Consider the following 123,452-nt stretch of genomic DNA (forward strand, 5'->3'; position numbering starts at 1 on the left):
AAAGGTTTTCCTCCTTTCCCCCCCCCTGCTGCTGGTGATGGCTTATCTTAAGTGATCACTCTCCTTACAGTGTGTATGATAAACCCATTGTTTCATGTTCTCTGTGTGTGTATATAAATCTCTCCTCTGTTTTTTCCACCAAATGCATCCGATGAAGTGAGCTGTAGCTCACGAAAGCTTATGCTCTAATAAATTTGTTAGTCTCTAAGGTGCCACAAGTACTCCTTTTCTTTTTGCGAATACAGACTAACACGGCTGCTACTCTGAAACAAAAACCATGTGTCACCCAATGAAATTAACAGGCAGTAAGTTTAAAACAAAACATAAGGAAGTATTGCTTCACACAACACCCAGTTAACCTGTAGAAGTTGTTGCCAGGGCGATGTTGTGAAGGCCAAAACTGGGTTCAAAAAAAGAATTGTGTAAGTTCCTGGAAGATAGATCCATAAGTGGCTACTAACCAAGATGGTCCTGGATGCAACCCCAGATTTGGGGGTTCCTAAATCTCTGACTGCCAGAAGCTGGGACTGGATGGATCACTCAATAAATTACCTTGGTTTTGTTCATTCCCTCTAGCACCAGCCACTGTCGGAAGAGAGGATACTGGGCTAGATGGACTATTGCAGTGACTCTCCTGAAAGGAGTACAGTAGTCTGGAAAGGTTGAGTCTGATGTGTCTTTAAGTGAGATGAAATTTGGGGGTACACAAAACTACTTGCTTACAAAATCAGACATAAAAATACTGAAGTGTCACACCACTATTACCAAAAAATTGCTGACTTTCATTTTTACCACAATTATAAAATAAATCAATTTGCATATAAATACTGTACTTATATTTCAGAGTGTAGTATACAGAGCAGTATAAACAAGTCATTGTCTGTATGAAATTTTAGTTTGTACTGACATAGCTAGTGCTTTTTATGTAGCCTGTTGTAAAACTAGGCAAATACCTAGATGAGTTGATGTACACCCTGGAAGACCTCTGCATACCCCCAGGGGTATGTGTACTCCTGATTAAGAACCACTGGACTATTGGTCTGACCAAGTATGGCCATTCTTATGATAATGATTAGAAAACAATGCTTTAATAAGAATTTCAAACACTGGAATTCTAAAAACATATCCAGAAATCAGTCTTTGAACTGCAACAGATGACTTGTTCCAATAACTATTTTAACCGTAGTTTGCAGTTCCTAAGTGGTAAAGAAGTGGTATGATATTTAAATTTTAAAAGTAGAAGAAAGCACAGAGTATGTCAAACATCCTTCACCATAATATTGAATAAATAGATCTATTAACCATGTAAAGAAAACAGTAACAAAGCTAATTGTGATTGAGACAGGGCAGCCATATAGGTGAGGTTGGCTCCAAACCGGACGTTCTTTCACACTCTAGAGATAACTAGAAGAACAAAAACCAATTCCACCTAATAGTAAATTTGAAATACCAACCTCTGTTACTATTCTCTCTCTGTGCTTACCTGAGCAGCAGATGCTTCTGCAGTAAGCACAGTCAAACTGGCACACAAGTAGAATTGCACTTTCAACAAAATTTGAATATCAGTACTTTGACATCAAGGTGATTAGCATGGTATAAATGCCCAGAAAAGAACTGGTCTCATCAAGAGAGCTCTTTTGGAGGACTCCATCATTTATATCAGGTTCCGATACATAGAAAGGCATTATTAGTGCAACAGACCAGCAAAAATAAATTATATAAAAAGGACTTTTACAATATTGTATGAGCATTCACTTATACAAATAAATACAGATTCCCATAGTAACATGAATCCATAATAGATGGAAGAGTCTGGAATCATAGATAGCATGTTCTTGTCTCCATAACTGGTCACCAACACCAATATAAATCATTAATGGCACGGTCTAGTTTTGGCTATTCTCAACTTCCTTCTCATTATGGCAGAAATTCTTCCCATTTTACATATAGGTGGCTCTAATTAGTTAAGTGAACAGTAACTGAATTTCAAGTCACACAATTTGGACCTATTCATATGCAAGCAGCTCTTTAAAAGGAAAAATAATTATTTTTTGATGGCAAGAGTAAAGACAAACGGTCATATAGGCTGGGAAGACATTGACCAAAAAAGTATAGGAAACTTTGATTCCCTTGGAAATATAGCCATCATATAACCTGGAGATGAAAGCATCATTTAAATTAGTGTTGAAGTTTTTCTAAAAACATTAAAAGAATCAATCATACCCATTAGATCACTTCTAACTAATACACAACTCTTCTTGAGTGACATTGGTTTTTTGTGCAAGAAGATGTTATGCTGTTCTGTAACAGATACTGAAGAAATTGCTGACTGACGTACTTGATTAAAGCTTAACGTAGGACAGGTTTCTGTGCACTTTCATTCTCCAAAATTACTTCTTTTCTGTGATTTTCCAGCATATGTTCACTCCCTAAATATTTTATAGTTTTTTTAAAGTCATGTTTATTCCAAATTGCAAAGACACAACAATTACTTTTAATATTCATTCCTTTCCTAATTAATCCAGATTCTTACATGATGTACCTCTCTCAGCGCTAAGTCAGTCAATGGAGCTTCAGGATATTACATAAAGTTATACATATAAATTAAAAAACGGTCAATTTAGATTTTAACTTGTTTATCAACTATAATGGTTCTTGGTTAGATTTGCTGTTTCCTAATTATTTCATTTTAAAATAAGTGATTCCAGACAGAAACACTGAAAATACAAGCTCCAATTGACACTAATGACTGGGAGATTGAGTAACTTCTTACAAATTAATAAACTAACCAATGTGTAAACAGTCAGATATACTGTTAAAGTAAAAATAAAATGTTTATGTATCAAGTGAAGTTTAATGTTATAGATATACTTTAGAATTTTATAAAAGTGACAAAGTTTTACTAGTGAGGCATTACTACAGCATTCTGAAATCTTTGAAGAAAAAGGGAGAGTAGGAGATCTTTTAGGTTCGAAGATTAGCAGAGAGAGAATCAGTGAAGTTCTACTGTATCAAATCTGCTAGTCCTATGACTGAATTCTGATCAGATTTTAAATCAACAAGCCTCAAACAATTTGCATAAAGAAACAAACAAAACAGCAATTAAGTAGTTAGCATTTGCTTCTAAAATCTTCTGAAAAATTCTATTAATTCACACTGACATTCTATTAATATCATTTGGACATCATGGCTGTACAAGAAGTGCTTTTCTTGCAGACATAAGATTAAAGGTTAAAGAGCATTTGAAATGCAGAAGTATTCATTTAACACTTCTTGAGTGTACTACTATTGATCTGTTGACCGTTTATAAAATATATTCAAGTTTAGAGCGTCAGTTAGCGTTTTAAATTTAGTTTCAATTTTTATGAGAAAACATTTTACCAACAGCAAAAACACTTGAGCAAAATGTTTACTTCTCTATTAGTTACCATACCAGGATAGATAGTAAAATGAAGAACACAAACATTCAAAACAGGAAGTGGCTTTTCATTATAAGAATCAATTTTTATTTTTTGTTGGTTTTTTACAGTGTAGTGATTGAAACATATTCCATTTGAGCACAGTGGAACTTTAACCTGCAAAATTGATTTTGTATCACAATGTGCATCAGAAGAAGGCAACACAGCTGGATCATAGTAACTAGTTAAAATATTTCTCTTTGAACACTGAATATTACAAATTCTTTAGAACACTATACACTTCGATCTAATTTTATATACTGCTACCCACCTTCTTATAATTTACATCCACTTTATAAATGGTTTCCTTTAAAAATCATGTGGAAGGTACAAACAATGTAAGTATTAAACTCAAGGCCTTGAAGTTTTACAAATAACTAAACCAATGTATCAAAATGATTATAGTTCTGTGGTTACTGTAGCTGCTAGTCCGGTTCTGTAACACACTGCTCCACAATTTCACGCAAGTTTGGATTCTCCATTGCAGCTGCTACTCTCTCTTTATCATTTATTTGCTTGTTGACTGCAAAATATCAGATGAAAAGTAAATCAGAGCCATTTTACTGAGGAATTCTTGTACAGTAATCACATTGTGCTCGATACTTGACCCTGCACTGAGTTAGGTCCCTGAAATCTTTGTAGACACTAGCAATCTCAAGCAATGGGAATGTAACACAACAGACAAAAGGAATAAATGGATTGTGACATCTTTCTTCTATTTTATAATTTTAATTTTAAATGTTGATAGGAGGGACTATAGTCACTTTGCTCTATGGAGAAGAGGACTAGGATTTGTAGAATAGATTTGTCCAAAGGAGTGCAGTGCAGGTAGAAATGGAGATGGCAAGATAGACCTATTGAAGGGGATGCTCCTGGCATACCGAAAACACACAGGAATGGGGGAAATGACATAAATGTGGTGTTGAACTGGGCATCTTGGATGGAACAAAAAGAGATTAGAAGGAGATAACGGAAAGAGAGGCAAGTGGGAGAAAGGTCACACACAGCCACTAGAAATCACTATCACTTTCATGGCATTTCTAGACCAGGAAAGGAATACGTAACACCCTGTTTATGCTGGATATTCTGCAGTCCTTAAGTAATGTAAAATTTGTAGAGCCACATCCGACCCTAAATTCCTCTCAACCCTTCACAACAATGGGACAATCTGGACAACTGACTAATATGGAACAAACATTGTATTTTGCTTCCTTGTAACAGAAAAGCCATCATTAAGACATAATAGCACTAATATTCATTTCTTACATTTGCATCTATATCCTGATCTTGGGTAGGAATTGTCAGAGTTAAAATTTTATGAGCTCTAAATTTTGCTTTTAATTTCTTAGGCTCCAATATCTCTGCATTTGGGAACTCAACTACTAGTTCCCATTGAAGTTTTGCTAAAGTTGCATAGATTTTAAGCCCAGAAGGTAACATTAGGATCACCTAGTCTGACTGCCTGCAGAACACAGGCCGTAGAATTTCACAAAGTGATTCCAGCATCAAGTCCATAACTTCTGGTTAAGCTAGAGCGTAAAAATCAAGAGTGGATGTTTAATGGCTCCAAGTGATGGAGAATCCGCTGCATCCATAGGTAAATTGTGTCAATCTGAATTTCTCTAGTTTCAGTTTCTAGCTATGTGACTGGGAGAAAGGAAAAAAATCCCAAATGCACCCGAAATTTTCCATGTTAAAAAAACAATTCTATTCAGGTTTAGAACAAAAGAAGTGAAAGGTCAAAACCTGGCATGGGTGGAGTCCGTTGTGGCTCTTTTTTATTTGGAAAAAAAATTGGTTTTATTTTATAATTCAGATTTTCAATCGCACATACTTGCCAGTCCAGTTCCTCTATATTTTAAAAACCATAATACAAATAGTCTAGCATTAATATAAGATTGCAAGATCAACCACTCAGAAATTCCAGAAATGTACTTAGCTGCACATATGCAATACTTCCTATTTATTTCCCCCCTTTTAAAAATGTAAACCTCAATATCCCAGTAAGATATATTAGATGTGCAACATGAACAAGTTTGAATTTCATTGCAGCAACTTACATTTTGAGATTTCCCAATGGCATGGTTCATCCTGCAACTATGTCACTGCACTAATACCCAGGGTGGTGGGCCACACACACAGAGTCTGAAGCCACAGTCATTCAATTTATAAAAATCCACTTACTGTCCTCCTCAGTGGAATGGGCACCTTCAGATATATAAATTTCCAACTAGATAAGAAATAAACAATGTTAGCCACACACTTGAATAGCGGTACTCCTGCACACTGTTGGGAAAGAGAAATAGCTGTACAAAGTATGCACATTTATTTAACAATGAACATTTGTGAACTATCCTATCCTGTTGTCCACAAAAAAGGCAGGTCTCAAGCTTTTTCATCGTCTAGATTTTACGAGAATCCACGGGACATCTCCCCTCCAATTCACAGCTCTATTGGTGATCACTCCTATTGGTGGTCAAACTGAGGTAACCATATCAATTACTTACATGGCTAAGTATTACTGGGAAAGTACTTAAGTGCATGATAAGTTTTCTTTTAATGCCGTTAAGCAGCTGGAAATAGGGAGGAGAGCCAGCACTATCTTTCCAGCCAGCTCTCTTTAAACTACAAGCTAGTGTTCTGTAGATCCTGATTTTGGAGCTGTTTGTCTAGAGGCTACAGGAACTGCAACAGTCACTTTCACAAACAGCTTATTTAAACACATTTCAAAAATAAGACCCTTTCAGGGAGGAAATCCTAAGCGATATTTACCACCCCCATCCCATATTCTTTAAAGCTCTTTGTCACATCATTCTCAACTTTTGCCAGTGGGAGCTAATGGGGCTTTCTGTGGAAAGTGTCAATGCAGTTCAGTCTTTTGGCTGAGAAAGGGATGTGAAGAAGCAGTGAGAGTTGTCACCTATAGAGCAAAAAGGGTTTCTCTACTTTCAGGAAGTGCATTTTGCCTCCACATGGCTTAGTATCTTGAAGTAGCAAGAGTTTGAGCTCAAATACTATTACAGATCCTCTGCACGGAAGTATATTACATTACAATTCCAAACTTGAATAGCCTTTATATTATAAAGTATAACAGTTCTCAAAAAGGCTGTTCCCATGCAGCATATTAATGGTATCCACAAATTTGAACTTCAAGGCTATTTGTAGTGAAGTTATTTATTTACTGAAGTTATCTGCTGTACAAATTAAGGAAATGAATTGCATATACCTTTAAAGCACCAAAAATTTTAAGCTGTTTTCACTACATACCCTTGGCCCTAAAGTGATTGGTTATGATTAAATAGTTGGCAGCGGACAGCATCACTAACACAATTTTCTAGAAACATGGGTCACAGTTTTTGTGGTGAGACTATTCCCAAAAGTATGAAGCCTCAGGAAAGTAGCTACAAAAGTAAGAAAATCCAGTGCTGAAACTCTGGTATAAGGAAATGATTCAGGCCATCGGCTCAAAGTATTGCAGCAAATATATCTAACATCACACATTATGGTATTTGGTATCCTATGCAACGGAAAGGCACTAACACTCAGGCTAGGTCTTCACTGCCAAAATAGGCCTCTGGGCTTCTTCACAACAAAATAACCAACATGCATTCGTTATTTTGCAGTATCAACACACACTTTTGGGTAGTGAAGACAAAGCCTTAGAAGCTGGATGTTAGCCACAGTCTTAAGAAATCTGAAATGTCCAGAGACAATTATTTTTTTAAGTGAGTTTTGGAAGAGCTATAAACCCACATGCTTTAGGTCATGAACCAGGTTCTAACTACTGGGGTTAGGAAATTTCCCTAGATTCCTGCACATTCCACTATAGTGGTTGGCGCTGGCCACTGTCAGATGATATATTGGACTAGGTAGACCACTGGCCTAGTCCAATATGGCAATCCCTGTGTTCCTATTTAAGTTACAGGAATAAGAAATCTCATTTCAAATCCTGGTTCTATTTCCTACCTTTTCAGTGCTTACAAATTCTCAAAGCAAACTCACATGAGATCCCATTTCCCTTTTGTTTGTTTTGCAGAGAATCTTCACATGAACTGTGGAGGGCACCTTTATTCCTTAACTGGAGTCAGAATTCCAACTGAAACTGGCACGTTACTCACTACCTTACCTTCAGGTCATCTTGTCTTGCTTACTCACTCAGGAATCATTGGGGACAACACCAACTAGTTATTCCAAGGGTACAAAAACTCAGTAACCAGTTAAACATTAATAAAATTCACAATGCCTGGCTGCTTTGAATGTTCCTGTGGCCCATAATTCTTTCCCTTAAAGGCATTAGGAGGACTGAGATAAATATTTGGGGTTGTTTGTTTTAAGATGTCCTGTATTTTCCACAATGCATCCCGATCACGTGTCAAAAATCAAGTGACATAGATTGTGGAAAAGTCAGAAGGTTGGCCTAAGCACAGTTCCCCTTTCCAGAGTTTAGCAAAACTCAATTTATGTGGAAAGAACAAACAGGATTTTTTTTTTTTTTCTAAATGCTTTGAGGAACAAGATAATCACTATTACTCATAAGTTCCTTTATATGCAGGACTGTGCAGCAAGATATCCTATTATTCCATATGCAAATTACTATGCACTATTTAAAAAACAACAGATCTTTTTGACCACAATTTTAGAACTAAATAAGCAATCTTGCAGTTTGTTTGGTTTTTTAAGTTTGTCATTTGGTATTGGGCATACATCCACGCACAGTCTGATATGAGAATGGTAGAAATGAATACTTTACCTTGTGCTTAAAAGGCAAACATCTCTGAAGTTTTATTCGCAAACAAAGCCCTGTTTAAAAAAACAAACAATAAAAAGCATTTTTTTTTCATTGGCAAGTTCGAGGAGTTCTGTAGATGATTTAAACAATTTTTTTGGTCTGCCTAATTTCCAGTGGACATACATCTACATCACAAAAGCCATCTATACAATTGGCAATTGTCACCCCTGTAGCATTCTCAACAGAAAGAGGGAGGGATGAATGAATGACAATGGAGACCCTCTGACCCCAAGATATGGTTCTTCCAGATCATTGAGGACAAGGCAGGATAATAGGGAAACTTTTTCTGTGCCTGCTTTGTACCTAGAGAGAGACTTTAGTCTCCAAGCACTTTATAGAATGATCACTCCTCTCCTCGTCTACATTCCTGTACTAGGGGTTCTTTCCTACTATTGTGGCCGCACTTAACTTCCGCTGAGGACATAATGCAGCAATTTCTTTTGGAAGATTTCTCTTTTGTTAGAAGTTCAGCAAACAGTTTGAAAAGAACACAATCTTGGAACAAGTTAGGGGAGCAGGGAATTCTTCTGTCTCCCAAATATATCATCTAACCCAGGTAGCCACCTACCCCTTGCTTAATTTTCAATGTACATTAAATTATTTATTAAACTCTTAACACGTGCTCAGTATAATACAAACCACAGAAAGGAAGCAGTCTTTGTCCTAAGGACCTTACGATTTAAATCTAGGATTAATCTAAAAAACCAGCAAGTGACACGAGTAAAAAAGTATTGGCTGCTTACATGTAACATTCAAACACAATGTTGTCTAAATTAGGCCTTTCTATTGTACTCATCACTGTAGTAACTATATGCTTTTAGTGATAAATTAGGAGATGACATGCAACTAACCTAGAGAGAAACATCTGAAATCTAATGGGTTCATCTTCGTAATCATTAGCACAGGGCAGACAGATGAAGAGGATGCTTGAATCCACTAGAGAGTATGACAGATCAGGCAAGCACCCTGTAATTCTTTGGGACAGAAGACCACGACAAGTATGTGACTCATTTTTCAATGACCTGGAAATTAGCCACTGGACTGACCAAGAGCCATTCTCAGTTACAGTAATAATAACCATAACTCTCCCAGCTGCCAGTTCCCTTTCAGAGAGTAAATATCCAGGCAGCCACAGACTTCTTAAAAATGTATTTGTTTATTCTAAATTGAAGAATAGTAAAGAGCGCCCATGCACAGGTTCTGAGCACCCTGCCAATTAGTTAGAACAAAATGCCATAGCATCAGCTCAACCCTTCTATCAAGCAGCAGCACTAGAAATACCAACACCTCAATATATTGGCCCATGCCTCAAAAATCACTTGAAACAAATAGGCCCTCCAAGATGCTCTAGAAGTCAACAAATCTGGACTACTTCAGAGCAGGGACAGGAGGGGATTCCAGAGTCCTGGGGATAACACCCTGGCAGCTACTCCCCTCTCTATTATATCTAGGCTTGGACGGATCAGATTTTTAATTGGTAAATGTCAGTAAATGTCAATCTCAATGTACACATACCGACCAATGAAAAATATATTTCCATTGATAATAATAAAAACTTACCAATAGGTACAGTAAGAAAAATGATGCTTGAGAACTTATTTGAGTTTGGCTTAAGGATTTTTACTTGGTATATTTTGACATGTGATGTTGACAATGTGTGTTTTAATGGTTATAAAGATTTTACTTTTTGAATCTCAACATGTCAAATAATTATCTGACTTCCCCCCAATTATCAGACCAGTCCATAATTTCTCACAACTGAAAATTAAAAAACTATAATTTTAAAAAGCTTTAAAATAAGCATTGATATTATCTGTCAAAATTATTTAAAAAAAATAAAAATTCAGTTCTGCCAAACCCAGTTCTATCAAGGAGGATAGAAATTCAGCACCACACAGACTAACTCTCAGCAGGTTGGCCCCAGGCTATTTAGGGCCTAGTAGGTAAAAAAACATAAAAGACCAATTTAAAAATCAAGTAGCCTATGCACGAAAGGAACTCTGACAAACTGCTTATTGCTTGTACTCTTACATGTGCTACCTAGCTGCTTAAATATACTTGCTGTAGCTCTTTCCTTTTACAAAATGAGGAACTGTGGAGAAATAGAGGTCACTCAGAACACAAGAATACAAAGCCTGTGGAAATCAAACCATGGCAGTCAAGTTCACAGTACTCTAAAAGTGTCAGCTGTTTTATTTCTTAAAAATCAGAGTAAAAATCTTCAGACTATTTAAATACATATACTGTAAGTAATAGCTACTGTACATGAGCCTGATCCTACTGAAGTTGAGAGTCCTTTGGACCTCATAGAATCTGTTTTTTGTAAGGGCTTTTCTACACCAGCAAATTGTCTGGAATAGCTATACAGGGAGATAGCATGACCAACTACTGCGCTTCAAATTCATACCCTATCTTATTTCAAAACAGCTTCCCTATGTAGATAAGCCCTAAGTAAATGATTAAGTAGCTGCCAGTCCTAAAAATAGGCCGATTAAGTCTTAACCATTTGTACTTCACTTTCCCATATAAAGAAGTGGAGTGATACTTCAGCATGAATTACTTCTTGGTTAAATTCAAACATTTATTTTCCTTTAAGGAAAAAAAGTATTTAAAATGTAAAATGAGAATCCTTTGTCTGTGTTAACTTAGAATTATAAAGCTTGTTAATCTTGATACGTTATAACTAAGCAGCATAACTTCAGAGAACTGAAGTCTGGTTTCATCACGAGAAGGAAAAAGGATAAACAACATCCCAACTAAGCACATAGTCAAAGAAAATATGCAAGAGTAGAATCTTGTTCTACTTTGTGACCTTTTAACAGTACATAAGAGGGTTTGTTTTATTTTTAAGATCTGACAAACTGCTTTTCTTTAAACTTCTGCAGTAATGCCAGAACCAAACATTTCAGAACGTACCCTTCTAGCGTAAGTAAAAATCAACTCCTATCAGCTATTCATATCCAGGAGGATACAAGCTGGGTAAATGTACAATCCCTAGATTGTAAGAAATAAAAATTAAAAATATAACTTCAATTTTTAACAGACCTAGACACAGGAGCCATCACAGCTCTAATCCCATAGTATTTTCTTCAATGGAGTTTTGCATGAGTAAGAACTGCTGAAGAGAGCCCAATATGTTATTTCTCTTAAATCAGTGAAGATTAATCTCTCAAGACAAGACTACACTATAAGACACATTGCTTTACTCCCTATTCATCATATACTACCAAGGCACAGTATTATTTAATCACTGCTCTACATTCATTTCAACACTTATGCTTCCCCTCTCCCCATTATTTCTAAAGTCTGGCCACCATAGTTATCTAAGGCCACCTTGGGCTGCTTAGCTAAGAAGCAACAAAGCAAATACTAAAACCCTATCTGTACTGTGGCTTGTTAAACATTTTGAAACACCTACAGCAACAGTAAGCTGTTAAATGGTTTACTTCCACACCAAACCATATTGCAGCTGTATTCAGAAGTTGTGCTATAGATTACCTAAAAGGGACTAGTCCAGTGTCATTGTTTGCACTACCATATGTAGAAAACCTCTGGCTACACTGAACTGTAAAACAGTGGTAGATCCATGTCTGTGACAGCCATATTTGAAGACAGTTGTCAAGCCCAATACTATTCAAACTAGTGTGGTTAGGGCCTAATAAGCCGCAATCATCTACACGTAATTCACAATTCCTTTTCTTCCTCTCTTAACTCCGTGTGTCTTGGAACTACCAAATGATGAAGAGAATTTTTGAAAGCCATCATCCCTGAACAAGGCCTAGGGATCTTTTTGCTTCATAAAATGCTATTCAGTTTAAGAAATATTGCAATATTTCTTTTGACTGCTTTGTATTATGCTTTCTAATATACAAGTCCAAGCAAAAAAAAAAAAAAAAAAAAAAAAAGTGAAAAAATACTTTTATTAGTGTTACTCATATGAACCTCCATTGTATTTGGTTTACTGTTGCACATTTTAGAAGAAAACTATGCGGCCATTTATGGAAATATGAATCTTACCAATGAGAGTTGCCAAAGAGCAATGAGGTACTGTTGGTGTAAACCTGATAATAACGAGATATTCATCTTCTCCTATCTCGTGCACTTCAACACAACTTTCCGTTACCACTTCCAGTTCTTCTAAAGTATTAGGCTTCTCTGGATCCCGGATAGTTCGAATTATATCTAAAGCAGAAGAACATATACCAGAAATGAAATACCTTTCATAAATTAGAGGATTAGGGAAAGAGTCATAGGTTTTTAACAAAAAGAAAAGGAGTACTTGTGGCACCTTAGAGACTAACAAATTTAAAAAAATTCATGAAGTTGACAGATTTCCACTCTATACGGCTAAATTCAGTGCCTTGCATAATCACAGGTTTGAGAGTAGCAGCCGTGTTAGTCTGTATTCGCAAAAAGAAAAGGAGTACTTGTGGCACCTTAGAGACGGTGCCACAAGTACTCCTTTTCTTTTTGCGAATACAGACTAACACGGCTGCTACTCTGAAACCTAGGTTTTTAACAAGTTGTTCTTCCCAGCCTAATTTTTTCAACTCCTCTCCAGGAGAGGCCTGGTTACAGAAACATCTTGTTGACTCAGTCACTCAAGAGGAGCAGAAACCAAACCACCTGTATCTCACCCTGTCTGCTCCAAGTGAGCTGTAGCTCACGAAAGCTTATGCTCAAATAAATTTGTTAGTCTCTAAGGTGCCACAAGTCCTCCTTTTCTTTTTGCGAATACAGACTAACATGGCTGCTACTCTGAAATCTCCATACAATGCAAACATTTCTACACTTCATGGTCAAAGAACATAGCATTTTACCACCTACAAATGGAGTGCATCAGCTCTGCACTGTTTTGACAGGCAAAACTCAGACGTTACCCAGAACACAATATGAATTTAGTTTATAGTATTATCTTATTACATTAAACCCTTTACACAGGGCAATGGGGTTGTTGATACTTCTCCCTTACTGAAATTGGTATGCTTAGCACTTCACAGAAGAATAAGAAAATAAGATCCTTGACTTGACGAACTTCTGATATATGGGCAAATTTTGTAAGGTTCTAAGCCACTCTTGCTTCCAAAAAAATCAGTGGAAGTTGGAGACACTAAGCATTTTCCAGGATGAAGTGCTTACCTTGTAGATTCAAAACTATTACAAACGCTTAAGGATAATTCATAAACTGAAAAAGAGGTATCCTCCTGTTTATAAGTTTAGATCATCCAATCACTGGACAGAAACAATACAATACGATTTCAGTGACCAAATACGTACAGTAAGGAATTCATGAACAAGTGACAGGATAAAATTTGTTTGCATGATCTAACATCAACAGTTGCAAATAAAGAATAAATTCGTAAAAATCATTATCTGATTAATTTCAGATTAAGTCAAACTTGTTAACAAAAAAAAATAAATTTTTTTTTAATCAACCTACTATAGATGTGGCTGACTGAAGCCCATACTACAAACCTAATCTGTTTATTTTTTTTTTTTTTTAAAAGGGGTACGCCATGCAAATGCAGTTTGCTGAAAAACAACCCCAAGCTGTTTCAGTGGAAAAGCATTCCAGCAATGGATGAACTCAAGAGTGTACAAAAGGACTTTGATTACATTCTTTGAGTACTCAGTGTGGTTCTCTCAACTAGCTTTATTTCTGCCCATAGACTGCATGAGAAGTCATTTTCTAAAAGCAATGTCTCAAAGCCCTTTGGTGAATACAATATTCATCCTATATGTGTTATAGCTTTTATTGCCTGCATTAAATGCTAATATTGAATCAAATACCTTTGGCAGCTTTTCATAAACTTGTTTATATATAAATGGGCCAAATTCAGCCCTGTTGTAATGCCATTAACTACAGTGGAGTTATACAAGGACTGAAACTGATCCACTGAACTTTCCTGCCATGAAGTTTTACTGACAGTCAGTGACTCATCAGTTTACATAGTGAAATTAACGTATGTCCAGGATGATCAGTTGCATAATAAAATCAAGAATCAGAGTGCCTTCTTCCTAGTAAAATTAATCTCTGAACAGTGTTAAGATTTTAGAGTTACTTAGTATATTAAAAAGGCTGTTTCAGATAGCATATGGGATCCAAATACTGAGTATCTGAAGTGCAGCAAATAATCTGAATTAATGCCAATGAAAAGTGTGCCACTGATGACCCACTCAAGTCTGCTAACATTCCTCTTTCCATCAGTAATTACAACAGAGTGGCTCTAGAACGGTGTGCACAAAGTCTTCAATCTGGCCTCCAATTCAGTATTTGCTATTTTTTGCCCTTCTGGCTAAAAACTAAATCTAAACTTGATTTATAATGTATGGAAGAAATGCTTTTGCCACCAGATTTGGTTTTAATATTTAGATTGTAAACTAGACGACTTGTGGTTTGGAATTGCTCCAATGTTTATAGGAAACTACTACTACAAACACAGTATTTTTATTAAAAAGAAAAGGAGGACTTGTGGCACCTTAGAGACTAACAAATTTATTAGAGCATAAGCTTTCGTGAGCTACAGCTTACTTCATCGGATGCATTTGGTGGAAAAAACAGAGGAGAGAAAAGCTGCCAAAGGTATTTGATTCAATATTTTTTTCCACCAAATGCATCGGATGAAGTGAGCTGTAGCTCATGAAAGCTTATGCTCTAATAAATTTGTTAGTCTCTAAAGTGCCACAAGTCCTCCTTTTCTTTTTGTGAATACAGACTAACATGGCTGCTACTCTGAAACCTGTCAGTATTTTTATTGCATGGGACCGCTGTTGAGGGGAAAGGACATGCAGGCAGCACAGGGCCGGCCAGGCCACTGTGCATCTGGCAACTGCCGGTTTGTAAATAGTGCCCTTGCGCTGGGCTGGGCTGGGTGCAGCAGGGCCACCCCTGTCATGCCATGCCCCATTGCCTCTGGCGGCCCCTCGCTCCGGGGCCTGACGTCCCCGCAACGTGCTCCATTGCCTCCAAGGGGAGCCCACAAATCTATTTGGCGCCTGCAGAAAGGTTAATCCGGCCCTGTCGGGAGTTACCAGCCTCACATTAGCTGCCAAGGGTGTCTGGCCTGTGCCCTAACCAGAGGGGTGAAGTAACAAGGTAACTTCACCAGTGGAAGTGACCCTGCGGGTGGTTCACCTGACACCTGAGCTTTGGAGACAGCTTCCCACCCTCCAGAGATCTCAGGGCCAGGTGGGTCCCTAGGCACCTCTCCCTCTGCCCCACTGCACCTGGGCACCAACAACCCACCCCAAAGCTCTCAGTAACCAAAGCACCAAATGCATCCGATGTTTTTCCACCAAATGCATCCGATGAAGTGAGCTGTAGCTCACGAAAGCTTACGCTCTAATAAATTTGTTAGTCTCTAAGGTGCCACAAGTCCTCCTGTTCTTTTTGCGGATACAGACCAACACGGCTGCTACTCTGAAAAAGGTAAGCAGAGCACTCACCCACCTGCCAGGGCGGGCCGGCCACCCACCCTTCCCTCCCCAGGGCGCCGCTCCCCCCCCTCGGGGCACCCGCCCGCCCCTTCCTCCAGAGCGGCCACTCCCCGCCCGCCTCACAGGCCTGGAAGGGACCTCGAGAGCGCCTCGAGCCCAGGCCCCTGCTCTCGGGCGGGGCTAATTACCTAGAAGCGCCGCTCCCCGCTGGCCGACCCGCCCGTGCCCGGGGCACTGACCCCCCTCTCCCCGCTCCGGCTGAGATAGTCACCATACACCTCGAGCGCTTTGTCCTGCTCCATGGCCTGGCTCCCCGGCGCATGGTCCCCGCTACGGAGCCCGGAGAACCACAGCACCCTGCCCAGCAGCCCGGCCACCAGCGACATCCTTCCGCTCCGCCATCGGAGAGAAACAGCACCGCGCGGCCACCGTCCCGGCGGCCCTCCCGGATAGGCGACGGCGCGCGGGCGGGGCCAGACCACGAGGGGCGGGGCCTAGGGGGCGCGCGGAGCCTGCAGGGCCCAGGGAAGTGACAGGGGTTTAGGCAGGGCCCGGGCTCGTAGGGGCGGGGGAAGAGCTGGGAGCCTGGAGGATGCTCCGCTCCACCCAGCCCGTCCCCGGTGAGCCGCTGTGCCGGGGGCGTGTTTGTAATGGGCACGTTTGGGTGTAAGCCTGACTTGAGCTTTGCAGCAATTCAGCGTGGTCACACCTTTCCCGGGTTGGGGCGAGCAGCCCCTAAAACAGTCATACTTGTGCAGGGTTTGTCATCAGCGCTTGTGTCCTGTGTGGGGTGCAACCCCTGCACGGTGACAGCACGTTCCAGAGATGTCAGTAGCAGAGGCTTCCCCAGGAATTGAAATTAGAGGGGGTGTTCGAATTTATGGGGGGAAAGAGGGGTTTTGGAAAACGACTAAATTGGCAACATTGCGGGGGTAACTAGTTGAGCACTGGAGGAGGATGGGACAGTTGCGGGGGGGGGAGGGGTCTAGGGAAATCCCTCAGTGCTGTCCGTTCATTTGTACTGTAGTTTAGTGGCTGGTGGATAAAATAATCATCCAGACTTGAGCAGATCTGAAATTCCATCCGGCACAGGGCAAGAGTGGCACATAGACTCTGATCTTGCAACAAGCTCTACTGACACAGTCCCCTTCCTTCCAGCTGCCAAGCTCAATGCGGAACTGGGGCCATGTTGTACAATACATTACAAAACTGATCAGCATCTAAAATAGAGGCTGCAACAGCCGTACAATCGCAGATATAAACCATTTGTTGGGATTGTTGCTCCTCTGCTTTTCCTGCAGTGAGAGCAAGAAAAAGGTGAATTAGAGAACAGGCTTGTGTCATAGATACATACACATCTAGAATCCCCGTTGAGAGAGTCTCTGACTTTATAGTTTGTGAGGTGCACAATCTAGCTGCTGTAATTTAAATACTGTTGTAGCACTTGCTTTGGAGGACTACTAGGTGTTATTGTTTTATTTCCAGTGGGTGTTTTACACCAGGAAATTTTATTTTGGAATGTCTCTGTGAGGGAAGGAGTCATGGAAATGTTTTAATATAATATTTTGAACCTATTACATTTGAGAGTTTCCCCTCAAATAAATGATAGTGTTGACACATGCACAGGAGCAGAATAAAAAGTCTCTGGCACTCTGAGAAATCATGCTACTTTCAAATATTAGTACCCTGTAAGATTTTCAGAGAGCAACTGATAAAGTGGTAAACTTAATCTCCATTACAAAATGATTAGTCTAGGTCAAACCAGTTAGGAGTTACAAAATAAACAGAAAATGGCTGGTTGGACAATGGGAGTTACGGATTAAGTTTGATCCAGGTTCTAGGCCCCTCCTAACCTCCTTGAGTCCCAACCACTTGCTCAAATGTGTGTGTCCCCAGGCTCAGTGACTAAGATTGAATCCGAGGTTAGGAGCCCATTCAAAACAGAAGTCACAGCATTTAATGCTCCATCTAAAATGGACTAGCTAGCAAGCAATCTATCCAGAGATCCTCCTGATCTGAGTAGACGACTAGTCTCAGTGTGGCACGGCCCCATGGACCGGGGTGGCCAACCTATGGCTCTGGAGTTAATATGCGGCTCCTTATATAGGCACCGACTCCGGGGCTGGAGCTACAGATGCCAACTTTCCAATGTGCCGGGGGGGGGGGCGGGGTGCTCATTGCTAAACCCCTGGCTCTGCCACAGGCCCTGCCCCCACTCCACCCCTTCCCTGAGTCTGCCATGAGGGCCTGCTGATGTATTACTATGGCTCTTTGGCAATGTACGTTGGTAAATTCTGGCTCCTTCTCAGGCTCAGGTTGGCCAGCCTGCCACAAGACTACGAATTTCAACTCACATGCTTCTCCTTGGTCGCACTGCACAGCCAGCACGCCCGGAGACTACAAATCCCACCATGCACTACTCCCTCCGGCTACAAGAACCTGTAGTCTTTGCCGCATGGCATTCTGGGAGTTGTAGTCTCAGTGGAATGCCCGCGCCCTAAGGCGCAGAGCGTGATTTCGAGGTCTCGTCGCCCTCTCGCGTCAGCTGGCCGGAAGTAGAGCCCTGCGCAAGATGGCGGCGGCCCGTGTTGCGCCCGGCTGAAGCCGGAAGTTCGGTCTGGGGGAAGCTGGCTGGGGGCCCCAGGAGGATGGAGGGAGCGAAGGGGGAGCTGCGGGTGCTGCTGGTGCCCCTCGCCCGGGAGGCCCGGAGCCCCCCGGGGGACACAGCCCAGGTCAAGCTCAACAGGGCGCAGGACGCTGTGGGAAGCCGGCTGGTCTCGGGGGGGCTCCACCTCCGGTCGCTGGCCGGCGGCAGGGCTGGCCGGGCCCGCAGCAGCCTCCTCCCGGGAGCGTGGGCGGAGTAAGTGGCGGGTCCCGGGGCGGGGGTCCCGCCGAGCCCAGGAGGCGCTGTGCGGCGGGCGGGGCTGGCGCGCCGGGACCCGAGCCGCGCCTCGGGCGGGGTGGCGCTGTCTGGCGGCTGACGGGCCTTTCACCCTGTCGCGGGTTGTCGGGCGGCGCCCTGACGTGTCCGCGTGTCTCCACGCGCTGCGGATTGTTTTGCTGGTCGCCGCAGGGATGCGCATAAGCTTCTTCTCCAGGGCCGTCTTCAAGCCCTACTAGCCCTGAATGGGGGAGACTGCAAAGGTCTTGCTGTGACCCACTAACCCCCTCTGTTTGTCCTCTGACTGCAGAGGCATTAACCGGCCACTCTCCCGGAGGTAAAAACAAGGAAGAGTCTGGGTGGCACCTTAGAGACAGGTTTCAGAGTAGCAGCCGTGTTAGTCTGTATTCGCAAAAAGAAAAGGAGTACCGGTGGCACCTTAGAGACTAACAAATTTATTAGAGCATAAGCTTTCCTGAGCTACAGCTCACCTTAGAGACAAACAGACTTATTTGGGCATAAGCTTTCGTGGGTAAAAAATCTACTTCTTCAGATGCATGCATCCATTTGAAGAAGTGGGTTTTTTACCCACGAAAGTTTATGCCCAAATAAATCTGTTTGTCTTTAAGGTGCCACCGGACTCTTCATCGTTTTTGTAGATACAAACTCACATGGCAACCTCCTGATACTTGTCTCCCTGGAGTGGCTTTTCCAATGTGTGCTAACTCAGGGGTCAGCAACCTTTCAGAAGTGGAGTGTCGAGTCTTCAGTTGTTCACTCTAATTTAAGGTTTCGCGTGCCAGTAATACATTTTTAGAAGGTCTATTTCTATAAGTCTTTAATGTATAACTAAACTATTGTTGTATGTAAAGTAAATAAGGTTTTTAAAATGTTTAAGAAGCTTCATTTAAAATTAAATTAAAATGCAGAGCCCACCGGACCAGTGGCCAGGACCCAGGCAGTGTGAGTGCCACTGAAAATCAGCTAGCGTGCCATCTTCAGCATGCGGGCCATAGGTTGCCTACCCCTGTGCTAACGACTTATTGCTAAGCTATCTGTTCCATCTTACATTTTGCTGTGACCCTGGGAGAACTTTTCCCAGACCTGAAGAAGAGCTCTGTCACTGTGTAGCAGCTGGAAAGCTTGTCTCTCTGTCACCAGTATAAATTTGTCCAATACAGGGTATTATTTCACCCACCTTATCTTCCTCAAGCGTGGCAATCTTCTCTGTCTTGGAACACAGACAAACTGTTACAGCCTCCCTGAAAATTGAACCATCGCTGACAGCTTAAAAATCTCATTATGTTCTCATTATGTTTTGAAAGCGTTGAGCCTATTATTGTTACGAGTAACACTTATGATCACTATAACTAAAACAGATAAAAGAGCAAGAAAATATTTTTCCTTTTTACTGTTTAGTTTGGACATTTGATAGCACTTTGTGTGTATATATTTCACTGTTTTCCTGTCAGCGTCCTAGTTTTGTGTGTGTGTGTGAATAAAACACCACACTAGATATTTTTTAACTGCTTTGTTATGTTTTCTGAACAGTGGAGTTGACTGAAGTTGGAAGAGAATAATGTGAATAAATGTAACATATTAAATATTGTTATTAAATATAGCTTCATGTGGGAGGATGCAGAAAATAATGATCCACAAGGAAACAAGTCAAAACTCCTGGCTCTTAGTAAAAACAATGAACTGTTTGTCTATGAGCTCAATAGAGAGGATGGAAAATCTGACACAACTCCCTTGTACAGCTGGAATGAAGAGAGACTTAAAAAACTTCTGGAAGTTAAAAATATTAGTGAGTATATTAAATGTATATTCCATATTTTTAATCTTTTGGTGATTATGGGCCCAATCCTGCAACAACTATTAACATGAGAATGGGCTGCAGGATTGGGCCCTAGGAAGGCGTAAAATATTTTCATGCTGTCATTTTTAATGTTGTGGGTTTGGAACTCCCTGTGTTGATGAGGCATGTGCTTGCTCATCAGGAATGCTAATGGGTTTGTTGCATGGCAATGATATAAATATTACAGACGGACATGCACTTCACCTGATCAAATGAAAATAAGGAAGTTCTATAGTCGAGAATATTCTCGCTGGTCCTGCAGAGACTTAAGCATATACTTAACTTTACACAGTGACTAGCCTATTGAAGTCACTGTGTAAAGTTAAACAGATGTGTAAATCTTTTCAGGATCAGGGCCTTGATACATTAAATAACTTTAAGATCCCTCTCCCTAAAGTCTCCTTGCTAAAATATTTTATATTCAAAATTAGTATTTTTAGTGTCTACCAAAATGTTGCTTTGTGTTCCCCCTGTTGGCTTTGTGTAGTAGAAGTTGATTAAATAAATTAGTGCTATTCTTGGAACTGTTCTGACCACAGTGATCTTGGCACACTACATTGATCAAAAGGCTAAGACAATGAATTTAAACTATAATCTTAAAATGTCTCTCCAATCAAAACTACCAATTTCGATATGTAAAAAACTTAATTCTTTAAAAATAATTTTACAGGTCTTTCTTCAATATCGTCTGTGAGGATTCTGTCATTTAAAAAGAGCACATCTTTGCTGCTGTTGAATAATTTTATTCTTGTGCACCTTGATTTTCCTGGAGAAGATACAGAATTACAGGCACTTGACTGCTTTATCCTTGATTTGTCTCCACAAGCTTTGGAAAGAATAACGGATGTGAACTTTTGTAGAGGGGTTCTATTTTTGTTAGATAACTCTGGTTGGATATGTATCCTTTGCAATGGAGGGAGACCGTTTCCCAATATAATTGATCAAAAAAAATAGTCATACTATGAAGAAAAAGAATGTAGATAACAGGAAAAAAAATATTTCTTGATACCCTTTCAGGACTAAACACAAGTTTCGTGAAGGAAATTCAAGCCTTGCTATTTTGAAGTTATTTCATCCATCTAGTCCATGTGATCTCATAGTTAAATGTGAAAAGCTGAAGTACAGGTACCAACATGGTCTCACCAGGCCAGTGGAGCTTCATTATTACACTGTAGATGCTAGTTTTTTGGTCTCTTGTGGGCAGGATGGTGGCCATTTGCTTCACAAACTGTTCAGCTTTCTCTGTTCCCAGCTAAATTTTCTTACATTGTGTAATAATCCCATTATTTTGTTCTTCCAACTGCATCTGGCAATAAGCAATTGCCAAAAAAAGTGAATGCACGTTTAGAGAGGTCCAAGGTTTTTTAATAGTATTTAGATTTTAGTTGATTTTTAATTACATTCCTAATGGTTTTACAGACTTATACTAGTAACTTCAAAATATTTGTTTAAAGTAATTTATAGGTTGTACTTTCCAAGACAACTAGATAAAGGCGTTCAAATTTGATCAAATTCTGTAGCTTGTTGTCTTGCTAAATAGCAGTGGTACAATTTCTCATATGAGACTGGAGTCCATTGCATCATTTTTGGTGACTGGCTTCTTGTTAATGCTCCTACTCCATGTTCTTATCCAGAATTCAAAAATAGGCTTGTGAACATTTTTCAAGCAGTCTCTCACCAATAGGCCAATATTCATTACGTTAATTACTATTCAGAGAGATTGTTTTACTTCAACTTCAGTCCACTCAGTCTAAAACTGTTATTCCAGCTACCTTGCAATTTGTACTGCCAAAATTTAAAAAGACCTCTTCTGCTCTAGTCATTGTTAATTAAAACTGTACTTTGCAAAGTTTTGCTTTCATAATCAAAAACACATATTGTCCAAGAGTGAAGTTCGGGCAGCAGGGAGAGTGGATATAGAAATGGTGTTCAATATGTGCTCTAGTGGCAGAGAGTTTCTAATTAAATTGGACTGTCACCTTTTTATAAAGCAGGGCACATGTCATACTTTGCATTTGTACAGCACCTAGCGCAATGGAGCTCTAATCCTGAATGGGTCTTTGAGTGCTACTGTGAAACATAAAAAAGTAATAATTATAAATACCTTGTTGTGCAAGAACTTGAAGACTATATATAAATATACACCTGCCTTGGGAAACAAAGTACAAGAAATTCACTGTCATATTTTGTTATGTATTTTTTGCTTGTTGGAGAGTTTTGAAACCTGTCACTTTCTTTGACTTTGGCATAAAGACATATTTGATACAATAGATGGTGTGCATCTAGCAGATGTTGATGTTGCACTCTTCCAAGCAAACATGCAGGATGAGAACAAGAATACAACCATCATATCTCCCCTCACTTCAGTAAAGGTGTCGCACGATCTCAATGTCGCTGTGATCGTTAATTCCTCTAATTGTGCCATTTCTATTGATCTAAATTTGTATTTCAGGTATGTTTGCTGCACAATTTTAACATACATTTTTATGAGGCTAGCTAGTTTTAAATTATTGCCAATCTTGCGCCTGTTGAGGTCAGAAGCCAAATTCCCATTAGCATCCATTTGGGTAGGACTGGGCCCGAGATATTGTAAAAGCATATTAAAAAATCATGTTTCTTCAGAGTTTGCAAATCAGTGTGCTTCAACATATGTTCTTCCACTTGAGCAAGCAGAAAAATAGTCGTCTTGTACTATTGCTATAGGAGGCGAGGGATATATTTTGATTTTTCTCATAGCACTGGGTAGTAGCAGCTCCTTGAAGTATCTACAGGTATTCTATTGGAACTGCTTAGCATTTTAAATTTACCACCTCTATTTGATAACTGCTGACTGGAGATTTGACACTGCAAGAATTGCTCGCCTGAAAGAGGGTTGCAGAATCATATTCTGAGTTTATATTATGTGAATGCATTTATATGGAATGCTGTTGAGTTTAGAGAGAGGACCACTTCTCTGCAGTATTATCTTCCAGTTTTTCATCAGAATAATTTTGTGACTTTATGGAATAAATATGAAAATTTTGCATTTTAAAAATAGTCATTAAGAGTTTTGGAGGAGGTGTAACTTGAATTATTTTTAATATCTTTATTTGCAGAGAATTCCCTGGGCATTTATTTTGTAAGAAAATTTTTCAGAATCTTCCTGTGACACGACTGGAAGGAATTGATGAGGATGACCTTGCCAGCTCTGACTGCAGCATGAAACTTGTGAGGTTTTCTTTCCGGACAGACAGGTTTGTAAATATAAATACCTTCTAACACAAGCTGTTACAGTTCCTGCTACATCATAATCTAGGTCAGATATTCTCAAGCTGGGGGGGAAGACCTCCCTGGGGAGGCATGGAATGTATTCTGTGGGGGCGTGAGAAGCTTTAGGAAAAAACTGCACACATTTTATCCACAACAATGAATAACTAGCAGAGCTGATTCCTCCAGACATATCAGGTCCTCCCTCAGATGGCACTGTGCATTTGACTCTAGATAGCACTGTGCATTTTGATGGATTTCTGTTAAGATTCCATAGCATTATACAAAGTTGTTGCCATCTATACGTTAATCCATTTGCTACACCACTGTGTGTATGTTTAATTGTAAGCATTGACCTAAGAGTTTTGCGTTTGCTCTTATTACAATGGATCATTGGCTCTGTTTGAATCAATGTCTTACTGTTTTTAATATTTAGTGAGAGGTTTTTTTTATCAGTGTATATATATACATGGTGGGAAGGGCGTAAACTACAGACACGAAGAAGGGGTTGCGATCAAATAAGTTTGAGAGTCACTGATCTAGGTGATTCACATATTACTAGACTACTTTAATTTTAATTACAAATTTTGCAAGTTCTAAAATCAGCTGTGCACAAATTTGTTAGCTCATCTTAGTTTAAAAATGGTGTGGTCCTTAGGCCACTGCTAGGAAATTAATTAGATGGTCTAAGTCCATTTTCCATAGGCCATTAACCATTCTTGAGACAATAGTGTCCTTGTCATACTACTTTGACTTAGATTTGAACCAGTACTGATAGACATGGTGTCCTATTACAAATCCCACCAGAACTTCTTTATGCTTGACATAGATGAATACATATCCTTGTCCTTAAGAATGGCCATAATGTGTCAGATCAGTATCCTGTCTTCCAACAGTGACCAGTGCCAGATGTTTCAGAGGGAGTGAACAGAACAGGGCAATTATTGAGTGATCTATTCCCTTTGGTCGAGTCCCAGTTTATGGCAATCAGAGACTTAGGAACACCTGGAGCATAGAGTGGCATCCCTGATCTTGGTTAATAGCCGTTGATGGACCTATTCTGCAGGAACTTACCTAATTCTTTTTTGAACCCACTTATACTTTTGACCTTCACCACATATCATGGCAAAGAGTTCCACAGATTGACTGTGCATTGTGTGAAGAAGTACTTTCTTTTGTTTGTTTTAAACCTGCTGCTTATTAATTCTATCAGGTGATCCCTAGTTCTTATATTATGTGAAGGGGTAAATAACACTTCTCTATTCACATCCTCCATGCCAGTCATGATTTTATAGACCTCTGTCATATCTCCCTGTCTCTTTTCTAAGCTGAACACTCCAAGTCTTTTTAATCTCTCCTCAGATGGAAGCTGTTCCATCCCCCTCTTCGTTGTTGCCCATCTCTGCACCTTTTCCAATTGTAATATATCTTTTTTGAGATGGGCAACCAAAACTGCATGCAGTATTCAAGGTGTGGGCGTACCATGGCATTATATAGTGGCATTTTGATATTTTGTCTTATCTATCCTTTTCCTAATGCTTCCTAACGTTCTGTTAGCTTTTTTTGACTGCCAGTGTACACTGAGCAGATGTTTTCAGAGAATTATTCATGATGATGCCAAGATCTTTTTTGCTTGTTAATAGCTAATTTAGATCCCATCATTTTACATGATGATGTTTTCCAATGTGCATTACTTGCATTTATCAAGGTTGAATTTCATCTGCCATTTTGTCACTCAGTTTAGTGAGAGCCCTTTGTAATTTCTCACTGTCAACTTTGGACTTAGCTATCTTGAGTAATTTTGTATCATCTGCAAATTTTGCATCTTCACTGTTCACCCCCTTTTCCAGATCATTTATGAATATTCTGAACAACAAGGTCTCAGTACAAATTTTTGGAAGACCCTGCTATTTACCTCTTTCCATTATGAGAACTGACTATTTATTCCTACCCTTTGTTTCCTATCTTTTAGCCAGTTACTGATCCATGATAGGACCTTCCCATGACAGCTTACTTTGCTTAAGAGCCTTTGGTTAGAGACCTTGTCAAAGGCTTTCTGAAACTTCAAGTATACTACAGTATATCAAGTAGATCACCCTTGTCCACATGCTTGTTGACTTCTTCAATAAATTAGAATAAAAATAGTCTGAATATGTTTTCTTCACATGTAGTATTTTAATTTTAGTATTTTAAATATGATGTTTGGATAGTCTTAGAGATAAACAATATACCATTAATATTAACATCCTAAATCTAAAGCTGTAACAACTTTATGTAGTCAAAATAGTTCTCTTGATTTGATGAATGTCTTATTTACCAAAAAAACTCACAAAGTCCTTGAGAAATTCTATGAGAAAATTAAAAACAAAGATCAATACTGAACTTAGTGAAATTTATGAGCTAATGTAGCTGTAAACATACAACACAGTTGCACCAAGTAAATCATCAGTATTAAAATAGTTTTAGTTTACTTTGCCAGTATTTTGAGGCTGGAGTGCAGGATTTTGGATGTTGTCCATAAATCTTAGTTTACGTTATGGTTTTTTGTCAAAGTAACCTTTTAAAATTAAAGCCTGTAAATGACTGTCATTATCATGATTTTGGTGGTTGTACATTTTTCTCTCTTTCTCGAGATCATGGAAAGCACACTTGTCCTCATTATGTAACACGTCAAAGAGACCTGACTCTCCAAATTTGGCATCTAACATTTGCTTACCTTGGTACCAGTACCTTCCCCATCTTGAACATTATGATTATAAAATCTGTGAGACGTCTGAGAAGATCTTGTCCTCCATTCCACAAGACATTGTCTATATCCTTTCCGAATCAACAAAGAAAGATTATGCAAATATCAATGACTTAGGAAGACAATGGAAAAAAATCCATCCAGGAGGATTAGAAGAAATGATGAAACTTGAGTGTAAATCTGTGACAGGATTTAGTGCACTGTTTGCATTATCAGCAGGTGACGAAGGATTGACTGTTGCTCTGTGGGACTTAGAGACGCAAGATGTGACATATTATAACATTGGCAAAAACTGTATTTATGTGGATTGCAGTGGAGAGGAGCAGTTGTGTGTCATTCAGACAGGTGAGTTTTTTGGTTTTAACTAATATGGTGAAGACTTCTGTTGAAAACATTTTGGTCTGTATTAACAATATGCTTCCTCTGTCTACCTAATATGATGCATAATGCTTTTCTGCCGAGGGTGAGTATCATATAGAGTCCTACAATAGCTTTATGGCCCTGTTTTAACAGAAATTCAGTATGTGTTAATTAAACAAATTGGTGCGTAGTTTGTAATTTTTTGATATACTGATTTACTATGAATTCACCAATCATAATGAATAATTACATTGTATAGAAAAACCTATAACCATCCAATTTTATTTTCAGTGTTTAGATTGGAAGTACAGTTATATTTGCTGGTTTCAGAGTAGCAGCCGTGTTAGTCTGTGTTCGCAAAAAGAAAAGGAGTACTTGTGGCACCTTAGAGACTAACAAATTTATTAGAGCATAAGCTTTCGTGAGCTACAGCTCACTTCATCGGATGCATTTGGTGGAAAAAACAGAGGAGAGATTTATATACACACACACAGAGAACATGAAACAATGGGTTTATCATACACACTGTAAGGAGAGTGATCACTTAAGATAAGCCATCACCAGCAGCAGGGGGGGGGGAAAGGAGGAAAACCTTTCATGGTGACAAGCAAGGTAGGCTAATTCCAGCAGTTAACAAGAATATCAGAGGAACAGTGGGGGGTGGGGTGGGAGGGAGAAATACCATGGGGAAATAGTTTTACTTTGTGTAATGACTCATCCATTCCCAGTCTCTATTCAAGCCTAAGTTAATTGAATCCAGTTTGCAAATTAATTCCAATTCAGCAGTCTCTCGTTGGAGTCTGTTTTTGAAGCTTTTTTGTTGAAGGATAGCCACTCTTAGGTCTGTGATCGAGTGACCAGAGAGATTGAAGTGTTCTCCAACTGGTTTTTGAATGTTATAATTCTTGACGTCTGATTTGTGTCCATTCATTCTTTTACGTAGAGACTGTCCAGTTTGGCCAGTGTACATGGCAGAGGGGCATTGCTGACACATGATGGCATATATCACATTGGTAGATGCGCAGGTGAACAAGCCTCTGATAGTGTGGCTGATGTGATTAGGCCCTATGATGGTATCCCTTGAATAGATATGTGGACAGAGTTGGCAACGGGCTTTGTTGCAAGGATAGGTTCCTGGGTTAGTGGTTCTGTTGTGTGGTGTGTGGTTGCTGGTGAGTATTTGCTTCAGGTTGGGGGGCTGTCTGTAAGCAAGGACTGGCCTGTCTCCCAAGATCTGTGAGAGTGATGGCTCGTCCTTCAGGATAGGTTGTAGATCCTTGATGATGCGTTGGAGAGGTTTTAGTTGGGGGCTGAAGGTGATGGCTAGTGGCGTTCTGTTGTTTTCTTTGTTGGGCCTGTCCTGTAGTAGGTGACTTCTGGGTATTCTTCTGGCTCTGTCAATCTGTTTCTTCACTTCAGCAGGTGGGTACTGTAGTTTTAGGAATGCATGATAGAGATCTTGTAGGTGTTTGTCTCTGTCTGAGGGGTTGGAGCAAATGCGGTTATATCGTAGCGCTTGGCTGTAGACAATGGATCGAGTGGTATGATCTGGATGAAAGCTGGAGGCATGTAGGTAGGAATAGCGGTCAGTAGGTTTCCGATATAGGGTGGTGTTTATGTGACCATCACTTATTAGCACGGTAGTGTCCAGGAAGTGGATCTCTTGTGTGGACTGGTCCAGGCTGAGGTTGATGGTGGGATGGAAATTGTTGAAATCATGGTGGAATTCCTCAAGAGCTTCTTTTCCATGGATCCAGATGATGAAGATGTCATCAATGTAGCGCAAGTAGAGTAGGGGCATTAGGGGACAAGAGCTGAGGAAGCGTTGTTCTAAGTCAGCCATAAAAATGTTGGCATACTGTGGGGCCATGCGGGTACCCATCGCAGTGCCGCTGATTTGAAGGTATACATTGTCACCAAATGTGAAATAGTTATGGGTCAGGACAAAGTCACAAAGTTCAGCCACCAGGTTAGCCGTGACAGTATCGGGGATACTGTTCCTGACGGCTTGTAGCCCATCTTTGTGTGGAATGTTGGTGTAGAGGCTTCTACATCCATAGTGGCCAGGATGGTGTTTTTAGGAAGATCACCAATGGACTGTAGTTTCCTCAGGAAGTCAATGGTGTCTCGAAGATATTTGCTAAATCTGTTTTATTTTAAACCCTGCCATTTAGAACATTGCTTCACAGACAGCGATTCATCATATGTCTTGTTGTAAGTCAGAGCTTCATGAAAAGTTTAATGCCAAATCCTGCTTTGAGTTATAAATTTGCACCTCATATAAACTTCACTGGGAGTTGTGTGCTATATTTGAAGGCAGAGTTTGGCCCATAAAGTGAGGGCCCTTCCTCATGGATAGGGTTGCCAACTCTGACTGAAGCTGTTCCAGGAGATTTTTTTTTCCCCAACATGAGGTGATGTCATTTTCTTAAAATATCCTATTAAAATCTCCTGGATTGCTTTCAATGGTCTCCGGGAGATCAATGCCGATTCTAGGAGACTCCAGGCCAATCCTGGAGCATTGGCAACCCTGCTGATGGCCTGTGACCTTGAATCTGAATCAGATTGGGGTCTCTTTGTTTAGTGCATTTTTCTTTTCTTTTTTGTCTGCTTTGTTTCCCCTGTATTTTCCCTTGGTTTCTCCTTATGTTACCCCCAGTGTGGATGTTTTTACTTTTGCTGTGAAGTGAGCGAGTGGCAATCTCTTTTGATCTAGGAATGGGCTTTTTGTAGTTGCTGCACAGGCAGGTAGTTCATGCTTTCCTCATAGGTCACACATGCAAGCTCCATGGAGTGCTTAGTTCGTTTCCTTGCCTCCATGTTTAGAGTAGCAGGCGTGTTAGTCTGTATCCACAAAAAGAACAGGAGTACTTGTGGCATCTTAGAGACTAACAAATTTATGAGAGCATAAGCTTTCGTGGGCTACAGCCTACAGTGCATCTGTTACATAGAATGGAACATATAATAATAAGATAGATACATACATACATACATACAGAGTAGGTGGAAATTGCCATACAAACTGTACGAGGCTAATTAATTAAGATGAGCTATTATCAATAGGAGAAAAAAACTTTTGTAGTGATAATCAAGATGTCCCATTTAGACAGTTGACAAGAAGGTGTGAGGTTACTTAACACAGGGAAATAGATTCAGTATGTGTAATGACCCAGCCACTCCCAGTCTCTAGTCAAACCCAAGTTAATGGTACCTAGTTTGCATATTAATTCAAGCTTAGCAGTTTTTCATTGGAGTCTGTTTTTGAAGCTTTTCTGTTGCAAAATTGCCACCCTTAAATCTTTTACTGAGTGGCCAGAGAGGTTGAAGTGTTCTCTACCGTTTTTTGAATGTTATGATTCCTGATGTCAGATTTGTGTCCATTTATTCTTTTGCATAGCGACTGTCCAGTTTGGCCAATGTACATGGCAGAGGGGCATTGCTGGCACATGATGGCATAGATTACATTGGTAGATGTGCAGGTGAACAAGCCCCTGATGACGTGGCTAATGTGATTAGGTCCTATAATGGTGTCACTTGAATAAATATGTGGACAGAGTTGGCATCGGGCTTTGTTGCAAGGATAGATTCCTGGGTTGGTGTTTTTGGTGTGTGGTTGCTGGAGAGTATTTGCTTCAGGTTGGAGGGCTGTCTGTAAGCGAGGACTGGTCTGTCTCCCAAGAGGGATCATTTTTCAGCATAGGTTGTAAATCTCTGATGATGCGCTGGAGAGGTTTTTCCCTCCATGGATCTTCATTATGAAATCTGTATATTGGCTGATATTCTTAGTATGGTGTACACCATATTGACTAAAAGAAAAGGAGTACTTGTGGCACCTTAGAGACTAACAAATTTATTAGAGCATAAGCTTTTGTGAGCTATAGAAGCTTATGCTCTAATAAATTTGTTAGTCTCTAAGGTGCCACAAGTACTCCTTTTCTTTTTGCAAATACAGACTAACACGGCTGCTACTCTGAAACCATATTGACTAGTTTGCTAAATGCATTCTTTTTATTTGCTGGAGAATCTTATGTTTTGAATACCTGAATTTGACCTTAAACCAATGATTGTGTTTTTCTTGTGAATCCCTGAACCTCTCTGACTTAGTATCAGGAGAGAGAAGGTAGGTAAGGTATTATCTTTTACTGGACCAACTTCTGTTGATGAAAGGGACAAGGAGGAAGAAGAGCCCTGTGTAGCTCGAAAGCTTGTACCTTCCACCAACAGAAGTTGCTCCAATAAAAGATATTACCTCGCCTACCTTGTCTCTGTCATATCCTGGACCAACACTGCTACAACAACAGTGCAAACATAAATATTAGGTAGGAAAAAACAGATTCTATGGATATTTACATAGGTAAATCACTCTACTCCAAGATACCTTCCAAACAGTGGTCTTCTGCTGTGTCACTTGATTCTCTGACTCAAACTACATTCTTGTGTTTTCTTCTGCTTCTCTTGGACACCAACTTCCACCTTTTCATGGGTTCTCTGTATGTATATATATCTTCTTACTATATGTTCCATTCTATGCATCTGATGAAGTGGGCTGTAGCCCACGAAAGCTTATGCTCAAATAAATTTTAGTCTCTAAGGTGCCACAAGTACTCCTGTTCTTTTTGTGGATACAGACAAACGCTGCTGCTACTCTGAAACCTGTCAATGTATTGACTGTCATTTTCATTCTTTATTTAGAGCATGGACTCTCCTTGATTCTGTTTGGTTTAACTCAAGAGGAATTCTTGAATAGACTAATAATCCATGGAAGTGCTGGCATTGTAGATTCTCTTTGTCATCTCAATGGGTGGGGAAGATGTTCGATTCCCATACATGCATTAGAGGTAAAATAAAATGTAGTTTATCTATTATAGATCAGGAGAATATGTCCTTAAAGTAGTGTGTGTAACTTATTTTAGTCTCATCATTAATAATGATTTAACCAGTCCAAAAAACAAACAAAAATCCCCCACAAGTTCAGTAACTTAAGGGTAAAAAAAAATGCAAGAATATTGTAGTTATTAAAAAAACAAGCATTAGAAATCCAAGAAAATAAGGAAATGTAAAATAAAAGTTAACATTCTGTAGAGAGAGTGATTTTTTTTTTTCCTGATCAAGAGCCCTGGACTAATGCGTGACCAAATATTGGTCCTGAAAGCATTTGTATTGATCTGCCCGATCAACATGTTTACAACTATCTCTTTCCTATGATTTTAACAGTTGATATTTCACAAGTGCCTAGAACTAGATTTTTGCTTTTACCATTTCAGCCTTGCAGATCCAGTATGAAAACTTACAAGCTTAGGCACAACATTATTGTTTACTTGCCTGGCAAAACAAACAAACTGCTTGTCTCTCTAGAATTTTTCAAGGCTGCAGTTCCATCTTTTAGATGAGGGCATTGGTTAAAAGTCATGTTGACTGGTAAAATGTTGGACCTTTAAAACTGTCAACCTAAACTAGTTCCTTAATAAGTGTCTGACTATTCAGTCCAGGATCTTGGACAAGTTTTATTTATTTTTTAAACCCTGATGAGATGTATAATATTTATTGCTGAATTGTCACTGTGTCTAAATTGCTTTGGTTTTTTTTTTTTGTCCCATATGCTTCCACTTTATTATCACTGAACTTAAAGAAAAAATATTAGCAGTAATTCACTAATGCACCTTTTTAGAATATTCATGACAGTATGGTTGCATCTTTCTTTAGGCCGGTTTGGAGAACCGTCAGCTAGACACAGTAGACTTCTTTTTAAAGAGCAAAGAGAATCTTTTCAATCTTACTTCAGCCTGTTCCTTACCAGAGCGATCTACCAATATCACACCCCAATTTTACTTGAGAAGTAAGTCAAATATTTTAAGCAACATTAACATTTCGATTTAATTGCTTTTTTATTTGTAAGTAGTTAATTTTTTGTTAGGTCAAATTGCGACTTCATTTATCCACATTCAGGTGTATGCTTGGATGGCAATACTCTGTCTAGGCTTATCCCCTCCAAGTGAATGAGAGAAAATTTGCACAAGACTTTCAATATTTAAGCTGTTTGGCTGTGTTCCAATATTGTGCTACACTAAACATTTTTAATGTGAATAGAAAGTGGTGTATTTGCAAAGTGTGACTTGGTTAATTACACAGTGTAAAAGATTTAGGTGACATATCTTTATTGCCTATTTGTTTAATTCTTGTTATGTAATGTAATCCATCATCTTTTATTGTGTGTGTGGTTTTAATTTCCTATATGATTATAGGTGTGGAAGAACTGAAGCCAGCTTTAGATTTACTTTGTTCAGCAATCAGAGAAAATGATTTGGAAGCTCAGAGTAAACACTTCTCTGAGCAGCTGCTAAATCTTACCTTGGCTTTTCTTAACAAACAAATCAGAGAGATTTTTATCCACACAAAAGGTAAGATTACTAACGTGGATAACACGTAGTTCATATCTGGCCCTGTTTCCATGAGTAAGAACTAAATAGCACATCTTTATTTTTAAGATTCCCAAACTCTGAGCACAGGGTTTTTTCAAAACTATTCTCTTAGGATTCTCGCTCTCACAAATGAATTTGGGCTGGAGATTACGTTGAATCAGAGATCATATTTACAGGGAACGGGGAGATGAAAAGTTAGGCTGAATAAAATGCACGTCAGCTGAAATAACTAAGATAAATAACTGACCAAGCTCAAGTATCAGGGAGGCCAGTAGGGGTCTGATCATGCAGTTCTAACTCGTGTGTAACCCCCATTGAACCTAGTGTGAGATTTGTATGTATAAGGATGCAGAATCAGACCCTGAAAGGGCCAATGTATAACATAAGAGTTGATATCTCTGTAAACTCCTAATTCTTAAATTCAAAAAGTAGCGAAGTATTATTTCCCCTGCCCCTTTCTTCTTCTATGGAAGACTTTTCCCTTTCCCTGCTCCCCAGGTTACAATCCCACTTCCAAAGCCTTGTGTCATGATCTTTCTGGCCAAAGAGAACAAGATAGGACTCTTTAAAACCTGTAAATGCTACTCCCATATCAACCCGAAGGATTGTTGTAGACCAACACAGTGGTTCTCAACCAGGGGTCTAAGGCAGAGGTAGGAAAACTACGGCCCACGGGACTGTCCTGGCCCGGGAGGCTGTCCCTCATTCCCTGCAGCCACATGGTGCAATGCTCTGGGTGGCAAGGCTGCAGAGCCTAGCCTGACATGGTGCTCTGTGCTGCGCAGCTGCCTGTCCTGGTGCATAGATTCATAGATACTAAGGTCAGAAGGGACCATTCTGATCATCTAGTCCGACCTCCTGCACAGCGCAGGCCACAGAATCTCACCCACCCACTCCTACAAAAAACCTCACCCATGTCTGAGCTATTGAAGTCCTTAAATCATGGTTCAAATCTTCAAGGAGCAGAGAAGCCTCCCTCCAGTCAACCATGCCCCATGCTACAGAGGAAGGCAAAAAAAAAACCTCCAGGGCCTCTCCAATCTGCCCTGGAGGAAAATTCCTTCCCGACCCCAAATATGGCAATCAGCTAAACCCTGAGCACATGGGCAAGATTCACCAGCCAGATACCCAGGAAAGAATTTTCTATAGTAAATCAGATCCCATCCATCTAATATCCCATCTCAGGGGATTTGGCCTATTTACCCTGAATATTTAAAGATCAATTACTTACCAAAATCCCATTATCCCATCATACCATCTCCTCCATAAACTTATCGAGTAGAATCTTAAAACCAGATAGATCTTTTGCCCCCACTGCTTCCCTTGGAAGGTTTTTCCAAAACTTCACTCCTCTGATGGTTAAAAACCTTCGTCTGATTTCAAGTCTAAACTTCCTGGTGGCCAGTTTATACCCATTTGTCCTTGTGTCCACATTGGTGCTGAGCTTAAATAATTCCTCTCCCTCTCCTATATTTATCCCTCTGATATATTTATAGAGAGCAATCATATCTCCCCTCAACCTTCTTTTAGTTAGGCTAAACAAGCCAAGCTCCTTAAGTCTCCTTTCATAAGACAAGTTTTCCATTCCTCGGATCATCCTAGTAGCCCTTCTCTATACCTGCTCCAGTTTGAATTCATCCTTTTTAAACATGGGAGACCAGAACTGCACACAGTATTCTAGGTGAGGTCTCACCAGTGCCTTGTATAACGGTACTAAAACCTCCTTATCCCTACTGGAAATGCCTCTCCTGATGCAACTGTGCAGCTGTGGTGCCAGCTACCGGTGCTCCAGGCAGCGTGGTAAGGGAGCAGAGGGGAGTTGGATAGAGGGCAGGGGGTGGTCAGGGGCATGGATAGGGGTTAGGGCGGTCAGAGGGTGGGGAATGGGGATTGAATTGGGGCAGGTGTCACAGGGGGGCAGTCAGGAATGAGAGGAGGGGTTGGATGGGGTGGCGGGGAGCAGTCGGGACAGGGAGCAGGGGGGGTGGATGGGGCAGGGATCTGGGGGGGCAGTCAGGAAGGAGGGGGGTTGAATGCGTGGGGAGCAGTTAGGGGAGAGGGGTCCAGGGTCAGTCAGGGAGAAGGGGTGGTTGGATGGGGCAGGGGTCCGGAGGCGGGGGCAGTCAGGAAAGAGGGGGGGTTGGATGGGGCGGTGGGGGGCAGTTAGGGATGGGAGGTCTGGGGGCGGTCAGGGGATTGAGAGTGGGGGGTGGGGGGTGGGCAGGGTCCAGGTGGGGTTGGATGGGGCAGGAGTCCCGGGGTGGCATCAGGGAGTGAGAAGGGGGGGGGTCAGATAGGGGGCAGGGGCTGGGCCATGCCTGGCTGTCTGTCTGGGGAGGCACAGCCTCCCCTAACTGGCCCTCCATACAATTTCAGAAACCCGATGCGGTCCTCAGGCCAAAAAGTTTGCCTGCTCCTGGTCTAAGGCCTCCTGCGGGGCCGCAATCAGGTTTCAGGGGGTTTGCCAAAACCTACAGTAGTTTTGCCAGGCCAGCATTAGAGTTGCTGGGACCCAGGGAAGAAAGCCGAAGCTTAAGCCCCATCATGTGGGGATGTATCTGAAGCCGAAACTCAAGCAATGTAGCTTCGCAGGGCCCCCTGTTGTGTGTACCACCAGGCAATTGCCCTGCTTGCTACCCCTTAACACCAGCCTGGCTTTTAATCTAGTGAATGTACAGAAAACCAGTTGTTGTAGCACACCTGGGTCATGGAGTTCTTATAGCATGTCAGCAGAGCCTCAGAGAGAGGTTAAGAACCCTGGACCAACACATTAGCTCGCTCTCCCTTCTCCCGAGGCTGAGCTTCTGTCTCAAGAGTGCTCAGTAGTCCATGCCGACCAGGGGGAAAAGAGATTATAACCTAGAAACTGAACTCTGATCTCATGCAGTAGTGCACATAGCCACTCGAAGGCCATGACAGTCATTATGACATGTTATGCACTATAAGTAAGGCCGTGAGTCTTTCACGGAAATCACCGTGACTTCTGCAGTGGTCGGTGTGACTGACCCTAGAGCTGCGGGAGCAGCGCGGGCGGCCCCGGGGCCAGCCGCTCCAGCCACTGCTCGGGCAGCCCCAGGCAGCTTGTCCCAGGCTCTGCTGTTCCAGAGCAGTGGTCTAGGAGCAGCGGCGGCGGCTCCCCGGACTGCCCCCGACTTGGAGGAGCAGCGGTGGCGGGGCCCCAGGCTGTCCCCCAGGAGCAGCAGCGGGGCCCTAGGCCGCCTCCCCCCCAGGAACAGCAGCGTCCACCAGAGTGCCCCCCCACCCCAGAGCAGCAGCAGCTTCTGCTGGAGCTTCCCGCTCTGCAGCACCTAAGATTTAGTTATGGGTATTTTTAGTAAAAGTCATCGACAGGTGAAGGGCCGTGACTTTTTGTTTATTGTCTCTGACCTGTCGATGACTTTTACTAAAAATACCCGTGACTAAATCGTAGCCTTAACTTTAAGTAGCACTTGGAATGTTATATTAAAATGTTCGTATATTTTAAAGGTAACTTGTATAAATAAGAGTTGGTTGAATATAAATTTAATGTCAAAAATTAGGGCTCTGATCCTGCAGTCAAATCAATGCAGGTGGGCCTGTGTGGAGCACCACTGTTATCATGGGCTTGCCCACACAGATTGGGGTCTCTGTTTGTACCAGTGTGCTTTGTGTTCATTGAGATCAGAGATAAATGCTGAACTTTAATGAGCTCTAAGGGTTAGTGCTGTAGTGTTCATTTTATTTTTATTAAAATGGCCCATTGTTGCCCTCCACAGAACTCGATGAGTGCTTGCAGAAGTGTGTGGATATTTTAACCACCTACATTCTTGAACTTAGAACATTTATGATAAAGTTTCCTCGAAAGCAGACAAATCTCATAAATATAAGATGTGATTTTGATGAAGACGTTCCCAGAACAGAACAAAGCCAAATGTGGGAAACACTCACTCTGGAGGTAAAAACAAATAATTAGTTTGGGGATATTAAATTCCCATGAAATGTATTAAAGGAAATGAACAGCATGGAGTTAGGTTCAAACTACTGAAAAAATAAGCAAAAATTAAATAAACTTGGTTTATATTTGCTATTTAAATAATTGCTCAAAACAAAAAGCACAAGGATCATAAGCAGCGTAGCTTGCAGTTTCTATTGGAGAACAGATCTATAGAAATGTTTTTTTTGTTTTGTTTTTGTTTTTTTTTCCTTTTAGCAAGTTATTTTTGAGGCCATTTTAAACAACAGAATACCAGAGGCTCAGACGTTCTTCCGAGTGAATCAGAACCCTGCTCAGAGTCTTCAAGAGCTGATTCAAATAGGTTTTGAACTTGTTTATGACAGTCTTCTAAAGAGCAATGTCAAAGAGGCCTCAGAACTCATAAGGAATATGGTGAGTGATGTGTGATTAAAATACTGCTAAATCTGAAAGAATTTCCTTATGGCTAAGAAATAAACAAATGTACAGTAGAAGTGGGCTTTTTGTTAGCTTCCCACATCTGTTATGATTACACACAACTTATTTTGAATATTAAATAGTCAAATGAACATTATTTGTAGGAAAAATTGTCCACTAACATTCCTTCAAAACTTTTATGTAATATGCTGTGAATGTGTTGTGACAGATATAATGGTTAGGAAAGAATATAAAGACAATTCTTTCAATTAAATAATCAGAAGTTGTTAATGGCTTGTTAAATAGAGTTAATCTAGCTGTCTACCTGCAGTGTTTAGATACAGTATGCTGCTACCAGGTTCGCATAGAAGAGAAATATTTTTCATTACATTTTTTTTCCTTGCTCTTTCAGTGTCTGTTTTGTCTGAGTAAAAAAAAAACAAAACAAAAAAACCCCCTAGACCTTCAAGTCTAAAATACATCGAAAAAAGTGAAAGTTGCAGTATAATAACTTTTCAATCTGGATGTCATATCAAGAAGCTGGGTAGAACTCTCCTCACAGGAGAGGGAAAGGAAGCAGCTTATCCTAATTTTTTCTTGACTCTTACTGTTTTCTTATGGGTTTTTAGTCTTAGAGTCCCTAAAAGACTTTCTAGAGAAGTGAAATGCATAAGAACTCTTTGGAGGGACAGACATTTAGCAAGCTAAAGCATTTCAGAAATGTGATTAGAGAGTGTTCTCATAGTGACTTTGTCCCAAAGCAATTTTATCATCTTTACATTAACTAGGTATCTTCATTGTCTTTCTGCTACACAGCTTCTCTTCTCATTCATGACTAACATTTAATGCCACTCCACCTGTGGAATTCAGAAGTGGTCCACTGTTATATTTTATATCAGATAAAATAAAAATTATACAAAATTCTAGATGAAGTAGTTTCAAAACAGAAAACTAAAACATTCTGTTTCAACCTTATCGAAAAGCTTTGTTTAGATTTTTTTTCTCCCCAAGTAAAATTTTGTCAAAATATGTTCCTGCAGAAGTCTTTGATAGACAAATTGGCATTTTGCAATAGAATGTTTCCCACATTATTCCTTAAATTATAATGCTGTTGCTTTAAATGGGAGGATCTTCTATTTCTACCCATTATTCTACTATAATAATTATAACTCTGCTTATCCTTTCCCCCCTACATCTGTAATGCATTGCTTGCTACTTCTCATTAGTGATGAATGAAAATAGAAGTTGTGCAGCAGAATAAAAATCGTTACTGGATAATTTTCTTTGTTAGCAACTTTTCTCTTCATTCTACTTGTCACCCTCCCCTCCCTTGTATTCTGGTAAATAATTGGAATACAATTTGTAATCAATCAAAGTTTTTCTCTAAAGGGAGATTTAGACATGCAATTGCTTTAAGTTTAATAGATCAATGTTTTGTCATAATAATAATAATTGGTTGCTGGAGGGTTTCTCCACCTTTGGAAGAACTTTTCTCATGGCCTGAGCTGAAGAGTAGGGTTTAGCCCTGATGCCTCCAGCACCAACAGTGGCCTACCTCCAAATTCCACAGGTGGGAGGGGGGCAGGGTGAGGGGGCATTACCCATTAGTGAGAGAAACTGATAACAGAATATCATGGCATAAAACATTTCTTTACTTACTGCCTTATGCTTTGAGTTCAGTATACTCATACTTAGTATACATAGGGGTGTGTATTTTCTGGACTTGAACACTAATAGCTGGCTATAAATTTTATATCCAAAGGGATTAGAGAGATCAAACAGCCCCCAGGACATTTGCAATACTTCTGTTGGCTATATGCAGACTAGAGGAATGGAAGTACTGAATTCTCTCTCTTCTGATCTGTGGAGGGAAATATTATGGTACACATATTGAAGATACCGTGCTTATGAAAGAGAATAATGTGTGTTCTGTCTTGAGTGACGAAAACTACTTCTACATATAAAATTCGTATTACGCTGTGTTATCTGTAATGGAAATCTGATTTTTTTTATAGGGTTTTGATGTGAAAGAGCAGTTGCATAAGATATGTTTCTACACTATTGATAAAAACATACGCAACTTGTTGGTAAGTGGAGAAAAGGCTTTTCTGACTTACATTATCAGTTGCACAGAACAGTCAACTTTTTGTACATCTGTATGTAGAACACACACTCTTCGCTATCCCAAAACCCATCTGATACAAACTCTATTGTGGCCCCTGCAACCATGCACTGGTCTTAGATTTGTCATTGCCCTCCCCCCCCTCTTTTTTTTTGCCATCTGCAGTTGAAGTTACAATTGGTTGAAGTGACAGTTTATCCTGTCCCTGGTGTATTTCTTGCATGACTTTATACACAGGATGAAATTCTGACTCCACTGTAGTCGTTGTCAAACTCTCTTATTGACTTCAGTGGGGCCAGGATTTCACCACAGTCTGTTATACTACACTCACAGATCCCCAGGTTCCTTCCCCCAGATCACTTCTATCTTAATGTTTTATTATCAAAGAAGTCAGCAAAAAAATTAAGTTCTTTTTTATGTCATGACAATAATTTGTGAAATATATTTGTGATCAAAGGTAGTATTTTAATTTTACTCAAAGGTGAAAGTGTTGCAAGAACAAAACTATTTTTCTGAAAAAGAGAAGACCGTGATAGCCTTTGTGCATCAGGTTGAAAACTTTTATTCAGGATCCTTCCAAGATGATAAAGAGATTCAGCCTCTTTCCAGGTAATATGGTTTAATTGCCTTTTTATCTTAAATGAACAACATAAGAACTATGGCAATCTAAGACTTGTATTCTATAGGTTTTGCTGTGCTAACAAATGTGAACTTTTTTGTAACTCTCCAACTACAGTATCATGGGGTTTCTGTTATGTAGTGTAAAATGTTTTTAAGAGCTCTGGAAGATGATTATTTTCTTCATGGACAGGACACTTGTTATCATGAACTTAGTGTAAAATCTTTGCAGACTACTCTTGGTCTATCATTAGTCTTGGAAGGATACCATTTTTTAATGGGCAAATATCTGTAAATGTTGATTTAGCTGTATTTATGTATTTAGCTGTAAAAAATGTAGATTTTTTTCAACAAAAAATATTTCTATCGATCATAATAGAAATTTACAGATAAGCAGCATTTTTTTTCTTTGCCTGAGAACTTATTCCAGTCAAAATCCAGTGATTTAGACTTTGGAATTAGGCTTGTTACAAATGGACTAGCAAGTGAATAATAAAAATAGGTATGATTTGTTGATTTAAGGATACTTACTGTGTATATTTTGATATGATGTTGACAGTTTGTATTTTTAGTGGTTTATAAAGCTTTTTTTGAATCTCAGCATCTACTGTCATTAAATAATTGTCTGGCTCCTTCATAGCTTTTGGCAACTGTGAAAATTTAAATTAATAAAAATCTAAAAAAAACCCCTTAAATATATAAACATTGATATTATCTGTCAATTATTAAAAAAAAATTCTTCTAGGCCTACTTCTTACTGTCAATTTAGTGGAGGCCTTTTTATGTCACTCCTACTGTAAATAAAACAGTGGCTTATGCTGCTAGTGGCTTTAAAAAAAAAAAGACTAATGTGATCCTTAGATGCATAAATGGCAATCTCGAGTAGGAGTAGAGAGATTCATTTACTTCTGTTTGGCACTGGTGCCACCTCTGCTGAGTCCAGTTCTGGTGTCAACAATTCAAGAAGGATGTTGATAAACTGAAGAGGATTCAGAGAGGAGCCAGGAGAACAATTAAATAATTAGAAAACCTGCCTTATAATGATCAAGGTCTTTGAGTCTATCTGTTTAGCTTAAAGATCAGGTTAAGGGATGAGTAGCACCTACATGGAGAAAAAATATTTGAAAATGAACATTTAGGTCCAGCGGATAAAGATATATCATGATCTAATGGCTAGAAGTTGAAGCTAAATAAATTCAGACTAGAAAAAAGGTGTACATTTTTAACAATGAGGGTAATTAACCATTGAGTCATAGAATATCAGGGTTGGAAGGGACCTTAGAAGGTCATCTAGTCCAACCCGCTGCTCAAAGCAGGACCAGTCCCCAGTTTTTGCCCCAGATCCCTAAATGGCCCCCTTTAGGATTGAACTCACAACCCTGGGTTTAGCAGGTCAATGCTCAAACCACTGAGCATTGGAACAGTTTGCCCAGGGTCATAGAGGATTCTGCATCACTGGCAATTTTTCAGTTAAGAATTGGATGTTTTCCTAAAAGATCTGCTCTATGAATCCTTAGGAGGAAGTTCTGTGGCCTATTTCATGCAGGAGGCCAAATTAGATGATTGTGGTGATCCCTTCTGGCCTTGGGAGCTATGAAACGTATACTATTGATAAAATAACTAGGTATACGAAACCAAGCTAATGACATGTTAAGGCCTACTGGATGTATTGCTTATATTATGGTATTTCTTTATTCATTGCTTGAGAGACAATAGATGGCAGTTAATTTAAAAAAAGTTTTGGCTTTTGGTTACTTTACTTCTGTGGGTAACTACCATGTGGAACAATCCTGCACTGGCAAAGGAGCTCAGTGACTTAATAGGACTCTTCCATTGTTAACCTCTAATGAGAATTCTGTGAGTTGTAACATTCGGTGAATGTCTGTGTGTTGCAAAACATTTATCCATCTGTCTTGTACTAAAATCAATGTTTCTGCAGTTACCTGTAATACTGCTGTTTGCAGCACACACGGGAGAGGTGAGGCACCAGCCAGTATAGCTTACAGGTGCCCTACCAACTTTGGAATCACATGGTGAACCCTTTACTAGAGCTAGTGCATCACGAATAACTGACTTTTCGGTTTTCTGGCAGTTCTGAAATTTTTTTTTTAAACTGTTCAGTTCAGAATGAACAAAACTAAATTTTTGGCAAATTGAAAGAGTCAGGAAAAAAAAACTACATTTTGGGTTGAACAAAATATTTTGAGCATTTTTAACAAAAGTAAAGGCTATGAAGAGCTAGATTCACAAAACTGAGGTGGTGGTAGTGCGTGTGCCCATGTGTAATTGTTAGCCCAGTGGTTAAGGCATTTACCTGGGAAGTGGGAAACCCAGATTTGAATCCCTGCTCTGAAGCAGGGACTTGAAACCAGGTTTCCCCATCTCAGGTGAGAGCCCTGATCACTGGGTTTAGAGTCATCCTCATTCTACCCCAAAAATGACTATTCAGGTATTTTATGAAAAAGTAAAACATTATGGGGTTCACACACTTATTATAGTGCATGTTATCTCAGTTCAGTTTTTACAGCATTGAATATTTACTACTGTGCCTAGCAATTAACTAGCTTTTTTTCCCCCATTACATTCATTTGTTCTGAAGATACTAGTACATTATAAGCATTCCCCAAAATCTTTTTTGAAGATACAGATCTTGTTGGCAGGACCGGCTCTAGGCACCAGCAAAGCAAGCACGTGCTTTGGGCAGCACAATTCCAGGGGTGGCATTCTGGCCATCCTTTTGTGCTCTCGGAGCTTGGGGCGGCAAAAAACCTGGAGCCAGCCCTGCTTGTTGGTATCCCTTGTAAAGCACCACTAAAAATTATAAATAACAGAGTTAATGAATTTGTTAAATGTTTCAGTATTGTGAACTACAGTTTGTAAGAAGTTTAGTTAAAGTTCTTAATGGGTAAATATTTCTGCCAGTTTCAGGAATTGGAAAAAAGAACAAGATCTGTCCAGTCACACAGCTGTTTTGGATACATTCTTGACTTGTGACAAACCTCAGATTCACAACAGGGAGCACAGAATTATGTTAAACTGGGGTCAGTGGTGGGATCAGCATATTCAGGAAATGATTCTTCTTCCCAAAAGATCACATGAAGGCAAGTATTCCAGTACTAAGGAGTTGAAGAAATTAAACATTGAAAACTAAAGGTGCCTTTGTAGCATTGAGTTTTGTTTGGGCTGGTGGAGCATAGATGTGGTGAGTTCAGGATGAGCAAAAGGGAGGTTCATAGAGTCAGGTTCAGTTTGTTTTTGCAGTTCCAGTATGAGGAAAGGTTAACTTGTGTTTTGGGAGAAAAAACTCAGATAAATTGTGAAATTTGGCTGAACCAGCCGTCGGAATGTGGGCACGAAAATCAGTTCACCCTTTGATGCTTTGGGAAAGAGAGGAAAGAGGCTAGCTAAAAAGGGCTTCTCAAAATAATTTTTTATATTGTGAATGACTTGCATGATGGTTTTTGTTCCAGAAAGCTGCTTATATTGTAGCATTTTGTTTTTCCACCATAAAGTTCTAACTAGTTGACAGTGTATTTAATTTAGCATTGTATTAGCAAAAGAAGAAACCTTGTATCCGTTCACAAGGTGTACATATGTGACTATAAAGGGTCTCACTGTTACCCTAAAGTTGTTTGTGTGTGTGTGTGTGTATTTTTTTTTTAAACACAGAATTCAAGTCCTGTAATCCTGCAGTTCTTTGGATGTATCTGACATCCCAGCATGACTGGCTTAACATTTGCTCATGGATTGAAGAATCCCAGCCACATAGTCATACCTTATTTCAACAAGCTAACTGGCCTTCTCTGACACCAGATATTATTGACCAAAATACATTATGCAGCAGCTATATGAGAAATGAAATATTAGACAAGCTGGCTAGGTAAGTGTCCTCACTGTGTTAATAATAAGTTTACCTTATCTGTAGAACCAGAATCTGATGTAGAAGTGTATGCATGTAAAATCTAAGATATACATTTAATTGTAATGATGTGGTATTTTGATTTAAATAGATTTAACCATTTATGAAGTGTGGGCTCAGTCCAGGATTCTTTGCATGCCCAAAACTCCCATTAAATGTAATGAGTCTTAGAGGCATAAGAAAATGCATGATCAGCCCTTAATTCTCATGCACAACAGTTTTTGCTACCTATTTTAGCTGCCATATTTTATTCTACTACCTATGTTAGCTGCCATAAATGTAATAATTCTTTCTCTCCCACTTTTTCACAGTGAACTCCATCAGTTAAAACTAATATATAGTGCTGTGAGATCATCGTAAGGAAATGTACTGTTGCATGTTATGATCACTTCTCAGTAAAACAATTCAGTGTCAGCAGAAGAGCTCTTATTTAGCCATTCAGTGAAGATATCTTCAGCTGAGACAACTGCTCAATTTAAAAGCGTGTGGTTTATTTTTTTATGCTAGAAATGGAATTTTTGTCCCATCTGAACAAGACGACTTTGAACTCCTCCTCCTAAGATTGAGCCATATTGGAGGAGTGATGCAAAATCCACATCCTGTTCCAAAATACAATTCTGCAAGTGGTTTGGATTTCCACACCCATTTCATCCTCTATTGTTTAGAATGTAGTCTTCAGCATCTGCTATACACATATTTAGACTATTACAGGTACAAGTACTTGGATTTATTCATCAGTATAAAAAAAGTGTTTTATATGCAGATCTTTATAAAACTGGAAGCTGGTAAAATACAGCTTAAATAGACGGTGATGAGAATTTTCCAGTGCAACTTAGGTCATAGAATCAATCACAGAATCATAGACTTTAAGATTAGAAGGGACCATTATGATAGTCTAGTCTGACCTCCTTCACAATAGGCCACAGAATCTCACCCACCCACTCCTATAACAAACCCCTAGCTTATGTCTGAGCTATTGAAGTCCTCAAATTGTGGTTTAAAGACTTCAAGGTGCAGAGACTCCTCCAGCAAGTGACCCATGCCCCACGCTGCAGAGGAAGGCAAAAAAACCCCAGGGCCTCTGCCAATCTGCCCTGGAGGAAAATTCCTTCCCGACCCCAAATATGGCGATCAGTTAAACCCGAGCATGTGGGCAAGACTGACCAGCCAGCCAGGAAAGAATTCTCTGTAGTAACTCAGATCCCATCCCATCACAGGTCATTGGTCATATCTATTGCTAATAGTCGAAGATCAATTAATTGCTAAAATTAGGCTTTCCCATCATATCATCCCCTCCATAAACTTATCAAGCTTAGTCTTGAAGCCAGATGTGTCTTTTGCACCCACTGCTTCCCATGGAAGGCTGTTCCAGAACTTCACTCCTCTGATGGTTAGAAACCTTTGTCTAATTTCAAGTCTAAACTTCCTGATGTCCAGTTTATATCCATTTGTTCTTGTGTCCACACTGGTACTGAGCTTAAATAATTCTTCTCCCGCCTTGGTATTTATCCCTCTCATATATTTATAGATAGTTGTCATATCTCCTCTCAGCCTTCTTTTGGTTAGGCTAAACAAACCAAGCTCTTTGAGTCTCCTTTCATAAGACAGGTTTTCCATTCCATGGATCATCTGAGTAGCCCTTCTCTGCACCTGTTCCTGCGTTAGCTTTTTTCATATCACATTGGCGGCTCATAGTCATCCTGTGATCAACCAATACTCCGAGGTCCTTCTCCTCTGTTACTTCCAAGTGACACATCCCTAGTTTATAACAGAAATTCTTGTTATTAATCCCTAAATGCATGACCTTGCACTTTTTGCTATTAAATTTCATCCTATTACTCCAGTTTACAAGGTCATTCAGATCTTCCTGTATGATATCCCGGTCCTTCTCTGTATTAGCAATACCTCCCAGCTTTGTGTCATCCTCAAACTTTATTAGCACATTCCCGCTTTCTATGCCAAGGTCAGTAATAAAAAGAATAAATAAGATTGGTCCCGAGATTACATCTAAATCAGAACTAGTTAAGGTTCTGGGAGTAGAGAAAATCTATTTGCTTTAAGAACAATTCCGCCCTCTCCTCCCAGCCCTTCTGGCTAAGGAGTAAATAGTACTTTGAAGTAGATCATAATCATCGAGATTATTGTTCTATCCTGTTCTAGCAGAATGAAAATTCTCCAGCAATCATTGTTAGGGTATGTCGACTCTTTGAGCTGGGAGATGCAACTCTCTTCTACCTAGTGCGCTAAAAATAGTGTAGTCATGGTGACACAAGCAGCGAGAGCTGCTCTAGATAAGCACCAAGTGCTTCGGACAGGCATGTCTTGGGGCAGCGAGCCCTTTCTGCTGTTCATGCCACTGTGGCTACAGTCTTTTTTTTTCAGTGTGCCAGCTCAAAGAGAGCTCAGCAACTGTGTCTTCTCACGCTGGGAGTTACACCTCTGCTCGGAATCTAGACTTACCCATAGAGGGAATGATTGTTAAACAAGTAAAAGAGTCCGTAGATTTAGTTCTTTTAGAAATGCCTGACCCAAAGAGTGCAACATAGTAACTGTTTAGAGAAGAGAATGGTGATTGTACATTGTTGCTTTTTATTAATGCATTTTATATTTTTATTATGCTACTGTTCTTGCCTTGTTTTCAGTTTAACTCCTTCGAATTGTCCTGTTTTGGATAAAAAGGAATTGCATGAGGCTCACCCCTGGTTTGAATTTCTAGTGCAGTGTCGAGGGGTTGCCAGTAACCCAAGAGGTAGGATCCCAGCTTTCATTCATTTCACATACACACGATGAGTTCATCCAAAGAAACATCAACTGGCTTAGTTAGTAAAAGTCTGAACAGAAACAGTGCACACAGCAATGCATTTACAGCTAACGCCTCCTCTGGGTCTTCTGGCATGTGCTGGCTTATCAGTGTCTTAGATTATATGATCCCCTGGCCAGGATGGTTTTTAATCAATGGCACTGAAAGTCAAAGGGACTTATGCTCTTAACTCATTTAGATACTTTGGAAATCCCGCTTATCTTTTACAGAGCCAACCATATCATCATTGCTTAACAAATAAATAACTCTTGAATAAAGCTTGCATTTATTATTTCAGAAAATATGTACATAACATAAAGAATTGCTTTGTAATGCTCTGTAAAAATATGAGACCGGATTCCCATCCTCTTCCTATAGACTGAGTTCCTATTTAAGCTCAATAGGAACATTGTCAATACATTGGAGGAGTTTTAGGATCATGTCTGCTCATCTATATAGTGTGCCATCTGCATGAGTTTAATAAAGTAATTTTTCTTAATCCTGAATCAAATTTAAAATATGAATAATTTAATAATTGTTTTTTCACAGAAGAAAAATCTCACTTTTTCTCTTTTTTCAGATCCAAAGATGATATTTCAGGCTAGTCTTGCAAATGCTCAGATCTTGATTCCTAGTAATCAAGCTAGTGTGAGCAGCATGCTGTTGGAAGGACATACACTTTTAGCACTTGCAACCACAATGTATGCACCTGGCGGTATAGATCAGGTACTTAATATATCAGCTCTTTCTGGAAACTTACTCCTATCACTAGGAGATGAAAGCCCGTGCTGTCACATGGGTGTAATTTGTAAAGTCACGTGTGTTTTAAAAAAAAAAAAAAAAAAAAAAAGCTGAAAATGGTTGAGAACTTAAAGGTTGGATGGTAACAGACTGCAAATCCCGGTGATGACTGAACAGGTAATGTTCTAACCATAGAGCTCTCAACCAGCTTTGTAGCTGTTTCCATTGCTTCACTTCCATAGGCTTCAGAGTGATGATTGGGGCTATTGTGTGTACTGGTTGTGTTGTGTGGGTACTTACTGATTTGTGTGTGGGTTGAGTTGTGCTGGGACAGCTGTGTGGGTGGCAAATCAAGGGATGTATGGTGTGGTAAGGGGCTATTTCTGGGGTTATTGCATGTGCTGCTGTGTTGTGTTGGTGGTTGTGCTAGATCTCTTTATTTGTGTGGGTGGCAGTTCGGCACTTAGATGGGCTGAGTAATCCACTATCTGTACAGTGTCCCTCACAACCAATGAAATTGTTGCATGCAAATTAGATGCAGAGTAAGGTAATTGGTTGAATTATCTCTGATATCACAATGGTGCAGAACTCCTGACATGGCACAGATACATGCCTTATTGTAGCTGTACAGTGTGCGGGTGTAATTTGTAAAGTCAAAATGAGAACTTTATTTGGACAGTAACAGAACACAAATTCAATTGATGATTGAACTTGGTGATATTCTGAACAGAGAGGTCTCAACTGTGCTTGTAACTGCTTCTGTTTATCACATTGACTCAGACATTTAGGCTTCAGAGTGACACTGGAGTGATAATCCTGGTCTCTGTTTACATAGATTATGAAAACAAAGTGGGATGTTGTCTCAACTCAATACAAAGAAATACACAAATGCAACCACATAACTTCCTTTCACAGAAATGGGAGTATTCCTTTGGAGTAGTATGTTTCAATAAAAAATGAAAAATTGATTAAAGGTTACTTTTGGTTTCAAAATAATGCTACTGATGAGTACAATACCTTCTTAAAGGGGTCATGTTTTAAGTGTAGATAACAAATGAAGTACAGAAGCCATTAGGATTGGCTGTTAAGGTGGTAGAAAGTGTTTTTAAACTTTTCCTTTACTTTTTTTTAAAAATAGATGTAGTTAATAGATATTAACAGGATTATTTTCCACACTTATATTTTATATCATAGAAAAGTTTGTTGTAGGTGTCAAAGTATGTGCCCTTTGTTTCACTTAGTCAAAACCTCTGACTTTGAACCACAAAGTCTGTGCTCTGATTAAACAGTTAGTGGGAATGCGTGACTTTAGCTGGTGTGCTATTTTGCTCTAAATAGGTGGGTTTCAGCTTCCACTTTTCAATTGTTTGTCAAGTTATGAATCATGGCATGTAACAGAAAATGTGCTTATTGGTTTATTGTTTTGTAAAGACTTAAAATATAAGCATGTTTAATATGTTTTTATTAAATATACTGCTTCATGTTTCAGATGTGACTTCATTTAACACAAACAGTTTAGTTGTTTGTGTATAATAGTACAGTGATTGCTGAAAGAGGTGTTTTTAGAATAATTCTCAGGGATATCCTTGGATATTTTTCTGGACTGTAAATCATGAAAGTTTTGTAACAAAGTCAACATCTAGTGCTCTGTCTTGCATTTCTTGAACACCCATATATTTGTATTGGTTTGAGATAGGTAGGTAGTTTGGGATCTTCAGTTTTGGGTGTACAAGGAATGCAGGATCATGCCCATGTACAGTTACTTTTTTTTTTATGAATGAAATGTTCTGTTCTTACTTCCTTTCAATCTAGGTTCTTCAGAATGAAGATACTGAAAAGCCCCTGAAGAAGGTGGATCCACAGCTGTTAAAAATGGCATTGACTCCTTACCCCAAACTCAAAGCTGCTCTCTTTCCGCAGAATACTTCCCATGGAATTTTGCCACCTGATATCTCACTCTACCATCTTATGCAGGTATATATAATGCATTGTAAATGAAGCTGCATATCAAAGTGAATGTAAGAATTTTAGAGAAGTTCCGTTTTGAGCTACAGACACTTTGAAAGTATGTGTTCCCATCTCAATTTAGCACAAGTGTGAAGCAGTGACTTGCTGGCTGGTGCACCCCTTCATGGCTAGGTGTGGCATAGCAGGTGCTTCTCCTCTCAGGCCCCCTGCTGATGGGTGCTCCATTTCTGCAGTGGTCTGCTTCTTCTTGTGACTCAGCCCTCCAGACAGGTCCAGTCCTATCCCATCTGGGTTACAGAGTCCCTCCCACAAAACAGTAGTCCAGTGACTGTACACCAGGTCTTCAGCCCAACTCTGGGCTCAGTGGTCCTTACTCTTTTTATCTCCAGGGGCTTTCACCACCTTTTTCAGTGGACAGTAAAGTAACCCAGACCTTCCCTTTACTTTAGGTTCCAGGCTCAGCTAATATTTGCTTCCTCATACTCCATGGCGGCTCCCTGAACTACTGAGCCTGTCTCTAGGCCCTTTTCCTCAGCCCTTCCTGGGATCACTCCTCCACAGATTATTTGCCCCTTCCCAGACTCTGCAGAGCCCTTTCTGGCTCTAGTACTGAGTGATGCCTCCCAGGGCTTTCACCCTGGAGGCCCAGCTCCTGTCTGCCTCTCCCAAGGCTCTGTGTGTGTCTCTCTCTTTCCTCTGTAAACCCGACTCCCTGGCATCTGCCCTTTTGTCAAGGCTTACTACTGGACTTTGCTCCACCCCTGTGGGTTCCCAGTGCCTATCCTAGCCCTTTGCCTCTGTTCCCTCCTTAGGAGAGGATCCCAAGGCCTACTCTCCCCCTGCTTCCTGTCCCCCAGCCCCCTCTCACTGCTCTGAGCTGCTCCCTGTATGAACAACACCTAGTTCCTCCTCAGCTGCATCTGATAATGAATTGGTTCTTGTGCCACCAAGTGGGTTAATTGAATGCCCAGGCTCCTGTTATCCCTTTTGCTGCCAGTGTGGAGTATATGCTTCATCAGAACAAAAATTATGAAACTTGTATTAAAGGAACTGTAGCAAGGTCGAGACTCACCAGTGCGGCACCTCTGCTGGCCGGTGTCTCGCCTGCCTCAGGCCCCATGTCCCTCCCAGACTCTGGGGTTCTGCCCCCAGCAGTACCCCCTTACTCTGGGTTTCCCCTCGCAGGGGAACCCCAGTCCTCTAAACCTACCTTGATGCAGTGGCTACAGCCAGTCATCATCTAGCCCCCTCTCACTGGGACAGACTGCAGTCTGTAATGGCCACTCGTCATTGGCAAGGGGGTAAGACCAACTGCTCTGCCTATTCCCAGGCTGTACCTCTGTAGCCCCAGTACCTTTGTAGGCCATCACTAAGGCCTGCAGTCTGGGGGTTTACTAGGCTGGAGCTCCCCAGCTCCTCTTCCCTTCCCCAGCACTGCTCTACTTCAGGTGCTTTCCTCTCAGGCAGCTAGCCCTTCCCAGTCCAAGGCTAGAGTGAGACTCCTCCAGCTCCTGGCCCCCAGCTCTCTTATCAGGGCCAGCTGGGCCCTGATTGATCTGTCTACACCTGTGGTCAGCTACTCCCTCAGCTGCTCTCACTCCTTTTCCCAGCCACAGCCCTCTCCAGGGCTGCTTTTAACCTCTGTTCTGTGGGAGTGGGGCAGCCTCCCTGCTACAGCATCTATATTGTAATTTGATAACTTTTAAATGTTGTATGTAAAGGCTTAAACCCAATCATTTATGGAAAAAGTCTCGACTACTCTCCTAGGCTGACTTGATTTCACAACTGAATGTAGAATAATATACTGTTATATTTTACTCTGTGCAAATCCTGGGATTTGGGACTGACACTAAGGCTTTAGGCCAAGATTTTAGACAGCGGGTGACTGAAGTTAAGCTCCTAAATCCATATTTAGGCACCTAAATAAGTGGCCTGATTTTTCACATATGTGGCAATCCCAGGCTCCAGTGAGAGCTGGCAGCTCTAGGATTATGTTGTTAGTGTTTTCAATAGACAGGTTATCAACTGTCACTGAAAATGAGAGTTATTTTTTTAATTAAGTGGGGGAGGAAGGAGAGTGAGACCTAGAATGAAAGGATGGGTGAAAATGGAGGGACTCCATACAGACAGTCATATGAAAGCTCCTTGTTGGTAGATCTCCTTGGCTTAAGTTAGGCGGGTGATGAGATGACCCCCTAATAGCTGGGAATAGTCTACTGGACTAGTAACTACTAGAACAGCATTAGCCGCACTAAGACCACCATTCAGCAAAGCACTTACGCACATACTTTCCCACTTAAGTATGTGCTTAAAGTTGCAGTCACAATCAGGTCTTGTATGAGTTGAAAATGTGTGCTTCCCAGAAAGAGTTGCCTGAGATATTTGTTACTGCAGCATGAGCAAGCGCTTCACTATCAACTGTTGTAGATGCCTGAAGTATTTTTTTTGTTCTAATTGTCTTTAAAATCATGATTTTTTGAACAGTTTATCTGCATATATTTTGTTTTTAATTTTTCAGTCATTAGCGCCTTTTGATCCCACTAAATTATTTGGCTGGCAGTCGTCAAATACTCTTGCCATAGCAGGTAATTAATTTTAAAATGTAAAATATTTGTGTTTAGGCTACGAACTTTGAATCAAGTACTTTTCAGTGGATATGACAATTTGCCCCTTGCTAGGCACACACATTGTTCAGCACCAGTTCTCTGAGGTGCTAGTACAGGCCTTTTAGTCCTCTAACTTTCCTCTCGGGACACTTGCCTCTGAATATCCTGGCTGCTTTCCCTAATTTTATTTTGAAAGTCTTCCGGATCTCTTCAGAACCCACCAGTTGACTACACCTCTGACCCTGGGTTTGAAAAACCACTAAACTTTTATTTGACCAGAGTAAACATAACATAATCATAACAATAGCTTTCAGCAACCTTGTACAGGGCTGCTGGAATAATATGGATAGTGGGGGTGCTGAGAGTCATTGAACCAAACTGTAAACCCTGTGATGTGATGGAAACCACTTCAAGCCAGGGGGCGCTGCAACATCCCCAGTTCCCCTATTTCCAGCACCTATGACCTTCTACTTATTCCCAGAGGGAATGCCTAGACTTATAAGAGCCCAACAGTGCTTCCCTCCCCAAACACAGTCTAGCTATTCAACCCCCTGTGTGATCCTGCTCCTTCCCTCTCTACTCAGGAGCCAAGTGATGACCCTTCAAATTCAAAACATCCTGAAGTTCTGAACATGTAGTTGGGGTGAATCTTCAATTCAGGAGTCTGAGACGTTGTGTCTCTGTGCACCAGTGACGTGCTCTTTTTTGGTCTTCAACGACATACCCCTATAAAAACACTTAACAATTTTGATTGACAACATTTACCCTACAACAACATCTCATATACCATTTCAAGTTAACATATTCCTTTCTCCACAATAGAATTGCCCAATAAATTACTCTTTTCAGTAGGTATTCCTTTGTATAAAAATATTTCTTATATTTTTCTAAAGGTTTTGTTTTAAAATGGTTGTTTACAAAGGTGTTATTGGGTCTGTCTACAGCACTTAGTTTCTGCACAATAGAATGGGGAATATCTGAATGTTAGTGGAGCTTTTTCCACAAGAAATGTTGTATAAAGCAATGATCTTTACAAACCTACTGTGAATTGGGTAAGTAATATGTTCCCTTTGACAGCGAGAGCATCCTTGTCTCAGTTTACTTAAGTGACCTGCCCATGGCAATTTAAATAAAAGTCAGTGTCAGAGTTCCAGTTGTACTGGAACTAGAATTAGAATTTGAGTGGTACTGGAAAGTTTAATAATTTAAAGCAGAGCTAGTGTGGTATTTGGTTTCCTCTTCCATAGAAGTTGTTGAGTAGCAGAAAGATATCTCCCAATTTTTAAATCAAACATTTATTCAATTAAGAAACACTGTGACATTCTTTCCAGACATCTCAAGTGACCTCCCTCATTTCTCGTCCCCTGATTTGGTAAACAAATATGCCATAATGGAACGACTGGATTTTTCCTACTACTTGCACCATGGACGCCCATCATTTGCTTTTGGTACCTTTTTGGTCCAGCAATTAGTAAAGAGCAAATCCCCAAAGCAGCTGTGAGTATTTAAAAAGTAATAGTCGCCATGTGAATATATAGAGGCATGTTAGGAAAAAATTAAGATGAGAAGCAGGAATGTCCTGCTAGAAATACTCCCAGCGTTCTATTTTGAACATCACATATAGATGTTCACTACAAAAATCATTTTAAGAACAAAAAAAGTAAAGAACGGTGAAAATGAAAAGTATAGATTAAGTGGTTGTGGTGGAGTTTAAGGCCCAAGAAAGTTGATTTTTGAAAATAGCTTTATGTAAGTAAATTGGGATACAGAGTGTTTATATGAGTTAGTATATGAGGGGCGGAATATAGATTTGGTTAATAGGTTGTTGGGTGTGTGGTTAATGTATACAGTCTGCTCTTAGAAACAAAGGGCATCCAGTTTCTTCATACACATGCCAAATCTGTTTTACCTGAGTTAAGTACTCACGTTAATAATGATTTCAAGATTGGACCTAGACTTGAAAACTAACATTAGATAAAGGGAAAATGCCTGTTCATTTTTTCTTTCCTCATCGGTTCCTTCACTAACTGTATTAATTTCCCTGTTTAAACTAAAGAAAACATAAATCAAATGTGCATTTAATCTCGCCTTTAATTTATAGAAGTTATTTAGCAAAATATAAAACGCAATCCCAGAATCTGACACACACATAAGAAATCAGTCTTAAAGTACATTACCCAAAATAATAGGAAAGGTTGCTTTTTTTCATCTTCAATATATATATGGCATTTTATTTGTATTAATTAGTGTGAAAATGACACCATCCATCTGAAGTCTAATAAACTTCAAAAAGTTAAAAGTAGTTACACTTAGTACACCTGCCTTTGTGTCTCTGTGCTACATTTAGTTGTTTTAAAATAATCTTTTCCTATTTCTAATGTTTTCTCTCTTCTGTTGCTGTGTGAAACATAAGCAAAAAGGTAACTTCACTGACTATATGAGGGAAACAGTGAAAATGTCTATAGGGGAATTGCTGCCAACTGTACAAACTAAACACACTGGGGAAATAGATTATTTCTTCTCTATATATCTCTTTGGTATAATAATTTTTGATGTTCAAACATTAGTAGGTTATTGACATCTTCAGACAGAAGTGTGTCTAATTTAACTGTCACTTTTAGTGTGGATGGGTTTTGATAATATATAAACATTCCTTTATTCACTCACTTTTTATGGTACAAGGATCTAGAGCCTTTTTCTCCTAGTGCCTGAACTGAAAGAGCAACATTACTGGGAGACTGTTCAAAGAATCGGTATCTTTTCTCTAGAGAGAGAATGTACTTTTATGCTGGAGTTCAGGTCATTTTTCAAGAAGAAAACCCTTCTTCTTGAAAGAAGTGGCTGCCAGCACATTCCTCAGCCAGCACATCCCCATTGGCTGGGGACGGTGAACCACGGCCAGTGGGAGCTGTGATCGGCCACACTTGCGGACGCTGCAGGTAAACAAACCGTCCCAGCCCGCCAGTGGATGTCCCTGACAGGCCACGTGCCAAAAGTTGCCAATCCCTGGACTATAGCATATGACTCCCTGTTCACTGTTGGAAATGTTTGCAGTCACTCCATTTGCTAGATTATAACATCAAAGTAATTATGTTGTTACATTTCACATGGGCAAGGCCAAAGAGGCATTACTGTGGGGTTTTTAAATAGAGGGTGAGATATTTCTTATAGTCCTATAGCCTCCAAGTATCCTACGTTATTATGCTAATTACTATGGTAATATAATGTATATGCACATAAATACATACATGAGTTTCTGTATGTAGATGTGTTCATATATATTGCCATAGTAATGACCATAAGAATGTACGATACTTGTAGGCTACAGGACTACAAGAAAAATCTCACCCCCTATCTGTCTACCCACCCACACTCTGTAGGTAACAAATGAAACTTTTATCACTCAATATTTGAAATAAAGTACATTTCAGATATTCAGTGGGAGTATTCAGGTGCAATTCTGAACATGCCCTGGTTGCATTGTCACTAATAACATTGCCTGCATATCAGAATCATTTTTCTAAATTATGGAATCATTTTCTTTGGCTTCAAGGTTTTATAAAAGCTTATTGAAACAAATTGCAATTTTAAGATATGTCCTTTTAACATTTTTCATGTGGGATGTTTAATTTCTTTCCTATATTCAGGTCCACATTTGCCCTAGGCAGTTAACATATTCCCAGCACAATTAAACTTATTCCAAATTCAGCTGATTATATTTTTCAGCAATTGTAGGTATTAGTTTATATTGTGAATTATTGTGTTTTGAGATTTCAGTCATAATTTCTATTGAATTGACTTTAACATTTCCTTTGTTTTAGGATTCAGCAAACAGGAAATGAAACCTACGCTCTAGCTCTTTCTTTCTTTTATATACCTTCAATAGGAGCAGCATGCATTTGTTTTCTAGAGTTACTTGGTCTTGACAGCCTTAAACTTCGGGTTGATATTAAAGTTGCAAATATAATTTGGAGCTTCAAGTCTAGAAATGAAGAGTCTCAACACAATTTAATAAGAGAAGCCTTGGGTAGAGTATACTTTTGCATATTTTATAATTATTGAGCAGTATAAAACAGCTATCAGAGGATGAAGGAGGTTATGGTGCCCAGTCTGAATAATGTCCAAGGAAGGTAGGAGGAGCACCCTTTCTTTAAGGATTTGAGCTTTGCCATTCTTACATACCCATTTTTCACTAATCTGTGAAGGGGTAATCCCATGGTTAATCCAGACTCAGCCTACTGATAAAATAGCAAAGGGTCTGTGTGCCAAAGGGGCAGCTGGAACTGGAATAGTCATACGTGTCTTATATGCATTGGTGTCAATCTGCTAACCATAGGCGCAGAGTAATCGCTCTTTCAAAAATGGTAGGTCAGTTTTTGTTTAATATTGTAACATCATAAGATGATTAGAAGAAAAATGCCAAATTCTTCCTCCCTTGCTGCATTCATTCTGTAAACTATGTAGAAATTAGATATTTGAACTTGACCATGATAATTTTTCTAGGAAGAACTTAAATTAAGAAAATTGCATTTTTAACTAAGGCTCCATGTGATGTAGCTTTTTTCTCCAGTTAGGAAACTTAACTGGTTTTCTCATTTTTTTTAGCTTTTATGTGATAACGCTCTTTAAAGTATGTTTATTTAAATATCGGACAAAAAGTGCCTGAGTTAGGAGCCTAACTCTCATTTTCAAAAGTGATATAGGCACTTAGGAGAATTTACCTAAGCACTTTTGAAAAATTTCCTTACTGTAATGTGAAAACAGAGCCCCAGTAACATTATTTTAGTTTTTTAAAATAGTTGAAAAGCTAACAAAATTGGCGGATGGTGAAAAAACAGCAGCAGCAGAAGTGCTTATCTCCTTGGAAGAAGCTTTTTGGGATAAAATCGAACATCAAGAAATAAAGAAGTGAGTGAACTACACTTTTAATGCTCTTTATACTGGCCAACTGATATAAAGCACTGAATTTTACCCTTTATGTGGTCAGGCATTACCATGTGTCATAGAGACAGCTACTCTGCATGGCAAGTGCAGTAAACAAAACCTATGAGCAACAAGTGTTTCCACATATTGGGGGGTAAGAAATAAGTCCTCTTTGTATATCAGATACCATAGGCAACATGCCTCCTCAGCACTCCTAATAAGGAAGGGAAGCTAATGCATAATGTTGACTGTGCTACCTTTACTGCACTACCGGGACTTCATAGAATCATAGAATATCAGGGTTGGAAGGGACCCCAGAAGGTCATCTAGTCCAACCCCCTGCTCAAAGCAGGACCAAGTCCCAGTTAAATCATCCCAGCCAGGGCTTTGTCAAGCCTGACCTTAAAAACCTCTAAGGAAGGAGATTCTACCACCTCCCTAGGTAACGCATTCCAGTGTTTCACCACCCTCTTAGTGAAAAAGTTTTTCCTAATATCCAATCTAAACCTCCCCCATTGCAACTTGAGACCATTACTCCTCGTTCTGTCATCTGCTACCATTGAGAACAGTCTAGAGCCATCCTCTTTGAAACCCCCTTTCAGGTAGTTGAAAGCAGCTATCAAATCCCCCCTCATTCTTCTCTTCTGCAGACTAAACAATCCCAGCTCCCTCAGCCTCTCCTCATAAGTCATGTGCTCTAGACCCCTAATCATTTTCGTTGCCCTTCGTTGCACTCTTTCCAATTTATCCACATCCTTCCTGTAGTGTGGGGCCCAAAACTGGACACAGTACTCCAGATGAGGCCTCACCAGTGTCGAATAGAGGGGAACGATCACGTCCCTCGATCTGCTCGCTATGCCCCTACTTATACATCCCAAAATGCCATTGGCCTTCTTGGCAACAAGGGCACACTGCTGACTCATATCCAGCTTCTCGTCCACTGTCACCCCTAGGTCCTTTTCCGCAGAACTGCTGCCGAGCCATTCGGTCCCTAGTCTGTAGCGGTGCATTGGATTCTTCCATCCTAAGTGCAGGACCCTGCATTTATCCTTATTGAACCTCATTAGATTTCTTTTGGCCCAATCTTCCAATTTGTCTAGGTCCTTCTGTATCCTATCCCTCCCCTCCAGCATATCTACCACTCCTCCCAGTTTAGTATCATCCGCAAATTTGCTGAGAGTGCAATCCACACCATCCTCCAGATCATTTATGAAGATATTGAACAAAACGGGCCCCAGGACCGACCCCTGAATTAGGAGCAAAGAGTGATCTGGAATTCCTCGCAAAGGCAAAACTGTTGTGAAAATTGAGAATTTGGATGGGCAAAAAATGTAGGGTTAGGCCCCCAAGATCGAATCTCATCCCAGTCCCTGCTGAAGTCTCAGGAAGGAAATCTTGATTCTTTACAATTGGAAGACCTGCCTGCATCTGTAACCGTTAAATACGGGAAGATGAAGGGACAATTACTACTAAAATAATTAAAAGTGGACAGATTTTTTTTTAGTTAAAATTCTTTCATTGCTATACAGAACATCCAGTGACTCTAGAAGACAGTGGTCTTTGGTGATGCAGTTCTGTAAGCTCCATGATATCAAACTGAGTACATCTTACCTAAAGGAATGTGCTAGATCCAATGACTGGCTGCAGTTTCTCATCCAGACCCAGCTGTATAGCTACCAAATAGATGAGGTGAGCTACTGTGTTTAATTTAAAAATTACAAGAGTCATTTTAAACAACAAGCATTGTTAATGGTGTAGTCCTTGTTTTTAAGACGGTTTTTAAAACATATGTCTCTCTTTAAAGAAACAATATCAAATTTAAATCTAGTCAGTTTAATGATAAGTTAGAAATTGTTTCAGGCTCTTAAATTGCCCATGAATCTCCCTATCATTTTTTTTTTCAGTCACATTTTCTTGTTTTTTGCATAATATTTTTCTCTGTTGCTGAGTGAAAATCTGACACCAAAAAGAGCAACAGGCTCTACAGCAGAATCAGTAAGGACTATACACAAAGTGCTGTCAAATGCACATGAATAAATTGGTAAAATAGAAGTTTTTATTCTAGTCTTTTAATTATATTAAGATGAGGAGTTAGTTTCTATCAGTAGCAGGTACAGCTGAACCTCAGAGTTAGGAACACCAGATTTAGGAACCGACCAGTCAACCACACACCTCATTTGGAATCAGAAGTACACAATAAAGCAGCAGCCAAGACCCCCCCCCAAAAAGCAAATACAGTACAGTGCTGTGTTAAATGTAAACTACTAAAAAAAAAATAAAGGGAAAGTTTAAAAAAAAAAAAGATATGACAAAGTAAGAAAACTCTGTGTGTTTCATTTAAATTAAGATGGTTAAAAGCAGCATTTTTCTTCTGCATAGTAAAGTTTCAGAGCTGTGTTATGTCAATATTCAGTTGTAGACTTTTGAAAGAACAACCACATAATATTTTGTTCAGAGTTCTGAACATTTCAAAGTTCGAACCACCTCCATTCCCAAGGAAACTTTGAGGTTCTATTGTATAACATTTTCAGACAGAAGTGACTTTTTTTGAGTGTTCTTTGAGGTGAGCTGGATATATAAATACTGGCCAAATGGGACTTAATTCTGTTTTAATTATATTTATGGCTATGGTATGTTCATCCTGGATATTTAGGTTTAGTTCATTTTTAAAAAATTAAATGTTTCAGTTACTATTTCAGTATTGGAGATGTGTTTAATATTTGCAGCAGTCTCACTTGTATTAATAAAATAAGTATTTTGTTTCACATATAGAATGATTAGTTAATGGTATTGTCGGGGTGCAGATATTTATGCTATAATTATATTGTGTGTTTTGGAAGAGTTTCATAAGTCTTCCACTTTTACTGTGCAACATAATCTTTAAAAATATGTTCTGATCTAGGTAAAGTCTTGTACAAGTAGGTGATCATTCATTAAATGAGACCTGTTAAGGGGCTTATTCCTTCACCCACTTACTTCCCTGGTCCTTCTCGCCTGAACAGAGAGGAACAATACCCGAAGTCCAAAGGTGCAAACAATTCGATGTTTATTGGGGTGAACTTCCAGCAAGCATGATTCCAGTTTCCTTCCTTAGTGTCCCCCTTCCCAGCTCTGACACCACAAAGCTTTACACCTGTGTCCCTGTTCCCATTTCCCCCTTTAGCAAAACATGATTCCAATTTCCCCATCCCCATTCCCCCCACACACACCCACCCACTTCCTGATTGACTGCAGACTAAAATAGTAAAACTTGAGTTCTGCTTAGCTATACCTTAACCAATCATTTTCCTGAAATTTAACTAACCAATCCTAACGTATTGTAACACAATTATGTAACCAATTATATCCCACCATCTTAATTAGTTTACAACCAGCAAAATTAATTATACAGCAGACAGAAACAATCACAGAACCAGACAGAGATTATACAGACAAACAATGGCAAAGTGGGAACTATAATGACAAAACAATACAGAAGTGAGGATTTCACATCCCAGCTATTGATAAGTGAGTTCTTGCCAGACAGGATGCTATCAAACTAAGTTTCCTTTTACATCTTCTAGGCACTTCCCTTTCTCTGGAGGCGACAGGCATCATCAGGACTGGATTCAGAGTAGCAGCCGTGTTAGTCTGTATTCGCAAAAAGAAAAGGAGTTCTTGTGGCACCTTAGAGACTAACAAATTTATTTGAGCATAAGCTTTCGTGAGCTACAGCTCACTTAGCTGTAGCTCACGAAAGCTTATGCTCAAATAAATTTGTTAGTCTCTAAGGTGCCACAAGTACTCCTTTTCTTTCAGGACTGGATTGTATCCTAATGGCCCAATAGCACCTTATTTCAGTGGGACTAGTTTGGGATGTGAGGAGGTGACCGGTCGCTTCCCAGCTTATGGCTGCCTCGGTTGCTTAGCCAAAGGCCTTCGCCAAAGCACAGGGCCTCAGACTGTCACAGTAAGAGAAGGCCCTTATGCTGGCAGACAGTGATTTTGATTCTCTCTTTTATACCTCTATAACTAGGCAAGTGATAGGCATACTCCTAAAATTCTTAGAGTACAGTCCTTTACAGACAGGCCTGAATATCTATATCCTAACAGGACCTAAAAAAAGTCAGGCTTAATTGTTTTTATTAAGCTTAAAAGCTTCTCCAGAAGATAAGAGTCTCCCTTCTAAGAAACAGCTGTGAACTGCAAATACGCTTCAAATATGGACTAGTTTAAAATAAAATCAAGGTTTTAAAATATATTCACACACCCAGTTCACTATCTATTGTATAATCAGCATAGTAACAGGTAAGGTTAAATTGATATAGCCAGAATTTCTGAAATATTCATAAATATATTTGCAATGTTTACTGTATGTAGAAGACACATACTTACTGTAGAATTTTTCAGTCTTGTTACACTATGTATATTATACAGCATTGCTATGATAATCTTTGGCAGCCCGCATATGTAATAAGAACCATTGTAGGTAACTCCCATGAAATTGGTAAGATTTGAACACACACATCTGGCACAATCGGCTCCTAAGGTATTTTTTCACAAATACTAGCATATTGTCTCTTATACAAACAATTCTAGGTTGGAATTTTCAAAGAAGCCTAAGAGAGCTAGGATCTCAATCCTGTTGCCAGTGGGGAGCTTAATTTAGGCTTCTTTGAAAATCCTACCCTGAATGTTTTCAAAATAGAAAAATATAATTAAGTGTGCAGTCACCTGCAAATAAACCTCAGGTAGCAACTTACTGAAAAATTCCTTTCAACGATATACCATCTATGCCAGGGATGTCATTGGGGCTGGAAATGAGTGTATGTTTTATGTAAAGGGAGGAATTTCAATATTTTATTGTGATACTGTATATTTCTAGAACACTTGCATCTGTAGATCTCCAGAAATATAACTTGTCAAATCAGTTTGATAAAATGTCTTCTGTGTTTACTTTTATTTCATGTACACAGTAGCTCCCCCCTACCCCCGTTGCTCTCTGAAAAATTTCTGTATGAAGATGCCTTTGATTATCTTTTCTAGGTCATTTCCATTCTTCAAGATTTCACTCCCATTTTGCAAGATCATTTGATGCTGGCCTTTGAGAACTTGCAGCGCTCTCGCTCTGATACAGGAGGTCATCACAACAACAACAACAGTCCGCTCAAGACTGAGCACAGGCAGAGCGAACATACAAGTGACCTCTTTCAAATTCTGTTGTGCTGTCAAGAAAGTCCCAACCCTGGGTGCTACCTTTTGGCTGAAGGAGTGAGGCACCATGCTCCCTTCTTGAGTGTCTTAGCAGCCTGTTTTCAGGTAAGAATTATTCAAAAGTGTTTCTCTTTTAGAGGTGTGGTGCAATACAAGGAAAAATCTACACATCTGGAGACCATTCAGAAAATTATTTCACATACTTATGTCAGAGGGGAAATATATATGTTGTATACACCAAGTATTCCCCAATTATCAAAATAATTTGATTAGTATGACACATTTCATATGATGTTTGACAGCTCTCTAGCTAGATTAAGTAATAAAAGAATGTCTCTGATTTTTTTGTCCATTTGGCAGGATCCCAACATTATTCACTGTCTCTGTGTTTGGATAATTACCTCTGTGGATAATGTTACTGCTGCTGAAGCAACAAACCATATTCAAGGCTCAGTAGAAAATCATGAATGGGATCTTCATGACCTTTCCGCCATCTGGAAGATGTTTTTAAGAAGACAAAAAAGTAAAACTCTCATGAATGGTTTCCAGCTCTTTCTCAAGGTAATGATTTACTTAGGTATTTTTAGCCTATATTTTTTTCTGTGTGTTTAGATCTCCTGTACTAGAGATTCTCTTATTTGCATAGAGGAGCTTTCCACTCTGTCTTTTAAATTATTTGCAAGATAATCCACTGTGCTACTTAGCCCTATGAGAAAATATTAGACTTGGAAAATAAACAGTTACAAACTTGCACATAATTTGTCAGGTTTATATACCTTTTTGTAAACAACAAACCAAGACAATCATTGTTCTTACACCGATTGATACAGACTTTCCATTTATTAGACAAATGGAGTTTTGTAACCTTTTTGCTTATCTTTAAAGGATTCCCCTTTATTACATATACTGGAGATGTATGAACTGTGCATGGACTATAAAAAATATAATGAAGCCAAAACCAAACTCCACAACTTCCAGACAAGTCTCGCAAATGTAAGCAGATGTTTTGTAAATGTCTTTACTTAGATGTTGTCATATTACAGTTTGATCTTTTCTGATGCCATAGGCTAAAACAAAGAAAAGGAGTCTGCTTAACATAATTCATGAGATGGTTTTGAAGTAATAGGTGTCCAACAACTCCTTCATCATTTCCACTTTGTGGAAAACCTGACTTTTGGAGTAAAAAGGAGCCAGTTGCTTGAATAAACTACATGCACTTTTAAATGAGTACATTTGATTTATTTAGGGCCAGATTGTGATACCCAAATTCACAAAAAGAAGTATCTTACTCCATGAGCAATCCTGTTGACTTCAGTGGGATTATATGATGGTTCTTAGGGTGCCCAGGACTGAGAGTCACCTTGATACCCGCCTGCCTCCAGTAAGAGGGAGACCTGCTTGTGCTTAACTGGTTGTCACCTTGCTGATACCTCCAGTCTGTTAACTCCGACCAGCTTGCTTGGGTGATTATGCCAGGTCTTACTTTGCCTTCCAGGTTGACAGTAGGTGCACTCACAGTAATACCAGGTCTGCTGTCCCCAAGTGAACAGTGCATACACCTGCCTGAATGATTCAGCTCAGGATTGGCTTCTTGTAAAATAACACGGCATTGAGACAAAGTTGTAGTGAAAACAATCATAAGTTTATTATCAAAGATCAAAATTTTAGAGATAATGAGTGAGGATAACGGAAACAGAAGGGTTATGTATAAAACAAAATCATATAATGATTCCTGGAAGCTAAACTTTAGTCTAAATAAGTTTATCTCAACCAAAATATCCTTAACAGCATTTCAACCAAGCCTGGTTGAGATCCTATTTTCCTTAATGTAATTGCACTGCCCAGTTACTTCCTAGGTGCAGGATAAAGGGGTGTCTTCCTGGTCTTCCCCCCAATATTCCCCAAAGTTCATGGTCTGTACTTCAGAGTCAGGATGACCCCCATTCCGTTGCAGTTTATTCTCTGGTGTTAGGAACATACTTTTTTTGCATACATAAGACTCCTTACATGGTATTTGTTTTCACAATGATACTAATGACCAGCATGATTCTGGCTTTTATTTAAGACCTCACTTGAAATTCTTTGGTGAACTAGAATGTACACATCAGGATATTCTTGTAACCCCCCTTGCTAGTGGTCACTGAAGGGTTCTTAGAGTCACTGATTCCTTCTGGTGTAAGGTACTATTTGTGGTGAGTAATGGTATCTCATTCTCCGGGCCTTAGTAAATAGTATTAATTCTAAAAATAAAGTGAAAATGATGGTGCTAATAAGGTGGTAACTTTCAGAGAAAATCTTCTTAGGCTAAACAGAAAAGGAGTACTTGTGGCACCTTAGAGACTAACAAATTTATTAGAGCATAAGCTTTCGTGAGCTATAGCTCACTTTATCGGATGCTCTTGAATATATTGGCGGCTTTCTGAAAAATGGAAGTTTTGGAAAGGAGCATCAAGATCACCTTGGTGCCAGCAGTCTCAAAGACCATGTTGACTTATTCTTTGAAAACAGTTGGGCCAAGTTACACCTAAGCAACACCATTAAGGCCCTGCTTCAGCAATTAGTGTCAGTGGGACTGAAGCACATGTGTAATGTTGAGCACATGCTCAAGTGCTTTGCTAAATCAGCAACTACATGTGGACAGAATTTGGCCCACAAATTGCTGAGACTCAAGCTCATAGAGGGAATATTTGGAATCATGTCTTTACTTGTTTTCTTTACATTGTCAGAGCTAGACATACAACAATTATTCCTGTTCTCCCCTCTATATCTCTTTGTTCTTCCAGTTTTCTTGGTTTCCTAGTAACTAACATTTCATGTCCTTAGTGTTGGTTGTTTTCCTTCTTGTGACTCAAGTCAAGGTTGGGCAGGTTGCTTTTCTTACTCAGCGCATCATGCTCTGACCCCATGTAGTGGGTATGTATATAAAGCAGATGAGATATGTCAGGGCTTCTAGTTTCTAATGAAGTTTTTTTTTCCTACTTATCCATGATCTTTCTGACATTTTATCTACTCAGTTAATACAGATTTTCAGGGGAAATTGCCAGAAAACTTGTCTATACGCACAGAAAGTGAACTATTTCCAGATTAAAATCAAGATATTGGTGATGGAGCAACACAACTTTTTGGAGCCACATATTGTATATTAGAATTGGTATTATCCAGTTTTCAGTGTGACCTGATCTAACTAGAAACAAGTTGTATTTATATTCACTGCAGAATATGCTTGTAAGAAACTTATTAATCCTTTTTATTTAAACAGCTTAAAATTGCAGATAAACCAACACCGTCAATAATATCAGTACCATGGCTGGAGTCACAGGCATTCTTTCTTCTTGAATTGATGATGCAGCAATGTAGAACACAGTATGAATTAGGAAAACTGTTACAGCTCTTTGCAGATATAGATAAACTTCTGCCTGATGGTAAGGACAATTTTTTCTATTTAGAAGGTCTGGTTGCTTTCACAACTTTGAAGTGTATAAGAATGATTTAAAAAATCTAACCCTATGAGAAGTGTACTTTAAAAATTACATGTTTTGCACTAATTTTATACTGTAGCTTGGAGTATGTTGCTATTTTTATGGAAAGAGGAAAACGTGATAAACTTTTATTGTAAATCTGCAGGTAGTATTATACTATAATATGAAGGAATTTCTGAAGCCAGAATTAGTTTTTTACAGAAAGCTGTGGAAGAAAATATAGGCTTCTTTTGGAGCCAGTGTGAAATTAGTGAAAAATGTATGGAAAATGAACAGAAATGTTCCAGTTTTAAACTGAAAATTCATTGTGATCATATGAAAACTTTAGTATGTTAAACATATTATACATATACTCCGTTCCCCACAGGCTTACATGTTGTTGAAAATGTATATCAGTGACTTCTTCAGTTAAAGAATAGTTGCCTTAATATTTGTACTGTCTCTTTTGAAACAGGCCCAGATGTGAAGAAATTGTGTGAACTCAGTCAGATTTTGAAGGATTCATCTATATCTATTAATCGCTCTATCCTGACCAGTTATGACACAGAATATTTTCAGAATGAATGCAGATCAGTTCTAGAGCAGCTGCAAGAGAGAGGATTGTTCTCACTGGCGAGGAAGGTTGCAGAATTAGCTGAACTGCCTGTGGACAGTGTGGTTATCCAAGAGGTATAGTATAGTTATCTAATGTTGTTTTTTACTTAAAGTAAAATGTTTACACAGTCAAGTTTCTTTTCTGGTTGTTAAACTCCCATATGTCTGATGGTATCAAAAGTGTTACTTTTCACCAACATGAGGATGCCATCCAGAAGGACCTAGAAATGGCATGCATAAATTGCCTAATTTGAAATATTATTCAGTTTATCTGCTAGTCATCTAAACTTTTAGAATCCTGTGCTGAACAAAATGGTGATGTTTTGTTACTTGCTGCATCATTCTGTTGTTTTTATTTATCCAGAAAAACAGGTGTGCCTAGTACTTTAAAGACTGGGATTGTAATTCAGTATTGTGGTGTTCTAATATTGGTGCATATTTATTCAAGAAGTGAGAATTGTTTCTGTAGGATAAGTCCTTTAAGGCTTTTATGAATTTTGCAGGTACTTCAGGATTTACATCTCTTAAAGCACATTGGACAGTGGCATCAAAAACAAACTAGAGTTAACTTCTGGAAAAAATGTCATGATAGTTTTATGAAAAATTCCATCTCCAACAAAGCAGCATCTGACTTTTTCTTAGCTGAGGCAAACGTAGTGTCTGAATCTTCAGCTGATGAGAAGGTAAACACCATTATGGAGAAACATCTGCTGCTTACCTTGGCTGGCCATTGGCTAGCACAGAGTGACTCTGTGACCCTGGACAAATTGGAAGAAATAGAGAAACAGATCTGGCTTTGTTGCATTGCACAACAAACCTTAAATAGAAACGATGCATTGGTCAAGTCAAGATTTTCTCACCGGGTTTCAGTGAGTGGTGAACTTTCCTTTGATAACTTAGCTAAGGAGTTTTCCTTTTCAAAGCTAACTGCTCTGAATACATCAAAATATTTACAACTTGATGGTCTTGCATTCCAAGATATGTCTGAAAACATGCTGGATAAAGCTGAGGTAGAATCCCTTCGCTTTCTGATTGGACGTCTTCTAGATGAAGGAAGCATACATGAAGCCAGCCGTGTTTGCCGGTATTTTCACTTTTATAGCAGAGATGTTTCATTGGTATTGCACTGCAGAGCACTGGCCTCTGGGGAAGCTGATCTAAACAACTTACACCCAGATGTTAGAGCTATTCTTCTGGTGGGAGATACAGCAGATGAGAGAGACACGCCTCAGCCCAGAAGATTACAAAGCAGTAAGTAATCCTAGCAGTCAGCTGCAGACATTCGGCAAGTTGTCAGATTTCTATAGATTCCTCCTTAGTGTAACAAAATTAATTTCCCCAGAAATCTCTGGAGAATTTCTAACAACATCCCACACTGAATTTATATACTTCAGACAAGATTATTCTATAAACAATCTCATGTCATCCCTTGAATATCCATTCTTAATAGATTTGCAGTTCTTCAGCCAAAGTGCTACAGGACAGCAGAATGCTAATCTACATTCCTGCTTTTGGAATACAAATTTTAGATAAGCTTGAATGTAGTTTCTAGTGCTGCAGTGTGGGGAAGATTTTTTTTATTAATACATTTTTTCCCAATATTTGCATGTTATAAGGGAACATTGTTTTCTATTAATAGTGGAAAAAATAGTGATAACATCTTGTATGTCATCTGTATGTGAGTGTATGGGAACACAATCTTAGTAAAAATAATTCTATCAGCTAGAACTAGAATGTTTCTTGCTGGAATGAAATGTATTAATCCCATTTTGAGGCTGCAGAAAGATAGCTGAACATTGTCTGGGCTGCTTTATACACTTGTATTCAGATGGTTTTAAGAAATTCACAGCTGATGATGTATTTGATAATACTGTGTTGTGTGGTGTTTATTTAATGATGCTTATCTCCTAAAATCTTATTAGGGTACCTCTCCCATTCTTCACAAATACTGTGAGTTCCGTTTTTAAAGATTGAAAAAGTATAACACATAATATTTGCACTGATTCCTGGAGTTTTATTCTGGGTGTGATCCTTTGTTTTGACAAGCCCTACCCGTGTGGTTTTTCCTTTGAGATGCACATTTTCAGTATTCACTTTGCTTCCAGCCTCAAGCGTAGAAAATTGGTCACATGTTCTGGCTCCATCTCCAGATGATCAGGTTATTACCAATCTGACGACTCTAATAGATGAGTGTGTTCATGGGAGAAACTACTGCAGACAAGTCCTCTGTTTGTATGAGCTTTCAAAGGTATGTGTCTGGCAACATTTACCAGAACTATAATGTTGCTTGCCTCAAGCCATCCCACAGAGTTATGGAGACTAAAGCTATTGCGAGGTCACACAATAATTTACGAGGTACTCATTCCTGAACACTTTTGAGTGCTGAAACGAAAAATAAGGGGGATATTTATCAAATGGTAACATGGCCCACTACTCAGACAAATCCTAGATATGATCAAGTATTGAAATGAACAAAACCCTTCCGATCTGTCATCTTACTTCATTAAGCCAAATTTCTACCTATGTCTCTTTAATTGACTTATTTTATCATGTGCTAAGAATAAATTGTTTGTTAGTCATTTTGATACTTTAAGTTTAAAAATTATGTTGCCTTCAGAAGGCCTAACATCAATTTAAAACCTGAGTGGATGACTGCAGCAGCAACAGAGATACAGTACAGAGGTATTCTGCAAACCCTCTGTTCTATGGCGGCTCTTTACTACAGGGACGTTTGCAGGTAGGCCCATAAGACTATGCAGATCCACCGGGCTAACCCCAGGGGTGGCAAAAGTAGTGGGCTACATCTGCTGCTGCTCCTCTCCTTTGTGGCCTTCATGTGTGGCTGTAGCCCAACTGCCCAGGTTGGGGAGAGGATCCTGCTCCAGACATTTTTCTCATGGAGCAAAACCACTAAACACGTTCTTTGTCCCTTCCCCAAGATTTGTCCCCTTAGTTTTGGAACATAGCATTTGCGCTGCTGGATCAAACCAACAGTGTATCTAGTCTAGTATCCTGGACACATCAGTGTCTACTTCTTCTTTCTGAGGGACTCTCTATCTTTATATGTAGTATTCATTTTAAGCTGGAATTTGCATCTTTTGCATTGAGGCTTTGGGATTATTTGGCGGTGAGAAGGTAAATCTGATCAGTGAACACTGTGGAATGATCTTTAGTAAAACAAGAAAATTCTAGCTCGTGAAAGCATGTTTTTTCTGTTTTGATACAGTCCACAATTAAGAAACAGGACAGCTGTTCAGCACACATTTACTTAAAGCAAAAAGTTAAACATGCATTAAAATGCTTTCTTGTATCAAACCCTTAGTAGTTAACATACACAAATCAATGCAATATTGATTGATACAAAGATGAGTTAGACCTACATCTGCTTTTTCACGCACAATTTTGAATAACCTTGCGTTGAGTTTTCAATATGATAGAGCTTTGTTGGTGAATACCTACTTTTATCATGTGCATTTTCCTCTAGGGCTCAGTGGTTTGAGCATTGGCCTGCTAAACCCACCATTGTGAGTTTAATCCTGGAGGGGGCCACTTAGGGATCTGGGGCAAAAATTGGGGAGTGGTCCTGCTTTGAGCAGGGGGTTGCACTAGATGACCTCCTGAGGTACCTTCCAACCCTGATGTTCTATGTAGCATTTTTTAAATGTGCTGTATTCTTAGGAACTGAATTGCTCCTACGGTGAAATATCAGCCCATGATTCTGAAAAGGTGCTTCGAGCAATCCTTTCATCCCAGCAGCCTGACAGATGCAAGAAAGCCCAGGTGTTCATCAAAACACAGGGTCTCCAGTCTGAAACTGTGGCAGAACTTGTAGCTGAAGAAATCGTGCAGGAGTTACTGGTATCTTCTGAAAGAAAAGGTGATGATAGTGGTTTGTTGTGTGTTTCACCTCTGCATGCACCTGAAGTCCTTTTAAAAAAAACTTTGGTTTGTAAATTGTGTGTGTGTAAAACACTTGCTGACTGTGTATATGTGGTAACTATAGTATTCAGCATTCAGGCAATACTTTGAAACTGTAAAGCTCTATTAATGTATTAAGTGTTGTTTGCTGTTTACCTTGTTGTATCCAGTGCTTTGTTGCTCTAATTAAGGCTCTTACAAACAAGACTTTTAATAGCAAAAAATGTGCTATCTGGGTTTTTTTTAAATAACAAGTCATGGCCTTTGTAACTCCAGCCATCCAACTTGTGAACAAGACTCCTCCATTAATTTCTTACAAAGGCAAGAATGGGAGAGTGGCCTGGTATTTTAAAGATTTTTTTTTTCCTGGCAAAATAAATGATATTTTTCTCAAAATAATGTGAATCTGTTTGAATTGTTTTCTATAAATGGGGAGGCTTTTTTTAGCTGTGACAAAGTCAATGTATTTTTGGATAAGAAACAACCAGTCTTAGTTGTAACAAACAATATAGCCGTGCAGTGGGTTTGTATTGGATTGATCGGGCAAAGAAAAGATGTGTGACTTTTAGACATGAATGACTGGACTAAAAGGGCCCTCTTGGATTATTTAGTTCCAGCCCCTGCATCAGGCAGAAAGAGGATACGCTGTTTTCCATAAACGTAGCTCACCTTTCCTCCAAGAACAATTAGTGTTTGTAACATAACTGTCTGTCTCTCTCTCTCTCTCTCTCTCTCTCTCTCTCACATATGCACAGGGCAAAAGCAGATTGTGAACCCAGCAGATGAGACTCAAGCATTCCTAGAGCTGGCCAAATTATGCAAGGATCATACACTGGTTGGCATGAAGTTATTGGATAAAATTTCATCTGTACCCTGTGGGGAATTATCTTGCAGTAAGTAAATAGCAAATAATACTATATGTAACTAGCATTATAATAACATTGGCTATTTTGGGCTCTGTATTACATCATGAAGCGTTTGGAGCACTGGTGAGGGGAATATTCATTACTGATTTTTTTTTCTAAAAACACTAAAAATTATTAAAGAGAGATTTTTCAAAATGTATTCACAAGAAATAGATCAAAGCATAAGTACCTAGGGCATCCATACATGAATTCACTATTCCCTCTAAGACTGAAGAGGAGTTCTTGTACTGATAGCTTGGAAATTTCAAGTCAATAAATTATTTAAAGTTTTGTGGATGGATTTAGAAAAGTCTTCTGGCCAAATTCTTAGGAAAGTGATTTAACAGCCTGATATTTTACATATTTCTTTGTTAAATATTTATAGGTTGTCTTTGGCTAAAACTTCACTCCTGTTGTATAGCTGTCCATTCATGGACATGGTGTAATTACGCTTACAAAATGCAGCTCAGATACTTTTGGTAGCCAGCCAGCAGTGGCTAAGTAGGGTTCTTTATAATACCGAAAATGTCCCTCTGAGAAAAAGAATTTTAGTGGTTTTAGTGAAAGTTCTCTGTCCCAAAGATTACTAAAATTAACATAGGTGCAACTGAAAGATCTCCGTTCATAGCCTCTCTAGTACGATGGGGTAATCTACAGCCTGAAAAGAGCTTTATTCAGAGACAAAATCTTGGCTAAAGTTAAGGTTGAAAGTGTGTTACAATAGAATCTGGCTAATTACACCCCCTCCCCCACACACACACTTCTTTTTTTAGATTTTTTTTTAAAAGAAAGCCGAATTTTGAGAATGAACAGTTAAAAGATCCAGACAGTTTTCCACTTCAATATAATCTGTCATCAGTCGCTTTTATCCCACGGGGCTTGCACTGTCACCCAACCTTTACTTTGCCCCCTTATTTTGGAGATACGATGTAGGACAAATGCCGTTTTCATATACTGATTGTTAAACGTGGGGTACAGACTTTAAAAGAAGTCTCAGGGAACATTCAGTTATGCCAGAGTTCCATAGCTTTTCCAAGTGTAATGTCTAGGTATTGGAATAGAACAACATTTTTATGAATGGAATGGGAACGAGTGATTAGTTTGATGTTCTGAAATGTGTTGATTACAGGCTGGTGAAGGTTTTTGTAAATTATGATGCACCTTGCATGTATTTGTGATTTATGTGGTGTAATAGCTAACATTTATAATGAGTGACAATGTAGCATGTGTTTGTTTGTATCGTGGTAGTGCCTAGGAGCTGTCATGGACCAGGATCCCATTGTTATGGTGCTGTTATGGTATATTAAAACCAATTCTCTATAGGAAAAAGAATTTCATAATATGCTAGTCATTTATTGTTTTAACTTTTTGAACACATTTTTGCACACCGTGGGGGCGTTAAGTTTGGGTCACCAGAGTAATTCCAGTGTAATGATCATGGATAAGTAAAATAACTTCCCATTTACTTTTCTGTATGTGCCTGGGGGCCTTCTTAGCTCTTCTTTTCCCTGGGGAGAGCATCGTCTTCCCCTGCCACCTGTTTATATCCCTGCTCTGAGTCCATGGTTAACCCTTTTCCCTGCCGGGTAGTTTCAGATGCAACAGTGAAGGACACTGTCACACAAGCCCGGATACATACATAAAATTGTATCTCCTCCCCTCCTCCACCCCACAATGTTTAATAAAGTAAAACACCAAGTCTTCTGCTTCCAGACCCTGCCCCATTAATCAGCCAAATGTGAATCTTTCATCTGTGCTCTAGTAAAATGGTTTATCTGCAAATGGATACATTTAATCCATTTTAAATTGTGGATGAGTGAACTTGTTCCATATCAAATCCCACCTGGTATATCAAATATATGAATGGTCTTTTCAAACCAAGATGCAAAACTTTGGATCTTAGTGTGGAAAAATGGACTTATTGCTACAGCACCGTCTCATGCTGGATATGATGCAGCAGGTCTTTATTTACCACTCCGGTCCTTCTGTGGTTTCTCTTCTCATGACTTGGCCCTCTGGCCAGGTCACTTCACAGTCTCTCCTCTTCTACAGTGTCAATGTCCCACATGGGCAGTGTCCCACTTGACAGGTAATTGATATAATGTCTTTCATTCCCCTAGGGCTCCTCTTCTGTTCCACGCAGAGTAGTGGCCCCACGGCTCCTCTGGAGACTTCTTACCAAACTCAAAAGCAAACACAAACTACAGTGGAAGCAACTTCTTCCCCCTCCCTTGCGCTTACATTTTTAATCCTGTGTCCCTCCCCCAACTCTCTATTCTTCTGCAGAATGCTGACTCTCAGAGTCCTGGGAGTCTTGTCTCTACTCTGGATCCTTCGTTCCTGTCTATCCCAAGGCTGTCTGCCTGTCAGGTGGCCTCTTCCAGGAGTCTCCTTCACCCTGATGCGCTCTCCCATCAGGGCCTGTCCGAGGGTATAAACGCCCTCCTGAAGCTCCTCTTCAGTTGAATGCCTCCTTGGGTTTTTTCTCTGTAGACCCAGGTCCTGCCCTTTTGTCAGAGCTTATCACTCAAACAGGCTTCACCCTGGTGGTTTCTGTCTCTTTTCAGGGTCCATTCTGTACTGCTCAGAGAAGGACTGCAGTTATTTCCTTCTCTCACTGTAGCCACCTCCTACTCTGAGTATCCTGTCTTTATAGAAATTATTCAGCTTCCCCCAGCTGGGACTCATCTTTAATTGGGCCTTGGCCACCCTCCAGGTGTAACCATGTGGTGTTAATTGGCCTGTCAGGCCCACATTAGCTCTCTCATCCCCTGTGTGGGGTCGACCCCATCACAGTTACCTTTTTAGATTGAGAACTGACCTGGTATGATGGTGGCTGGTCCATATGCTGTGCATTTCTCAAGCAGTCTCCTTTCCTTGTAAGGATTATATTCACCTTGCAGAGAATAATCCAAAGGGTCAGATTCTAGCACCAACTGGAAAACCAGACTGAATGTGTCCAGTTACAGAAGTGGTAAAGGGCTAGATGCCTCTGATTCATTTCTAGTGCTTGTAACTTGAAAAATTATAAATCATCTGCTGAGTTAGCAACGATTTCAACAGAGATGCAATGTCTAATTTCCTCAGCTTGTTAACTGAACGACCCACATTTTCTCATTCTCTAGCTACAGAGCTGCTGATTTTGGCCCATAATTGCTTTAGTTTGACATGTCACATGGAAGGAATTATTAGAGTCCTGCAAACTGCTCGACTTCTCACTGAGGCACACTTGGCCCCCAATGAGGAGTTCGGCCTTGTGGTATGTATCCATCACCATACTGTGCTAACCACACTCTGTACACAGCTCTCCATGCAAATGATAGCAAACCACATGAGCATGTGGACCAAATGGCTCATGGAATTGGAATACAAAGCTTTCACCTCTAGGTCACTAGTCTTTGCCCAGCCTACATCTATAGAGCCCAAATGTTGTTACCTTTGTGATGTGTGTTTTGTGACCTGATGATCACAGCTGCTACTGGCCAGGTTTCCACATCACAAAGGGACCACCATAATAGTTTGTTAGAAAAATGGATGAGGCTGTGGCAGAATGGAGGGGTGGGGAGCATGCAATGTCTTGGTTTTGGAATTTCAAGGTATTTCAGACATTGTTTTGTGAAATGCAATGATCCACATTACCAAGCTAACCTGCATCTTCTATTGCTGCTTAGTAAAGGCCCCACCTAACTTGAGACGTACCTATTTAGTGACATGAGATGTCATTCCAAGTAGGGGACTGGAAAGCTCACTGCATGGATTGCACATGATGGAAAGCTTTACTTTTTGGGAGGTGGTTATTTGGGCCGTTGATCATTTTGCCTTTCAAAACAAAAACAAAAAAAAAATTTAAAAAATTTTTTAAAAGGGAACAAACTAGCCCTAATATACATGGCTGCTCCTTTGTGAGATAAGATTTTCCATCATCCACTGATCTTTATGCCGTCCTCTCTAAAGGTCCGACTCCTTACTGGTATTGGAAGATATAATGAAATGACGTACATATTCGATCTGCTGCATGAGAAACATTACTTTGAAGTGCTCATGAGAAAAAAGTTAGACCCGGTAGGTGCAAAAAACAAATCCAAAAAACCACTAACGTGTGTGAGTGAGAGTGAGTGAGGGGAAAAAATGGATACCTTCACTGCCAGTACGTTATCTGGGGAGTTTAATAATTTGAGTATTGGGATTAAAATCTCACTCTACAAAGCAAATGTCTTTAGATGGTTGATGAACACGCATCACAATTTTAAATGAAATACTTCACCATGTTTTCTTCTTTCTTGCATGTAGTTATAAAGAGACTCACGTGGTTACTTTAAGAGCTTAGATTGTCTCATGATGTCCTAGACACAGAAAAATCAGTGTAGGAAGGAAGGAAAACAGCTATTTCTCTCAACTTCAGTAATAGAAATTCAGAGGACCCTATATATTTTGTGCTGGGTTCAACCCTCTTTGTGTTTTACATGATAGATACTCTGTTACAGAGTGCTGACTTACAATTAAACATACAGAAATTTGGAGGCTGACAGATTTTAGCAATTCTGTTAAGTATAATTAGGAGTCTGCTATTCTCAGTGATACTTTAATCATATTCCCATTATGTGTTGAAATGGTTGAGGGGAAACTTAAGGTGGTGTGCTGACCCCTTCTTTTGAAAATTGTTCTGGATTTGATTTTCCTTGCAAGTTCTTTAATAAAAACCAAAAACGCAGCTCTTTTGAATGCCTGTTCTGATGCCCTTTCTCCTACCCAGAGTGGAACTCTGAAGACAGCTCTGCTAGATTACATAAAGCGCTGTCGGCCAGGAGACAGTGAAAAGCACAATATGATAGCCCTGTGCTTTAGCATGTGTCGAGAAATTGGAGAGAATCATGAGGCAGCTGCTTGTATACAGCTTAAGCTCATTGAATCTCAACCATGGGGTGAGTAGCAATTACGGAACCAAGACTAAGTGTGTTTGAATATAGCTTCTCATATAAGCATATTGCATCACTGTACATAATCAAAAATTGGCTTAATTTAAAATACTTTGTAAATTAAGGGCATTTTTTCTGTCAGATGCATTGTTGTTTAAGTGAGATATGGCTGGTAAACACAGTCCCAGTTGCCTTTCCTGCTGACCTGCACGTAAAAATGGAAAAATCCATTTCCATCAGCAGGATGCACGGAGTGGCCCAACTAGCCAGGCTCAGAGGTATTATTTTGTTGCTCTTCCTTTCCAGAAAATTGTGGTGTTCCTGGGTTTTGTGCTGGTGGAACACCCCATTAGCACCACTAACCAGGTGCGTCCTAGTGTGTTAGGACATTATTCAGTTTTCAAAGTATTTTCTACCTTTGTGGGTATAATAGATACTTTAACCAGACTACACTTCCAGTGGTTGCTTGCATGTCATGCATGTCTGATATCATAATGAATGGAGCATGTAGGAGTGTCACTGTGGAACAAGACGCAGTGGGGGTGTAAAGGGATCTAAAACACTTGAATGCTTTCCTTAACCTGGTTTATTGAGGGCAGTCGACACACATGACAAAAGCAAATGGGTATTTTGTATTTGTTTTCAAATTGCCTTTAAACTCCTGATTGGATTATTGTAATTGCTTGGAATTTTGTTCTGTACACAGCAGAGCAGCATTTCTTATGCTTTGTGCAGAGTTAGCGCATGAGATGCTTTCTAAGGTGTTTTGGCATGTTGCTGCCTTCTGAAATGTCGGTAGACAGAAATTTTCAAATGTGAGTTACAAAAGTGTTCGTTGCATATTGTCTGCTGCTGCAGCTGTAAAAGCCTTGGGTGCTTGCCTTAAAGTTCTTTTTCCGTTTCAGAAGAGTCTCTCAGAGATGTGCCTAACTTAAAGAAACTGTTGATGAAAGCTCTGACGCTCTTTATTGATGCAGCCGAAAGTTATTCTAAGGTAAATTGAGATGGAATTGGAACTTTGTAAAGTATTAATTATCAGCATTGGCCAAGGAAGGCTGAGAGATGGATTAAGGCTGAATAGCAGGCAAAGCTTCCCTGGGAGTGATGCTCAGAGACCCATCCTGGTTGGAGAGGAAAAGGTGCTTTTGAATCAGCCACCCATGATATGCCACATTGCAGGGCAGGGGCAAAAGAGATCCCTCTGACAGAGCCTAATACCGGAGCCTGCTTATCCATGTGACCACTGAATCAAAGAGTAACTTGTTGCTCCCTGCTCAGCTTTTAGTATCTGGGATTAAATTTAGAAGCTTTCATCTCATGGGAAGGAGAGAATCAGTTGGCTTTGGTGCTGAGCTAACTGTTTTAATCTGGGGCGAGGGAAAATAGAACAGTATTAAAGGTGTGATTAAAGACTGGCCTTCACTTATTACAATTAAAGTGAGTTGCTGAGTGGGGCTTCATTTATAGGTGCATTAAAAGTGATTAATCAAAGCAACTGCAGTGATTTACAAGACAAAATACTAAGATAGGTCTGAAGCCTCCGGAGCTGTGCATGTTCCATGCACCCCAGCTTTCCGATAGAAACGTTACGCCAGGAGTTTGGTTTTGCTTTTCTGTTTTGACTCTTTAATTAGGATTCCTGTGTCCGCCAGTCCTTGCGCTGCAACCGGTTGACAAAGCTGATAACCCTCCAGCTTCATTTTCTGAACACCAATCAGAGCACGATGTTGATTAACCTGAACAGACAGAACCTGATGGATTGCATCATGTCCCTGCCCAGATTCTACCAGGTAAAGTAGCTGAGTAAGGGATGCTGCATCCATTTCACTCACCACAGCACTATAAAGACTCACAAGGTGAAATGCTGCTCCCCAGGTTTATAATAGAAAATATGTTTGAGAATAAAGACAGCTGGTGGCAGTGGCCATGTTACAGGCAGGTGACAGCACCTGTAGCCCCAGCAGTGTGGGAAGCCAATGGGGAAAGGCATTTTCCTTCTCAGCTTCTGGAATTCACTCAAGGCAAGAGGGACCTCAGACAGAAACAAGGACTTTTTAAAGAGAACCAATAGCCCTTCAACACCAGAGATAGACCCTCCCTCCAACAGCAAGTTGAAGTGAGAATATTCTGGCCTCTTTGGTTTTCAAAGTTAAAGGAGATGAATTCTCCAGACAAAATATGTTTCCCAGTTGCGTGGCCTTTGGACCTTTTCACTGGCTGTTCAGTGACCCCTATTTTGCCATGTCTTGTCCTTTCTTTCCCCCTCGCCATGTTCTTAAAGAAATGTCATGGGGACCTGCCACTCTGTGTTTATATGTTAGCTACAAAAGGATCTCTCAGAACTGGGGACTGGGCAACAAAATGGCAGATGAAATTCAATGTTGATAAATACAAAGTAATGCACATTGGAAAATATAATCCCAGCTGTACATATTAATTGATGGGATCTAAATTGGCTGTTACCGCTCAAGAAAGATCTTGGAGTCATTGGGATAGTTCTCTGAAATCATCCACTCAATGTGCAGCGGCAGTCAAAAAAGTGAACAGAATGTTGGGAATCATTAAGAAAGGGATAGATAAGGCAGAAAATATCATATTGCCTCTGTATAAATTCATGGTACGCCCACATCTTGAATACTGTGTGCAAATGTGGTCGCCCCATCTCAAAAAATATATACTGGAATTGGAGAAGGTTCAGAAAAGGCCAACAAAAATGATTAGAGGTATGGAACAGCTGAAGTATGAGGAGAGATTAATAAAACTGGGAGTTTTCATCTTGGAAAAGAGACAACTGTGGGGGGGATCTGATAGAGGTCTATAAAATCATGACTGGTATAGAGAAAGGAGATAAGGAAGTGTTGTTTACTCCTTCTCATAACACAAGAACTAGGGGTCGCCAAATGAAATTAATAGGCAGCAGGTTTAAAGCAAACAAAAGGAAGTATTTTTTCACACAACACGCAGCCAACCTGTGGAACTCCTTGCCAGAGGATGTTGTGAGGGCCAAGACTATAACAGGGTTCAAAAAAGAACTAGATAAGTTCATGGAGGATAGGTCCATCGGCAGAGATGGTGTCCTTTGCCTCTGTTTGCCAGAAGCTGGGAATGGGAGACGGGATGGATCACTTGGCGATTACCTGTTCTGTTCATTCCCTCTGGGGCACCTGGCATTGGCCATTGTCAGAAGACAGGATAATTGGCTTGATGGACCGTTGGTCTGACCCAGTATGGCCATTCTTATATTAATGTTTGAATGTGTTTATACGTTAATCTTCTGGGTCTATTACAAAATCCTATCTTCTCCTTTCTCTCCTCTCCCAACTCTTAAGGCCCCAAACTGCTCCAAATTCCCTTTAACTTCAGTAAGAACAGTATCTTCTAGCCTTGAATTTCCACCCTATTTTCAAGTTTCTTCTTCCCTCTCCATCATACCTACTCCCCACTCCACATCCCTCTGTTTATCTGTAGTTCCACAGTGACCCTTGCGTTCCTCCTTAAAAGAATGGCCTTGAGAAACAGTGTAAAGAACTGAGCCAGAGAGGCCATGGCAGTCTGCACCTGAAATGCTTGAGTACTGCCAAAGTGCAAATAAAAGCAGGCAAAATCACATGGCTGGAAAGCTTCATCAGTTAAACCAGCTTGTGGCCCATCCTAGTCAGTAATTCTGGCATGTTCTCCTTCTAGGTTGCTATTGTGTCTGAGGCTTATGACTTTGTTCCAGACTGGGCTGAAGTTCTGTATCAACAAGTAATTATAAAGGGCGATTTCAATTACCTGGAAGAATTTAAGCAACAAAGGTTACTCAAATCCAATGTATTTGAGGAGATTGCGAAGAAGTAAGTATTTCTGCAACCCTGCATGGCTATGCCTTTTGTCTTTCTGGCAAGTGACTTCAAGGAGAGTGGTTTTATTTGTATTCGCTTATAGAATACAAGTCGCCTGGCTTGGTGTCGGTCCGGTAGACTGCTTGGGGAGAGCAAAGTTCAGGAGGGATTCTTGCCCCTTATTCCCAATCTTAAGCATGTTGTGTTGCGGAAACTATGTGGTTGGCCCTCCGGAGGGAGTAGCACTGTAAAGTAGCCTGCCCCTCCTTTCTAAGAGCAGCAGTGCTAGGGTGGCCTCTGACATAACTGTTTGTTTGCTCTGCCCACCTCACCAAGTGCCACGGTGGGAGGAGATCTGGGAACACTGAAGGGTAAAATGGTGATCCCGAAGTAAGTGGCATGGAGGTCCCCAGAATATTAGTTGTAGTTGAGTTTTGTTGTTCTCTCACATGACTTTCTCTCAAGATAGTAGATACAGTTTCAATAATTGTGCTCTTTGTAGGCTAGTGTGAAAACAGGTTTAATTTATTAATTCATCAGTGCTTAAAGACAGTTCATAACATAGATCACTTGTTTTTATATGCACAAAACTATTTTTGTTGAGCTAAAAAAATTTCCTGAATGAAACTAGTAACAGTGTTCTTTCTTTAGTTGATCTCACAAACAACGTGTAAGACATTAGCAGTTAATTCTTCCATTGCATAGTCATAAGGAGAAGTTACTGTCATGCCATCAAATTAAATATGTTTATCATCTCTCGCATACCCAGCTCAGATCTTCATTCTTGTACCTTCTCATTGACCTCACGTGCAGGTTGGCAGACTCCAGCCCAATCTGTAAAATAACTATCCAGAGGTGGTGTGAGAATTGCTTTGTGTGGCATTTTGTGCATGTCAATCACTCTGATTGCTGTGAAGGGGAAGGAGGATTGTGTGGCTAGCACAGGGAGCCAGGACACTTGGATTCTATTGCCAGCTCTGCCATAGACAATGCTGTGAAAGCATGTTGACTAAGTAACTACTCTATGTTATTGTTGCCACCTCTGTTGGGTTCCCTAAGCCTTGTTCTGTTGGCCCTTTGTTGCATCATATACAGAATTAGATTCACTGCTCCTGGTGGCAGAGTCCATGTGCTATTTACTATATTGTGAGGCACTTCGCACACTTAGGTGCTGTCAGCCATTTAGTGTGGTGGAGAGAACTTCCTGCAGGGCTTAGAACTCTTTAAAACCTCGTCAGCTTTTGTCTTTAACAAATGTCTAGCTTTAAAATAACCTTTGCAGAAGGGTATGGAGAAGCAAAACACAAATCCTTTCCAAAAACTGTCTGTTCCATCTCCACAAGTTCCTCTGCCCCCACTCCACAGCCTGCATTTTTCTTCAGATATCAGAACTTCTTCCCATCTCATGTGATGTTCTTCAGCTTTGTCAATCTTATTTATAAGTTTGCTCTTTCTCCCCTTTTTAATAAACACAAAATTCTGTCTCAGGGTCAAACAGCACCAGCCGGCTGAGACTGCTCAGAAAAATCTGAAGACGTTACTGACCTACTGTGAAGATATCTACCTGTACTACAAATTGGCGTATGATAACAAGTTCTATGATGTGGTAAATATGCTTTTGAAGGATGCGCAGACTGGCTGCTGTCTAAAGGATATGCTGGCAAATTAAATTCCAGCCTAAGTGACATGAAGATTCCAGCTCAGACAAGCAGCAGTTCTGTGGCTTGCACTGTCCAGCTCCTGGTCACTTGCTGCTAAGTGCCTTAAAAAAATATTGGTTTCAGTATGTGAAATTTACTATAAAATCCCAGCACTGTTTGAACGTCCCTGAAACATAGACACCATTAACCCAAAGTTGTTTGATTTAAATATTAAGAATTGTTTGTCAGAGTTGAACAAAATGTTTTGTAAAAGCCTGCTTGGTGGGCCTAGAAGATGGTGCTCTGGCCAGCTGGGATTTCAGCCTTATTCTAAAATGACTGGCTAATTTAGGGGCATGGATTACTGGCTTTAGCAGGAATTGCATTCAAGCCTCCTTAAAAACAAAAAAACTGCCAAATGCTGAGGATCATACTGCTGCAAAATTAATGTGTGGAACTTACAGTAACTTAAACTGAACATCAGATCAAATATTTATCCGTTTAAAATAAGCTAATAGATGTTCTGCTGACCTTAAAGACCACTAGTGCAGGTAGAATACTTGAAACATTTATATTAAGAAGTCTCTTGCATCTTTTTCCAAAATCTTCAGAGGAAGCAGTTTGCCTAGGATATTCCTCTCTAGTGCTTTATGCAAATGAGATTATTTTTACTTGCCCACTGTAAGATTTATAGGAATACCATAATAGTCAATGACAAGAATAGACTACCTCTGTATTCACAATTAACAGGGTTAAGATGTTATGTGCTTTTAGAGTACACTCTTCTTTTACCAGTGAAACAAAGGAGAATTTGCTACATGAAAGTGAATGTTTGTTGTGCGCACACACTATCACAAAGTGTCTAACATTCACCATATACAATTGTTTTGTTTGCTGCTATATTTGTATTATAAAATCATTAAAGCCTCTAGCATCAGTATTGACTGGCTGGGAATAAACCTCTTTACAGCTGTATGCATTTTGGAAACTCTTGCTTAAATACTAGTTCCTAATCTTCATGTCTTGCATGCAAAAGTAAATCATGGACTGCTTTGGGGTGGGGTTATGCTCACTAATTAACCGTTTAAGGCAAACTTATCCAGAAGTGTTTGGAAAATGGGGGGAAATCTGTTTCCAGTTTTCTGAGTAGTTGCAAACCTAGCTGGGAAGTAAAATATCTAGACATTGTTCATAAACTTTTTGCTGGAGTGTTCTGACAAGTTCTGTCTGCACCATTCCCAGGTGGTGGCTTATCACTGTAGCAGGAATATCAAATATAACAACTGGGCTTGGATGTGTTTCAACAGGCAGTTTAAGAATGATCCTTCCATCAGGAAAAGCCTCATCACTGATCCTTGTGACACTGATGTGTAGGGGAGCTGAGGCTGCTCTATTGGAAGGGACCAATATTTCTATTGCTGTAGGCTGTTTTGCCTCAGTATTCAGCCCCCAATTGAGTTGCACTAGTTCCACTGTGACAGAGCAGTGCCTCAGCTGAAATGAAGGGCTAGAGTTTCAGGATTTGCTTCCTTGCCCTGGGCTAAGAATGTCTTTGTTCAAGTAGCTTTCTAACATTGAGCACAGAACTGCCTTACTTTTTCAGAAGGGCTTCAGGAATGGTTAAGTTAAATGTTCAGTAAGACTCAAATGCTATTTACCTTTGGCTGTACCAGTGTATTTTAAAAGCAGAGACCTATTTCTGGAGTTGGATGTCTTAGTTGGAAGTTTTGTTTCATAACCCAGAGTACACACATAAATGGGAAAAATTGTCCAACTGGAGCAAACAGCTTTTCCTCAAGCTGACAAGAGCATCCAGTAGCCTAGTCACCTTCAGCAGTGTTCCCATTCACCTACACACTGCAAGCGTCAGACAATTTTGTCTTGTCTTAGGTGCTAGGATAATGCATTTTTGTATGATTAAGATTCTGGTAATGTGCTCCTTGACTGTCCTATCAGATACACTGACTATTGGAGTTCCATATTTCTTGGTAATTAATAACCAGCTGAAGATTCTTTATCCAGTGAGTCCATTGATTAGTGGCTCTTGCATCTAATGGGATAATAAGATTATCTTGAAGGTCCTGTGTGTCTTGCAGCTGCTTCCATTCCATTCTTAAATTTAAAAAATGGAGGTTTAATACATACTACAGCTGCACAGCATAGGCTATAAAAACTGAGTTTACTATAGAACCAAATGTGCTAACTTTATTGAAGTCAGAAGGACTAGTCACATACTTAACATTAAATATGTACGTCTACCACTGTTTGCAGAATTGAGGCTTGTTTGGAATAAGCACAGCTGGCTATTTCTGCTAAAGCAATCTTAACAGTTGACATCTAAGAGGGATATTTCTTAAAGATGAAATTTAGTTAAGGGGGGTGAATGACTGCTCTTCATTTTGGGCTATTAGTCTGCACTTGGTTCACATTTTCAAGTTTATTTTAATGATAAAGGATACAAAATAACTAACATTGTTGCTTGGGTGTGCCACAGGTAGAATGAGGAAGCAGCCAGTCTCTGCCAAGTAAAATATTTGTTCATAGAAAAAGCAATACACTGAGGATTTTTCATGCCTATTAGCCAAACCATGTTTTAAAGTGATACTGTAAAGTCACATGAGGTAAACAAAACCACCCCATACATTAGAAATTGGCTGCCGAAAAAACAAGCGCAAGACCATGAAGGCTAAGCAAGAAAAAGGTAACATTATGACCCATCTTAATTGGTATAAGTTGAGACAAAAGTAAATTCTAGTGACAACCAAGAGATAGATACTTACCTGCCAACTGTGCTTGGAGGTAGTGGAGCATCTACAGTTAGTTCCCATGAGTTGTAACACTGGGGGAAAAGGTCAACAAAATAAATGACTGATCACAAAGCTAGAACGATGCTAATGCCTTTCAGAGTGTGTAGAAATAAAAAGGATGAAGGCCGTAGAGCGAGCTGCACCTCTGACCCCTCACTTGTCTCTAGATGCATCCACACCTGACTAAGCTCTAGCCCTGTGGCAGTGCACCAGGCAGGCTTTGCTTCTGATCCTCCAGAAGAGGTGCGAGAGAGCATGTTTGCCAGAAACAGCTCTGCCAGCTGCATCTCCCTCTCTCAGTAATGTGACTGTTTAGTGTCCTTTGATCTTCAGGCTTCCACCCTTGGTTGGCAAAACAAGTCTTTAACTTTGGCTGGAGCCTAGAAGTATTATCACCCCAGCTAATAGCTCAGGCATTATCCAGCAATGACCCCCACCATGTTTCCCAAGAGATGGCTTATTGGGAGACATTGTATTGTCTCCCTCTGGGGGTTTGCAAACATCCCTGCTATTAAATATTCTAATATAAACTATCCCCATAACCAGGTTACATACAGTATTCAGGCCCATGCCCTTCACATGTAGAATTAAACTACAATTCCGGCCCTTAACAAAATTCCAGTTTTGTCTAAGCTGGAGCTCTGTGTAATGCAGAAACAGAATGACCAGAGAGGGTGCATCTAACATCCTTTCGCCCTTTAGTTAAGGGGCAAGTGCCATGAACTCCCACCATATGGAAATCTCCAAAGGTCCATCAAGCCCAGGCTTAACATTCCCGACATTAAGGTTAAAAACACAATTATTTTGTGCACATGTATCTGAATTCAGTGTTAAGGATGATGTCCCAATTGGTTTTGTAACCTTTCCTTGCAATTGTTTTTCGTAAGGTGGGGTGTAATGGTATGTCTTGTTTTAAATTGCTGCCTTAGATTCAACTAAGGTGCAGAAACATTTCAAATAATGGATCGCAGTGCTGAATACACTGCGATCCCATGCCCCAGTTCAGTTTCATTATACTGCCAATTTCAAGGTTCATCTATTTGGAACAGTAAAGTAAGCCACATCAAGAAACTGGACATGCATACTAGACTATAGGGACAAGCTATGAGGTGGTCACTCAGTGAAGCAAGCAGCCACTTCATATTGAAGAGAATCCTCTTGTCAGCCTAGTTATGTGGCCCAGAAACACTGTTCTAGAGCTTAGTTAACACTAAAATAAATACTCCCAATACACAAGCTCTGAAGTCCTCACAATAGTGATTTTATTAAATTAGTTGCTTTATAAAACATTGCAGATGTCATAATTGTTAACATAACAATTTGCCCAACTGTAGTAACTGTTGCAGTTTGCTAAGCAGGTTTTTGTAAGTGAAAGAAAATGGTAAAGTCCTGTGAGAGTTCTATTGCAGCCCATGAGAACAAAGGAAATTTGGTTCTCAGACACTTAAACCAGGCAGTTAACTGTTGAATAACCAACCTGTACAGCTGCATTAGTAGAAATATTCAGATAAATGTAAACTAACTGCTTATACTCAAGATACCACAAATCATTTTTTCAAATGCAACAAGGAACTATTTTCTTGTTTTGACCAAAATAATTTGTATTTTAAAATGTCATGCTTTGAAAGAATGGGTGTGTATCAAGTGATTAATTTTCAGGTGCAGTATCCTTACTTAGAAGTTAGCAGTCCCCTTCACAATCTATTTTTAAAAAACCCAACCTCTAACTGAGACAAAGCAATTTTAATACTAAGTGCACACCATGCCTTTGCTGCAAACTGCTTTTGTTCACAAGATAAATCATTCAAGGAGGTACAGTTAAGGCTGCATTACTAAACTGTGCTGGTAATAATACAACTTTTGCTTTGTTGAAATTCATGTCCAACTTAGTGGTTTTGTTACTATGAAACCAGATAGCAACAATTAAAAACATTATTAGAATTTTGTTTTCTGTGATTTATATAGGAATTGAGTTTCATCGTTTTAACCCCTTGACGAGACAGGTATCCCAATGCTTTAGCACCACCCTGACAAAGAGTTAAATAACCAGCACAAAGATACTGCACTTCCAATTGTAGCATTTGGCAGAATTTAAAGGAAAAGAAGTTGTGCTACATGTTTAAGGGCAAAAGAAAGACAACACAAGGAAAGATAAATGTCACATGAAGTCTTCAAAATCTTGTACATATCCTCCGTCATATCCTCCATAATCTGCCAGATCATCTTTCATAGTGGCCTTTAAACCACCTCCAGGCACAACCCCTTTTTTCTTCTTTTTGGCTTTACTTTGCTGAGGAAAGACCAAAAAAGCTTTAGTTTATTTTAGAGTCAGTATTAAATGTAACATGCTAATTTCCTAGAAGTGCTGGTAAAAAATATGAAGAATATTAACCTGAGGATCCTGACAGTTTCCTATCTGGGAACTAAATACAACACACTTCAATTCCCCTGTACTTCTGATCTGTTAGCTGGCAAAAGTGTTCACTTCCTACCATGTAATGTGTGCGCACTACTGCTGTTGAATTTTACCCCAGAGGCAACTGAATTTAAGTTCAAATTCAACTCTTATTCATGGCAAAAACACTATGTCTAGCAGACTCGCTTCACCATAATCAGAATAGCAGCATGTACTCTATGGTACACTGGAATACCCTTCACCAAATTTATTACACTATATGCAGCATAAGTTTATTTTCCTGAAGGAGGGGAGACACTTTCCAAATGCAAAATTACAGATGTTCAGTTTTATACTGTTACTGATTTAGTTGGTGGGAATCTTTATTTTAGGGTTTTATATGGCTTCCTATTGCCATAGTATCAGAGCATGTAAAGTCAGTAGCAAAATCCCGAGTGAATTTATGGAGTGTCTGGTTCTTCTGTTTTAAGGTAAAAACTTTGCTTGGGTATGGTCTTTTTGGTTGGTTGATTTAAAAAGAAAAAACAAAACATAATTCAGTCAAGATCACTTACAAGTGGTATGTTGTGAGCTTACTCCAATATTGTAAATTAATATTCCAAAGAGCTACAAATATTGTGAATTACTGAGTTGAGGAGCAAGCTATTTCCTGCATCCTAACATTAACCACTTTGGTAAATTCTTTGTAAATGGATGGGGCAAAGATGTCAGGCACAGAAGGATTAATAAAAAAAGTTAGCTATACCAAAGAGAAATAAATACCTGACGTCCAAATCTGAGATTTTAAAAAAAAAAAAAAAAAAAAAAAAAAAAGCCAAGTTTAGGATCCTGATGAAACTCAGCTACCAAAATCAGCAGTGAAGCACAAACAGCATAACTACATTCAGCCACAACTGCACCTGCCCTTCTCTTAGCTTTGTAAATAGAAGGGGAAGTTAATCTCTAAAAGTCTAGTTCTATTAGAAATGCAGATTTAGTTCAGTATCACTCTACAGATTTTTATAGCCAAGTTTACACTGTTACTCTTCTTTTGAACTAAACCATTTATTGTAAATTGCCATTAGAGCAGTTTGGAGAACATGCCTAGAAAGTGTTTCCAATCACCCACCAATTTTGGGTAGAAAGTAGCAGAGTTGTGCATTTATTATTCACATTGAAGGCCCAGAAGCAGGTTGCTTCCTTCAAGAACTCTCTAGTTCAAGTTTTGAAACCAGTCTCATTTCAGTTATCTGCTGGGCAGAATGGCTTGGATTTGCCAGTTAATGTTCAGTTAACTATTTTTTAAAACCAATTTTTAAGATTTTGGTCTCATTGACATTTAGCTATGCAATTCCCTCACAACTTTAATGTTAACTTTCACACAAGAAACATTTTACACAATCTGTATAATCAGAAAGCACCAATTATACTATAATTTGATACAGTGTTATCACTTACTTAATGCTTTTTCCACTTAAGTTGTATGGCACACCAGAGAGGCATACTGACATGCTAGCTAGTTCTGTTATCTGCTGTTAAGTCACTCTGATCACATTGATCTTAGTTTTATTAAAGGTTGAGGATAAAGATTCAAATTTCTTCCATAAACACATTTAACTGATTCTAGTTTTCTGGTTTTAACTAAAATATAGGCTTCTCCCACCTTTTCAGGACAACTGGACACTTCCACTCCAGCACAGAGGCCAAAAAATTGAACAGAATCAGTGCAAATATGTGAGGGGGTGAAGTTAAAGATTACTGGCAGAATGGTGCTTACTTTACATGAGTGTACTTGTTTTAAGTTTATGAAACATTCCCAAGTTTAGCCCTAGGACTGTATCCCAAATCAGAATTTCAATTTCAACTGTCTTCTCATTAACAGTGTTAAATCAAAAGCACATTTGAATTCAAAACCTAGAACCCCTTAGATTTATAGAAGGTGCACATCTTAGTGCATACTAGTATTATGCAAGTTATGGAAAGACACTATAGAAAGATGCAAAAGTCTTACCTTCTCTTGTTTTTGTTTTTCACTGCATAGCACTGTCAAAGCATTTGTGATCTTTTTCAAATCATCAACTTCCACTACAAAGAGGAAGAAAATTAGACTTCTGAAAACTACATTGGTAGAAAGCCTTCAAATAATCATTGACTCCTCTAAAATCCAGTAAGTGGTGATTTATATCTGGTAGTTTACCCCTTTAACTGGAGTCAAAATCTCATTAACACTAGGGCAATTTTGATTCTCAGCATCACAGTTGAGGATCTCACATCCCCTTGATAACTTGCGTAATGGGCAGCATAAGCTGGCCAACGTAATAATCAATACATTTAGGAGGCCAACATTTGAACACAGTTACATCTTATGTTTCTAAAGCTTATGCTTCAAGGCTTCAGTCTGCCATCGGTAGGGGTCAGCAAGTGATTCCCCCCTCCCCCAAATCCATGTATGTTTGTTTTTAAATCTTCTTCCTCTGGATCATCAGGAATGGCCATGGCTGGGGATGGGACATTGGGCAAGGGGGGTTAGGTCTCTGAGATGCCACTGAGAATTCTCTCTCAGGTGCATGGCTGGCTGGTTCTTGCTCACATGCTAACTGATCACCATATGTGGGGTCAGGAAGGAATTTTCCTTCATGTCAGACTGGCAGTGACCTTGGGAGGTTTTCAGCTTCCTATCCTGTGTGGGGGTACTGGTCTCTTGCCAGGATTATCTGGGTATGTTTCATTTTCCTGCCATTGTGGGGGCCTCAAGCCCTGGTGCACTTCAGTCCCTCCTATTCTCTATCTGTGGCACATAAATCTAGTCTCCTGTAGGCTGTAATACCTGGTCTCAATTTGATTGTTCAGTATAGCTTGCAGGTGCTTGGGGGTGTTGGTAGCCCATGATATACAGAACGTAAGACTAGATTATGTGGTGGCCCATTCTGGCCTTAAACTCTATGATGAGCATATTATGCTGCTAGATTTGTAATATGGTCAACTGATTGTGCCTAAAGGTAAATGTTTTGCCTAAAATAAGTTTGAAGGCTCTTAGAAAGAGAGAAGCATCCAGGTGGAGAGGGATGTAACATGCACTTAATGCTCAGTTTGACACTCCTTCACGTTAGAGGATTTGGACTCCAATCTAACAATTCAGTATTTGTTGCAGTAGACCAGCCACCCACAATGTATTTATATGGCGCAAGCCACAATATCAAATTGCCACTACACTGAAGGACAGGATGTACAAGCCCAGGAAAAAGAGAAGTCTCAAAACAGAATTACGCACCAAATATCTCAGCCAGCCAAAGCAGTCAAAACAAGTCACCTGTAGTTTTATTTCAACCTACAGTTAAGTTCTGGAATTAAACTGCTTCAAATTTCCAGTATTATAGGAACTCAGTTTTGTATCTCATTCCCTTACTGAGCTATTTAGAATTAAATGGATCGGGGAGCCTTTTCCTCTTCTTGAATAGAGGTTCTGCAAGGCTGTGTAAGACTTAGATCAGTACAAAATTTGCCTGTATGTTTAAGTGGGCTATCCTGACCTGACAGCATCATTCAGAGAAGATCAATCACATAGAGGAAATACCACCTTCATTAAAAGATGAAGAGCATGCAAGTACTGATTCTCAGTCAGGTAGTAGTCATCAAAAATAGTCTCTGGGAGGGGTATCAGTGCATCATTTAATGTAGGACTGCATAAATCCCAATTCAGTTTTACTTAATATGTTTGCAACTTTAGCCCTCCACGGAATGTGCTAGGAAATCTCACACTTGAAATAAAGACTTACATGAAATACATACGTCTCGAACTAATGCTTCCAAAAAACTGGCATAATGTAGAGATTTTTCATACTGTGTAATTTTTTCTTTTAATAATTTGCCAAACTCCGTAAAGTCATCTTTTGAAGATGGATTCATGGCATCTATTCCACAAGTATTATTTACACCTGCAGTGAAAAGCATAGTATCAGAGAAAATACTGGTGCATTTAACTGTAGTTTGTGTGCGAGGTCAGACTGACCACACAACATAAGCCCTCTACCCACAGAACAGGCAATTTATCTCTACTCCCCTTCAGTTCCTTACCTCAGCTGGAATGACCAACAAGGAAGCAAGAGCCCAAACAACTTCAGTTACTAACAATTCATGCTGGATTTGAACTAGTGATTTTAAGTGAAAGGCTACATATCCCATGAGTTGTACTGAACCACCTACTCTGGAATAGTTCTGGAGACAGTATTTTCTCCTTACATAAATTCTAGGCCTCAAGCCTGCAAGTGCTAGGTTTAGTTGGAATTTTTTTAAATTGACTATTAAGATTCTGACTTTTCTCAGGCTGTCAAGCAATTAAAAAAAATGAATCCCAATCACACTGTTAATAGAATGCCATTTATTTAAATATTTGTGGATGTTTTATACATTTTCCATTATTGATTTCAATAGCAACACAATACAAAGTGTACAGTGCTCACTTTATATTTTTTTATTACAAATATTTGCACTGTAAAGAATAAAAATAGTATTTTTCAGTTCACTTAATACAAGTACTGTTGTGCAATCTCTATCATGAAAGTTGAACTTACAAACCAAACCGATGTACAAAAAACCCTGCATTCATAGAATCATAGAATATCAGGGTTGGAAGGGACCCCAGAAGGTCATCTAGTCCAACCCCCTGCTCAAAGCAGGACCAAGTCCCAGTTAAATCATCCCAGCTAGGGCTTTGTCAAGCCTGACCTTAAAAACCTCTAAGGAAGGAGATTCTACCACCTCCCTAGGTAACGCATTCCAGTGTTTCACCACCCTCTTAGTGAAAAAGTTTTTCCTAATATCCAATCTAAACCTCCCCCATTACAACTTGAAACAATTCAAAAACAATGCAAAAACTTCAGAGCCTACGAGTCCACCGAGTCCGACTCGTTCAGCCAATCGCTCAGACAAAGAAGTTTGTTTACATTTTCAGGAGATAATGTTGCCCGCTTCTTAATTAGTGTCACCTGAAAGTGAGAACAGGTGTTTGCATGGCACTGTTGTAGCCAGCATCGCAAGATATTTACATGCCAGATGCGCTAAAGATTCATACGTCCCTTGATACTTCAACCACCATTCCAGAGGACATGCATCCATGCTGATGACAGGTTCTGCTCGATAACAATCCAAAGCAGTGCAGACTAACGCATGTTCATTTTCATCATCTGAGTCAGCTGCCACCAGCAGAGGGTTGATTTTCTTTTTTGGTGGTTCAGGTTCTGTAGTGTCTGCATTGGAGTGTTGCTCTTTTAAGACTTCTGAAAGCATGCTCCACACCTCGTGCCTTCCAAAATCTGAGCGGGACTTCAGATTCTTAAACCTTGGGTCCAGTGCTGTAGCTATCTTTAGAAATTTCATATTAGTACCTTCTTTGTGTTTTGTTAAATCTGCAGCGAAAAAGTGTTCTTAAAATGAACAGCATGTGCTGGGTCACCATCCCAGACTGCTCAAACATGAGATCTACGGCAGAACGTGGGTAAATCAGAGCAGGGGACGCACAGTTCTCACCCAGGGGTCAGTCACACATGTAATTTACCCCTTATTTTTTAAACAAGTGTCATCAGTGTGGACGCGTTCCTCTGGCACGACAGCCAAAGCATCAAGGGGCATATAGATCTTTAGCGCATCTGGCACGTAAATATATTGCGACACCAGCTACAACAGTGCCATGCAAACGCCTGTTCTCACTTTCAGGTGACACTAATTAAGAAGCAGGCAGCATTATCTCCCGTAAATGTAATGTGGCAAATTGCTGGCACTACTTTGATGGGTCTTGCGCATTCTCTTCTTGGGGAGGGTTCAGGGCACCGTTTCTCGCCCCTGAACTAGGGTATTAACTGCCCCACTAGTGTTCTAGAGGAAGGGAGTGGAGAGGGAGGGACCCAGACCCGCCCTCTACTCTGGGTCCCAGCCCACGGGCCCTATGGATAGCGGAAAACCACTTGAACTAGCAGTTCCTTCCCCTGGGCCACTTCCCTCTCCTGCCCTTCAGCTTGTGGGGCTTCCTGCCCTCCCTCTGCACAAACCAGGTGTCCCATTACCTAGGTTCTTGGACTTCTTAGCCCACTGCAGCACTTCTCCAAACTCTCCTCTGCTTCTCTCCAAACTGCTCTTTGCTCCAACACCAATCCACTCTGCTTCAATTCCTTCCCTTGTCTGATTGAAGCAGGGAGGTTTTTATCAGGTGACTGGCTTCAGGTGCTTTAATCAATCTATAGCAAACTTTCTTCCCTCTACAGGGAATAAGGCTCCCTTCTAACACTCTCCTGCTGCCCTCTGGCCATGTTGTATCACATAAAACAAACTTGTTTCTCTTAGCAATTGTCTGAACAAGAAGTAGAACTGAGTGGACTTGTAGGCTCTAAAGTTTTACACTGTTTTGTTTTTGAGTGCCGTTATGTAACAAAAAAACCCCTACATTTGTAAGTCGCACTTTAATGATAAAGATATTGCACTATAGTACTTGTATGAGGTGAACTGAAAAATACTATTTCTTTTGTCAGGTTTCAGAGTAGCAGCCGTGTTAGTCTGTATCCACAAAAAGAAAAGGAGGACTCGTGGCACCTTAGAGACTAACAAATTTATTAGAGCATAAGCTTTTGTGAGCTACAGCTCACTTCATCGGATGCATTCAGTGGAAAATACAGTGGGGAGATTTATATACATAGAGAACATGAAACAATGGGTGTTACCATACACACCGTAATGAGTGATCACTTAAGGCGAGTTATTACTAGCGGGGGGGGGGGGGGGGGGGGGACGACATGTTTTTTTGTAGTGATAATCAAGAGACTGGGAATGGATGGGTCATTACACAAAGTAAAACTATTTCCCCCTCCACCCCCTACTGTTCCTCAGACATTCTTGTCAGCTGCTGGAAATGGCCCACCTTGATTTTCATTACAAAAAGTTCCCCCCTTCCTGCCCCCTGCTCTCCTGTTGGTAAGAGCTCACCTTAAGTGATCACTCTGGTTACAGTGTGTATGGTAACACCCATTGTTTCATGTTTTCTATGTATATAAATTTTCCACTGAATGCATCCGATGAAGAGAGCTGTAGCTCATGAGAGCTTTTATGCTCAAATAAATTTGTTAGTCTCTAAGGTGCCACAAGTCCTCTATTTCTTTTGTGTATATTTTTACAATGCAAATATTTGTAATAAAAATATAAAGTGAGCAGTGTACACTTTGTATTCTGTGTTGTAATTGAAATAGATATAGCTTAAAATGTAGAAAAACATCCAAAAATATTTAATACATTTCAATTAATTGTGATTATTTTTTTAAATTGTGATTAATTTTTTTTTGAGTTAATCGCATTAGTTAACCGCGATTAATCAACAGCCACAGATTTTTCCAAACCAAAGCAGACTGGATTATTTCTGAAGAAAATCACTTAAAAAAAAATACAAGTGAAAGCACTCCCAGAAAACATGAAGGCTGTATTAAACCCACTGCATAATTCACTTGGTAAGTAGGGTGAAAAAAATCCAGTTTATTTATACTGTAGTTTTAAATTGTATATACATTATATACATACTCAATATAGATAAATAAAAAATCTGGTTTTACAAACTACGTTAAGGCCTAAATTTATAATCTCAAAAATTTAAAACAAAATGTTGTCATGAACCTCTATCAAAAATAATAAGTTAAAGGCTGCTTTTCTATATAAAAGAATGAATCATTGGAAAAACATTTAATTTTTGAGGTCAAGCTTTATAAATATGGCACAATAGGTTATGAACTATACTAAGGGCTTGTTTTGTTTAATAAAAATAAGTTTTATATTCTGTTGTGTGGTTAATTAAGTTCCAGTCACAATCCTAATGCAGCTTGACACAAATCATAAGCAAAAAGTTAATTATCTGGTAAATAAGCAATACATCATCATTCACCACTTTAGAATATACTAAAAATGTACAAATTAATAAGAATTTGAAAATATTAAGCTATATAATTGCTTAGATAAATGTACAGTGTACTCTGCTAGGTAGCAAAAAGATGTACCAAATTTAGTGTAAAAGCTCCATTTAGTTGTAAATCAACATGTTTTAAGGGCATATTAACCAATGAGAATGCACCTTCCTTTAGAAAAGTAGTACAAATGAAAAAGTTGATTAAAACAGAAGATTTGAGTCACCAAGTGGAAAGCCTCAATTTCAATTGCCTTGATTTAAATCAATCCATCCTGTTTGTAAGGAAGTTTATTAACACTTTGTCAATTCTGTCAGGAAAGCACAAGACAATAGTGAGCCCCCCAACCTAGTTAAATTTACCATTCTTTTAACCGCCTTTAGAAGCCAAATACCCTTTCACCAACTTCACTGCTTTTTCAACACTTAGCTCAGTGGCTCTCAACCTCTCTATCCCTTTCAGGAATCTGATTTCTCTTGTGTATCCCCAAGTTTCACCTCCCGTAAAAACTACTTGCTTACAAAATCAGACACAAAAATACAAAAGCATCTCAGCACACTATTACTGAAAAATTGTTTACTGTCTCACTTTTACCATAGAACTATAAAATAAATCAATTGCAATATAAATACTGTACTTACAGTTCAGTGTGTAGGCTATAGAGCAGTATAAACAAGTCACTGTCTGTATGAAATATTAGTTTCTTCTTTGAGCACTTGTTCATGTCAATTCCAATCAGGTGTGTGCCAGAAGATTTTTCCCTAGCAGTATACATAGGGTCGGCCTGGTCACGCCTTCATGCCCAATATAGGGCACTGTTGACCCGACCCCTCCCTCATTTCCTTCTTGCCGGGTACTCCGACGGGTAGGAGGGAGGATATTGGCATGGACATGAACAACACATCTCAAAGAACAACAGTTATGAGAAGGTGAGTAACCGTTTTTTGTACTGACTTCACCAGTGCTTTTTATGTAGACTGTTGTAAAAACAGGCAAATATCTCGAAGCATTGATGTATCCCCTGGAAGACCTCTACTTACCCCCATGGGTACACACACCTGTGGTTGAGAACCACTGACATGCCTTATCACATAGTTTGACCAAACTAAACATACTTAATTGATGCTGAACCACCCTCCTCAGAAAGCCTCACCCCCCCCTCACAGGTAATCTTGCTGCACTTTGGAGAGCATCCCAATTAGAGGCTACCAGTTTCTTCCCCCCTACTCCTCTTCATACAAAAGATGGCTATTGGCTGAGAAGTTCAATCAGACAAAGCAATCCTACCCAACTTGCTACAGCTACTTGTAGGCAGAAAATGCAATTTAGTTTCTAAAGACATTGTGGGGTGCTTGAAATTAGAGAGTCATTATGATGTATACTTCCAGATATAGACACGTCATTTGAACACAAACTTCTGGTTGATATCAGCGTAACTCATATCAACCGTGACATTCGTAATGTCTGACTCCAAACTAACGAAAGTAATTCTGATAGTTAAACACACGTCACAGATGTTTCCCCAAACATACTGTGTCTTAAAAGTTCTCAACACCAAAAGGCATCAATTCTTACCTACGACTGTCTATACACGGTTATGAAATAGCGTTAGCTGGATGCCAAGTTTCAGCCTGATATTTTTATAACAGTAAGAGTAATATCACAGCAGTCCTACATTTTTTTGATCAATATACTGCTTTACTTGAAAACTAGATTTAGAATTGATTGCAGTTAACTTTCTAAATTACTTCTCATACTGTAACACCACGAACTACTTGCTTGGATTAGGTGTATCCACACTTACCAAACGTTTCTTTCGCTAACTCAAGATCTGACTCCTCTTGTAATTTCTTTAGCCGTAATTTGTCTGCTAACTGTTCTTCTGGCGTACGTTCTTTAGCTTCCTCTGGTGCCTCTAACTAAAAAAAGTATAAAAAGTAGCATGATTGACCCGTGACAAGTCTTCCATTTTGGTCATTACTGTTAACCAAGCATAAGCAAACTAAAAGTCTTCAAATAATGTCAGCTTACATTGGTGGCAAGTGAATTACAATTCTTGCCCAGGAATGGAGCAGTTGCGGTCATTTCAACAAGCTAACTGAACAACATGCTTCTGCTTGAAGTAATTATTCCTGAAGTGCAGGCGTTTTCTTCTTAACCACAAGCCTAACACTTGTGTTTAAACATTCCAAGCTGAAATACTGATAAACACAAGCATGCTACAGGCAGAAAAATACCCAAATCCTCAGCAAAAGTAATTGCACAAAATGGTGAGTATTATAAACTTAATGTACACACTTAGAAAAAAGGATGGAAATAGGATAAGTACTATTTCAAACTCTTAGATGTTCGAGTTCTTATACAGACTGCATCAGGACTATTCTTTCCTAGATAACTCACTGTAGGGGCACGTCGTAAGTATCAGTCCTTTAATTCTCAGACTACATTTATTTTACTAGACTAAACAATAAGCAGATCTCCCTCTTCCCATAAAAAGCTAAAATCCTGACAGTGACGTCTTACTCTTTTTTTAATCTCCTCTTGCTTTTTCTTCAGCTGCTTTTCTCTCTCTTTTATTTTTTCTGCTATTTTCTTCTTTTCTGAAACTTTTGATTCTGTAAAACAGTGAACAAAGCCCTTTTAAAGAAATCTAGTGCATAAAGAACATTGTCACAATGTGGGGAAAAAAGCACCTAGAGCTATGATCCAGTTCAGAAACCAGAGGTGACTAAAGTGAGAAGCATGCACTGTCATCCATACATGCACAACCCTTGGTCTATTATGTCCCATAAATAGTTCTTAAACTTGGAACACAGAAGCCAATGTTCTTCTTTGTTCTATATACAATGAAGTGTGCTCCTCCCACAGTCCTCACCTGCTTTTATCTCTGTCTCTTTTTCTTCTTCCTCCTCTTCATCATCCCAGTTATCCTACCAAACAGGAAGCAGTACGAGTTATCAGTATTTATATCTTACTTCTGAACCACTAAAGGTATCTGTGCGGAAAGAACTGTCTACACTGCACTTTCATCATTAAAACTTTTGTCGCTCAGGGGGGTGAAAAAAACAACCCTGAACAACAAAACTTTTAACAGCAAAAAGTGCTGGTGTGGACAGCGCTCTCTCAGCAGGAGCCGCTCTCCCATCAATGAAACTACCGCCCCTCATACGGAGTGGTTTTATTTTGTCGATGGGAGAGCGCTCTTCCAGTGACAAAGAGTGGCTACACTGCACACCTTGCAATGGTGTGGCTGCAGCGGCAAAGCCGCATCATTGTAAGATGCACAGTGTAAACATGGCCTTAATGTATATCGCAGTAACAGGCACTCATGTTCACCACAGTTACGGAAGCAAGACAAAAAACCTGCCACAATCCATTTGCTGGGCAAAAATTGTTAAGAAAAATTAATTTATGAGTAGGTATCGGATAGAATGACTGGATTCTTCTCTATAGCACATCTGTCTATAGCACAGAAACAAAACAGGCTTAGCAGAATATAGAGGACACCGATTTTGTGCCATAAATTAAGCATTACAGAATCAGGGCGAAGAGCCCTGATAGCAGTAGCAGTGTTATCTGGTGATTAAATCTGAACATAAGCCACTTAGTACCCATCAGGGTTTAAGAATGATAAAAACTGCCATTACAGGCATACCACAATGCACCAGGGGGATGACAAACTAACAATACATGTGACAGGAGCACTGTTAGATTCATAGAGTTAAGGCAGAAGGAACAATTATGATCAACTAATCTGTCAGTTTCAGGGTTAACTACACCTTTGATCCCCTTCCCGGTCTTCCTTGAGGGCACCCACTTAAGATTTTAGGCTTCCCAGCCATCACCGCTCTCACAGCAGAGACCCGCATGTCTCTCCTTTCAGACTAGAGGTTTAGGTTCCCTCTGTACCTCACTGCGATTTTCCAGCAAGCCTGCCCAGGATCCAGCACCTGTGGTTAACTCTTTCTCCAGGGGCTATAACATTGTACACCAGGTACCAACCAGCCTTCACAAAGCAAACTGCATTTATTCTTGTGGCAAAAGCATTACTGGGGAGGGGGGAATCTACATGCATGCTAAAAGCCTACCAGAGTTCACTTCCAGCCCCATCATGGGGCTCTGCTGTGCCAGTCTCTCAAACTCCACAACTGGGTTTGCACCCTTGGTTACATGTTCACATAATTTTTGGGATCAGGAACCAGACCCCAACTAGATAGTTCAACTATTTCTTTACACAGCTCGGGCCTTTAATCTCCAGTCTCAGGGAATTTTATTAGTCAATGGCCCTCTCCTCAGGAGTAGCTTCAAAAGGAGTGGGGTTTTACATAACCTGAGTTGCATAATTTGCATTAACCACTCCCTGGTTATTAACACTTATTGTCCCTGAAGTCCTTGCCCACCTAGTACATTCAATTGTCCTTTGAACTCCTTACACTTGCAAATCTGACATGTCACACTGACTTCCTGCATACCACAAAGACAGAATTTTGTCCAGTAATTGAACCCATAACTAGTGGTTGAGCTGTTACAGCTTATACTTTAGAACATCACTCAATCCTGATTTAAGGACTCCAAATGATGGAGAATCCACTATGTCCCTAGGTAAATGTTGTTCCAATGGTAGATTAGTCTCACTTTAAAATTTGCACTTTGCCTAGTCTGAATTTTTTCAGCTTCAACTTCCAACCACTGGATTTTGTTATGCTTTTCTCCATGTGATTAAAGAGCTGTTTACTATCATCTCTCTTTTCTATAATTAAGTCACCGCTTAGCCTTCTCTTGGATAAACTGAATAGATTGATATCAACTCTCACCGAAAAGCATATTTTCCCAATCTCAATAATTCATGTACTTTTTCTGAACTCTTTCCAATTTTTTCCATCATTTTAAAATCTCCAGTAACGGTATCACTAAAGCTATACAGAGTGGTACAAACACCTCCCTATCTCTAGTCAGTATTCACCTGCTTATACATCAAAAGTTCATGTTAATTCTTAGCCAGTGCACTACATCAGCTCACGTTCAGTTGACCCCAACATTTCTTTCAGAGTCACTGCTTTCCAAAACATGGTTCCCCATTCTATAACTGTGATCAAGATTCTATTCCTAGGTGTATGACTCATGTATTAAAATGCACGTTGTTCAAGTAAACCCTGCTTACCAAGAGAGAGACATTGCTCTATAGAACTAACTATTCAATACTTCACCAATTTGCATCCACTACAAACTCTGCCAGCAGTGGTTCCTTCCAGATCATAAGATATTGAATAGATTGAGCCAGGAACAGATCCCTGCAGAACATCCCCACTGGATGTGGATTTCCATTTAAAATTATTTTCAGGTCAGTTTAAATGCATTTAATCTGTGCTCCTTTGATTATGTGAAGGGTAATGTAGTCAGAATGTCTGGCAGTACTAAGTCAGCCTCCTTACAAAAATCTAAGTATGTTAACACAATTACATTATCACCTACACTTAACCTCAACAAATAATACCAAGTTTCACAAGACCAATTTTCCTTCAAATCATGTTAATAGTCAGTGTGCTACCATACCAGGTGTTAAACAAACAAAATGAAGTATTACCTCACCTACCTTGTCCTGGGAATTGATAGATTACTATAAGCCAAGGTAATCATAGGACTGGAAGGGACCTTGAGAGGTCATCTAGTCCAGTCCCCTATCCTCATGGCAGGACTAAGTATTATCTAGACCAGGGGTCGGCAAACTTTTTGGCCTAAGGGCCACATTGGGATTGCAAAACTGTATGGAGGGCTGGGTAGGGAAGGCTGTGCCTCCCCAAGCAGCCTGGCCCCTGCCCCCTCTCCACCCCCTTCCACTTCCTGCCTCCTGACTGCCCCCATCAGAACCCCCGACCCATCCAACCCCCCCCTCCCCGCTCCTTGTCCCCTGACCGCCCCATCCCAGGGCCCCCACCCCTAACCGCCCCCCAAACCCTACCCTCTATCCAACCCCATGTCCCCTGACTGTCCCGACCCCTATCCACACATCCCAGGACTCCCACACCGATCCAACCCCCTCATTTCCTGACCACCACCCCCAACCACCGCCCCATCCAACCACTCCCCGACAGCCCCCTGGGACTCCCTGCCCCTTATCCAACCCCGCCGCCCGCCCCCTTACCATGCCGCTAAGAGTGGCAGGACTGGCTTATTGGAAAGCCTGGGCAGTGGGTGGGTGCAAGCCGCACTGCCCATGCAGCACCCTAACTACAGGGGAGGGAGAACAGTGGGGGAGGGGTCAGGGCAGTCCCACAGGACGGATGTGGCCCGCAGGCAGTAGTTTGCCCCCCTCTGATCTTGACCATCCCTGACAGGTGTTTGTCCAACCTGCTCTTAAAAACCTCCAAGATGGAGATTCCACAACCTCCCTAGGCAATTTATTCCAGTGCTTAACTACTCTGACAGGAAGTTTTTCCTAATGTCCAACCTAAACTGCCCTTGCTGCAATTTAAGCCCATTGTTTCTTGTCCTATCCTCAGAGGTTAATAACAATTTTTCTCCCTCCTCCTTGTATCAACCTTTTATGTACTTGAAAACTGTTATGTCCCCTCTCAGTCTTCTCTTTTCCAGACTAAACACACCCATTTTCCCCCCCAATCTTCCCTCATAGGTCACGTTTTCTAGACCTTTAATCATTTTTGTTGCTCTTCTCTGGACGTTCTCCAATTTGTCCACATCTTTCCTGAAATGTGGTGCCCAGAACTGGACAATACTCCAGATGAGGCCTAATCAGCACAGAGTAGAGCAGAAGAATTACTTCGAGTCTTGCTTACAACACTCCTGCTAATACATCTCAGAATGATGTTTGCTTTTTTTGCAACAGTGTTGACTCATATTTAGCTTGTTGTCCACTATGACCCCAAAAATATGACTACTGTTACTGGAAATTCATGTCAACTAGTTGAAGTGTACTGGAGGGGAAGCTAGAATCAGTCTTACAAATGCCAAATAGTCTTAAATGAACGTAGATGAACTTGGATGTCCTGGTACTTGGCTCATCAAATCACAATTAAAAACTGAGGTCTGCTGTCTTATACTAATGGTTAAAGTGAGGTATTGATGCTTAGTTCCATTATCGTCAGGGCATCAGATAAACATTGTAGCATAGCAGTAAGAATGTAAATCTTGAATTTTGCAATTGCTAAGCTTACCTTAATGGGCAACTATAGATCAGTTAGCTTGACATTGATCCCAGGCAAAATTACGAAAAGGTTGATGCAGGATGCAGCCAGTAAGGCAATATCTACATTGCAGCTTCGAGGGAGCCTCCCAGCCTGAGTAGACAGACTTGCACTAGCTCAGCTCGAGTATAGCAGAGTGGATGTTGTAACTCGGATGGCAGCTTGGGCTCTCCAGCCCACCCAACTCCCTGAGTCTGAGAGGTTAACCCAAGTCTCAGCCGGAGCTGCAACGTCCATACTGCTATTTTCAGTGTGCTAGCTTGTGCTGAACTAGTGCAAGTCTGACTACATAAGAGTGGCCAGACTGGGTCAGACCAATGGTCCCTCTAGCCCAGTAACCTGTCTTCTGACCATGGCCAATGCCAGGTGCCCCAGAGGGAATGAACAGAACAGGCAATCATTAAGTGATCCATCCCCTGTCACCCATTCCCAGCTTCTGGCAAAAAGAGGCTAGAGGCACCAAACTTTCCCATCCTGGCTAATAGCCATTGATGGACTTATCTTCCATGAATTTATTTAATTATTTTTTGAACCGTGTTATAGTCTAGGCCTTCACAACATCCTCTGGCAAAGAGTTCCACAGATTAACTGTGCGCTGTGTGAAAAAATATCTTTTATTGGACCAATTTCTGTTGGTGAGAGAGAAGCTTTCAAGCTTACACAAACCTGAAGAAGAGGGATAGCTCAGTGGTTTGAGCATTAGCTTGCTAAACCCAGGGTTGTGAGTTCAATCCCTGAGGGGGCCATTTGGGGCAAAAATTGGGGATTGGTCCTGCTTTGAGCAGGGGGTTGGACTAGATGATCTCCTGAGGTCCCTTCCAACCCTGATATTCTATGATTCTATGATGATTCTGTGTAAGCTCGAAAGCTTGTCTCTCTCACCAAGAGAAGTTGATCCAGTACAAGATACTACCTCACTCACCTCTCTAATATCCTGGGACCAACATGACTACAACCCTGCATCTGTCAACTACACTCATTTCATAAACAGCTACTTTCACAACTATTGCAAAGAACAGTTTACAGATTGCTTCCTCATCTGATCCCATCCTTCACAGATGCACTCTTTCTAAGAGAGTGTGGTTGGAGTGAAATCCCCATGTAGAAGTGGGGTGCTGTGACCATGAGATTTTGCAAACTCATTTGCAGACAATAATGGGTCTGGTTGAAGCTGCTTGATATCTTCCTGAGGAACTCTCTTTATGGGGAGTTGTGGGCAATTGTTCCTCTGCCCCAAGGACTCTCTCATGGCATGCCACAGGAGCCTACATGGTCACCTCCCACTCAGTGGGCATATGCTGCTGCCAAGAGGTTTAGTGAGGACATATGGGCTTCAGTGCATTTAGCAGGCCGATGACCCCCAGCACTACATCTCTCTCACATCTGACCCAGCTACAACAAAGCACACGGTGCCTAGATGAGAGCAAGCTGAAATTTAATCCAGACAAGACTAAGAATCTTGGCAGGCTGGGAAAAGCAGCTGAAGGATTTGCAGAATTTGTATCCGCACCCTTATAGAAAGATCACAATCATTTGTAAGACAGGTAAACAACTTGGAGGTGTTAGACCCAGGGCTGCTCCTGGTCCATGAGGTGCTGCAGCCAAGAGTGCTTTCTTCCCACCTGTGCCTGCCAAGAAGAGTGTGACCTTTCCTCTCCAGTGCAGTCCATGCCACAATTATCCACGTCTTGTCATTTCAAGATTATATTGCTGTGATGGACACTACATGGAGCTTCCCCTTGACCTCATTTGGAAGGTGAAGCTAGCATAGAATACCTCAACTCACTTGTTAAGTGTAGTTGAACACTGGGAGCATATTAGACCAATGCTTCACCATCTGTATTGGGTTCCAGTGAACATCTGGGAGGGAATTCAACGTGTTAATTTTAAAATGGTCCGAGCGGTTTGGGATCTGACTGTATGACTGAGTATCTCTCCCCCAGTGACATGCTGCCACAGTTGAGATCAGTAGAGGCACTCGAGCTGCAGTTCTTTCTAGATGAATGAGGCAGATCTGCTAGCAGGGCATTTTCTGTGAGAGATCCTGTTTCAGGACTCACTGCCCCACCTTGGTCTGCCAAACCTATCTTACTCCCTTCTCCTGCCTCCCGCACTTCTCTAAACTGCTCGGGAGCGCTCAATTGAGGTGTATATATTTATGGGCAGTCCTTTGTGATTTTTTATTTATGGGATAGGTGTCCAGGGCTCAGGATGTACACCTACAATTACATTCTAGAAATCTAAATACATTTCATTAGGAGAAAACGAGTTTCATCTTCTGTTCATTGTTATGCCAACGGAGAAGTCCAGTGGCAACACATCCTTAGTTTTCTTCATTCCAGTGCTGACACTATTACAATGTAGTTTAAATCATTGAAACTCTTTCAAACTTAATCAAATATGTTTATAAATGACTAAATGAGTAATAATCCAGCTATAACATATGGTTAGTGAAAATGTCCCCCTTTCCACATAAATGATCCTTATACCAAAACAGAAGTAATCAGCTGCTTGCTATACATTTATATCTGCTATCATTTGTAGCTTTAATGCATGACAATTCAAGTTCCAAAAACAAAGCGTTCTTGGAAAGTGACAAGATACTCCAGTGTCCGAGTCCCTGATGACTTCTATTTTAAACAGAACCATCAGAAATATTGATCAAGGAAATCTCTAGACTGTTTCCCTGAACGTGTTTCCTAGTTCTGGCTCCTTTAGTGACAGGACTGCCGAAGAGTAAATACACAGAAATTTCTTGGCAGTAGGTCTGTTTTCCTGGTAATTTCTGTATTCCAGGTAACATTTTAGAATAATTTCCTTTTACTTTAAAAGGATATCTTAATTGTAACTTCTGCAGCATCTAAAGTTTCGCCAACTCACTAGTTACAATAAATCTTGTAATCCAAGTATTTTCAGGGGGGAAAAAAAAAAAAAAAACAAGATCCCAACTCCTAAATCCGCAATAAGAAACCCTAAAGAATAATGAAACACCCTAAAGAGAATCTACTAGTTGGAAAACACTAAGGGCCTATATTTAGGTCACTTTGCTTTTGCTTACTGTGCTGTAGTTTTCCTTTTTACTCGCCAATTTTGGAAGGAAAAAATGTCTAGAGCCCAGGCAAACACCTAGCTTTCTGTAGATTCTTCCCAACTTCTGCATCTACTACGTGAACACAGATCAGAGTACAACCAACAAGATCATTAATTGTAGTATTCCTTTTCCCCACTCCCTCCAAGTACACCCTAAACTTTTTAATTTTAAAGCCATAGGCATTCAGAGTACTAGTAGAGGAAATAAAATGTCATGTTAAAATAGCCCCGTAAAGCAGGAGTCTTCATATTTTTGGAAGGACTATGATTTTGTCCAGTTATTGTTTACTGTCCTTCAAGAAGCAGGCAGCTGGAAAGCACAATTAAGTAGCTGTTATTAGAAAGATGTTCAATTACAGATAGTAAACACTTGAGTTTCAGGGAAATGTGAAAAGTAAAGCCTCTTTTGCCAAAAGTTTTTAGGGCTGTGAAGCTCCAATTCAGGTTGTCAACTCTCTCTTTTTAAAGATTGATGTAAATACTGTGCACTGAGATATCTTTAACCATTTTGCCCGGCGGGGTCATGTGTGTGGAAGAAAGAGCACATTTAAAAGCTACAGAGCGTCCAGTGTCAATTTGTTCTATCACATTTATTAAGCTTCACCTTGCAGAATAGGTGACATTACACTAGCATGAACACCATCCAACCTTAAACTTTCAGAAAGCCTTTGACAACGTCCCTCACCAACGGCTCTTAAGAAAAGTAAGCAGTCATCGGATTAGAGGGAAGGTCCTCTTATGCATCAGTAACTCGTTGAAAGATAGGAAACGAAGTGTAGGAATAAATAAGTCAGTTTTCACAGTTGGAGAGAGGTAAATAGCAGGGTCCTCCAAGTATCTGTACTGGGACTAATGCTCTACAACATATTCATACGTGATCTGGAAAAAGGGGTAAACAGTGAGGTGGCAAAGTTTGTAGATGATACAAAATTACTCAAGACAGTTAAGTCCAAAATTGACTGAGAAGAATTACAAAAGGATCTTAGAAAACTGGGTGACTGGGCAAGAAAATGGCAGACGAAATTCAGTGTTGATAAATGCAAGTAATACACATTGGAAAAAACAATCCCAACTATACATACAAAATTATGGGGTCTAAATTAGCTGTTACTACTACTCAAGGAAGAGATCCTGTCGTCATTGTGCATAGTTCTCCGAAAACATCCACTCAAAATGCAGCGACAGTCAAAAAAGCTAACAATGTTGAGAATCATTAATAAAAGGATAGCTAAGAAGATAGAAAATATCATGTTGCCTCTATATAATTCCATGGTACGCCCTCATCTTGAATACTGCGTGCAGATCTGGTCGCCCCATCTCAAAAAAAAAAAAAAAAAAAAAAAAAAAAGATATATTGGAACTGGAAAAGGTACAGAGAAGGGCAACAAAAATGATGAGGGGTATGGAACAGCTTCCATATGAGGAGAGATTAATAAGACTGGGACTTTTCAGCTTGGAAAAGAGACAACTAAGAGGGGGGTATATGATAGAGGTCTATAAAATCATGACTGTGTGAAGTTAATAAGGAAGTGTTATTTACTCCTTCTAACAAAAGAGCTAAGGGTTGCCAAATGTAATTAATAGGCAGCAGATTTGAAACAAACAAAGGGAAGTATTTCTTCACATACAACATAGTCAACCTGTGCAACTCTTTGTCAGAGGATGATGTAAAGGCCAAGATTATAACAGGGTTTATAAAAGAACAAGATAAGTTCATGGAGAATAGGTCCATCAGTGGCTATTAACCAGGATGGATAGAGATGCAAAACCATGCTCTGAAGCGTCCCTAGCCTGTTTGCCAGAAGCTTGGAATGGGCGACGGGATGGATGATGATCACTCGATGATTATCTGTTCTGTTCATTCCTCTGGGGCACTTGGCATTGGCCACTGTCAGAAGACAGGATACTGGGCTAGATGAACCATTGGTCTGACCCAGTAAAGCTGTTCTCAGGTTCTCAAAAGAAGTCTTCATACAACAAGTAATACATTTTATCTATTTAGATTTATATTACATAGAAGAGCCCAAGCCCCCGTCATCACTGATGCTCAGAAATACAGTGCAAGAATCAATTACTTTAATCTGAACTGCTTTCCTCTTCCTGCCCATGTCTGAACAAATGATAAAATATTAACCTTTTTCAGTTATCTAGTGATCAGTACTAAGATTGTCTATAACAATCTCTCAGTGTCTTGATTTGAAACAAAAGCATGATTCAATGTTTGACTTTGGACACTAAATTTACCAATTTTTTTTTTTTTTAAAATACTTCCACAGAACCAGAGACCCGTTTGAAGAGTCTTAGATTCCAGATGTAGTATGTACCTCCAGTTGCTGCTATCTGCACTCATGATCTGTCCAAGCTGTAATAAGATCTGGAATTGTTGGGGCATCCATCACTCAACTGATCTTTCTTGTTAAGAAACATATGGGAACGACACTGCATGGGATTTAGACATTTTAAATGTTTCTGATTTAATAGAGTACGTTTACAGTTTGACATTTAGTTCAAACTCTAATGCAAAAGGCTAACATTGAAATACATTGAAACCAGCTCCATGATTCTCTAGTAGATAAACCCCATTTTAACCATCTGAACACTACCTACATCCTAAAGAAACCATGAAGGACTGCCTAGTTTCACAGGATTGAGAGGAAGTGAGAAGAGACAACACTAGGATGGAGGAAAGTTTCTGGCCTGTAGGAGATAATGCCAAGATGGGACTATTTGGAAGAAGTTCAGATGTTCAAGCCTCCCTCAGCCTGTCATCCCTCTGTACCCACCTCTTCCCCTGATGCTCCCTCAGGCTGAGCCTGCAAGGGGGCATGGAATAAAGAGCCTCTCCACAGGAGAGGCCGATAGCTGAATACCATCTGGCAGATACCAGAGCAGTTCTGTACTGAGAGACCTGCCAGCAGCTTAGAGATAGCAGGTGGGGGGAAAAAACAAAACAAAACATGATTCTCCATTCAATAGGACAACAGACACCTTTTGAGACTTAACTGACAGGGGTTTTGCTCTGGAGCTGGGAAAGAGGACTGGTTGCTGGGAAGGAAGTTACAGAAGGGAAACCATGTTTATTCCACTCAGAAAGCTAAGAACAGGTACAGGTCTCAGTGGGAGTTAACCCATTTACAGAAACGTATTCCAGAGGCTTTCTAGTCCTGTTGTTTGACCTTCCAACTTTTGATCACCCATTGCACCAATTCAGACAGGTTTCAATGCATACGAAACTGCACAATAGCGACTACAGAACTTCACCTCATAATTCCTGCATCAAGCTCAACTGCTGATTGAACTAGAGCGTATTTTTTAAAGGAACAAACTCTCTTAAAGACTTCAAGCGACCAAAAATCTGCCACATCACGATCCTCCCCTACACCTACCGCTCAAGCTCCCAGCGTCAGCATAACTTTGCCAGAATTATTCTGCCCCCGCTCCCCACACAGAGAAGGGCGAGTCTAATCCTTCCCCCCAAGCTCACCCGACAAGTTTTACTCATCGGGCAGGAGCCTCCCCGAGCCTCAGTTTTCATTAGGCCGGTTTTAAGTCTCCTCTCCGCCCCTCTCCGAGGAGATTTGGCCGACGGTGCCAGCGAGACACTGGCCCGCCATGGAGCCGAGTGGCCCGCGTTTTGACAGCCCCTCGCTCCCTGCCACGGCCGGCCCCGACCACCAGCGGCCAGGCGCCCTCCCGCCCCAGCCGCTTCCACGCGGCGTGTTACGGGGCGAGCCCAGAGCGGGGGGCGAAGCAGGGCGATAAGGGCGCTGGGGCCCCGCCGCCCCGGGCCGTTCGGGCAGGACCGCGCAGCGCCGTGCGGCCGGGAGCGACGCGCCCCAGCCCGGCAGCCGGGCGCGGACATATGGCACCGGACACACACCGGGGGGGGGGGGGGGCCGGAGCCGGGCCGCCCCCCAGCTCGCTCCTCCGCCCCCACGCCCGGAGCTCGCTCCTCCGCCCCCACGCCAGGGAGGCCCCGCTCGCCGCCCCGGGCCCCCCCACCTTCACTTCGTCCTCTTCATCCTCCCCGGCCCAGCGGTCCCCGCCGGCCCCCGGCGCGGGCCCCAGGCGCGTGGCGACCGGCTCCGCCGCCTCGAAGCTGTCGGCATCTGTGGGGGAGACGAGAGCGGGTTAGCCGGGCGGGGAGCCGGGCGGGGAGCCGAGGCCGCGGCCAGCACCTACCCCACGAATCCGCCTCCGCCGCCATCTTGCCCCCGCGGAACAGGCGCCTCCCGCAGCCACGGCCAGAGCGCGGCGGGGTGAGTCAGCCCCAGCCGCGCCAAGAGCGTCCCAGCCAGCTCAGAGCGCGGGGCACGCCGGGATAGCGGCGGACGCGAGGGGCGGGGCAGGGACGCGCTGCCGCGGCCGCATGGAAATCCCGGCGGGGGAGCGGCGCTGGGACACGGGGCCGGATCTCGAGAGCGAGGCCCGGCGCCGCCGCCGCCGCCTCTGGCCAGGGCCCGCGTGGCCGGGCGTGGGGGGGCCCCTCGGAAGGGCCAGGCTGGGTCCGACCAAGGGTCCCGCGAGGCCAGGTGCCCCAGAGGGGATCACCCAGCGCTCCCTCCCCCGTCGCCCCTTCCCCGCTGCTGGCAAACTGAGGCAGGGGGCACCCTCCCTGCCCATCCTGGCTCCCAGCCCCCGTCCGCCGTGAACGCAGCTAGTTCTTTTTTGAGCCCCGTTATAGTCTTGGCCTTCACAACACCCTCTGGCAAGGAGTTCCGCAGGTTGACTGGGCGTCGCGTGAAGAAATACTGCCTTCCCTTTGTTTTAAACCTGCTGCCTGTTAATTTCATAGGGTGACCCCTCCTTCTTGTGCTAGGAGAAGGAGTAAATAATGTGTCCTTATTTACTTTCTCCACCCCAGTCCTGATTTTATAGACCTCAAACATTTCCCCCCCCCCCTTAGTCGTCCCTTTTCCAAGCTAAAAAGTCCGTGTCTTATTAATCTCTCCTCCTAGAGAAGCTGTTCCACACCCTTACTTATTTTTGCTGCCTTTTTCTGAACCTTTTTCAATTCCAATAGATCTTTTTTGAGAAGGGGCGATCACATCTGCATGCAGTATTCAAGCTGTGGACATACCATAGATTTATATAGAAGCAATATGATATTGTGTCTTATTATCCATCCCTTTCTTAATGATTCCCAACATTCTGTTTGCTTTTTTGCCTGCCGCTGCACATTGACTGGATGTTTTCAGAGACCTATCCACAATGACTCCAAGACCTTTCTTGAGTAGTAACAGCTAATTTAGACCCCATCTCAGGGGTCTAAAAGCTAGAGCAAATTATGAAAAAAATCTTAAAGCTATTAAAAGAGTAGATAAGTTAACATATTAAAATACATACTGCAGAAATACAGCCCTATTGGAAACAGCTGCATCTTCTATCAACTTCTCTAGGAGTTGCACCCACTTACACCAGATTTCTCTCTCTTCTTTTTCTAAAAAAGAAACATTTAAATGCAATCCACAGCGTTTTGAAAATGCTTTCCTTTATTAAACATATTTATACACGATTCAAGCAGAGTAAAATGCAAACAATAAACAACATGAATGATGAAAATAAATTACGACTGCTGAAGTTCTTTTAGACTTACCATCCTGTGCTGTGATCCAGTCAATTCTAAAACAACTAATCAGGGCTGAGCAGTGTCTGGGTTAGACTAGGATGGGAGAGACGCAAGGAACACACAGGGGCTGCGGTGAGTGGAGTTGGTGCTTTAGTAAAGGGTACCTTCTGAGAGCATTGATTCAGTTCTGAGTCAGTGGGAAGAATGCCACCTTCTGTACGTACTGTCATTTGCATGAAGGTCTTGACTAGCACTTAAAGATCTCGTTTGCAGTGTTGTAGCTCGGTTGGAAAGACAGGATGGGTGAGGTAATATCTTTTAATGCACCAACTTCTGTTGGTGAAAGAGAGAAGCTTTTGAGCTGCTCTGTGCATGTCAGGTTTCAAAGTACCAGCCGTGTTAGTCTGTATCCACAAAAAGAAAAGGAGGACTTGTGGCATCTTAGAGACTAACAAATTTATTTGAGCATAAGCTTTCGTGAGCTACAGCCCACTTCATCAAATGCATGCCGAAAGCTTGTCTCTTTCACCAACAGAAGTTGGTCCAATAAAAGCTACTCCCTCACCCACCTTGTCTCTCTAAAGATTTCATGGCACTTTGAATTCAGCCAAGATATGAGGGTTAACCCCCTTGTCTTCCAAACTGATCATTTATGTCTTTCTTCTGAAATTCTATGAGTTTAAATTGGATTTCATATTCTTCACTTCCTGCCTTAGACTGTTTGCAGCATTGATGCAAGCAGTTAAACAATTGTTACATTTCAGTCTAGAATTGGTTGTATTTTATGTAATATGTTGCATTTGATTATTTTTAGAGCACACTGAGATTCTTCAGGTTTCAGAGTAGCAGCCGTGTTAGTCTGCACTCGCAAAAAGAAAAGGAGTACTTGTGGCACCTTAGAGACTAACAAATTTATTAGAGCATAAGCTTTCGTGAGCTACAGCTCACTTCATCGGATGCATTACTTCAGATTCTTCAGGATGCAAGGGGATCTTTAAATCTAAAATATGATTTAATAATCTAAAGTATTATTGACAAGTAAGGAATTTTTATGCAATTTTTATCTTGACAGTGCCATTTTTGACTTTCTAAAGGTGAGTGGCTCATATATGTCTTCTTAGAAGCACTGAAGTGCTGTTTGTAAACTCTTAGTGGTTGAGCTCTAATTTCAAGTGTACTGTGAGACATGCTTTTGATACTAAATTGAACAAATTTTTAAACTAGATATAAATTTGAAGTAAACCACTCAGCATGAGGATCATCCTTTGAAACTAGCAAGAAATTAACCATTTTTTCCCCTCAAGTCCTCCTAGAAGGAGTGTCCAGAGTAGGGTGACCAGACAGCACGTGTGAAAAATTGGGACGGGGGCGGGGAGGGAATAGGCTTCTGTATAAGAAAAAGCCTCAAATATGCAGACTGTCCCTATAAAATCGGTACATCTGGTCACCATAACAGAGGCACCTGGAAATCGGCTTATACTGGAGTGTATAAATGCAGTTGGTAGTTTATACTGCTTGATTTGTCATTTGAGAGTCTTTAGCAGAATACTTTTGGCTGATGGCACTGTAATCACCATATACACCAGATCCTCGCTAGAACCCGCATCTATATAGTACGAATTCGCATATAACGCAGTTGCGGCCATGGATCCCAAATTTAATTACTTTAATTGCAGTTCATTTTAACGCGCCCCCGCGTTTACACGGTACCGTGCATGGATCCCAAATCCTGCGTTCTAGCGAGGGTCCGATGTGTATACTTTTCACGTGCAGAGTAAAAAAAGACCAAAGCTAGCCCAGAAAGAACAATTTATGCCATTCTTTAAAAACAAATCCAACTTTTATAAACATAGCATATAATTTAAGATTCAACTCAATAAAAATTAGCCATCCCTACTGACTACCTCTGCTGTGGTAATTGCAGAATGCCAAAGACTTTCCATAGCAGACAGCTCCATGAAGTGCCAAGGGACAATGCTGCTTGAAGATACTGTGTTGGAGGGAAGAAAGGAAGTACCCCTTTCCTCGCTTTCTGGTGTGGCAAGGCACCTCCTTTGTCTCGCCAGAGTTAGCACTTCCCCCTCTGGCAATGATGGGCCTGGGGTAAATTAGCCCCACTCTGGGCAGTGTGCCTTCCCTCTTCTATGCTCCTTTGGCTGTGTTTTCAGGGTCGGCCCAAGGTGTGATCCTTACCCAAAGAAAAAAGGAAAGAGTGTCTTATAAACCCAAAACCAAAAAGGGGATACCTTTCCCTGCCTTCTGACTGAGGCAGGGTGTCGTCATGGTGCTTGCCTTGGGGTGTCAGTGCTTCCCCTAGCAGGCACTCGAGTTTGGCCATTCCCCTATGGGAAGGAAAACGGCCTCTCAACCTGGAAGAGCTTGTTTCCCTGATGCCACTAGCCTGGCAGTAGCTCGTCTCTCTCTTCCCCTTGTTCTCCTTCAGAGGGGTTTTTAAAGGCCTCAGGCAGCCCTTAATTGGATTCAGGTGTCCCTAAGTGACCTGAGGTAACCCCTTCTCAACTTGTCAGAAACAGGGCCCTTAACATTCTGGGGCTAAGATATTGGCCTTCTAGGACCCTCTTGCAGCTGTCCGGCCTGACTTTGTCCCCCTGGCAACTGTAGTTTAGGCATTGTCAAGGCTCATTCCCCACTCTGGCACTTTGAGTGCAGAAGGTGATGGCCCACAAGGATTCTAAAAATTAATACTGGCCACTCCAGGCTTGTATTAAACTCCCAAGATTACAGCTTTTCTCTGACCTTGGATGTGTAGATGCTGCTACCACCCAAGTGCAAACCCCCCCTTTTTGGAACCCAGGAAGGTACACTTGGGAATTCCTTCCTATGGGGTAACCTTAAGCCCTTTTCCTTCGTTTTCTTTCTCAGCCCTTCCCTGGAGTGGGGCGAAATCAGCTGTTGCCACCAGCTAATTAAACAATATGTACACAAATCTCTTAGGACACAAAATCCAATCCTGTTCTTAAAAAAGGTAAATTTTATTAAAGAAAGAAAGAAAGAAAGAAAGAAAGAAAAAAAGAAAGAAAGAAAGAAAGAAAGAAAGAAAGAAAGAAAGAAAGAAAGAAAGAAAGAAAATACATTTGACAATTCAGGCTATTGCTAGATTTAAAAACCCATTTACAAGAATTAAGCATCAAGAATAACCTTCTTGAGGTCCAGCTTAAAGGTTACAAGCAAATCAAAAGTATTTGGGGTTAGCACAGAGGAGTCCACAAGCCATAAAGTAATAAAGAGAGATAAACCTAATCGCGTCTTCCTAGACATTTCCTGATCTACTTACATATCTGGGGGTTTCAAGTGAGTAGTTTCTAGGTATGAGTCAGATGATTTTTCATACCTGGCCCCAAGCTTCTTACGACATAGTTCCAGCCCCGTCTCTGCTTCTCCCCGAGAACAAGACAGACAGACAGACAAAGGGGAAGTTTTTTCCCCAATTTTAAAAACTTCTAGCGTTCCCATTGGCTCATTTGGTCAGGTGTCCATTGCCTTCCTTTTACCTATGCAGGGACATTTTTTAACCCTTTACAAGTAAAGCAAGTAGAAAACAACTACTAAGAGGGATTTTATAGCTAACTGGCTGGCTGTCCATAAAAGGGAGCTACCCCCCACCACCACCACCACACACTCACACCCCCCACCTTTCATTTATCACAGGCATACACTCGATGACGAGAAAGGGGCTAGAGGAAGACACTGATTAGAAACACAGAGAGGTGAGAATAGGTGAGTTTACACTGTAAAACATTCAGTTAAACAGATTTGTATGGGTATAGAATGGAATCAAGATAACATCTTGGTCAAAGACAGAGAAACAATCTGCAGGTTTGTTGTATTCACCATCCACATGCATTCTATCCTCATGTAAGGTTCTGTCCTATAAAAATTCATGTGTGGGTAGGAGTTCCTTTACTAGCATTCAGTTATTATTTGTATTAGGTAATGCCTCGAGATCCCAACTGAGACTGGGATCCCCACTGTGCTTGACACTGTACAAACAGAGTTGGTGATAGTCCATACCCCAAAGAGTTTACATGCTTAACAGACAAGACAAAGTGTGGGGAGGAGGGGAAATAACATTCAAACAAAGTGAACAATGTGATGATTTGCAAACACCAAGTTAGTTCCACTATTTTTGTTACTGCTTGTGTTGTTTAGGTTTTTCTTTTAAAACTATTGTGTGGAGTTGTGTTAGGAGAGGATTAGCTACAAGAAAAGACAAAGGAAAGTAGCAAGGATGTTGAAAGAAGGGAGGAGAGGAGGATGGAGGGCAGTAGAAGTTCTGAGAGAATGTGAGATATGGGCATGCAAGGGAAAGGTTTGATCCAGCAGCCAACTGATGGAAGGAATTGTCAGAATAAAAACTGTAGAAAGTTAACAAGATGACAATCTGTGTTAGAAGGTCTCTGCTCCTGCCAATTGAGTCTCTGCCTTCAAGCTGGCTTCACCCTTGTCATTTTTTTTTTTATTTCACTGAGTTCCCATGGCTGGGACACTGGTGAGGCCATATGGGTCCTGGTGCCCCAATGTGACATGTTCTGGTTCCATGGTGCTGCTACTGTTCTTGTCTGGTCCATGCCAAATTTAGGCTTGGCTGTGTTCTTGCAGTCCTGAGGGGAATATCAGGCTATGTGCATACAGTCCTTAGCTTCAGCCAAACTGTCTCACATCTTATCTCCTCCTCCCACTGCACATGCTGCTGCAATTTTTACACAAGTTTAAGCACAAATCCTACCTATCTGCTGGGTCATATATAAAACAGTCAAATATCAAGGGAGATAAACTATTATGTATTTCTCACTTACATATCTGTCTTTGTATGAGACAGGGGAGAGAATGGGATTAAAAACAAACATTAACCAAACTGGGCCTCATTGGATTTGCTGCCAAGGGATCACAATTTTGATTGTAGAAAACCCTCTTCTTGAAGAAATCAGATTATTAGGAAAGAGAACTTAAACTCTTACATAGGTTAGGGAAGAGTATCTCAATTTACCATGTTCTGGCATCTTTCCAGTTCCTAGTGTGCTTTTTGTTTTCTTTCATCTGACATAGAATCAGAAGTTGTTATATCCCTGTAGAGAATACATGCTCTAGTGGTTAAAACACAGAAGTAGGACAGAGACAATTTTTTTCTGTTTCTGGCTAGCCAAATATTATACGCTACCTTGAGCAAGTAATTTCATTTCTCTATCCTTCAGTTTCCGCATCTGAAAAATGGGAATAATATCTACCTTTCAGGGCTGTTGAGAGACTTAATATTTGTGAAGTACGTGGAGATCTTTGAATGTTATAGAAGCGCAAAGTGTTGCTTTTAGAAATTGATCTGTAATTGTCAGTCAGAAATTCGTGTCTTCATTTCTTTCCTCTCATCAGACACAGATCCATCAAAGTCATGACAGACAACATGGCTTGCATGTTTTATATCAAGCAGCAAGAAAAGGCAAGATCACCTTCCTTCTGTGCAAAGGCAATAAAATGAGTAGAATTGGTTCATGAAGTATCACACAAGAATCTTAGCAACACAGCTGCCCAGCATACAGAATGTCACAGCTGACATGCTCAGCGGGTGCTTCTTCCAAGACTACAAATGGGAGTTAGATCCCAGGTTCTGGTTGGACTCTTTTGGGCTTGGGAGTTTCCACAAGTAGACCTTTTTGCCACAACTACAAACAAAAAATGCCACCTATTTTGTCCAATGGGGTGGGCTAGATCACAATTCGCTGGGGGAGGCCTTCCCTCCTGCCATGGATGAAGGGGCTGTTTATACCTTCCCTCCAGTGCCTCTCATCCTCAAGGCAATAAGATCAAACAGGACAAGGCCAGACTCATTCTGATAGCCCTGACATGGTAAAAGCAAGTATGGTTCCCTTACCTGTTTCATCTTGCTCTCTATCCGATAAATCTCCCAACTGCTAATTTCCTCTCCCAGGACTCTGGTCCTCTGATGCATCCCAACTTGGGCATTCTTTGCCTGAAGGCATCGTTCCTTTGATGGTTCACAAGGCTAGAGTCATTCTGCTCTGTGAGATATAACACATACTATTAAATAGTAGAAATGTTTCCACCAGAACATCTTACCTTCAAAAGGAGACATGATTTGGCCACTGATGTGACCTCCATGATGCTGCTCCTGAATCTGCCCTGCTTCGCTCATCCTCAAGCACCTGCTACATCTTAAGAAATCAGCATGTCCCATAATTCCCTCAAGGTTCATCTGGTGGCCCTAACAGCCTTTCATACTACTATTGAGGGGTTCTCTCTGTTTGCTCACCTCACAATCGTAGGATTTATAAAAGGCCTGGGGAATGTCTTCCTATAGATAAAGGTTCCTATCCCTGCCTAGGACCTGAACTTGTTTCTCAAAAGCCTCCGAAAACCCTGTTGAACTGATGTTCACTTGCTCCTTATTGGATTTATCTAGTAAAACAGCCTTCCTGGTGACTATTACTTCAGACTGCAGAGTCAGAGAGATTGGGGCCATAATGGCGGACCTCCTCCCCCACTTCACAATATTCTACAAGGATCAGGTTTCTACCTAAACTAACTTCTGAATTTCATCTGAATCAGATCATATACATACCAGTTTTCTTTCCCAAACCACATACTTCCAACCTTCCAAAACCACATACTTCCAATTCTAGATGTCACGAGGATGTTTATCCTTCTGTCTGGATAGAACTAAACCATTTTGTAAATCCACTAGACTCTTTGTTTTGGTTGCAGACAGGTCTGCCATTTCTACCCAGAGACTCTCTAAATGGATTTCCAAGTGTATTGTAGTATGCTACTATAGTATCGACATTCCACCTCTACTGGCGCACTTGACAGATCACAATCTACGTCTATGGCTCTCCTTAAAAATTTTCCTATTTCAGAGATCTGCAGAGCCTCTACATAGTTTTCAGTGCATGCCTTCTCTCTAGACACAATATCCTGGTTGATGCCTCCAGATCCGACACTACATTTGGCAATGCAGTTCTTGCCTCTGTGATGGACTCCATTCTGAAGGCCCCCTCCCCTCCTTCTGGGAATACTCTTTGGGAGTCACCAAGAATGGAGCACCCATAGGGACCCTACTCAAAGATGAAAGAGAGATTACTCACTCTGTGCACTAACTGTAATTCTTCAAGATGTATCACCCTATGGGTGCTCAAGTACCCCCCCTCCTTCCTCTCTGCTTCGTAGTTTCTTCTGAGACTCAGTGGTGGAGAAGGAACTGAGGGGGTGGTTTGCCTGTGCAGTCTGACATAGCCTCGGTGCAGGGCATGAGGATACCAACAGCACATGCATGGGCCAAACGGACACTGCTAATGGAAATCTCCAATCAAGAGTGGAGCACCTATAGGGGAACACATCTCGCAGAACTTCAGTTACTGCACAAGGTAAGAAACCTCTATTTATTCACTGTCACCCCACATCCTTTTCAAAATCACAAGTTATATATCTAAGAACAAAGAATGTAAGTCACATTTACAGGACACAATCCTACAACCTATGAGTGTGACTAACATTGTTTGTTCCGAGTAGTATAACCTTTCATTTTCCTACATGAATGTATCTTTTTACCTGCATCTGTCTTGTAAAGTGTACGCTCCTCGATTGTGAAACAACATCTTGTATAGCACTGAATACATTATTAGCATTTAAATATTTTCTGCAGTTATACAAAGTGGTTGAATTTCTTTGAATATAGATGTGTGAGCTTTTGGAAAACATCATGTTTGAATTAATTTTCCTTGCTATGCTTTTTAAAAGGATACTGGCTTTTTGACTACCTGGAAAGACGATGAACGTGCTCTTTCACTAGCTCTTTCTCTATGGCTTCACTTGAAGTGAGAGACTGAAAAAAGTCTTGGAAAATTAGATAATGGGAAATTTCTTCTTCCTCTGAAGACAATTTGAAGATGAACTATCAGTCTGGCTTTTAACAACTAGAAGATGCTCTGAAGATCTATTTGAATCAGTTGGAGAAAAAAAAGACTTCAAAGTACATGGTTTCCTCTTCTGTTGCCCATTTACCTGGCATAGGAGCAGAAGTAATAGAAGCAAAGACACAACTAAATGTTAAAATCATGAAGTTCAAACACATTTTCATAAGTTCCATGGTAGGAGTCATCTTTATGAGACCACCATGAAATATGGGGTGGGGGGAAGAGGGCATTGTTAATTATAAAAATACTATGCACTTCTATAGCACATTTCATCCAGGACCTCAAATTGCTTTAAAATGTCCAAGTATTATTCCCATTTTACAGAAGGGCAAGCTACAGTACAGATAGACAAAATAATTTGCCAAACATCACCTGCTGCATCAGTGGCAGAATTATGAGTCTCGGACTTCAATTCCCTCCTATCTCCTAGGTCACACACTCTCATTGAATATAAATGCTTTCCATATCTAAAGGTTCCTGCTTAGAAGATAATATAGGTCAGAATTGCTCACATAAAGCCCGATGGTAGTTATACAAAAGATATGCATTGGTCCATGTACAATATATAACATCAGAATCAAATCAAGACTAATCAAAATGAACCAGCTATAACAATTTTATTAGATAAAGTACATGTATTTGTTTTTTTTTCTTGTTTGATCTCCATTACTGACTTTTTAAAAAAAGAACAAATTTATTTTTCCTCGATTTTAGAGCCTAAACGTTACATAAAATTCATATTCTGAAGAAAACTGTTTCTGCAGGGAGTGTAGGCAGGAAGGGCATTTGCTGATAAATGCCAGCTGAAAGAATTAACATAGGCTAAAAATCCCAATATAGTAGTTAAAACAAATATTTAATACAAATCTTGTGATTCTTAGTATTAGCAGTGTTATCAGAAGCAGAACAAATTGGTAGATCAGTTCTCTCTATAAAAATACCTACTTGGGATTCAGCACTATTCAGTACCAGAATTGACACAAGGATCAATCAAAACAAAACAAATTGTTTCATGTTACCATCAAGGTTAGCAAGCTAAAAATTTGTGTGCCTCTATAGTGGACCAAGTGAATAAATCTTCACCTTCAACAATCCGTCCTTGCTTGCTCCCCACACAAGAAGAGAGAAAAAGATTGCAGCCTGTGCTGAAAAATATGAACAGCATAATGAGATATTTAATTTATAGTATACAAAATGATACAATGTTATTTCCTATCAGATACACACCGGTTCATTTAAAAGTTGTTTTTTTTTTTTTTTTAAATATTCAGTATCAGGAACAATGGTGTAAATCTAGAGTGACACATTGTTAGCCTAAGCAATCCTTGAGTGCATCCCTTTAGTTTCTCCTAGAAAGGCTGTAATATTGAAACCTAACCTCAGGTGAATGACTTCAGAAGAAATACTTTTCCTTACATATTTACGTAGATTGTAAGCCCTCATCTTTCTTCTAGCCAGGAAAACACCATTAACACTTACAATCCTATACACACTTGTATAGTCAGGGATAGATTAATAGTAAAGGGATGCTAATCCATTAAAATCACTTCCCCACCCCCCTAAAAAAAAGGGGAAAAAATAACTGAGGCACCTCTCCTTCCCCCAGACAAATAGTTGTCTTTCTCCCAAAGGAGGAAGTTTAGCCTACCTCAGAAGGCAGCTGGCCAACATCAATCAGCTGTGTATAGCTGTCTAGTACCTTACCTCTGTGGCTCTCGACCTTTCCAGACTACTGTACCCCTTTCAGGAGGCTGATTTGTCCTGCGTACCCCCAAGTTTCACCTCACTTAAAAACTATTTGCTTACAAAATCAGACATAAAAATACAAAAGCATCACAGCACTCTCTAACTGAAAAATTGCTTACTTTCTCATTTTTACCATAGAATTATAAAATAGATCAACTGGAATATAAATACAGTACTTACATTTCAGTGTATAGTATATAAAGCAGTATAAACAAATCATCGTCTGTATGAAATTTTAGTTTGTACTGACTTTGTTAGTGTCTTTTATGTAACCTGTTGTGAAACGAGGCAAATATCTAGATGAGTTGATGTATCCCTTGGAAGACCTCTGTGTACCTGCAGGGATATGTGGTACCCCGGTTGAGAACCACTGCCCTACCTCATTGCTCCATCTGGGTCCTTTTTGACCAGAGCCTAGATCCAAAGCTCTTGCATTAATCTGCCTCTGTATCAGTCTTTAAAGATTTTTTTAAACTACTTAAGGGGTTAATTGCTTTTATATAACCAGAACGATTGTAGACTAGTTGGATGGTATGCTTCCCCCTGCCACATATATATACATAATTTCCACACTAGAAAAATGCTGCAGCTTTTAAAGTCTTACTATCAATGGAATAAAAAAAAAGCACCGAGATTGGTTTCTCTCTGCACCTGCTGAGACTGTATAAACGCAACTAGTCAGTCTGAATTTCTACAGGAAAACAAGGAGACACACTTGGTCACTTTTTGTTTTTTAATGGGTAGCAGGTTTAATATTTACATACATGCTATAGGTAGTGTTATCCTGTTAAGCATCTTTTATCTTAATCTAGAATTTTATATTTCAATAATTTTGAAGTTTATTAGTTTAACAAAGGCTTCTATAATAGGGTTTACCAGTCGAGCCACACAGCTGCCATCATGGTATACTTGGCGGTGCTGTGGGATGGAAGGAGGGTGCAAAGTCACCTATTCCATTCCCCCAATTCCATTCTGTGCTAGTCATCCCCAATCATAGGGGAAGGATAGTACCTTAGTCACAGATCACCAGGGCAGATGGATGTTATAGCCATACCCCATAACTTGACCACAGGGACTCACTATGGCTCTGCAACCCAAGAATCCTATGAAGGGAAGACCCTCTATTGATTGGATCCACTGGATTTAGGAGTGCTTTGCACCAATGGAGTGGTGCAAAATAGATTGTGTGCTGCCCCAATTGGGACCACTATAACTCTTAAAAACTTAAAGGGATTAGAAAAATTATGCTAAAATGACAATGGCTCATTAATTCATAGCTGCTGACTTTAGTGACAACAATAGTTTATACTACTCCCATTTGCCCTCCAGAACCCACAAAGTGATGGGAAAGTGAAATGAATTCTTTTCTGTCGGTTTCAATGTCAGAAATAAAGAAAGCATATTCTTGTCAATTCTGATAAAGTATCATCAGATGATGACTTAGCAATTTGAAGTTAAATTGCCAAATGACCTGTAATACTTAGAATTAATTGTAATATGATAACAGAATGGAGCTAGATGTTTAGACAAAGAAGAATAAAGTAATGTGATTAGCAATTCGAACACTCCAAGGAAGCTAGGACCAGAAGAGAAAGCAAAGGAAAATGGATGCACACATGACTGTTTACTTTCTTGTACAATGTTTGTCAAGTATCCAAAACAAGCTCTGTGAATGAAAGCGATTCAATAAAGCACTTAAACACATAAATTAACTTTAATTACATGTTTAAATGCTTGAATCGGGGTCTGAGGGAAGTTGACACAGTGTCCTTAGTTTACACTTGGTTGCAAAGAACTGCCAACAGAAGGATGCCTTTGATCAATATTTGATCAGGCCTCAGCCATTCAGACTTTTCAAAGTTTCTGAGTAATAATGAAAGATATTTTACTATGTAAATGGAAGGTGAAATAACTGATGTGAACTAACAAACAAAACAATAAAATCGAGGCAGTTACCCTTCTATATAAACAGTTAAATTAAAAAAAAAAAAAAAAAGCTTCCACATATATTGCATGTTGCAAAATCCTAAGAAACTGTAATAGTCTTTCATCCGAGTTCTGCTGTCAGAAGTAAAAATGATCAAAGCTAGACTGGAACATGTGCAGAACATGTAAAAGGACTATACAAACAGCAGGCTGTAGTGAAAGACGGCAAATAAAATCACCAAGAATTTACTGTAAAAAGAGGATGTTATGCTATGCCTCTGATAAATTTTCTAAAAATAAGAAAATCAGATAAGTTATACAGTTACAAGATTAATTGCATAATAGTGAGGTAACTCAAAAAGGGCCAAAGCCTGAATACCTTGTACACACCAAACCCACCCAGTTATCAGCAATAATTATGGGTTGTAATTAGCTGTGTATGATATTCTAAGATCAGAGTAGTATTTAATTCTCGTCATTCCACCCCATCATAGAATCCAATAAAATGAAAAACAGGGAAAAAAATCTGATCACATCTAAGAGCACTAGATGGAAAGATTATGTAGATCAGAAGTGTTTGACATTTTTATAAGCTTAATTTTTTTAAAAAGACATTCTCTCAGCAAAGCAGGATTATAATTATAAAAATCAGATTTGCAGCATGTTAACATTCAAGTATTTAATATGTATTATGGAGCAGTCTATACAGATTATTTTGTTGTGCATCTAGGTAGTACCAAATCATCAATTTTCCCTACATTTCCTAGAAACCAGATTGCAATATCTCACATTCTAATTTTTCTCAGTGATCTGAAATCATGACACAGATACATGTATAAAATGAAATGTGTACTTTGGCTTAATGAGAAAGACCAATTTTGTAATAATTTTACTCAAAATGGCATAAATTAGAACGCAAATGCTTAGGAAAATGATTCTAATCGGTGGAAACCTTGTACCATTTTATTGAGTCAAAGAGAATGTCCATGATTAACTTATTCAAGGTAGTTCCATTATGCTAGATTTATTTAGCAGTGAATAAAAAAATCCTAATAAGGTATAGCATATTATTTATGGTAATTTGGAAGAAGTTCCATTCTGAAGAGAA

At 40.2% G+C, this 123,452-nt stretch overlaps 3 protein-coding genes across 7 annotated transcripts; 1 reads left to right on the forward strand and 2 right to left on the reverse strand.

Annotated features, from left to right (window-relative positions):
- Nucleotides 1–3,483: 3,483 nt before the first annotated feature.
- Nucleotides 3,484–16,148, reverse strand: CIAO2A (cytosolic iron-sulfur assembly component 2A). 2 transcript variants are annotated; one of them, XR_005295362.2, is made up of 5 exons: nucleotides 15,956–16,147; nucleotides 12,265–12,429; nucleotides 8,209–8,258; nucleotides 5,519–5,688; nucleotides 3,484–3,981 (listed from the first exon to the last, which is right to left on the reverse strand). XR_005295362.2 is itself a non-coding variant. In XM_038420047.1 (5 exons), exons 1-5 carry the CDS (start codon nucleotides 16,068–16,070, stop codon nucleotides 3,884–3,886), a joined length of 474 nt encoding a protein of 157 aa, XP_038275975.1. In that variant the 5' UTR covers nucleotides 16,071–16,148; the 3' UTR covers nucleotides 3,484–3,883. The 2 variants fall into 2 exon arrangements, 1 of the variants encoding a protein (XP_038275975.1); XM_038420047.1 differs by having other exon boundaries at nucleotides 5,643–5,688; nucleotides 15,956–16,148.
- A 2,001-nt stretch (nucleotides 16,149–18,149) lies between these two features.
- On the forward strand, nucleotides 18,150–82,704 carry SPG11 (SPG11 vesicle trafficking associated, spatacsin). Of its 4 annotated transcripts, none has more exons than XM_038420009.2 (40): nucleotides 18,150–18,544; nucleotides 20,188–20,372; nucleotides 21,094–21,321; nucleotides 22,677–22,875; nucleotides 23,519–23,656; nucleotides 26,303–26,760; nucleotides 31,468–31,613; nucleotides 32,479–32,611; nucleotides 33,018–33,173; nucleotides 36,950–37,128; nucleotides 37,384–37,560; nucleotides 39,579–39,650; nucleotides 40,167–40,294; nucleotides 43,226–43,404; nucleotides 43,973–44,183; nucleotides 44,730–44,933; nucleotides 46,865–46,971; nucleotides 47,603–47,748; nucleotides 49,576–49,737; nucleotides 52,250–52,316; nucleotides 53,669–53,834; nucleotides 56,159–56,364; nucleotides 57,137–57,245; nucleotides 58,790–58,949; nucleotides 62,286–62,558; nucleotides 62,814–63,014; nucleotides 63,339–63,446; nucleotides 65,713–65,875; nucleotides 66,387–66,601; nucleotides 67,030–67,777; nucleotides 68,632–68,774; nucleotides 70,205–70,403; nucleotides 71,200–71,337; nucleotides 74,475–74,608; nucleotides 75,304–75,411; nucleotides 76,103–76,271; nucleotides 77,171–77,259; nucleotides 77,900–78,055; nucleotides 79,950–80,101; nucleotides 81,578–82,704. In XM_038420009.2, exons 1-40 carry the CDS (start codon nucleotides 18,333–18,335, stop codon nucleotides 81,756–81,758), a joined length of 7,305 nt encoding a protein of 2,434 aa, XP_038275937.1. In that variant the 5' UTR covers nucleotides 18,150–18,332; the 3' UTR covers nucleotides 81,759–82,704. The 4 variants fall into 4 exon arrangements, with proteins under 4 accessions (XP_038275937.1, XP_038275938.1, XP_043349418.1 ...); XM_038420010.2 differs by having other exon boundaries at nucleotides 18,170–18,544; nucleotides 77,174–77,259; XM_038420012.2 differs by having other exon boundaries at nucleotides 18,183–18,544; nucleotides 43,232–43,404.
- Nucleotides 82,705–85,776: 3,072 nt separating this feature from the next.
- On the reverse strand, nucleotides 85,777–109,507 carry EIF3J (eukaryotic translation initiation factor 3 subunit J). Its single transcript, XM_038420016.2, has 8 exons — nucleotides 109,340–109,507; nucleotides 109,160–109,266; nucleotides 97,735–97,795; nucleotides 97,389–97,498; nucleotides 96,670–96,784; nucleotides 90,708–90,866; nucleotides 88,943–89,016; nucleotides 85,777–86,826 (listed from the first exon to the last, which is right to left on the reverse strand). The coding sequence occupies exons 1-8, from the start codon at nucleotides 109,362–109,364 to the stop codon at nucleotides 86,695–86,697; spliced, it is 783 nt and encodes a 260-aa protein (XP_038275944.1). The 5' UTR covers nucleotides 109,365–109,507; the 3' UTR covers nucleotides 85,777–86,694.
- Nucleotides 109,508–123,452: the final 13,945 nt, after the last annotated feature.

Source organism: Dermochelys coriacea, chromosome 10 (genome assembly GCF_009764565.3).
Source record: "Dermochelys coriacea isolate rDerCor1 chromosome 10, rDerCor1.pri.v4, whole genome shotgun sequence".
In the NCBI taxonomy this organism is placed as follows: Eukaryota; Metazoa; Chordata; order Testudines; family Dermochelyidae; genus Dermochelys; species Dermochelys coriacea.

Excerpts from the sequence above, each read along its gene's own strand:
- EIF3J (XM_038420016.2), bottom strand. The coding sequence starts at position 109,364 with ATGGCGGCGGAGGCGGATTCGTGGG. Across the intron at positions 97,796-109,159 it reads ATGAAGAGGACGAAGTGAAG|GATAACTGGGATGATGAAGA; the intron begins GTGGGGGGGCCC and ends CCTGTTTGGTAG. Across the intron at positions 86,827-88,942 it reads AAAAACAAAAACAAGAGAAG|CAAAGTAAAGCCAAAAAGAA; the intron begins GTAAGACTTTTG and ends GTCTTTCCTCAG.
- CIAO2A (XM_038420047.1), bottom strand. The coding sequence starts at position 16,070 with ATGTCGCTGGTGGCCGGGCTGCTGGGCAGGGTGCTGTGGTTCTCCGGG. Across the intron at positions 12,430-15,955 it reads CAAAGCGCTCGAGGTGTATG|ATATAATTCGAACTATCCGG; the intron begins GTGACTATCTCA and ends CTTCTGCTTTAG. Across the intron at positions 8,259-12,264 it reads CTCTTTGGCAACTCTCATTG|GGCTTTGTTTGCGAATAAAA; the intron begins GTAAGATTCATA and ends TTTTTTAAACAG.
- SPG11 (XM_038420009.2), top strand. The coding sequence starts at position 18,333 with ATGGAGGGAGCGAAGGGGGAGCTGCGGGTGCTGCTGGTGCCCCTCGCC. Across the intron at positions 66,602-67,029 it reads ACAGTGTGGTTATCCAAGAG|GTACTTCAGGATTTACATCT; the intron begins GTATAGTATAGT and ends TGAATTTTGCAG. Across the intron at positions 74,609-75,303 it reads ATGAGGAGTTCGGCCTTGTG|GTCCGACTCCTTACTGGTAT; the intron begins GTATGTATCCAT and ends TCCTCTCTAAAG.